Source organism: Gymnodraco acuticeps, unplaced genomic scaffold (assembly GCF_902827175.1).
Source record: "Gymnodraco acuticeps unplaced genomic scaffold, fGymAcu1.1, whole genome shotgun sequence".
In the NCBI taxonomy this organism is placed as follows: domain Eukaryota; kingdom Metazoa; phylum Chordata; class Actinopteri; order Perciformes; family Bathydraconidae; genus Gymnodraco; species Gymnodraco acuticeps.
The window spans coordinates 8,596,900-8,729,890 of NW_022990238.1; the positions used below are offsets into that span (position 1 = coordinate 8,596,900).

General features: G+C 41.6%; 6 protein-coding genes across 9 annotated transcripts; 1 reads left to right on the plus strand and 5 right to left on the minus strand.

Annotated features, from left to right (window-relative positions):
- Positions 1-1,074: 1,074 nt before the first annotated feature.
- cdk21 (cyclin-dependent kinase 21) lies at positions 1,075-21,985 on the minus strand. The gene is made up of 7 exons (XM_034219888.1): positions 21,756-21,985; positions 17,367-17,499; positions 5,116-5,283; positions 4,797-4,906; positions 4,607-4,657; positions 3,790-3,922; positions 1,075-1,152 (listed from the first exon to the last, which is right to left on the minus strand). Exons 1-7 carry the CDS (start codon positions 21,983-21,985, stop codon positions 1,075-1,077), a joined length of 903 nt encoding a protein of 300 aa, XP_034075779.1.
- A 724-nt stretch (positions 21,986-22,709) lies between these two features.
- retsat (retinol saturase (all-trans-retinol 13,14-reductase)) lies at positions 22,710-28,987 on the minus strand. The gene is made up of 11 exons (XM_034219866.1): positions 28,700-28,987; positions 28,021-28,203; positions 27,632-27,873; positions 26,558-26,759; positions 26,274-26,471; positions 26,061-26,180; positions 24,791-24,929; positions 24,281-24,390; positions 23,814-23,983; positions 23,446-23,605; positions 22,710-23,343 (listed from the first exon to the last, which is right to left on the minus strand). Exons 1-11 carry the CDS (start codon positions 28,968-28,970, stop codon positions 23,201-23,203), a joined length of 1,938 nt encoding a protein of 645 aa, XP_034075757.1. The 5' UTR covers positions 28,971-28,987; the 3' UTR covers positions 22,710-23,200.
- A 769-nt stretch (positions 28,988-29,756) lies between these two features.
- Positions 29,757-37,324, minus strand: nmt1a (N-myristoyltransferase 1a). The gene is made up of 12 exons (XM_034219867.1): positions 37,099-37,324; positions 34,718-34,823; positions 34,229-34,373; positions 34,011-34,129; positions 33,731-33,822; positions 33,417-33,533; positions 32,864-33,034; positions 32,673-32,781; positions 32,407-32,577; positions 31,791-31,955; positions 31,561-31,698; positions 29,757-31,298 (listed from the first exon to the last, which is right to left on the minus strand). Exons 1-12 carry the CDS (start codon positions 37,200-37,202, stop codon positions 31,278-31,280), a joined length of 1,458 nt encoding a protein of 485 aa, XP_034075758.1. The 5' UTR covers positions 37,203-37,324; the 3' UTR covers positions 29,757-31,277.
- Positions 37,325-45,874: 8,550 nt separating this feature from the next.
- On the minus strand, positions 45,875-77,527 carry plcd3a (phospholipase C, delta 3a). Of its 4 annotated transcripts, none has more exons than XM_034219596.1 (15): positions 77,386-77,527; positions 65,412-65,579; positions 58,271-58,499; positions 57,100-57,229; positions 56,384-56,609; positions 53,270-53,471; positions 49,737-49,881; positions 49,348-49,500; positions 49,119-49,259; positions 48,865-49,015; positions 48,596-48,712; positions 48,156-48,334; positions 47,699-47,834; positions 47,285-47,434; positions 45,875-47,203 (listed from the first exon to the last, which is right to left on the minus strand). In XM_034219596.1, the coding sequence occupies exons 2-15, from the start codon at positions 65,548-65,550 to the stop codon at positions 47,061-47,063; spliced, it is 2,241 nt and encodes a 746-aa protein (XP_034075487.1). In that variant the 5' UTR covers positions 65,551-65,579; positions 77,386-77,527; the 3' UTR covers positions 45,875-47,060. The 4 variants fall into 4 exon arrangements, with proteins under 4 accessions (XP_034075487.1, XP_034075486.1, XP_034075483.1 ...); XM_034219595.1 differs by lacking the exon at positions 77,386-77,527 and adding an exon at positions 76,916-77,043; XM_034219592.1 differs by lacking the exon at positions 77,386-77,527 and adding an exon at positions 73,920-76,844.
- Positions 77,528-77,739: 212 nt separating this feature from the next.
- On the plus strand, positions 77,740-79,671 carry hexim1 (HEXIM P-TEFb complex subunit 1). Its single transcript, XM_034219597.1, has one exon. The coding sequence runs from the start codon at positions 78,093-78,095 to the stop codon at positions 79,185-79,187; it is 1,095 nt and encodes a 364-aa protein (XP_034075488.1). The 5' UTR covers positions 77,740-78,092; the 3' UTR covers positions 79,188-79,671.
- A 615-nt stretch (positions 79,672-80,286) lies between these two features.
- On the minus strand, positions 80,287-115,216 carry arhgap23a (Rho GTPase activating protein 23a). Its single transcript, XM_034219598.1, is given in 27 exon segments — positions 80,287-84,045; positions 84,296-84,327; positions 86,399-86,492; positions 87,215-87,256; positions 87,398-87,523; positions 88,623-88,708; positions 89,065-89,142; positions 89,249-89,327; positions 89,463-89,615; positions 89,713-89,831; positions 90,457-90,575; positions 90,696-90,757; positions 90,838-91,146; positions 91,232-91,369; positions 91,546-91,585; positions 91,680-91,791; positions 92,699-92,854; positions 98,839-99,988; positions 99,990-100,397; positions 100,399-100,470; positions 102,187-102,241; positions 103,109-103,187; positions 104,581-104,673; positions 105,062-105,086; positions 107,533-107,612; positions 107,615-107,732; positions 114,339-115,216. Coding segments are annotated over 27 exon segments (5,484 nt in total). The 5' UTR covers positions 114,573-115,216; the 3' UTR covers positions 80,287-82,620.
- Between the last annotated feature and the right edge of the window lie 17,775 nt (positions 115,217-132,991).

Below are 132,991 nucleotides of genomic sequence, written 5' to 3' on the forward strand. Positions count from 1 at the left end.
CTACCTGCCTGTCAACCTTCCATCTGTGCACAAACTTATCTCGTGCCCTCATTGGTCATGTGCGCGTTCGTGTGTGTTGGAGGAGGGACTCTGTAAGGAAGTGGCTGATTTTTCCCGGCTGTGTATTTTCAAATTCTAGCGCACCTTTAAGTAAACAGTACTTTGTTTTGTTTTTACTTTGTGCTCACATGTTGCAAATGTCATACTCAACAATGTATATGTCACATATTTCAAAAACCTTAGCAAGTAGGCTACAGTAAAACCAAAGCTGTCTGCACATCCATATACTTCTAGAGATTAAATAGGTTTTATAAATGGGGGGGGGGGGGGGGGGGGGAAATATACCAAAGGTTTTGGGGATTGTGGACTATGTGAGGACTCATAATGCTGCTGGTTTTTCCCTTTTATTATATACTATGTCAGCAGTGCCCCCATCTGTTCACACTTTGCAGTTGCAAGAGAAAATATGCCTTCTGTTCATCCACATCATTTAAACCTGCTAATATGGCTCTTAAATACTAAAGTGAATATATAAAAAAGTGTAATACTTGCACAGCAGACATACACACGGATGTAACAGTTATTGATGGTGTTGCATTCAAAGGCAGAGACAAGTTTATTTATAGCAATGCTTTTCTAATGAACAGTGTAACTCATGTAGAAAAATATCTTGTAAAACCTTTCAATACAAACATAAATACAGGTGTAATATTACAGAGATAACACCATAAATAAAAAACAAATGACTTTATATGTTTAAACAACATAAACCCATTAACATTGGTTGCTCATAATATGTAGTGTAGTTGGTCATTTGCAACAAAACATCAACACTCATCAACAACAAAGCAGGACTATGTTTTGTGGAATTACAAAGCATACTTAAAATGTAAAACATTTAAAGAACCTAAATACTTTTACATTGTTCATATGAAGGCTGGCCAAATAATAAGTAAATAAAACTGTCCCGGAGCAATCCTTCAAAAGTGTTGCATGCTCTACCAGTAAGGCGTAATGATGCTGGAGAACTGATGTTAAAGCCGACAGTAGAGAAGCAGGAGTTCCATCCTTTCTTCAGTGCTTCATGAAGAAAGGATGAGTCAGGGCTTTGGCAGCGGAGATGCGGCGGCTCGGTCTGAATGCCAAACATTGCTGCAGGTAAGGAGAGGTCACACCTTACAATCCGAAGGTTTATAGTCTCAGTGCTGCTGCTGTAATGCTTTTTAACAACAACAAAAACATATATTTATAATGCCATGAAACACAGATAAGCATGCACACTTTTTAGATCTGTGAAGCTATAATTACCAGCGACGTGCAGTCAGGGGAGGCAGAGCCTCACCTGTCATACTCATAGACTGGCCATACTACAATGTAACGGAAAAACAACTAAAGAAAAACTAAATAGTAATAATAATAAAATGTCTCCACTGATCTGTGTTGTAAATGTGATTTATGTATTGATTCCAATCGCTTTTTATAGTCAAAATCAGCAAATTTGCCGAGCTCCGCTACAACTACGGGTAGCGATGAGAAGTGAGGCAGGGACGAGCTCTGCCTCACGTAAGCCCACAGTAACTTGCTGGAGCGCGGGCACTTATTTTGTGAGCGCTCTCCAGCCAGTTACTGTGGGGTAAGGTGAGGCACAGATGAGCTCTGCCTCACCTCAAAATGCGTCACCTCACAGAAACTGTCTGGAAAGCGGGCACTAAGCGCATGCCTGTTACCATCTCACTGTATGTCACCAATGTAATGTTTGTAGATCCCTTTATTACATTTATCCTCGCCATCCATAGTCTCTAAATAACTTATTTCACGTATATATGATATTTAGGCTCGCCGTACAACGGCAATGAAAAAAGCACCAGGGGAGGCAGCCATAACCTCTGCCGCACTGAAGGGGGCGCACGTGAGCCCACAGGTCCTTGTTGCTACTGTTATTCTACGCAGAGACGGTAGACCGTAGACGCAAACCAGAGCCCTAGAGATACTAATCTCTCTAGGGCTCTGACGCAAACAACAAACTAGACTTTTGAAACTAGAGGAAGATAAGGAGGACTTTTACAAAAAAGTAATAGAGATTGTTGTCCAGAAGGATAGCATGGACTTCATCTTCAAGTCAAGGTAAGACCATATTTGTAATGAAAATTGGATCTTACTAAGAAAGAACAATCCAATATTTAGATTGTGGGTATCCTTTTGTTGAACGGTCTGTTTAAAATGAATCGAAACATCAGACCAAAAAAGCTTTTGAAAATAACAGAATATTTCGATTAAGGTCAGAATATAATCAGTGGCGAACCGTCAGGGCCTTCAAGGTATTCAGAGAATACCCTGGAACACTCAGATAAAACAAACAAAAAATCGATTTAATTATATAAATAAAATGTAATAAAATGTATATAAAATGAATAAATGAGAATCGTATCCGTGTTGTTGATCTGTAATATTACAGTGTTACGTTGATTTGTTTGTCCTTCTCGGACCATGCACTAGCATTTCAGTAGAAAAGAAAGCAACCAATCAGATCTTGTTCTGGGTCTCCAGGTAGAATATCCTTCAACCAAGGTATTCTACATCCTTGATAGAATGCCCTGGCCGTTGCACTGAATGAGAGCGTACGTTTGGACTGACAGTTTGATCAACCAATCATATATTGATTTGTAGCCAATGGGCGTATTCTTTCAGATTTTTCCTCGGTTCCAGGGTGCTCTAGAAGGCCCGCTAGTTAACTGGCTCGAGGCAGAGGATCTAGATGAATGCGACGAAGCAATTCATGCCATTTTATTGTTTTTAACGTTGAAATGACAAGTGCAACAGGTGAAGATGAAGTTGTTGCGGAATTGTTGTGAGTACCCTTTTCAAGACGACAATTCAGTGAAAAGACGGACATTATAATGCCGCGGAGGGGGGGGGGGGGGGGGGGGGGAGGGGCGGCGGGGGGTGGGTGTGTCTACAGAAGGTCCAGTTGTGATGGCCACGGTTCGCCACTGAATATAATATTTGTAAATCTGACTCTGAAAGAGTCAGTGCCTCACCAGCCATGAACCTTACCGCACGTCACTGATAATTACCAACCATTTTCTATTTTTAGCCATGCCAGCAATATGGCTCTAGGGATAGCATCGCCGGTCATTCCACACGGTGCAGACTGAAATATCTCAGCAACTGTTGGATGGATTGAAACTAAGCAGACATTTATGGTTTCAAAGGATGATGCTTACTGGCTTTTGAAAACATCTGACTTTAATTCCGTGTTCCAGACTGAATCTGAGCATTTTCAACCTCCTGCTATAAAGTATCAAGTAATTGTACTGAAACACCAACCAAAGTTGGAGTCGATATTTGTCAAGTAGGATAGAAGAGTTTTTTAAGGATTAAAAAAATATTTTCAGAACATCACTAAGTGTTTTAAATAACATTCTACAATATACGATATCATCGCCTGAAATTTGGACTACACGGTGCTTAAGTACAGCCTCACAGAGCTGCTATCATTTAACCGACTAACGTAGGTTAGTCGGTCAATCTCACAGATATTGACATTGTTTTATTGTAACATGATTAAGAGTGCACAGCAATGATTTATCCATCAGAATTACTCAGAAATGTATGACTATTTTGTCTGTTTATTTTATATATATTTGTTCAAAAGTGCTCTAATACATTCCCATCCAAAATGATTTCAGAATTAACAGAGCCTCTCTCTGCGAGTGCAGGCTATAACTGCTGGTGTTAAATGTGAAGCATGGCAACGTGTCATGGAAACAGAAACACAGATTTTCTCACAGATAGCAGGTCGTTGACGTAGGGGCTGAGGTTGTGCAGCAGCCTGCTGCTGGAGCCTTTTGGCCCCCAGCTGACTGAGTATCGGATGGGGCTGTCCTTGGGCCAGTCGTCCTCGTTGGGCAAACCAATCACCCTAAAACATAGGATAAAAAAGAAAAACTGAGCACATGCTGCCTTTACCAGTGTGTCTGCTATCAAGCCTCTTTTTGAGGTTTATTTTATTAACATTGAAAAGCAAATGTCTCTAAGATCAAGTACTTTGCCGTACTTAGTTCCCAGCACTTAGTACCCCCATGGAACTAAGAGCTGATCGCGTTCACACTGGAATAAGTTCCCTGAGGGAAGATTACGCAAATGAAGCCGATGACGTCACTTATTCTTCTTCTGCTTTGGGTTTACTGGCAGGCCGCAAACAACTTCACGGCGTATACTGCCACCCGAAGTCCCCGGAGTTGGGGACTGGCTTCAGTAGAAGCCTTCCGAGTAAATCGCCAGAACGCCGACACCTCCTCATCACTCCACCGCTCCAATATATTTTTTTGTGTTGCCATAAGTTAGTCTCTCTCCGTTGGTGTGCAGGGCTAATGCTAATAATGCTAATGCCTGCAAATACAATGGCGCCTGCACAATGAATCCAAAAATGGAAGACATTCTTGCTGACATTGAAGTGAATATTGGCATTGTTTTAAATAGCCAAAACGAATCATTTAAAAAGTATGTTTGAGCTAAAATGCCTGTTTTGATAGTAGGAGCATACAACTGTAAATATACTCTTTACAGTCTACAGTACCTAGAGAGATTTAGGAAAAATACTCACTCAAAGATTTTTTGCAGCTGTTGAACCTCTGTGTATCCCTTAAACAGTGGTCTGTGGGAGTGTTAAAGGAACAATGCAAAAGGAAAATAAAACGATATCTCGATTTTTGAAGACTGTGGAGAATGTTTCACATCTTAAATGTTAGTCTCCAGTGCCACATATTTCCCCGAGCCAGACACAGACTCTTTACCTCAGGAGGAAGAGCTCAGCAAAGATGCAGCCAGCGCTCCACATGTCCACTGAGGACATGTAAACAGAGTTCAGCAGCACCTCTGGAGCTCTGTACCAAAGCGTCACCACCTGAACAGAGAGAGGATGCCAAACATAATGAGATGACACAACCGGGGCGGGGGAAGTGACAAAAGAACATATTTCACCTCAGGCTTAGGAACAAACAGAATACAGGGCTATATTGGGGAAAACATGTACTGTAAAACGACAAAGGATAGACTTCTGCAGTTATAATTAGCATAGTACAATAATTTTTCTTCATGTGTTGCCGTACTTACACCTGGAGTGAGAGCGATATTATAGGTGTAGATGCGTGCCAGGCCAAAGTCTGCAATCTTGACTTCTTTGCGGCTGCTGATCAGGATGTTTTCTGGTTTCAGGTCACGGTGCAGCACCATGTGGGTGTGTAGGAAGTCCAATCCTTGCAGCAGCTGCCACATCAAATCCTGTACAGACACACAGCAGCATGGCTTAAGACAGGAGTTCCCAAACTTTGCCATGCCAAGGACCCCCATATAGCATTATCCTCTGGCAGGGACCCCCCTGTTGCAATTTTTTTTTAATGATGTGTACATTATGATGGCAAATGTAAGAAATTAAACATACAGCTTCTTAATAAATATTCTTAATATATTTTTTTATTAATAATTAATAATCAGATATTCTTCTATTAACGGTAAACATTTTTAGTTTTTTATCTTTTGTTTTTCATTCATTACATTCATTGTGTCTTCTGTTACAAATATTCTTAACAAAATATTAAACAGTTATATCAACAGTACATATTTTTGAAGTGATTTCTGTCTTAATAATATAATATTCAACAGTAATATGAACAATAAACATATATTTTGAGCATTTTTTTAAGTTATTTCTGTCTTAATAATATATATATATATAACATTATACATACTATTCAACAGTAATATTAATAGTTAACATGTACAGTATTTTTTGTTTGTTTTGCCATTTATTCATTACATTCAGTGTGACTTCAGTTATAAACAGTCCTTGTCATTTCACTATGTGTCTCTTTGTGTATACCTGTTCCCTCACTAGTGGGAGGGGTGGGCTTGGTGGCTCCTACACAGTTTATCAATCCTAGGTTTTAGGTTTGTCAGTGCCAGACGAATGTCATTGTCCACTTGCAAACGTGCTCTGTGCTTTGTTTTCAATACCTTCAATGTAGAAAAGCCAGACTCGCAGAGGTATGTGGTGGCAAATGGAAGCAGGGATTTAAGAGCTCTCTCAGCCAGTGCAGGATAGTCTTTTTTGACATAGATGTAGTTCATCATCCATTCGTTTAGCAACAAGTGCCTCCCGATGGAGCATGCGGTGTGTTGCTACTACATTTGGGGCCTTCTGCTTTATCAAAGCTCCGCTTTTTTTGCCTGTCATAGCCGCTGCCCCATCTGAGCACACACCCACACAACGAGACCAGTCAAGTCCGTTTGAGATGATGTACTCATCTAAAACTTGGAAAATGTCTCTTTCTGTGGTCCTACCTTCCAGTGCTTTGCAAAATAATATTTCCTCAACAAAGTTGTCTTCTGAAATAAATCTGATGTATGCAAGCAATTCTGTGACATTTGCTACATCCGTGCTCTCATCCAGCTGCAGAGCGAAATATTCGCTAGCTCTCACTTGCTCCAAAAGCTGAGCAGATACGTCTTGAGCCATGTCACCAATCCGTCGGCTCACAGAATTATCTGAGTGGTACTGCATTGATTTTGCTGGCAGCATCCTCACCTAGCATTTCCTGAACAATATCGATGGTAGCTGGTAGAATTAAATCCTCTCCTATTGTGTGCGGTTTCTTTGCACGGGCGATGTGGTATGATGCTAAAAATGATGCCTTCAAGGTCCGCCGGCTTGCTGCTTAAAAGTAGCCGATTGCATCACTAGGTGCTCTTCTTTTCTTTTAAAAAAGTCTTGATTTATTAGCTTCAGCTGGGTGCTTTTGTTTGAAATGTCGATCAAGTTTAGATGGCTTTAGACCAGGGGTGCCCAACCTTTTTTGAACCGAGAGCTACTTTCAAAGTTGCCAGTCTGCCGAGATCTACCAGTCCAAATAGAGAGGCGTAGTTACTGACAGCCTACTACCAGGTAAATACACACTTCTACTCAGGGACGTGCACAGGTATGGGCTAATGTTGCCCGGGCAACGGCCCTTTTGAACTTTTTGGCTGACCTGCCCCTCTGGAGAGCGAAAGTCTTTTCTTTCTGTTGTGGCCGAATAAACATGATAAGCCCTCAATTAGTATTGTAGAGTCTCGCTGCGATAAAACACACCTTGTCAGCGCTGTCATCTGCCCCCAGTCACGTGACTTTGTTTACAATCTGACAGCTGAAAAGCAAAGGAAAGCCCTCCGAGTCCGACCTCATATGGCTATGGTGATCATGTGCCTGCCTGGCTTTGGTGGCCAATCCTTGGGTCAATCTGTCCCCGGAAATGTCCCCGTTTTTAAATATGCTTTTATTGATTTTGAGTTTTCTCATGGCAGTTAGAGTATAGGGGACAACCCAGGGGACTTTACTTTCTCTTGACACCGTCGGTTATTTACAAAAAAAAACACCTAAATATACTTGTTATTGCGTTTGTCTTTCTGTGTCTTTTCATCTGCTCCGTAAACTCCCTCACCGCTCTCTCTCTTTTCTTGATCGCCCTCTCTCACATACGGGAGAACACTTCACTGTCCCGCTTCATTGTAGGATTTCTGCCATGTCTCAACTTAAGTTTGACCATCTCTGTTATTAAGTTATGGAATACTAAATACATAAGTAATTAGATACCTTACCGGCATGTGCTCATAAAGAATGATAAGAATAATGCGTATTGAACTGGTTTAATCAATTAGTGAGTTTATTTAAGGCACAGCAGTTACAATGGTCAAACTACATTAAAACAGAATTGTCCGCATTTTGTCTTTAATAGTTACTAACATTCGATATGTTAATGAGATATGGACCGCAAAACAAAAAAGGTCCCTGGTTTTCATTTTTATAAAAAAAGTTCTTACGTTTTCGGGGGGGGAGGCCCTTTTTCTAGTTTAGAGCAATAGCCCCTCCAAATGTCTGTGCACGTCCCTGCTTCTACTTGTATAAAACTGACCTTTGTACGATTAATACTTCATAAAATACTGCAGATCCTTTATCTTACCTCTTTCTAATCTACACACATACAAGTATTTAACTGAAGTTACACAACAGTGTTGTTGATACAGAGTTGGAGTTTATTCACACGTCACATACTACAGTGGTAATGTTTTCAAGAAACATTGAACAGTGCTGCCACATATGACACAGGGAAAAAAGAAAAGACACTGAACCCTTTCTTTGCCATTATATAAAAATAGTGTTGCTACAAAAATATAAATTAGGCTTACTAATAAGACAACTCAGATCTGAAGCTACACAGGAATCTGCTGCCAAAGTGCAATAAAAAAGACAAAATTAATAGAATCAAACACTTTTTTTGTTGCATTTTAGTAGAGTATAAAAAGAAATGCCTTTAAAATAGGATGCAAGCAATACTAGTTTCTTAACCTGAATTGATAATAGACTATAATCAATTTAAGTTTGCATTCTTATACCATTTTGTACAATAATTATAATGAATAAGTTCAAACAAACTAAAACTTACAGCTGATTAATAACGGTATCTAACTTGAGTTTTTATTATATCAAAAACCTGTTGAAATGCTACTGTTATTTTTACTGTCCCCAAAAAGCGCGTCGGCAGCCTCCAGGAAAGCTTCTTTCACAACTTCGCTGTCTTTGAAAGACTTCATGACACGATAAGATGCTATGGTAGCAGCCTTGCTCTTGTTGTTGGGCCTGGTGAAAATGGACTGCTGTGCATTTAGCTGTCCTTTCAGGCCCCTCCCCTTTTGGGAGCGTAGGGCAGAATTAGGAGGGAATTCCATCTCGTAGCGTTTGTGCACTGTTTTGAAATGCCGCTCCTAAATTACCATTCTTCGATAAAGCCACGCTCGCATTGCAGATGAGACAGATGGACTTTGAATTGGAATAGATACAGAAATAATCATCCTCCCACTCGGAGTGAAAATTATATATTTTGGGCTTTTTTGCTTCTGCCATAATTGCGGTCTTGTGTGTGCGGACTGTCACTCCTGTGGTTGACACGGACAATGTCAGCGAAATAGTGCCCACTGCCCTGCCCACCAGCCACGCCCCGACACATGGGGTCACGCCGGCCAATCACAAAGCTTTGATGCGTTCAAGTGCATTATTCTGGCACAGGAAAATTATGTTATAGGACATTAACGATAAAACTGAATATTGTTGTTCTATTTTTAGACACATCCCGCGATCGACCGGTCGATCGCGATCGACTGGTTGGGCACCCCTGCTTTAGACACTCGTTGGCGAGGATCTCGAGGCAGAGAACACATTTAGGTACATCACGGCCGTTCTTACTTGCCGCGGTAAAACCAAACTTTATGTATGATGGCTCATACCTCCGAGTTTTAGACGGCCAGGTATTCCGTGGCTGTGAATCTTTTGCAGCGGGGACATCTTCATTCTGATCGTCAGATAGTGTTTTTCTTTTAAGATATTTGTCCATTTGATCCTTTAGCAGGAGGTAGCTAGCTAGTGTTCACACAGCAACTCAGTTACACTCTCAGTAGCGACAGCTCGATTCTGATTGGCTTGAAGGGCGGTCGTGTTGTTTAATTTTTTTTAAATATATTAAACAATTGGGCATCAAAGGACACATAGATTGATAGATATGCAATTATTAATAACATCTAAAAAAACATATATTACATTTTTTTTTTTACCCCCTTTTTTCCCTTTCCCTCAAAATTTCCGCGACCCCCCTGGCGGCCCCAACTTTGAAAAACCCTGGCTTAAGAGATGTGTCTGAATCATAGACTGTATATATAAATGGACGTAGGGTCCGTGACGTCACCCATAGGATTCTGCAGAGTTGCAGAGAAGCCCTTAGTAGGCGGAGTCGGCCACTAACAGCTCGACAGTGACGTGAGAGTTCAACTCCCGCCTACTCCAAATAAGGGCAAAGAGGCAGAGCCGAGGCGGGACCTGCTGCCACCGAGCTGGAAGTTCCAGAGCTAGCTGAAGCTACCAAGCTAAGCTAACATGCTCCCCATCTGCACACTGCCATGGCATTTTACGTTTCTAAGGTAAGCGGACATGAAACTATTCAGCAAAACTATAAATAATAATCTAAGTTATTGAGTTTTTAGCATAATACTTCAGAATCTTAAAATCCCTTAACGTTTGTATGCAATTGTGCTCAACAGTCAACTTTATGTTTCTTATTGTCTAAAGCATTTATTATTTTCATTTTTCCCCTCTCATATTCAGTGTGGACGGATTGAGACAGCGTGGTGTCCAGAGAGCAGCAGAGACTTCAGGGAGAAACCTCCGTGTGATGGACGTCCTGTCTGTTGGTTTGGAGAGGACTGAGGGTATTTCCTCTGTGAGGAGGACCAGGCCTGATGGAGGAGCCCATGCTGGGCATAGCTGATACCAACTGCACAGGCCTAGTCTGTCACGTTATTTGACTAAATGTGTTTGCTTATACATTTAATAGGTTTACACCTTCTGTCCATATGTGCTTTTTATTTAAAACATTTGATTAACTTTTGGTTCACATTTCAATAAATTGTATTTGCACTCCTTTTGTCCATTATTCTTACTGAAAATGTTAGATTACACATTCACATCTGACTGAAGATTGGCCCCATTTATTTGTGAAGTTGCAAACTCTGCGGTACAAGGCACAGGTGATGTGAAGCTCATAAAGTGAGGCAAATAGAAATAATCAGCTGATGGAGTGCAGATGTGGAAATAGCTGCATTCGATCAGCTGACTGTGTTTTCACAATAAAAGTAGTTTCTAAGTGAATGTCCTGTACTGGTCTTAAAATCTCATAACATCAGCTTTTAATGTTCCTCTTGGATGTTCTTCTTGACCCTCAGAGAAGGAGAACATGTCGTGTATTTCAGGCATGTCCTTTCCTAACAAAAATGACAGGAAACATAAAACATATTATTGCAGAACAAGTGTGTTATTTATGAAAGCGGTGTGTTTGTGTGTTTAGGGGCTGTAGATATAATTATTTTGTAATTGTAATGTTTTTTTTTTTATTTCAACTGAGCTACAAAGACAATCAGATTATGAATGAACAGTATGAAGTTCATCAACATTGAAATATATGTTATTATCAAAATAATATTTAACTGTTATCAAAACGTAGTGCAACTGTAGAAGCTTGCTCTGTTGTCTCACTGAAAGAATAACTTTTACCACGTTTTTTACAGACAGTATTGAGAGATAAATAGTAGCAGTTCTCACTATGTGTTAAATATCTTTGCCTTCAATACATTAAATTAGAAAGCTGACAAAGTCATATTGCATGTTAACATCTAAATGTGACTTTTTGCATGGAAAAAACCCTCAACTTCACTGATGTGTAGGTGATCTAGTATTTAGTATTGTTTAATGGAATGTATATCAGTGTATTCAAGTCAATACTTCATTCATTTAAACCAATATCTTTCTTGATTCTTTGTACAGTATGAAAAAAAAAGAGTCTTTGTACCTGTGCTGAAGTTCATTGCTGTGAGGAGTCCAGTTCTGTCTCTCACTCTCTGGTCCAGCCTGCCTGCATCACCTGGACACCTTAAACAAACAGATATATATATTTAAAGAACCATCTGTACAAACAATATAACTTATTCTCTTCTGTTGAACATGTTGGATTGTGTATTGTCCGAGTCAGGGTCCTTTTTATTTTACTGTAACTTTGGAAGTTGTGTTACCAATGCTTACTGTTTATTTGATACCCATTTGGTAATGCAATTAATAAAAACAACAAGGTTTGGGTTCGTTCTTCAGATGACTGTGACGTTAACGTGTAAGCTCGATAATGAACTCCAGCTCAACCAACCATATTGTAATATCTAAGTAATCATCTTGAAATATGACATTAATAATTGTAATATACACACATCATATTCTGAGGTTGATTTCACATACACTACTTCGACATTAGCTTGTCTACATACTTGAGCATAGCCAATTTAAATTAACCTTAGCAATGCATACAGTTCCTACCTACATAATAAAATATCTCTAAGTTACAAAGATGTAACCTTATTTTATCAACCTCAAACAGAAGCCGTTTGTTCAACAGTAGTATCCCACTTAACGCTTAACACTTGTCTATTTCGTTTAACCTTTATATATACAGTCTATGATTTTAAATTGGAGGCTACGATTAGCATTGTTAGCACCAATGTAGCTACCACTAGCTTACATGCTAACCCAAGCCTTACCATTCATTACGTAGCTGATTAAAATCATTAACACGTAAATAAAGCACTCAAATTTCACTTACCACATTCATGCACCGTCTGTTTTAACCGCAGAGCGAGTCACAATAGTCCGATATATAAGCATGAAGAACAAACAGCCACGGCCGGCTTCAAGTTGTGTTTCCTGGATGAGCTGAGCAGGCAGAGTCCCTGTAGCTTCACGGAGCAGGTAGCAGAGAGACAAGAAGCTAGCAGCAGCAGTCACTTAACAGAGCCGTCACTCAATGTGACCACGCCCTAATTTATGAACACACTTTAAGACCTAATATAAATAAAAGGGTTAGAAAACAATTCACTCAGATTCATAATCATGAAGGTGGAATCTAACTATATCCAGGGTTCTTACACCTTTTCCAAAGTCAAATTCAAGCACTTTTCAAGCATTTTCAAGGTGCATTTTCCAGCTTTTCAAAGCAGCTTACAGCTGTTGTAAATTACATATTTATATACACATACTCAAATGATTATTTCCCTACCTCACATTAAATCAGATGTTCTTTATGCTATAAACAACCAAATGTGTGCTTCGTGATAGCATTCTACACAAGGATGAAAAATTAAAGAAAAGAAAACTAAGTTTAATATTTCAAAAGGAGTGACCTGTACGTAGACTGGGCCTCCCATATAACCTGTCTGAGCCAATATAAAACAATCAGCCAAATAATTTTTCAATACATTATTGATTACTATTTTTGAGGTAATTTTATGTTGGAAGTGAACATAAGTCAGAGGTAAATGGTGTACTTTTCCTCCACTACATGTATTTAATACCTTTAGTTACTTCACAGATGTGGATGAATGATGTGAAATATAATCAAGTGTTAAATCAGACTTTAGTTCCACCTGGAGTAAATCCACAAGGTAATTTTGACTACTCAAGACACCTGACTTATACATCTTCAAAGGAAGACTGTGTTCATTCTACAATTACATGGGATTAAAGCAAAATGTAGTTTTACTTGTATAATACTTCAATTTTATATAAAAGACAGTTTGTTTTCATCTGTTTTCAAATAAACAAAGTATTGGCTTTCAGAATATTAAACTTGTTTCGGCAAATTCAGATGATAAATACAACTTTGAAGCTTGTAACGGCATAATTACAAGCAGAGAACGGACTAATGTAACGTCACAGCAAGCATAACAACAGCCGGTGTTTCTTATGAGTGTTTCCCCGGTACACAAACGCAAAAATACACACACACTCGCGAGCTTCCCCCAGACCAGTAATACAAACGAAAATGTGTCTTCGGGTCAATGTGACTGATTTCGATAGAGCAAGTTACATTTGGTTTAGGTACGAAACATACTACCAGTAGAAATACATTGCTTTCAAAATCGCTCTGTGTCGAATCAATAGATTATATTTCGTGACTATAACACGAAATGCCGTGAGTGCTTCATCCTCTGAACACTAGTGATGGGAATTCCGGCTCTTCTTGGTGAGCCGGATCATTTGGCTCGGCTCACCAAGAAGAGCCGGCTCTTTCGGCTCCCAAACGGCTCTTCAGTTTACCACATATTATACATTTTAATTCAATCAAATGTAGCCCTGTTTTGACTAATGATTTATATGTGTATACATATATCACTTAAATTATTCAATACATCCTTTGTACTGAAGTATTCAAAAGTAAAAATTACATGTTTAATATAAATGATTTGCTGTGGCCAATTGTTTTCATTGCATTTACAGACCCATGTAACTCTCTGATACCACCCAATGAATGCATTGACTTGCTTGTAGAACCACGCTACACAAAACAAATAGCAACACCTATAAAAACTATTTAAAAGAAAAGGGGCTACTGTATCGACCTATATAAAGTATATAAATATTTTTTTTTTTATATAAAAAAATATAGAAGACTATATAGACCAAAAAGATCCTGCATTTTAGCCATGCCTGATTTCGCTCTATTTGCTCTTTCCAGCGCTGTTTTTGCAGGGGGCTGATTCTGTGAGCTGCAGCTGACCACGCCCCCCTGCAGGAGAGGGGAGCGTGCTTTGAGATCAGCTGCTGGGCTGTCAGAAGAGGGGGAGCAAAAGAGATCTCCGTCCTCCGTGTTTTATTCTTATAGAAGTAAGAAGAGAAGTAATGGGGCAGAAACCCTCCTTTTTACGCAGCGGCCCAGACATAGACATCAAACGGCGACACATATTCAGTTGCCAGTTACTTTGGCATTAGGGCAGGGATATCTAGATACTTTCCAAGGTTTGACATAATGAATTGTGCTACTTTTAAAGCAAGCAACGATGTTTTCAAATCTGTAATCAAAAAGCTCCTCAAAAACACTATCGAAGCAGTTCCTGCCGTTGCTATGTTAGTTCACTTCAAACAGTAACAACGGACTACTTTTCTTAGCGGATGCATGTCAATTTAAATCAATACATAAAACTATTTTTTAAATCAATAAAATCATTTTCTAAATCCATAAAATCATTTCAATTAATATTGGGAGTCATGTCGTTACTTTGTTGAGAATGTGGCCGTGTAATAAGCGGGATAAGGTGCACATTGCATAATGTGCCTTCAAGCCGATCTAGATCCCTCCTCAAAAAAAACAAAAAACCGGCTCGTTTATCCCCTGCAAGTATTATTATCCCTCAATAGAGTTCGCTATTCAGCTAGCAAACGTTAGCTTAAACAAACGTAACATGCAACGTTAGCCTAATCTAAAATGCTCTACTACGGCGTACCTTTCATGTGGCTCGTCAGCGCAGACTCTCGCATCGTTATGTTTGCAAACTTTGCAGGAGGCTACTTGTGGGCTTGACCCTCGTCTTAGCCATGGCTTGTATTTGTCTTCTGCTAGCCAACGCTCGTTGAAACGGCAACCTCCTGGCACACAGTCATCTATCACTCTCATCAGAATGCCCAGGTCACACGTAACACAAACACTTGCAGGTCGCGCGCATAGCGCGGGAAGGCCGCAGCGGAGCTGTTTTATGTAAAAGCAAAGCAATTATTTTCTTTTAATCTAAAAAGCGAACTATTCAGTCAGACAGCAATTTATTGTAAAAGTAAAGCATTTACATTTTCAAGCACTTTATCTCAATTTCAAGCACCATTCCCAAAATTCAAGCACTTTCCCAACCTTGAAAACACCACGTCAAATTTCAAGCATTTTCAAGGATTTCAAGCACCCGTACGAACCCTGTATATCGATAATAAAATGTATGGAGCCAGGGGTAGAAACATGTTTTTTTCTGCTGTAAATTGGGCATTTTAACATGGGGGTCTATGGAAATTGCTCCTTTCTGCAGCCATCGCCTATCGGCCAATATATGAACTGCAGTGTGTGGCACTTCCGTATTGGCGTCCCGGCTCTACCCCACAGTTTGCCGCTTGGTCTGAATGCATACATCTCCGTATCTCAAATGTATTTCCCATAATTTGTTCACTTGTGCACTCAGGGGATTATCATTAACTTGTGAAGTCAGGGTGTTTTATAAAACCAGCATGTTTAGCTTATGTTAACATTGAAGTCGTCATCCGTTATTGGTAAGTACTTCACTCTGGGATTGGGTGGAAATTGGAATTTCTGGGCTAACTTCTGCTTTTTCAGGTTGTCAGGTGTTTTATGTAGGGATGCACCGAATATTCGGCCACCGAAAATTATCGGCCGAAAATGGTTAAAAAGGGTTTTAGCACCGAAAAAATATCACCGAATGTCAGAACAGGCTTACGTTGGTAACCTAACGTGTTGTTGTGATGACGTAATAAAGACGCGGCGACCATGCTCGCGGCTGGCTCACAGAGGGGGGGGGGGGGGGGGGAGACATTGACCTTTGTCATCGAGATTGCCCTGAGCCTTTAACAAATCGTATTAAATAATCTGATGACAGACTGTAAACAGAATAGCTGAAATTTTAACAAACTAAATAACTCAGTTACCTCTAATCATTAACCCATGTTTGTATCATGTAGTTAACTCCGTGTGTTGCTGCTAGCATACATAACACCTGACGTGGAAACGTTACTCGTGGATGGGGCTACAGAGCTGCTAGAAAGACGGTCGAACCCGGTACATTCCTCCGTCTGCATGCGGTGCACTTTTGCTAAATGTTTAGACAAATTGCTCGTGCTTACATGCTAAACTCTTATTGCACTTATGGTAACAAGTATTCTCCACATCGAGACGGGTAAAGTTTAACCACACCTCGGAGCGCGTTCTCTCCGCCATCTCCGCAGTGTGCTCCGCTGCATGTAGCAGCTGCGTGTGTGTAAACTGCCCCGCCCCCTCGCACACAGACGGGGGAGAGAGATTTCGTCTGATCGAAAATACATCATAGACGCATTTGTTGTCTTTGCATATTAGAAACGAGTTGGCGACACTAAGACTGCGATATAATGTTTTTTAGCAATAATACATGACATATATAAATGTACTGTATGCATTCAAAAGTGCTGAATAAATGTTTTATGGACCCATAATAGTGATTATTATTTAAGTTAAGTTTTGCCATAATCATGTCTATTTCCATAATCAGGTAGCTGAACAACATTGGTAAAAAATGTATACATTATATATATATATTTCTATTAATCATTTTCGGCCTTTCGGCATTCGGTTTTCGGCCAACTGTTTCCTATTTTCGGTATCGGTTTCGGCCAATCATTTCCCATTCGGTGCACCCCTAGTTTTATGTTTATGTTGGTAAAACAGGGAATGCCAGTTGTGCAAGTTAACAAGGAACACCTGAACACACCAATAGCTTTCTTCCCTGAGGCACGGGCTGAAAAGGTATAGTTGTGCTAGATCCTGAACAAACATATATCCCTACGTTGTTGCACAGTGTGTAAGTGTGTTCAGCAGAATTTGATCATGGTTGATGGAAGTAACTTCTTGATATATTTGACCAGAAGAATCATTGGAGTATACCTTCCACAAATGCAATTTAGCTACACAAAAGAGAGAATTAATCTTTACAGGTGGCCCAAATCTAGGGAAGAAGATGGTGGGAAAATGTTAATCTTGTGTTTTAGTGTAGGGCTTGTTTTTTTTCCCTATTTTCCACCAGATTGAGCCATTATCTTATGTGTATTATGTTAATTCTGTTTTAACTAGGTTGTTGCTGCTGTTCTCTAGCATTGCAGTAATGCACAATATTTTTAAACATGTGGCTATACAATGCTAAGACAGGTGGTGAGTTGACACCTTAATACAGTCATGGCTCAGTCCAGAAGCAGGAACTTTGGAGAGGTAGGAGGAAAGGTCCTGGTCGATGTATTCCAGCACCAGAGTAAGATCCAGGCTCCTGCCCACTGGGATGGCAGATGCATCCAAAAGCCTGGGCATATAAATGAACAGGGGATTACACATTTAACAACAGCAGCAACAGCAGCAGCAGCAACAACAACAACAACAACAACAACAACAACAACAACAACAACAACAACAACAACAACAACAACAACAACAACAACAACAACAACAACAACAGAAAGGCAATGCTTGTGATTATAACCTATACTATTTGGTCTAGATTGCATGTGTTTAAATGTTGACCCTTCTGTAATTACTTTCTTTTTTTGGAAGAAAAGTATTTGATTGTTGTAGTTCCTGAATGTGGAGCCACATATTCTTTTTAAATTATTTAAACTTATACTATATATACTAATACTACTTATTATCATTGTAACCGTTTGATATAAATGCACCATGAGGGTTGCTATTCATTTTGCAAAGTCAACAAAAGAGTTATATTCTCTAATTGAGATGCCATACAATACTGGTTTCAAGTACAATACTGGGTACAAATATATAACATCACATTATATTATATAAGCATATCATATGTTTTCTATGTGTGTCCGATAAATGTAGAGAACAACATATTTTACTCTGACATGTAGAGGTGTATACCAAGCGGCAAACTCTGGGGAACAGCCGGGACGCCAATACGGAAGTGCCACACACTGCAGTTCATACATGGGCCGCTAGGGACTGGCTGCAGAAAGGAGCAATTTCCATAGACCCCCATGTTAAAATGCCCAACTTTACAGCAGAAAAAAACATGTTTCTACCCATGGATGCAATAAATATTATTATCGATATAGTTAGATTCCACCTTCATGATTATGAATCGGTGAGTGAATTGTTTTCTAACAAAACCCTTTTATTTATATTAGGTCTTAAAGTTTTTGCATAAATTAGGGCGTGGTCTCTTTGATGGACATGGACATGCCTCACTGTCAGCTAACAGCAACTTGTCCACTCTGCTAGGCTACAACGTTAGTTAGTCATAGTACTGTACTTGACCCTTTAGCTTTAGCCGTGTTCGTGGTGATTGTGCCTTTTAGGGAATATTGTTACAAATACCAGACAATTAAATTAAAATGATAATATTATACATGTTAACCCCGTTCGCAGGTGTTTGTGTGCTTGGTAGCTTAGCTTGTTACTTATTAGCCAGCTAAGGATGTAACCCTTTATACATACGTATATACATTTTAGTTAATGAATCAGCCTTGTGTAAGACTTGTATAGTCTATGGCTATGACACCCATAATGCTAAACGGGAGCAAATGTTAATAGGGGACCCAATTATCCCAGTGGTGGCCGCCCGCCGGAGCTAACTGAGCCGCAGGGGGCTAGCTCCAGCCGGCGTCCCGGAGCTAGCCCACTGCGGCTCCGTTAGGTCCGGGCGGTGGAGTCCGTCGTTATAACTGGAGATCAAGGAATGCAGAGAAACGCAGACTTGGTTCGCCTGCTGTAGTATTAGCTATATAAATTATGTTGAATAAGGCTTATTAAGCTGAACATCTCCACAGTTGTTCTGCTATGTATCGGTACTTATTTTCTTAACGTGTGAATGACAAGCATTAAGAATAACAAAATATAGCTAATTCTCTTGCAGATTGTCTCATTTGATTATGAATGTAACGTTTATATAGGGGAACTACACTGTTAGCAGTAACTTGGTATGCATGTATTTCATGTTAGCTTAGCTTCTTAGCCTGAGCTAGCTCTGTTTACTTCCAGTTCGGAGGCAGCAGGTCCCGCCTCGGCTCCGCCTCTTTGCCCTTATTTGGAGCAGGCGGGAGTTGAACTCTGACGTCGCTGTCAAGCTGTTAGTGGCCGACTCCGCCTATTAGGGCTTCTCGGCAACTCTGCAGAATCCTATGGGTGACGTCACGGACACTACGTCCATTTATATACAGTCTATGGTGTATACCAGGGGCCAACACGGTGCCCGCGGGCACTTAGTCGCCCGCAGGGGCAACGTGAGTCGCCCGCGGGGCATGTTCTAAAAATAGCTCGCCAAGCAAATTCCATCCATCCATCCATCTTCTCCCGCTTATCCGTGGTCGGGTCGCGGGGGTAGCAGTTCCAGCAGAGAGCCCCAAACTTTCTTTTCCCTGGCGACATCAACCAGCCAAGCAAATTCAAAATGTATAAAATACACAAAACAAAAAAGAAAATGTAATTAAAAATATCTACCCTATGCATAAACGAAACCTAAATCATAGCGAACTCTATCTACTTACTACAGCTCCATATCTATCTAACACCCCTCCTTCGGGTGACCAGGTCCCAACAAACCAAATGTGGGACAAGGAGTATGTTTGTGTGGGACACCCTCTCAACAGCACCCCCGCCCCCCCCCCCCCCTCTGTTTAATTTGGTTTATTCAACAGCATCCAATAAACAATGACAGAAAGTGAGGTCAAAATGCAGTAATAATTTAGTATCTTAATAAAGAATAGTAAACTAAGGCTAACCAAGGCAGCAGGCATTATTCACTTCAAGTGTTTAGAAATGCATCTTCCTAATTCAACTAGTGTATTACCTGTAAAAGTAGGCACAACATAAATTAATAGATAAAATAAAACCATAAGTACAAATGAAACCTGTCCAGGAGGGAACAAAAACATAATACATAAAATAAAATAGCTTTCAGTTTTGTCCATCACAGCAACAACAGGTGGGCCCCAAATGTTTACGTCGTATTCACCGCCATGTGAAATAGAAAAATTACTCTTGCAAAGATTGCAAAAAATTCTCTGAGAGTCGCCCTGCACTGGCTTCACCCACGGGTAAGTGTCTTCCCAGTCTTTGTTGTATGTGCATCTTCTTTTCTCCTTAGTTTCAGTTTCCTCCATTTTCCATAACCTGCTGCCTCGCCTGCGTTATTGACTGACTTTCGTTGTTGTTGTTTGGCGGGGGGGGGGGGTGTGTGAGTGAGTTACTCTCATTGGTTAACACTTGACCAGCACCCGTCGTGTATTACAGTTTGATTGACAGCAAACACACCCCGTGATGATAGCCTTCCCTGCTTTCTCAACAGCCATTGGATAAATCTGATTTTAAAGAAAAGCGTTTTAGCCAATCAAAATGAAATATGTGGAACATCGTCTCAATTTGCGGGACGCACCAAAAGTCGTGAAAATGCTGTGCAGTCCCGCGCAAAGCGGGACATCTGGTCACCCCCCACCCCCACAATGAATATCGACCAATCACGTTCTTGCTTGATTTGCGGGACCAGCGTTGCAGTCGGGAAGAAAAGCAATGTGGAGCGGCAGCTCACCGCTTCATAAGGAGTGTGAGTGTGACCGTGATTTTCCTTCTGGCAGAATCTACACAACACATCAGCCCCATTGAACAGCCTATCGTGTTAGCCTATACAGCACATGAGGCGTTATGAGCGTAATCTCCACTGGGGACAGGGGGGACATGTCCCCTGCTCTTTTCAAACTCCCGTTTGTGTCCCCCCTCTTTACAAATATGTTTTTTTATTTTTTTAACGCAAGCCGTCATCGCCACGGAGGAGCGAGATGGAGAGAGAGAGAGAGAGAGAGAGAGAGAGAGAGAGAGAGAGAGAGAGAGAGAGAGAGAGAGAGAGAGAGAGCACACCTTTATCTATTTAATATAGATAAAGTAAGAAATCATTCTAATGTGTACTATAGGACAGTAACAAAAACAAAAAAACAGTTTAAAAGGGGAGTGATTAGTAAAATATTCATAAATAAAAAGAAAGAATGCTAACTAGGTAACATAAGATAAAAATAAACCAGTTTAAATGATTTGTTATTGGTTGTGATCATATTCTAAAGATGTTTGGATTATTGAAAAGTATACAGCTCCCTTTCATCTGAGTGTTGAGAGCTGTATCCATAAATTCATGTTGTGCTCAAAGTGCACCAGATTGATGCTTTTAACTTCAACATTTAAAAAAACATCTTCCCGGGGGAGCATGCCCCCGGACCCTCCTAGAGGACGTGAGGGCCACCCCCAAATAAAGCAGGTTAAAATAATTAAATTGCATACATTTTTCTTTTAGTAAACACTGAAAACGGGTCCCACAGACCCAAACAGCACACAAAGGTAAGCATATAATAATGTTAATGTGCTAAATATATACACTACAAAAAACAAAAAAAAGAGGAGTAAAAGTAGCCCCCGACTTGTTTTATTTTTTGAAAGTAGCCCTCACCCTAAAAAAGGTTGGTGACCCCTGGTGTATACGCACACAATACAAATACTCAAGTAAAGTGTAAGTCAGTCTAAACTGTATTTAGCATTGTATGCCAAACATAAACTTACTTGACTATGTTGGGATGGTTGAAGTGCTTCATTTGACGCAGCAGCGCAACCTCGCGGATCATGAAGGCAGGGATCCCGATCTCGAACGTGTCCCCGCGGATGTTGAACTTCTTCACCGCCAGGAAGCGCTGCTTCTCCCCCAGCTCTCTGGCTTTATACACCTTACCGTAGGCGCCTTCTCCAACTTCTGCCAGGAGCTCGTAGCACAAAGGCTTGGTGCGGATGTCCATGGCCTTTCAGATGCAGTATAAATAAACCTAAACTTTCTAAATAAATGTCTATTAAAAGGATCAAAAAAGTTAAACATGTTGCATTTAGCTTAGCTGCTCGCAACACGTTTTTCAAGTCATAGTAAGCTAGCTAACTTAACTCGTCTCTGAATAAAAGTGAGGTTTGCAAGTTAGCTAGCAGGTCAAATGTTTATAGACACCACGGCAGCGAACCACAAGTAAAAACAATATCAATTATATACAAACAAGCTTTTAATGTCGCTTGTTGGTACAATATCTGATGCTTTTACCTTTTCTCAGACTGCTGACCGCTCCCCTCCATGTGGCCGCCTGCAGGGAAATGTCGATGCACATATGCTGCATGCAGCATTAGAAACGTTATTAGAAATTCACCCAATCAGATGGCTCAAAATGTACATTTTGTTAAGGCCACTTCCTACACGTGCTCCCTACATGCTGCGTTCACCTTCACTGCACATTAATAACAAATACACTTAAAAACTCCTGTTTGTGAGGAGGGTGGTTTCCAGATAACAGAAAAAAACAGCATGGTAGGTTTTTTATGACAACGACAATAACCATGCTTTGTAGTCAATGGGACGTTTACAATGTAGTTAATTTCTTTGTTATTAGCAGGAACGTGAATTGCTAACAATATTGACAGGTTTCAAAATATAAATAATGGATTTAGAAATGAATACAACAAAGACCAAACCACAACAAATTAATAGTAAATAGTAAATACCCTTTTAATATTAAAGAGGGCAGAAGCTTTGTAAGCTTTGTCACTCAGGCACAGTGTTTAGACTCAGAGCAAACTAAAAAGGCAGTTTAGAATAAAATATCACACAACATGTTGCATATGATTTCAAACTTTGGTTTGCATAAAGAATGTAGGTCTTGTTAGCTCTGATGAGGCAGGTTGGCTGTTGAAACATTGCAAATCTTACAATACACACAATTTATCAAAACGGAGGTATTCAAACATGAATTAATGTAGGTAGGCTAAGCATATTTTTGAAGTGTTAGCACAGCTAAGTGTTGATCTGTCGGGTTGGAAAACTCATCTTTCCACTTTTCTTTCATTTGTTCAATGTTATGTGGAAGTCTTTTTTCTAGGGCGCATAAAACGAAAGTTTTTTTTGTGAGTGAGGGGTTAGCTCAGTTACTGAATAATTACAGTATAACCGCACTTAGCTGAATACGTTCAGGCAGTTAATCTTCTTTCGATTTGGCATATTTAATTTTCTTTGCCAAAGAGATGGCATCCAGATGGAGGTTGCGATTGAGAATGACGGAGCCGCAGGTGAGAGCTCCAGCAAGAGCGCCAGCAAAGCCACACAGAAACACATCCTGACCTGCAACACAAAATGTAAATACCTCATTAGGATGATACTGTAAAGTGTTGTGAGGAATTACAGGTGACCTCTGATGATACTGTGCTGCACGGATGGGCTCACCTGTCAGATAGAGGTTCTTCAGAGGAGTTTGAGGTCGCACTGTAGCGTTGAGTTCAGGGCTGAATCGGGCGATGCCGTGATCCGCTCCGTAGATTTCACCCTTGGGGGCTCCGATGTAGTGTGTGTTTGTAATGGGAGTGCCAGCATCGATGTACTCAATCTATACCAAAAGAAAACCGGCATATGAATTTCCTAGTTTCAGACAATGGTGGTGTTATAATTAGGAAAAATAATGCTTTAAAGTAAAATACTTAATGCAGACAAATTGTAGAAGTGCATACTGTACCAAAGAGAGTGACAGCCTACAGAGAATACCGTTTGCAATAAATCTCCATAATATATAAAAGGGACAGATTCATAAAAAATACCTTGTCTCTGGTTATCTTGGGGAAGATATCCATCAGCACCTCCAGAATCGAGTCAATGAATATCTGTTTCAGCTCTTTGTATTCAGGCGCTCTGTTGTTCACTTTGTCATCCTTCCACTCCTCAAACCACTCGTACTTTGCAAAACTGACCAGACTCAAGGTGGACTTCCCTAATGTGATGAAAGAAATGAGAGAATATTTGACTATACCAGAGAATTGTAAAGCATTGGAAATTAATAAATAGTGTGTCAATACGTTCGCAATAATCAAAAATGTTACAAATCTTATCGCTCTTTTAACAAAATGGATTAGTGTTGGTTTTAATGACACTATGAGACAACAATAAGTAAGTTCCGATTACAAATATATTTTGTTTTACACATCAATCGTTCTGAATCTTGCATTAACATAGTTTCACTGTAAAAACGGAAACACTGACACATTGCATCATATCACAGCCTCTGTACCTGGTGATCTTTCCTCCCAGGTCGAATCTTTAGCCGATGGAGAGGCAACAAACAGAAGTGGTACACTTTTAGCTGACTCTTCCCTCTTTCCATTCAAATATGTCTCCGTCCTGTAAAGGAAATGATGTAGTTCTGGTGCATTCACACAGATACAAAATAGCTGAAGTAGACTTATTCCGTTCTTACTTTAAATATCTAAATGAAGATATCTTCTAATAGTAAAGAAAGTACAAGTATTTACAGTGACTTAAATCTCCATGTGTAGTATATATGTTTCTTTCAGACAGTGTTTTACATCAGATCAAAGCCCATGTGAAGTTTTAGAAAAAAGAAATTAGGGATTTTGAGATGTAGTTTGTGTTAAAGTTGCCATGACTTCAAAAACTAAATAAAATACTGTCCTTACAAACTAAATAAAATAGAAGATTTTAAGTTGCCGGGTATGTGTTTGGCTATTCCTCAAAATTATTATCATGAAAATCAAAAGATAAAAGAAGCAAGTCAACATACAGTTCATCAAAATTGTTCTCGGTAAAGATCCAGTAGTTGTCTGCCTTGAGGCCCAGATCCTCCTTAGTTCCTTCAAGACCCAGAAAAATACTCAGGCCTCCTTCACCGTTCTTCATCATGCCCAGCTGCTGTTGGATGGCTGGATGAAAGGATCAGATTAGATTCAACTTTATTGACATTGCACAATAATGCAGTTTGCATCTAATCATGAAGTTCACAGAGTAGATATGCTACAGGTGAGGTTACAGTACATAAACTTGTGTGGGTTACAGTATACTGTAGAAAGAAAAGGTGCTGGCAGGTTATATTTACAGATAAGGAGCAGGGTTTTAAAGCATAGGAGATCCACATCATACAGTACAACTTTATCAACAGCTCAGAGATAAGTAACATCAAAATGTTATCTATATGTGGGAAGGATTGTTTCCATACAATTTTGAGCCAGTAGGAACAAAGTGCCCAAAGCAGGGAGAAAAACACCATTGCAGGGATGGGAAAATAATTTATTTGATGTGATTTTTGCTGTCCGATATTATGGAATACGCTCCAGGAGCATTGCCGAGACAGTAATAGGTCCAATAGTGCAATAAATGTACTATATGAATGTAATAAGGAATTCTCCTACTTTTATACAACTTCAAAATCAGTGGTGTAGGCTATGCTAACCATACATTTTTGTATTTGCTATATGTAAACTAGCTGGACTAGCTTATTTTAAATCAATTACACAATTTGAATAACATAAGCAATTGATTTAATTTAATGTAATAACTTGATGGCTAATTAACACATTCCACAACAGCATACAGATCATACAGATGGTCTGAAATCTGCTGCAAAATGAAACAAATCTCACCGTACTTTGCAAACTCCGCAAAAAAATATAAAAATGGTAAATGTTTAAGAATGAATTACCTTACGCTTGACTTACATGCACAGAGCTAGGTGGAAACAAGCCGCGAGTTATTGAGTAAGGGGAGAAAAACTGAAACATACTTTTTGGAGCTCACAGTGAAATTATTGCTCAACTTATCCATCATGGAAACAAACTCCAGTCTTTCGTAATATGTGCTGCTATTCTCGATTGTATCTCATGTGAATTGAGTCATTTGGGATTTTTGGCAGACCAAAAAAAGAAAGTATATATTGATGTTGTCACCTTAGCATTTTCTAGACTAAAGGATTAACTGATAATAAAACAATCATCATTAATGAATAAATGTTAAGTCGAAACTGAAAATAATCATTAGTTGAAGCATGTATTCCCTACCTGGCATGGCCTGGAGCTCTTTGGGCAGCAGCTTCTCGTAGGTGTTGAAGATGCCAGCATTAGAGATGACCATGGGGGCGCGGATATGTATTTCCTCCTGGCCTTTCATGACGCTCACACCTAAAAGCATGAAAACAAACTGCAGTGAATCTCTGATCAGCTGGAGCTGCGTGCTGGGATTTTGTATTGTAACACTGAGGAAATCACACCCACCATAAGCCTCCTTGGCGTCATTGAACAGAATGCGGTTGACTGGAGCTCGGACTAGAACCGCACCACCAGCCTTCTCAATGATGGGGATCATGTGGTAGGCAATTTCACTGGCTCCGCCTTTTGGGTACCAGGCACCGTTCAGGTAGTGAGTGACCAGCAGGCTGTGCATAGAGAAACTGGTATCTTTTGGCATGTTACCTGCAGGTCAGAGAAATAAACAAAGGCCATAAGCAGAATACTAAAGAATACATCTATTAAGCCATTAGGACTGTGGCTTGGCCTACCATAGGTGCCATAGATGTAGGTGAAGACGGCCCTGAGATCCTCATTCTCTGTCAGTTCATTGACTACTTCTGTCAGGCTGCGGGAGGCCATTTTGAAGAAGTAAGACAGACGTTTGGCCAGACCGGTGTAGACCAGGAACTTTGCCAGGAAGGCGGGGCAGATTTTCAACATAGCGAGGAGCCAAATTCCCCGCCCAACTTTCTGAAGACAGAACAAGACACACAGATGAGGGCTGGACTGACACACACTTACAAGTGAGTGCAATCATAATAGTCTGTTTCTGTATGATTGATTGATTGCATTAATGGTTATTCAGACACAAACTAAAGTGTCCAAATGAAAACATGTTAGATTAAAAATTCTTATTTCCAACATGGGACCAAGATTTTAGAAGAAAAGACAAACACAAGACATTTAACAAAAACAATCAAACAAACAAATCAGACAAGAAGTTAAGAAAATACAATTGATATACACTGTATGTATTTTGTTGTGAAAATTGTGAGAATGGACCCTTTAGTCTGACCAAAACGCATCACAAAGTTGGTTATTGTGTAGTGTCCAAAAACGTGGGAGGTCACAGTGACCTTTACATTTGTGCCAAAGATTTTAAAGAATTTCTATTACAAACCCGAAAACATTTTCCAGGTTATGGCTGTTGCTGGCGGCCAAGCATAAGAAGAAGTAAAAAGTTGAACAAAATTGACAGATAAGATAAAGAAAATGACAAGCCTTTTTCATCTGTCTGGCAAAGCAAAACACTGTTGCAACTCAGTCTGCAATATCTCAGAGTTACTCTGACCTTTGATTTACTAACCCTTGAGCCCCTGAAAAATATCAGTGATGACACCAATATAAAACTTGATAATGAAGCCTCTTTGTGTTAAAGTACAGTTTATAATCACAAGTTCACTGGGGGAAAAGGCATTGAAATGGCTAGAATATCACTGAAAGATATTTGACTCTAAATGTCTCTATATCTGGAACAAGTTGTTGTATTGCATCTGCATGTAGTCAATATTCTGTACGATTACTTTAAACCACCCAATGACAAACTGTAAAGCAAAACAAACCTTGCACAGTTTGATGTAATCATCGATGGCCTTCTCCTCTCCAGGGAAGCACTTTTTCAGCTCCTCTGGGAAGCGGGTCCTGCCACTGTAGATAGGATACCGGCGGCGGTTCTCTGGAGGTCCCAGCACGACCTGATCATAAGGGTTGTCCAGAGGCTCCCACTGCAGCTGTCCATCAGTCATGTTGTCCAGCATGCAGCGGAACGGCTTGTGTTCCTGCAGGTCCCCGATGTAGTGGATTCCTGTGGGAGGAAGAGCAGAGAACAATGCAAGTTAACATTTTAGTTTTGCAATATTCAGAAAATTATCCCCTCATCTTATAAATGTGCACAACTATCCATTTTTTTAAGGTGTGAGATTTTAATGAGAAGAAAAGCCATTGTTCTCACCAACATCAAACTCAAAGCCCTTCTCAGTGAATGTGTGGCAGCATCCTCCAGACCGGTCATGCTGCTCCAGCACCAGGACCTTCTTTCCAACTTTGGCCATCAGCACTGCAAGCCCAAGCCCACCGATCCCACTGCCGATGATGACCGCATCCAGGTTTTCAGGTACTTTACTGGCCACAAATCCTAAAGAAGTTGCACAAATGGTAAAATAACAAAAGGATCTGAGGAACTTCAGAGGAGAACGGCACGGCACGGTTTCACTGCGAGGCTCCACTAGCACCGCCCCGTCGACGATCGCGAAACAGAGGGCCTCATCATATAACTTTGCGTGGGGCCTCAAGTTGGCCAGGGTACGGCCCTGGTTGACATAATCTCTAAAAGTTAGCAGCAAATTGTTGCCAATGCTAAATTGAGTGGAAAACTGAATTTCATCGCATAAAATACTGAATGACAACTGATTGTGTCAAGTCTGTAGTAAAATTCCCACTAAGCATGTTGCCATAAATGTTCATTCTTGCACAACCACATGATCTATTCTCAGTAACATTGCCCTGCAGAGTCGAGGACAGAAACACAGAAAACATATTACTTTAAACGGTGTATAGAAGAACTTCACGTCAGTTTACAAACGTTATGAACATACTGTAAAACGACCTTGGCAGTGTTGTAGCCTACTCACCCTGCTTCAGCACTTTATTCTTCTCTTTCCTGTCGTGAACCATCTTTTTCACCGGTTCACGAGTGTCCTTCTCAAAGGGGTTAGGCCCGGAGCTGCCGAAGACATATTTTAATACAAATATGACTAAAGCTACACAAATAATCACAACACTAAGCAACATCGTGCCGGTTGGTGAAACACTGTCCAGCGGGAGTTCAGTTCCGTGTTCACCGGTGTAAATCATAGACTGTATATATAAGTGTAAATACGGCCTGCTTGAGTGACAGGACATGCGGCATGATTCTGGACAATGAGAGCCTTTCTTTGGGACACGTCAGGCAGATTCAACCAATCAACGCGCAGTACTGTGTGAGAGCGACTCCTCGTTTTAAAGGAAAAGCGAGACGAACTGTGTGCCTCAACTGTGTTACAAATTCGAAACAAAGGGGTTGCTTGACCCCAGAGTAACTTGTGCAAAGAAATGAACATAAACAAAAAACATTCTTATTTATATACAAAAAAACTATAAAGAGATAGCACTACTAATTATCTTCCTTAATACATTTAATGCCGTGTACCTATTTCATCTTTAAATTCACGTTTTCTTTTTGTTACATTTTTATTTTATTTCTACACTTTCATAAAATCGCAGAAACCAATTAATATTTCTCGTTTAAAGTGCTGTAAAGATAGTATTATTATATAATAGTATAAATAGGAATAGGCCTACTGTAAATACAGCACAGGAAACCAGAAATACGTATTTGAGGTGTTTTACCCATTGACTCATGAATCTGATTAAGAATACCCCATGTTGCACACATGTTAAACACCTTGTAAAATGTATGATTAAATTAAAAATTAAGGTTATCAGTTGAATCAAAAGTAAAGAACTAAATATTACTTGCTCATTGTTGGCCACGGTCAGTGATTTTACAAAAAAGAAAAAACATCGTAACCCGACATTCACTTAAAGCTAGAAAAAGGAACTTGAGGTAGGCTAGTCTTTTTTCCAATGCCTTAACGTAACAGTTTAGTTTGATGTGTAAACTTGTAAACTGAACGTTGACGAAAAAGCGACGTTAAGCAATTTCTTGATTTTATTTTTTTGCTCAAAAAAAGAAATCTGCATCTTCACATTCTTTTTTTTCTGCATCATTACACCACAAGACCCATTATTTGTTTACATATTTGTCCAAGTTCGACCAACATTTTACATAAGAAACACTTTGAAGCGGGGCATTACCCCAGCAATCATCATCACCCACTCTGCACAATGTCCTGGAGTCCAGACGGCCTTTCACAGGACCAGTTTCAACATGCACTCTGAATCCTCACAGGTGGCAATTTATGAGAAACACACCTTTCCATTTGATTTGATGTCATCTGCAAGATTAGTGTAGAGCTCCAGATACTGTTTTGAGGTGAAATGCTACTTGCAGTGCTCATAGTTCATATTGTGTCCATTTTATTTTACTGAATTAAACTCATAGGAGCATAATATCAATGACACAAAATTAAATCAACATTATTTCCCTATGCAGTCAAGACATACAAACAGTTAGTGCTTTGTGTATTAAAACTTGTTGCCACATCTTTCAGTTTTCTTGTGGGTACATTGTATTTTGTTATATTAATATTTATAAGACTTTGTACGATTTCCTCAGGCAAATTAAAGAATGAGCTCAAAGTCCTGCAAAACACTGAAGCACTATCCATTTTGACCAAAGCTCTTTATGACCTTCGCAAGTATCCTTACAAATCTGAACCCTATTGATAAAATGTGTAACCCCCATCTCAGAATCGCATCAACCTCTCATCTCCTTCCAACTGAGGTGGTCCACTGTTATCAAGCTGTGTGTCAGGCCTTGTGTTAGTGCAGTAAGCTGGGGAGCAGGGTCAATTTATTTAAACAGATGATAAAAGCTCCTGAAGGCATACACATCTTCTCCAAGGCGATTGGTAAGACAAAAGGTTTGATAAGAAAAATCCAAAAAAGACACGTGTCAAGCATGACAAGAGAAATCTTAAAAGAAGCCAGCACCTGGTTTCCACTTTTGGTATTTATTACCTCACCCTTTTGACCCTTTTTCTCTTTAAAATATTTTTTGATCATTTTGATTTTTTTTTTATCTCTAAAACTTAAGAATGACAGATTTGTTTTAATTGCAAAAAGCACTTCCAACATTAAGGAATAAAACAAAACAAGTATGTTCTAGTCTGTATGTGTTAGGGCATAATCTGCAGTAAAGTTTGGTATTATTTACCTGTATTACATTTTGTAGGTATGCCATACACCATGCAAACTGTTCCTGTATATTTGGTACAAGACAGCTATCAGATGAAATACAGTTGTTTGGGATGGTATCAATGGCTTAAGGTCTATGTGATCGAGGGAGGAGGAAGAGCAGTAAACTCTCCCAGCCTTCCTGCCTGGCAGCGGTAGTGCAGGTCATAGTTCAAAAGGTCAAAAAGTAAAAATGGGCGGTGGGGTTTCCTTTCCTGAAGCAGGAAGTCATCAGTCCATCCGTCAGGTGGTGAGTGTGATGGTGCTGTCTCCTGGCCTGTTGGTGACACTTGTGTATGGCATAAAGGGACGTCACTGCAGTACCAACCCAACCTGAGAAAAAAAACATCAGCCATTAGGAGAACAGTTGAAGATTGAAGATCCCAGCACTGAAAATTATTTAAACGTTTTGTAACGAACAGTTAAGAAACTTGAGACTTGTGTGTATTAAATTGAAAAATGCACTCTATTCTAAGCCTTTGGTAGAGAAAAAAAAAAATTAAATGTGTTCAGAGACTTTTCAAGACCCTCAGATACCAGGTTTTCAAAATGCCACAATAAAATGAGAAAATAAAAGTTGACCTGGGACATGTACCTTTTCTGAGCCCATGCTGGGACACTTCCAATTGTACAGATAATACTGTAGATTTCCATCACCGATGCCGAACTTAAGCTTCTCCAAGAAAGTCTTGTTTTCCATTAGATCCAGTGCATTGAAGACGTCAAACCCTTTCTGTATAATGAGATGAGAAGCAATAAAAACCCAAAAGTTCGCTGAGAATAAACATTTCAGAAAACAGACACATTGGTTAGAGAGGAACACACCGATTTGGCTAGGATGAGGGCGTCAGACATCAGGTCGAGCATGGGGGTGGTGGTGTGCACGTTGTAGAAGGAGTATGCTGCCTTTAGACTGCGGTGCACAGGGTGGTTCATAATGGTAGAGGGCAGTGTGTAGAAACTTAGGAAATCTGTTACTTTTCCATCATTCTGTGAAGGGAACAATATTCTTTTTAATAACGTTTCTCAGTGTAAAAACTAAATGATGTTTTTATAAAGAATAATTCACCCACAAAATGACCATTTGTAAATGTTAAAAGCAAAACATCCATATATAAAACACACACATGACTCGTGCAGTATAACCAGGCAAGTTCCGAAAAATGATTTATTTTCTAATACCTTTACAACACATTACATAAACAGTTGCAGGTCTGCATTGGCACCAGTTAAAGGATTAAGCGAAAATGCACGCGTTGTTAAATCCAGTCCATTTGCATGAATTCTTAAAGACTTTTCTTCATTTTTTTTTTGTTTCTTTCATACAAGAAAAACCAAGGACTCAATGCAAACATTTGATCATTTTGTGGGTGAAGTATTCTTTTAAGACAGAATCATTAGAAAATGTAACTGTTAAATATATTTGGAATTTTCTTTTTACCTCCACCAGGTAAGTGTCGATAATATTCTCCCTGGGAAGTAGCCAGTGTTCCACCTCTTCTGGTGTCATGGCAGGCACCAGGTTGAACTGGTTCAGGTACCCACGGAGGAGGCGATGCACCAATGGCACATCCTTCTTGGTCATCACCCGCAGACCTGGAGTCTTAGGAGCCTGAAGGAGAGAAGACAAGGGAGTCTCAGAATGAAGGCGTGGCAAGGCAGTGTGGTGTATTTGTGTTTCGCAAATATGCGTGTTTTTTCACAAACCTCCGGCAGACGGTACAACTTCATGGTGCGCTGCATGGTCATGTTCCTGCTCAAGTGGGAGAACTTCACCTCGATTAGTTTGCGTGGGTTCAAAGAGCGATGCCAGTACCTGTGAGAAGAGAAGATTTGTGAGTATTCAGGCCCAGCAAAAGCAGATTTAGAAGAGTATGGGGGTTTTCTGTCAGGCCCACCTGCATGTGCCCACAGGTTTGGGCAGGACCACTCCAGCAGTGTAAACAGCCTGAAAGATTCCCTGCAGGTTGACCCGTCTCGTGATCTCTCTGATCAGAACTGGAGCGACTCGTTTGGAGCGAAGCTTCTTGTGGACGCAGAGGAAATTTATCTCAACCATTTTCTTCTCACTAAGGATCAAGGAAAATAGCTCATTATGTGGGCAACACATTAAAACAAAAAAATGACAGTACATTTATAAAAGGGGCATTGATTTGATATAATTAAATACTTTTTATATTAGAATTAGATAAGATAGAATATAGCAAAAGCTTCTAAATATACAAGTGCAAAACAACTAACCACAATTCTGAAAATACGATTCAAATAACAGCCAAGACAGTTTGACAAACTGAAAAGTATAGGCTTTATAACAGTTGAAAGGGCAGAATAGTTCAGTGGAGTGCATTAGATTGCACACATGTACCTAATAAACTGGTCATTAAGTATATGTATTTTGGAGTAAGAACAGAAGATTTCCTGAGATCAATGCATTTAATTCAATCCACTTACATGTCATAGATAGAGATGTTAGCAGGAATGGCACTGATGAAGCCTACCAGCTTCTGGTTGGAGTTAACCCTGACCCCACAATGCCACTGGGGCAACCAGCCGGGGGGCCGCAGGGCCCTGAGAAAGAGAAAAGTCATTTTCACACACACATTACCGTAATATAATGTAATTCCTAATGTAGAAATAATATAGAGCCTTATGCATATATTTATCATAGATGTATTACCATGTGATATATCATATTGGTAAGTCCTTAGCTCTACACATACTTGTAAAGTGTAATAAGAAGGAAAAACAACTTTTAAGAAAAATACCAGAGCAGGAACTCGGGTGAGTAGTCGAATCGGAACATGTTGTCATCATCTTCAACATAGTTCTCGTTGAGGAGGGTGTAAAGCTCCTTGAGCTGGTTTTACAGAAGGGACAAAAGCAGACATTAAGTTAGACACGGGAGAGTAATGAAGAAAAATCGAGAAACCGATTTGATTAGAATGTTAAATTATTTGAACGATACATAAGGCAAGCAAATCTTTACCATATAATAACCAGTACCAAACTTAACATTGTGAAGTGTGTGTTTATACACTCTCTTACCACGCCGGCGTCTCCCAGGTCGAGGGTGTCCCAGCTGAAGCCCTGCGGGAGGCTATAGGACTCCTCACGAATATGGTCCTTGTCAGGTTCAATGGAGCCATGTGATGTCACGGTCTCTCCTGAATGAAAACAAAACAGATTCTGACATGAAGGTCGGTGACCTATAATACTGTGGTTATGGGTTTTAAGTCCAAGGGCAGAACTGACAGCTGTCATACCTAGCTTGGGCACCGGCTGCGTGTCCCAGAACTGGTAACTCCTCCGAGTTGCCTCCTCCATGGTTTTGGCAGGACCTTGGCCTACAGAGAACAGTTCAATGGCCTTTTGGATCTCCTGTAGCTTATCAGCTGGCAAGGAATTCACCTGTTTGGAAATTGAACAGTGTTAAAGGGCTAATGTAACCAAATTAATTATTCATTTCTATTTCATTTGGTGCGATATGTGAGGGCCAAGATAAATAAGATGTATAATGTTTAATCATGTGGATGTAAGCATGCAACTCAGAGTGCTGCATTGTGAGCTATAAGGGTGCAAACATCTAAATAGCAAAGTCTGTAACAGGAAACTATATCAGGATTTCTGGATGCTTTAACCGCCCTTGTAGATGAAAAGGAACTCCAAACTTTGGGTAATTACACCTGAAGTTTCAAGATTTGATTTGTTTTTATTTAAAAACACGGTATTTCATAGAATTTAGAGATTCATGCCTTGGCAAGGGGGTCCTGGACTGCTTCTGTGGCACCAGATTTCTTCTTCTTTTTCTGCTTCTTTTTCTTCTTCTTAGCCCCAGTGTCGTCACCCAAACCTCTGTCACTGAAGGATAGAAATAGAACATATAAATATCATTATTGAGAGAAAAGCCAGGTCCTCATAAAGTAGAATTGTATATATATATATATATATTTGATAAAACCACAAAAAGGTCAAAGTGACCACATTTGACCACAAAAAGGTAAAATGGAGAACTTTCAGTCGTCAATGGGTTCATATTGTGTGCTGAATCCAAATTCTAAAAGCAAGGGATTCAACAAGCCTCTCAGCTTTGTCTCCCCTTCCTATATTTCACATGCAGGCTCATTGGAATATACCGCAACCCATCTTGAGAAGGCTTGAAAACTATCTTCGCAAGTCTTTCTCACAAGCCAATCTGAGCAGACAGGGATGTACAGGAGGGAGGCTTAAAAAGACAGCGCATTTTAGCTTGAAGGTTAATACCAGAATTTGAAAAACATTTAAAATAAAATAACAAACCTAAAAATCTGCATAATATGTCACGTTTAAGTGACCCAAGCGTACATGTAGGGCTGCCTCGACTCCTTTTGTTTAGCTAAAAGTACATGAATCCTAGACAATAAAGTCCAAAAGCAAGACAAATATTTTCACTGCTACATATTCCTAACATCCTATTTCAGTAGTGGAACGAAGTCCCCATTAGTTAATCATCTACAATGGTCTTTCAGCAAGAACACACCCTGATCTAATAGCTAAAACCAGTCAAACATATAAAAGGTAGAGAGGTAGAAACATTTAGAATGTGTCCCTCTGCATCACCTGTATCAGTTGTTTCTTTGCTGGTACAGGATGAAGCATTTGACAGTATAAACCCCCTCCCACAGCCTGTGTGACATAAACCCCCACCCAGCTATCCCAACTTCTGCCCTGAGAAAAACCGCATACTTACAGAGGATAATCTCATTAGTCCAAGAGAGGAGAGAGGCCGAGCATTGGCCTGTATTTGTAACACCAGCACATATGGTGAATCACATGACCTCTGGAAGAAGAGTGTATGGTATATGTGCTTGTGTATGTGTACATATGTATGTACAAGAGGTCAGTGTGTGACTGACAATGGACAACAAAACATTCAATAGTTTGTTCCACAGGCTTCCGTTTGAACAGAGAAGACCAGCCAACAGCCAGAACCATTCTTTGTTTCTGTGCGTGCTGGGAGTGAAGCATATGCTGCTCAAAAAGAGCAACTGTGAAGCTCACATTAGCTTCAATTCAATTAATAAATAGGGTCATCACTTTACCCTTAAAGCAGTGGTAGGTAGGGTAGGAACATATTTAATTTTGATACACAAGATTGTGTTTTATTCACATTAATTAGCTTTATTGTGAAATATTGGATGCTTTCAGATTGAAGTCAAACAGCTCACAATTAGGCCATAACCATAGGCCATAACGCATAGTTTTTTGACGAGGTCACAAGCCACAAAGCCTGGGAGCCACTGCATAAGAGCAACACTGTTTTATCATTTGCAGAAAACGCATTTAACGTAATCAGGACACGCCTTAATATTTGCAAGCTAATTCTTCAGTCCTTTTAGTTTTGTCACACCGCTTGCTAAACAATAACACAAGCCAATGACGAAAACATTATTTGTATTCAAGCATGTTTTCAACAAGAGAGCTAGTGATTTAGGATGTTTAATATGTGTGTGATTCAATTGGTGAATCAAAAGCCATTCTGACTCCCCAGATCAAAAACTCCGAACGGAGGGATTGTACGATCAAGTAGCATGCGTTACATGCAAGTTTTGCTTGTTTCACTTTTGATTATACCACTGTGTGCACCCAGATCCCCTTACAAGACAATAGGACGTTTGACAGCTATATTAGCATGCAAGCTAACTTGCTAATGTCAACTGGGGTTGCCATGAATTGCACCAGTAATAGGCTGCACGCAATCAGTAGGTGGGAATAATACATCCCCCTGTCCACTAAATAAAACTGATTGACCTTTTCTGTAAGTTATACAAGTAAAATATCGTATACTGTTTATTACATTTCTAGCTTTTAGGCGTACTTTGAGTTTGCTACCCCCATACTACGCCTTGCTATGTGAGCGCCGCTAAAGCCCGCCCACACGAAGGATAGAACGCATTCTCGACCAATCATAATAGAGAACGGGCAAACAAACGGTGTTTCTAACCAATAGGATACAGGCAAATGGACCGGACAACCTCCAACGATGGCTGTCTATGCCGACAGCTCGCCGAGGCTTTTAAGTTTGTTCTTGCTTTGATAAAGTGTTTAGCGACGTGACATATTTTATACCGCTTTGCTGCAACGCCTGCCTCCTTACCCATCGTCAGAGTGGTGCTCTTCATTTTCACAGTCGCTACAGTGTCCGTGGTCCTCTACATCTTCTTTCTCCGACATCGGTGCTGTCTCATTCTCATCCGCCATCTTCGACCAGGAAGTGAGGAGGCACCGCGTGCCCTCGACGGCTTTAAAGCTCCTCTAATTCTATTGGCTGAGGGCGCTGATGGAAACGTCTTCACTGTTGTCTTCTAGTGGCTGTTTTTTTTTATAAGAGCCTGTAATAAACACATGCACAGGTTTAGATATCCCCTTTGGAAAACAAGTGTTCACGTTTTATTATCTTAGGGGGAAAAAACAAAAATGAAATGAATTATAAATGAATAAACAGAAGAAGAAAAAATGTGTAATGAGTAATTCATAAAAAAAACAGGTGACGAAAAAAAACATGCCAACTATTTAGCACCCTCAATTTAAACATTTTTTTTTTCATGATATAACTTTTATAATATAAAATGTACCCCTTAACCCCTCGTAAATACTGTAAGTCTAGTGTTTGTTTTTGCAATAAAGAGAAGAAAAACATCTAAGAGTTTATAATTAAAGGTCCCATGTCATGGCCATTTCCACTGATCATAATTCCATTGTTGAGGTCTACTAGAATAGATTTATACTGTGCAATTTTCCAAACTCACATTGGTTTCTCATACAGCATCTCTGTAAACTACGTGTATTCACTGAATTTCACTCTCTGCCTTTAACGGCTCGTTGTAGCTCCAATAGCTCCAATAGCTCCAGCCCCCACCCTCCCTGTGAGCACAGTGTGCTCTGATTGGTCGGGACGTTGTGAATCGCGCTAAGTTCCGTGGAGGTGTTGTTTCCTTGTTTAGCGATACACAGCGAAACACAGCCAAACTCATCCTGAGCACACACAAAGTCACAGCCGAAGTAAAAACAATAAGTGTGGCTTGATATTGAGTAAGAAAAAGGTTGATAAACGCTGTGAGAATGGGTCTGCAGAGAGAATTTCGCCGTGATCCCAACTGTCTGTTATCAGCCTGCAGCCAGGGAGGAGAAATTATGGATGTATAATAAGAGAGAAACCAGCAGAACTGCTTGCACTGAGTGTGTGTGTGAGGAAGTCCGTGGATTGGTAAATTTGGACCAATCAGCGGGGGCTTAACGTAACGGCTCCACGGACGTAACGTAGCGGCTCCACGGATTGGTCCATTTCGTTCCGGTACGGTTGACATCATGCTTACCTGGAAGAATCAAATGGACAATGACGTATCTCCAACGAGGCGTTTTGGGGAGGTATTTTCTGTTTTAGAGTTTTACTCGCTACAGGGTGTACTTTGAGGGTTTTGACTCTGCACACCGTTTACATGCATAAAAACCTTCATAACACACCAGGGGAAGTGTACTAACCGGAAAAGCATGACATGGGACCAGGGCCGCCCCTCCCTACAGGCCAATCACGCAGGCTGCATGGGGCCCCGCCTTGCGCAGGGGGCCCCGCCCAGAGGGCCTCAGCTGCTGTGCGCAGTTCTCCGCTCAGTTCTCCGCGCACCCCCGGCTGACACGCGAGAGTGAGAGGTGACAAGGGGAGCACGTCTGTAATCCGACACCGTTGCAATGAACCAATCACGGCTTTGATACGGCCAGTGGCGTTTTTATATGTACAAAAAACTTAGATGTCTATATATAAGCTTCTGCAGTGAGGTTCATGGCTGGTGAGGCTCTGACTCTTCAGGTTTACAAATATTATATTTTGACCTAAATCAAAATATAATATTATTTTCAAAAGCTTTTTTTGTCTGATGCTTCAATTAATTTTAAACAGACAGTTCAACAAAAGGATACCCAACAAATGTAATTGTATCATTTAAATATTGAATTGTTCTTTCTTAGTAAGATCCCATTTTCAATCAAATTGCAGTCTTACCTTGACATGAAGATTAAGTCCATTTGCCTATCCTTCTGGACAAAAATCTCTATTACTTTTTTGTAAAAGTCCTCCTTATGTTCTTGTAGTTTCAAAAGTCTATCATAAATCTGATCTAATCAATAGATTTATGATTCGAAAATTATAAAAGTAGGGTATACATGTGGATATTATCCGGCTGAACAAAACGTGCATTTATCCAACAGGTTTGTTTCCCACAGATCTTATTTTGAGCTATTTTCTAAAATCCTATGGAGAAATATCATTGCTTTTTTGTGGAGGGAAGCCATGCGCAGTTTATTTCCGGGTTTTAGGACGCCTCACTGCAGCTCTCTCTCCTCCTCTTCACACACCACACTTTTCGCGGCACATGTATGGAAGCAAACAAGAGACAGAAGTATTCGAATTGTATTAGACACCGAATTTATAGCATTGAAAATAATTACTTTGAAATTCATGTATCTGAATGTTTTTGCTCCGAATTTACCTATGTGAAATAAAAATGTAAAAATTCAAGTGAAAAAAATTCGAATGTTCAAATTCAGATCCCAAAAATTCGACGTCAAAAAATTCGGTGTATAAAATTCGATGTCAAAAATTGCGATGCAGCATCATCCGGGCTACTCAGACAGGATAAGCAATCGAGCCCTAATGCAATCAAACTGACTTGGCCTATCAGAGCACGGCTTTGTCAGTCATGTGATCACAACAACCCGGGAGAAAAATGACGGAGAACAGCGGGGCTCGCCGCTCGGGTAAGTAGTCAGTTTGTGCTCTTTATCTTACAAGCAGTGAGGGCTCGACAGCATTTGTATCTTACATTAGCTAAATGAGTGAAGTAGCCTTGTGCCTTGCTGTTAGCAAGCTCCGTAGTTATCATTAATTGAAGTGAATCACAACGTTACCGTGTCCTTTTGTGTGTGTGTGTGTGGGGGGGGGGGGGACGGTTTGCAAAGTAACGTAACGATCACTTCGGTTAGATAAGTCAAGTAGACCATGCTACACTATACGAAATACTCTCTTACAAAAGCCCTGCATTTAAACATGTTAATGTTACTTTAGTAAAAGTATGCTAGTATAATTAGCAACAAGTGTTGTTAGAGTATTTAAAGTAGACACAAGTTATTCTATTATATTATATCATTTGATTTATTGTTATTACCGATGCACGAGTTGACTTAACTGTTGTAGTTGGAGATCATTTGAACAATGAGCTAACTAATTATTACTTTCATAATGGTGTAATGTGCCGACTATTTTCTACATTAATAGATGAAGGTCTGGTTTGTTCAAAGTCTCAAACTAGTAGGACCAGAGCCCGAGAGACTCTAGGGCTCTGAGTAGGACATGCTGTCATAATTACCCAGAGTCCGAAGTGACACCTTTACAATGTTAAAGCTGTTGGATAAATGTAGTGACGTAAAAAACTAAAGTATTCAAGATAGTGTAGTGGAAAAGAGATAATGTTTTTTTTTTTTAAATGTTACCAAAAACAAAATCTCTTGTTTTGGACTGACAGTAATGATTCAAGAAATAGTAGATAAATAAATACACACACATCAATGTGTTGTGGATGGAACACAACAAATGGTGCTCTTACCTGTGATGCCTCCTCCACACATTATAACCAGACTGTATCATTCAAACTATAAGTAACAGTTCTAGCTACTTGACTTCAGACAAACAATTCAAAAGACAAAATCAACACAATGTATTGAAAGACCAATCTTTATTTCTCTCCTTTTGTTTGTGTTATTAAACCCTGTCAATCTAAAAAACTGAGCAACTCAACAGTTAACTTTATATTTCTTATTGTCCAAAGCATCTATTACACTATTTGTTCCCCTCTCATATTCACAGGATGGATGATTAGAGACTTTGGGGGAGAACTCAGCTTTATGAACGTCCTGTCTGTTGCTTTGGCCAGAGAGGGCTGAGGGTCTTTCCCTGCGAGGAGTCCTCCTCGCAGGGAAAGACCCTGCAGACCTGATGGAGGAGGACTTACACCAGCTGCACCTACAGAACTTAGCCCATGCTGGGCATAGCTGTTACCACCTGCACAGGCCTAGCCTGTCAATTAACAGATTAACATTGAGTGTAACTTATGTATATTATTTCGTTTTTATTTTTAAAAAAAATGGTGATGGTTCATGCTTGATAACTTTTAGTTCACATTTCAATAAATTGTATTTGCACTCCTTTTGTCCGTTATTCTTACTGAAAATGTTAAATTACACATTCACATCTGACTGAAGATTGGTACCATTTATTTATGACGTTCCAAACTCGGCGGCACAAGGCACAAGTGATGTGAAGCTCAAAGTGCAAATGCATTTGATCAGCTGACTTTTTTTTTGCCAAACGTTATAGGCCTGACAATCACACTGTCTCTGTGCAACGTAAAACACAAAACAACACAAATGAAGCTCCTGTTAGACTACAAAACTAGTCAGTGTGCAGGTCTTTGTGTTACAATACAAGTGTCTCTTAGTGAATGTCCTGTACTGCTCTTAAATCTCATCACATCAGCTTTTCCTTTCCCTCTTGGATGTTCTTCTGGACCCTCAGAGAAAGAGAACATGGTGAAGCAGTCCTGTCTCTCAGGCGTGTCCTTTCCTAACAGAAATATCAAAAAACATATTATTGCTGAGCAAGTGTGTTATTTAAGAAAGAGGTGTGTTTGTTTGTTCATAAATATAATGATTTTTTATTTGAATGTGTTTTTTAAATCCAACAGTGTACTACAAAGATAATCAGATTATGAATAAACCGTTCTAAATTCATCAACATTGAAATAAATGTATTATTAAAATAATATTTAACTGTTATCAAAACTTAGTGCAACTGTGGAAGCTTGCTCTGTTCGGTTGTCTCACTGAAAGACAAAGGGTCGCAGCTCTCACTATGTGATGTTGCTTGGTAAAATGTAACCTTTTGCTAAGAAAGTACACTCAACATCACTGATGTGTGGGTGATCTAGTATTCAGTCATGTTTAATGGCATGTCTATCAGTGTATTAGAGTCATTACTTTATGCATTCTTTGTAAAGCATGAAAAAGGTGTACCTTGGAATCCGTGCTGAAGTTCTCTGCTGCTAGGAGTCCAGATCTGTCTCTCCTCCTCTGGTCCAGGTCTGTCTCTCCTCCTCTGGTCCAGGTCTGTCTCTCCTCCTCTGGTCCAGGTCTGTCTCTCCTCCTCTGGTCCAGGTCTGTCTCTCCTCCTCTCGTCCAGGTCTGTCTCTCCTCCTCTGGTCCAGGTCTGTCTCTCCTCCTCTGGTCCAGCCTGTCTGGATCACCTTGAGGACACTTTGAACAAACAGATGTAAAGTTACATGCATGGGTTACAGACTTCTTTCCATGCAAACAACTTTTTATCTTCTTTTAAAAACAGGTCATAATCTTATTGTTATACTTAAGAAATGGCTGGATATCACAGTCCTTATACTGTATCAGTTTGATTGAGTATTATTGTGTAGGTCCTTTTTATTTTACTGTTACTTTGGATGAGGTTTTCATGAGTCAGTCAAATTAATTTGTTTTCATGCCATATTCATATGTATCACACACGTAAGGGTAAGACACAAACCTATTGAACAAATGCAATGCAATGGATAAGCTTAATTTCCACTGAAGTCACAGATAACGTCATATATAATATTTAAACAAATCATTTCCTTGTCACTAAAGCATTGACTACGCTATTCATCGTCCTTAAATGCAGGAATTAAGTTACATGTTCTGTTCTACAGCCACAATGAGGCTGTTTCTCAAGTGTGAGGATAATACAATTAAAAGAGGCATTGGTAATAATATTAAAAACAACAATGTTTGGGTCGTTCGTCGGATAGGCGGTTAGCTGCAATAAATAACTCCAGTTCAACAAACCATATTACAATATCTAAGGGAGCGTTATTATCTTGAAATGTGACGTTCATATTTTAAAGATACACACATTTCATTGTGAGGTTGATTTAATATACACTAAGCCTCTCTTCAACAATACGTTGACGTTAGCTAGTCTATTTTATGCTATAGTAGAGCATAGCGAATTTAAATGAACCTTAACAATGCATACAGTAACCTAAATAGCAAACTAACTATCTAACGTACAAAGATGACCTTATTTTAGCAACCTCGCACAGAAGCCTTTTGGTATACAGTAGCATCCCACTTAATGTTTTACACTCTTGGATGCTACGCATAGCATCGTTAGCACAGATGGAGCTACGATTGCTCAAATGCTAACCCAACTCTAAACATTCATTAACGTTAGCTTAATAAAAACACCAGTAACATAACATAAAGTACGCAGGGTTGACTTACCGAAGAAACTGCATTCATGGACGGTCTGTTTCAACCGCAGATAAATCCTATATTTGCAGGACGAATAGTCCACCAGGAACAACACAACAAACACGGCCGAGTTCAAGTAGTGTTCTCCTCATGAGCTGAGCCGCTGTAGCATCACGGAGCTAACGGAGCTAGCAGAGAGGAGCTAGGAGCAGCAGCCCCGTTGTCATGAAGGGGGAATCTAACTATATACAGAATATGTTTTTGTAGATCCAGGCTAGAAACATGTTCATTTTCTGATGTTAAGTTGGACATTTTAACAAAGGGTCTACGGGAATTGCTCCCATCTGCATCCATCGCCTACAGTTTGCAGCATTGGGCTTCACCGCACTGTCCCGGGGTTTGCCGCTTGGCTCTGATAGGCCAGAAGTCGGTTTGATTGCATTAGGGCTCGATTGCTTATCCTGTCTGAGTAGCCCGGATGAGGCTGCATCGCAATTTTTGACGTCGAATTTTACACACCGAATTTTTTTACATCGAATTTTAAACACCGAAATATTTGACGTCGAATTTTTTTCACTTGAATTTTTGGGATCTGAATTTGAACATTCGAATTTTTTTAACTTGAATTTTTACAATTTTATTTCACATAGATAAATTCGGAGCAAAAAAAATTCAGATTCATGATTTTCAAAGTAATTATTTTCAATGCTATAAATTCGGTGTCTAATAAAATTCAAATACTTCTGTCTCTTGTTTGCTTCCATACAAACGTACTTACAGCCAATCAGCTCTGAATTATGTGAGATGACGTATGGTGGGGATGGCAGCACTATGCCCCTATGGTCATTATTTTTTTGCCACACACATTAAATAGGACAATACTCTGAGCATGCGCAGTGTAGTTTTTACAGTCACCATTGACTTAAACAGGGAGAGGGAGGGGCAGGATCGGGTTTTGTCCCACATGGCTCAACACAGCTCAATAGGCACACACTGTAGACACTAATTAGAAGAACACAGACTAAAACAGCAATGTACAGACGAATCAGATGAATAAACATGATCTTAAAATATATTTTATATATTTTTTAATTTATCTTTTGCATTTTTTTGTAATCATTACTTTTAATACTTTCTGCTGACACTAGGTGGGGCTGTGCCCCACCTGCCCCTAATGACCAGTCGCCACTGGATACGGCCACTAGTGCAGGTGAAGAGATGTCGGTGAAAAGACAGTTTCAGTCCGGCACAAGCAAGAGGGGAAAAAAACAAAACATGAAGAAACTAGAGCATCACTCGAAGGTGGGTTATTGTATGAGTCAAATGTACAACTTGCGAATGTTGTATAAGTCAAATTGCCAATTGCCATATTAAAACATCAGCTGCAATTCACGACATGAAGAAGGCAGTCTCTGCAGAGCATAAAGGCTAATGGAGATGCAGTTATTTCCAGCATTCTTTATTTACCATTCATTCAAGTATGTTATGCCTTTTATCTGCTAATGTGCAGGAGGAAGAGTGATACACTGTCTGTCTAGTTGGCTTACATAACAGTTAAAGTTTACAGCCTAAAAAACATGGAGCATTTTTCCCCCTTATATTCATTTTTATGTCAATTTGCACATTTCATGGTGACGCTCAGCCTCTCCCCTTAACTCCTAACAGTCATCGTCATGGTGACGCTCAGCCTCTCCCCTTAACTCCTAGCAGTCATCATCATGTCAACCACAACACAGAGAAATACTGATAGAAATGTGTGTGTAGTTGTTGATACATTGCTGACAGAGGGAACTACATTTGAATACAGATTTAAGAAGTATCAGTTTTGAGCATGTCATAAGCATGTTTTGTCTTGACTATACAACTATATTATAATAAAATAATATAGTATTTATATTATTGAATTGATTATGATTATTATTATTAGTAGAAGTTGTTTATTTGCATTAATTATATTTTAATCTTTTTGAGGCTAGTATTTGGCAGGAAATGCAGACGTATTCAGCTGTAAACGCATACTGAACGACATACATGCAACAACCATTTACCTCACTGCATAAAAAAGTGTTGATAATAATAATAAACAGGAATTATATTTGCAAAGTAGCCTACTTTGTTTCCAAAAACATTTTTTTCACTCCTGTCGGTTGGGGGGGGCCTCATCTCACAATGTCGCTTGGGGCCCCAAGTTGGCCAGGGGCGGCCCTGCATGGGACCTTTAAGACATGCTCCTGGTTTTGAAGCATTTATTTCACAATATTAATTCATTTGTAATTTGTTGGATTTAAAGTATTATTCTTCTCATACACATGCACACCAGCTTGATATGAGCTATGTGATCTGCATTTAGCTAAATGGGAATTAAAACACTGAGGCATGCGAGGAGAGGATATGTTTGGTGGATAACCTAGACTGATTGCTGTTATAAATAACAACATATTTAGTGATGAACAGGGTATTCAGATCAAAAAAGGCTACTTATACTATATAAGCACAATGTACTTAAGACACACACACACACACAAACAAACATACTATATCTATAAAGATCAATAATAACAAAAAGTTCTCACACAGTGAAGTGTTATTAGTGCTTTTATGAAAACAGTATTTTCTCTTGCATAAATAACACCAACTGCCATTCATATAACATAAGATTTAACACTGCAAATGCATAATACAACACTTGTAACATGCTTCTGAAATCCATATAGATCACATGCACTGTAATTACAGTAATCCATGTGCAGCACCTCTCATTACTGCACCATTTTATCCCAAGGAAGCTCTATGAGTTTCAAATTATTTGCAGTAGCTCAAATGAATTGGTATTATGTTTGCTATTTGCAATTCATGTTTAACCAAACGTTTTATAGAAGAATGTAACACAACATTTGGCAACACAAATAAATTGCAAGGTTGTTAACAGAACAGAGCTAATATGCCTACAAACAAATATCAAACAAAACAAATGTCACATTTGTGAAATGAGGTAAATACAACTATTTAGATTCTTAAGAAAGTTAAGTTAAAGTTAATACTGTTTATATTTCAAGTTCATTTTTTAAGTTGTAGAAATACTGTATATAGTCATAAAATTAAAAGTGCCTAGAGTATCTAGATTATCAAGTAAAACACATTAATCATTTGAATAATTTTCATGCACAACATGTGGCAATCACAGTAAAACATTTTGACATCTGCATAACATCAGTTGGTGTTATAATCATCATTCCTAAACATTAAAAACGATACATTTTTAAATCACATGCTGGGAGTCCCACTGACAGGACTTGTATACCCCCTCATTAAGTTAATTAAGTGCTGTTTCTTGTTAAGTATCTTCATTCTTTAAGTATTAGCTAAACAATTAAGTGTACATTTTTTTAAATATTTCTAAAATACAAAAATCTTTAGTCCAACACATTTGGGATGGCCACCTAAAATTAGAGTAAACAACATTAAAACTGATTTTGTAACAAGTCCCATATTTGGCGGACCACAATCCTCAGTGTCCTGGAAAAGAGATGATACTCCCACAGTGTATAATGGATTCATTATCTAGCCTGAGGCAATTCATTTGCTGAGAGCCAGAGTGCTTCTTCATCTCTGATAAGCGACATCTTTCCTCCTGCAGTTGCTCAGTGTAAATTGGACCACTTGAGGACTGGACAGGGACTGACAGCCTCTCTCTGCTCACGCTCAGAGCCCCTTTTCAAAGCCCTTTGTTGTCAGAAAATGCAGCTTTCCATCTAGTTCAGATGCACGTCATGCCTTGCCTTTAGCAATGGCCATACGCTCGGACACAGTTTTGATTGGTACTCCTTTGCGGGTGACTTTGACATGGATGAAGAGTGTGCTGGGGGACAGACTGGAACCACCTGCCTTCAATAAATGAACATGTCGATAACCTGAGAAAAAAAGAGTAAATTACAAACAGCATGCCACAGTAATGACTGATTTATAATTTGCATAGGGTTTTCAATGAGCACCTGTTCGTAGGCTGATGAATGGTACAGTGAATTGCCCCACAAAGTCATTTTTGGCAGTGTGATCGTGGTCCTCCACTACAAACCGCACCAGGGCCAGTTCAGGGACCTGCAGCTGGAAGCTCAGAGTGCAGTCCCATCGGGGGTTGAAACCTGTAGAGGGCGCACAAGAGCTGTAAATACATCATCCGACAATCTACTTTTCAAACAAACCAATCATGGGCTTGGACAGGAAAGGCTTTCACAAAAATGTCTGAGCTGAATTGATATCATAACAAAGTAAAACAATTATGAAAAACCTATGATATTACATCATTTCACTTCAATAACATGTTTGCATAAAAATAGAAAATGAGTTACATGCTTAAAACAATATTCTGTACATAAAATAGCTGATACTGAATAAGGACGTCTCACCATTGTTGTCGATGCGTTGGGTTTTGTTTCTTGCATTATCAATTGACACCCCATGAATTTCCACCCATACTTGTGGGTCCACAATGGAGCTAACCTTCTCCGTGTCAATTTTTGGAAGCTGCTGCGCAGATATGATCTAAAAATCAAAGGGAAAATAGTAAATTTTCGAATCCAGTTTAAATGGGAGAGTAACAATTCAAGTCAAGTCAAATTCAGTTTATTTATACAGCCAAAAAATCATAAATAAACAGATTTCAAAGAATTTAATATGTACGTAGTAGACAGTAACAACAATAGGAAACAGTCTGAATGTAGCAACAATGTATGTCAAAATTGCATTGCAGTACTGATTAACCAATTGTTTTCTAAGATGAATTTGAGACAACCAATCGAATTGACTGTTGCTCAATAGGTCACCACCTTAATATACAATATACAGTGTATGGTTACCACTCACTCGTATAGTCAGCTGGGTGGGGGTGTGACCGGGGCCTCCTCCTGTGTTCTCTGGGTTAAAGTCGGAAGTGGTGCTGCACAGAAAAGCTGGTTTAAGAAGGTATCCACAGCGACCATTGGGCAGGAAGCGGCCCTGGTTCAGGTCCATCTGCTCTCCTGGCGTTTGGAAGTTAAGAGCCACTGCAGAGCACAAAGAGAAAGTCAGTAACACGGCAAGCCTGATCACACACAAGCCAAGGAAAAACATTTCAGCATCTGTGAATTCTCTCAATCAGTCAAAGCCGTTGACATCAATGTTGTTGTGATGAAGCGGCAATTTGCAGAAATGAGTCACTGTAACATTTCTTTGGCACTTACGGTCCACATAATGTTTTCAGAATGAATTGCCTAAATGTGCTGCCATCAGAGCAGCAACAAAGCTTCTCGTCTGAAAGTACTAACCCATCTGGCAGCCACCGTTCCACATTTCCTGAGGATCATAGTTGGATGATCCGAGGCGCTGGCCAGAGGGGTAGATCCGGCTCAGCTGCCTGCTGTTGTGTCTCACAAAAAGCTTCCCTGCCAATGAAAAGAAGAAAGTAGCATGCCATGATACACTGGAGGCTGATTACATTTTGTGGAGGAATCAGCTGCAGGAAAGCAGTGTCAACAAATATTTTCGACCTTCTCTTTTGAATTAATAAAAAAAATATATATTTGCACAGTTGTACCTGAGTCTTTGATGAGCTTGAGGGCATCACTTTCAGAGAAGGAAGACATTTCGTTTGGAGGTTTTTCAGGTGCATTTTCAAAACCACGGAAGGGGACGCTTCTGCAGTACACCACCAGCTCTGATAGCTCTGGGCTCAGTTTAGAACAGACCTGGGAAGAGCAAATACAAACATTAGAGTAAACTGCTCAGAAAATGTAAGAAGTTCACTTTAACAGCTTCTCAGGCTCAATGACAAATCCTTTTTGAACTGACCTTTGCAGGATCCTTCTTATTGCTGCTTGCTACTTCATCTTCAGAGCTCGAGGAGAAGCTGGCACAGCTGCCATTCTTACCCAGCTGCCCCAGGTGAGGGATCAGCTTCTTTGCTTTTACCAGAATCCGCCCCCTCAGCTCCTGCAACGAAGGTTATTCATTAGGAATCCAGACAGGTAAAGGCCTTTGAAAACTGAGCCTGCTGTGTGTTTGTCCGTGTGTTTTGTACTTCAGGAGAAGGCAGATCTTTTGGCGGGTCGGCACTGAGGGGCTTGGTGAGCAGTTTGCTGCCCAGGATTTTGCGGAGGTGTTTGGCCATGACCGCCTGCTGCTCCACAGAACAGTGATTCTCCAAAGACAGGATTAGAGGATATGGGGAGGCCTGCAGGGAGAAGCACAGGGAGAAAAACGTATGCCAAGCCATTAAAATGCAATTAGAGCACATGATAGCAATCCAGGACCCGACTCTGTAATGCTATGTAAGAACCAAAATACCGCCTCAGGGCCAAGTATGTGACCACAAGCCTGACTGACCACTTGTTCCATTAGCAGTAACGTGGAGCAGCAGGCATACCAATAAAGCTAAGGATTTACACCATTAAATCAAGTTGCTCTCACCTTGAAGGCGTACTGGGCGATGGTTTCAATGACTTCACTGAAAGTGACTTTGGAGGTGAGAGTGTGGCCGTGGTAGATGACAGGTTCACCTTTATCTCCATCCCAGCAGTCTAGCTCAACACAGCGACATCCCTGATTCAGAGCCCTGTCAGAGAACACACATTTCTTAACACCACAGAAGGATCCAATGATTTTGGCCATGGCCCCAAGAGGTTGTGGGGAAATTCTGTTTGAAGTCACTGTTAACATTTTCGTGTTGGGGCATGAATATATGAGCACAAAGCCAAACTAAACAATCATAAATGATTGAATGAAGAGGGAAATGCATGTTCTGGATGAGCTTAACAAAGCAAATGAACGTAACAACTTCTACAAACGTTTTGATATTAATTCTGCTTCTAACATTGATGCATGTAATAACTTGTCAACCTCTTTAACCTGTGACCCAATACACAATAGAAGAAGAATAATTGATGATAGTGCTGTTGTAGCAGGACAGGGAGAAAGTAAACCCACTCCTACAGACTCCCTGAGAAAAAGGGGAGTGGCTAATCAAGCACCCCTGAGAGAAACTGGAGGAAACAATCAAGAGAATGATTGGCACCTGTGTGCTGTTAAAAGGAGGACAGCATGTCATTCGAAAGAAGGAAAAAGAAGCAAGAGGAAGTCGGAATCGAACAAGGAGAAAAGTGGATTCTTGAGGACTTCATCTGCTGAATCAGGCTATTTTTTGGGAGTTTTTGCCACTGAACCCAGGAGCTGTTGGGGAAACATTCAACTTTCCCCTTCCAAGTTAACCCTGCAATCCAGTGAGCTATTCTGGCCTGTCACCCTCAGATAAGTGGTTCTCACTACACCAATATCATTTCTCCTCCTCTAGCACTCCACACACACACACACACACACACACACACACACACACACCACACTCTGGACTTTTAAAGCTGAACTTTAAAACTTTACTTTCACACATCCTTATCCCCTCAAATACACCCTAAACTGAGTGACAAAGGACAACAAAGACTTCTCCTCTCCCCCACACTCACTCACAGTCAATCCCCAGGATGTATTGATGTTTTGTGAGTTAACTTGGCTTATTTGTTTGTGTATGTATTGGAGTTAAGTTTATCTGGTAAATGGTCTGTGACATGAGTATTTTTGTTTGATGTACTGATTTATTATTTGGAGTTAACAAAAATACAGACTTTTTATGTTGAAAGTGAATTGATTTATTATTTTTCCTTGGTAAAATTCAGTAGCTAGGTCACCGGGCTATCCCTCTGTTTCTGTGTGTCTAAAAAGTGTAATTTATTCGTTCAGGGATAAGACTTACGCTACACTGTGGCCAGGGTTTTCAAACAACTGCATACTAAGAAGGCCAGTGGGCCAGACAGTATTTCGGCACTCCTGCTGAAAACGTTTGCAGATGAGCTCACCCTTGCCTGGAGTCCATTATTCTCTGCTGACACGGGAAGCATCCCTCAAATATGGAAGAAAGCTGTCATCATACCAGTTGCAAAAAAAACATGCCCACATGACAACAACGACTTCAGACCAGTGGCTTTGACCTCAATAGTTATGAAGTCACTAGAACGGATTATTGTAGGGAACTTGCAAACTGAGGTGCAACACCTCTTGGACCCCTACCAGTTTGCGTACAGCGATGGTAGAGGTACAGATGATGCTCTGACCTCAACAACTCACTTTATTTTTAAAACACCTGGAAAACCCTTCAGCTTATGCTAGATTAATGTTCATGGACTTTAGCTCAGCTTTTAATACTATTCTTCCCCAAATTATGTTAAAAAAGCTCAAACTGATGGATGTGAATCCTTACTTAATCAGATGGTATCACTCCTTCCTAACTGAAAGACAGCAGCAGGTGAAAGTAAACTCGACCCTCTCTGACACACATGTCATAAGCACAGGGGCACCACAAGGCTGCGTTAGCTCTCCTCTTCTCTTCACACTCTACACAAATGAGTGTAGGAGTCAGCACACACACAACCACATTATAAAGTTTTCTGATGACACAGCCATACTTAGTCTATTGACTAGAGACTTAGACATTTCTATTTATAAACTTGAGATTGAAGAGGTCATGAAGTGGTGTGAGGCGCACAACCTGGTGTTAAATGTTAAAAAAACAAAGGAAATTATCTTTGACCCCAAGTCAGTAGGTGATCACAGCCCAGTCCTTATCAACAAGGAGGGAGTTGAGCAGGTTTTAAATATTTAAGGATTTATTTTGATGCTTAGTTAGGCTGGGCCCATCAGGTGGATCAGGTATGCTCAAAGATAAGCCAGCGCCTGCATTTTCTGCGTAGGTTCATGGAGTGGATAAATGTATCATGTTAATGTTCTACAGGGCAGCAATTGAGTCTATTATTCGTTATGGCATCACAACATGGTTTGGTAACTTGTCAGTTAAATCTAAATCACAACTCCAGAGCTTGATTAAAAAGGGCTGGAAAAATAATTGGCATGCTTCCACCATCCTCTCTTCAGGAGATATTTGAGGAGATGGTGAGAAAGCAAGGCCGTAAAATCACATGCAACCCCAAACACATCCTGTATAGAGAGTTTGAGTTGCTGCCTCGGGCAGAAGGTATAGATTACCAAACTGTAAATTGAACATGTATACGTTTTCCTTTATTCCGCTGTCAATCAAGCTGCTGAACAGTCAGAAACAATTGTGATTATGGAGTTAGGAGTTGTTGGGAGGTGAAATGTTTACAGTGTAGTTTGTGCAATCGAGAAGGTTAAATAGGGAAAGTGCAATATGTGTAAATAGGTATGGATACAATAGGGATATGTGCAATTTGACGGACACCGCATAGGTGCAATAGGGAAGGTGCAATATTTGATTTATGTATAAATACAATAGGGAAAAGTGCAATATTTGATTATGTATGTGCCATAGGGAAAGTTCTGTACCTGTATGTTTCTTGTTTGTTTCTTTGCCATGTGATATGTGATCTCTGTTCTGTATCTATGACTGATTGTCCTAAATGTTTTATGTTTATTATCTCGATGCCCAAGACACATTTCTCCTAAGGGAGACAATAAAGCTCTATCTAAATCTAAATGGAGACAAAAATGACCATAAAGTACCACAAAAATAGGTACAAAATTACCAGAAAGAGACATGAAATTACCACTTAGTGACAAAGAATGATGCCAGAGAGAAAGAAAATGTCTAAATAGACATAAATTGAGCACAGACACAAAACAAAAACAAAGAGAAACATAGTGATCACAAAGAGACACACAATTATCACAAAGGGAAACAGAAGACCAAAATGAGACATCCAATTATATCAAAGAGGCAAACAAGATCAGAAACGGATATATCACCAAGCATAAATGCAAAACAAACTAACATAGATATATTTTAATCCGTGGCTCTTGTTCTTATGTAGAAGAGGTGGTGGGGCACTTAACATGTCTGACGATCATACATGGTAAGAATATATATTGTGTTTTGTTCATGCTAAAATGTGTGCTGTTTGTAGATGTCTTGGTCTGAATACCTGATGTAGGGCTCAGTGCTGCTGGCGCTGGTGACCTGGTCCTTGGTGAGGTATGTGTTGTGGGACGAGGAGATGAAGTAGTGGGCCAGAGGGCGGCTCATGTCCTGGTACACTCTGGCATGGTCTGGGTTAACCACGTCATTCTCTCGGGAGAGCATGTACATGGTGAAACCATTCTGGGTCATGAGGCGGTTCTTCTGAGCTGTAACAAATAGCAAAGTCTTTAGTGTCTACTTCACTTTGAAATCTATAAAGAGAGACTTGGCCTTTATAATTTGGAATTGAAAAACGCACGACAATCGTTCTTCTCTGACATCATTACCAAAAGCAAACAACGCACGTGCCTTGTTTGCTACCGTCGACAGACTAACTAACCCCCCAGCGTCAGTAGCCTCTGAATTTCTATCCACCAGGGCGTGCAATGATTTTGCCTCCTTCTTCACTGACAAAATTCAGAAAATCAGACAAGCAGTCAGTGCCTCTGCATCAGGAACAGCAAATGTGTTGTCTCTGTGTCCACTTAACATCAATTCAAACACCATGACACAATTCCATCAGATTAATGATAAAAACCTAGAGGACATTATACAACTTCTGAAATCCTCCTCCTGCTGCCTTGATATTATTCCAACAGGATTTTTCAAAGATGTTTTGCCTTGCATGGCCTCAGATCTACTTCATATAGTAAACAAATCTCTTCCACAGGCCCTGAAAACTGCAGTCATTAAACCGCTCTTAAAAAAGAATAATCTAGATGCTTCAGTAATGAACAATTACAGGCCCATATCAAACCTCCCATTTCTAGGTAAAATCATTGAAAAAGTTGTTTTTCAACAGTTGAGTAATTTCTTGCATTTAAATAACTGTTTCGATGTGTTCCAGTCAGGCTTTCGTCCAAACCACAGCACTGAGACTGCTCTTGTAAAGCTCTTTAATGACATCCACTTAAACACAGACAGTGGCAGAACTTCAGTGTTAGTATTATTAGATCTCAGTGCTGCGTTTGACACTGTTGACCACAACATATTACTAGACCGACTGGAAAACTGGGTGGGACTTTCGGAAACAGTTCTAAATTGGTTTGAATCCTACTTAAAGGACAGAAACAACTTTGTTTCTATAGGTAAATACACATCTGAGTTGACAAATATGACATGTGGGGTTCCTCAAGGCTCCATCTTGGGGCCTCTTCTCTTTAACGTCTACATGCTACCACTGGCTCAGATAATGAAAAACAACAAAATAAGTTACCATAGCTATGCGGATGACACACAAATGTACGTAACAATTTCACCAGGAGACTATGCTCCAATTCAAACACTGAGTAAGTGCATTGAACAAATCAATGACTGGATGTGTCAGAACTTTCTCCAATTAAACAAAGATAAAACTGAGGTAATGGTTTTTGGAGCCAAGTCAGAACATATAAAAGTTAGCGCTGAGCTTCAGTCTGCAATGTTCAAAACAACAGATAATAATTCCTTACATTTATTATAGCGCTTTTCCAGATGCTCAAAGCGCTTTACAAATGCACATTACACGTATCATACATGCAATGGTCATGTACTACAGATAAAGCCAGAAATCTAGGTGTAGTCATGGACTCTGACCTGAGTTTCAACAGTCACATTAAAACTGTTACTAAATCAGCCTACTATCACCTAAAGAATATATCTAGGATTAAAAGACTAATGTCACAGCAGGATTTGGAAAAACTTGTCCATGCTTTTATCTTCAGTAGACTGGAGTACTGCAATGGTGTCTTCACAGGTCTCACTAAAAAATCTATTAGGAAGCTGCAGCTAATTCAGAACGCCGCTGCTCGAGTCCTCACTAACACTAGGAAAGTGGATCACATCACTCCTGTTCTGAAGTCTTTACACTGGCTTCATGTGTGTCAAAGAATAGATTTCAAAATACTGCTGCTGGTTTATAAAGCACTGAATGGTTTAGGCCCAAAATACGTTTCTGACCTCCTGCTAAATTATGAACCATCCAGATCTCTCAGGTCTTCAGGGACTGGTCAGCTTTCTGTCCCCAGAGTCAGAACTAAACATGGAGAAGCAGCGTTCAGTTATTATGCTCCAAATATCTGGAACAAACTTCCAGAAACCTGCAGGTCCGCTGCAACTCTGACTACTTTTAAATCCAGGCTGAAGACTTTTCTTTTTGTCGCTGCTTTTAATTGAACTATTCATATCTTAGACTGCACTGTAACTTTTATCCATGTATTTTTTCTTTTAATGTTTATTTTATTAGCTTTTCTTTTTAATGACTGATTTTAAATGCCATTTTCTTAATGTCTTTCATTTTTTGTAAAGCACTTTGAATTGCCTTGTGTTGAAAAGTGCTATATAAATAAACTTGCCTTGCCTTGCCTTACAATGAATAAGCCTTAACATTTGGGTACATGGCAGACAAGCCAGGTCAAGAGAAGGTTAGCCCTCAATCACATCCTCCATTTTACATGGATTGAGATTAACAGTGTGGGGAAAGAAAATATTGACTTCATTTGTTATTTTCTGGGATATTATACATTTTTAGCAGTCATCAAGTTTCTGTTCTGCTCTTCTCTTGGCCCAGTTTTCCGATCAACTCCTTTTTTTGGAAACTACTTATAATTATTCATCAAATTATTTCATACATATAATGTAGTTGTTTTTTTACTTAAAGGACATTTTATTATATACTGTATATATATAACAAATATCATATTATTTCACTTTCAAATAAAACATTTAATTTATGAGAATCATAAACATTTTGTTTCCCAGTGAAAAGTTCCCTTTTTTTCATGTATATTGGTTGGATTTCAGATTTAAATTTGACACCTTTTCCTTTGATATTCTGGTAAGTACATAGTATAGCTTTTGTGGGTGTCATTTTGCTATTTTTTTATTTCACCAATGGTGGTTATTATTGCTTTTTAGTCCTTCATCAAATCAAATGACCCTCATTGCTAGAAACAGAAAGTGCGTCAGATTGTTGTGCAGCAGAGATTTTAACAGACGCTTAATCAGTATTTTGACTTCAAAACGGGGCTTTCACAGTGCTTATATGAAAATGTTGTGGGTTATTTCCTTAAAGCTTTAAATGACTGTTTTAAGGACCTACCCCAGTCATTAAGCTCATAGGTGAGTATGAGGCTCTGAGCATGATTCAACGAGGCGTCTTCTCCTTGGTCTCCCAGGAAGTCGCGCAGCTCAGCAGTGGCGAGCACACAACCATTACTGGAATAGTGTCTGAACACGGCGTCGAGCTCGGGCCGTCGCAGCAGCTCCCTGCAGAACTCCTCGATCTCTATGTGATCCAGACGGCCATCCCCTGATCGGTCACTCCTCTGGGATACCGGGAAGAGTTAAACAAAACAAACTCACATATCAAACACAGCATGCTTTTATTCTGGTAGTACTTCAAATTCCCTGTAAGGAAAGCATCTCCATAAAAATTCAACCCAGCTGTGTATACGTGCATTACATATAGGCCTACTGCTCTCTGAGGAGGGTCATTAGAGGAAATTGCATTTGAAAGTAGTATACAAACCAACTATTCAGCTGTAATAGAGAGAGCGCAGGGACACAACAGGCAGTAATGCCAAACAATAAAGAAATAACTGGCTCTTGATTTGTTGTGGGGAAGACAGGATGGAGGGGATAAAGATGTGGAGGGTAGATGCTGTAATTGAACACAGACACTAGACTCCAGGGTGTCACAGTAAACTGGCTCTTCATCCTGTCTTACATGTAATGCTTTTTCAGTATTCAGCTCACATAAATAACCTTTAAAGTGCTACAAAAAAACTCACATAATGCACACATGATGAGCCTGACCTTGAATAAAGAGTGGGCATACTGTTCACTCAGGTCAATGTTGATCATCTGGAGCAGACGTTTGACTTCATCGTAGCTCATCTTGCCGTCCTGGTTCTCATCCGCTCGCCTCAGGTAGCCTCGGATCCAAGTGTAGAGGGTTATGGAATAAAACCAGACTAAAATCTAAAGACTATAGTTTATCAATTAAGGCTGTCCTTGGATTCACATGTGAAGGGTACACTTAAATCTCTGTCGCATTATACCATTTCTGTTTTGTAGCCTTGCTACATTGTTATTGAAAGTGTGGACAAGATAAGAGAAACACCTGTCAGTCTAATGTCATTGAATTCCCCATCTCCACAAACTAAATTCAAGAAAAAATATAATCCTAAAGTTAAATTAGCACAGTCATAACCTTAATGAATTTAGATTTTATTGAAGAACTGTTGTATCAAACAACTTTAATTGTACCTAGGGAAACCTACCAAATGGCAACATAGTGTATATTGAGAGCCAAAAAATGTGTGTTGTTGGCACAGAATCACTCATATATCAAATGTATTGTACCTGTGGAGAGGCTCTTGTTGAAGAGTGGTTTGTCGCACCTGCTCTTACATTTTTTGATGAAATCTAGCTTTAGCATTTATTTCCAAATCCCTTTGGACATTTGCGTCTGTTAAATCAATTTGTTCTAATGTACGATATGTGCGTATAAGAAAAGGTAGCAACCAGAAACTAATTATAGTTTGTTGTCACCTGCTAATAGAGTTGTGGAAACTATAACGCAGACCCCACACATTACACCATTTAAGATAACCCAGACTGCTGAAAGTCAACAACATGAAATACAGTAGAGTAAAATGATATAACAAGGTAGCATAAACAAGATAATTGCCCTGAAGATTTATATGTTCACAAAACGTAATATATATCGAAAAGCAGAAACGATGTTAATGTCTTTAAGTACCTGATACCTACAGTCATATTATCCTCTGGCTGTGAAGGATTGTGACTAACAGTAAGTGTCAAACTATATTTAGACATGCCTTTTTTATCTAGTCATTACTGCTCACCTTAGCTATGCTGTGGACGTGAGATGGCACACGTGACTGCAGAATCAGTCGCCATAGCAATGCTGACTCAGCTGCACTATATTCATTTTAGCATATTGGAAATCTGGGAAGGATATTGGTCCAGTTTTTGCTTCTGACTCATGTTGGCCACATGCTCCTTCAAAGTGCGGAGCCCTCGTACCCAGCGTCTTGCTGCATCTTCACAGGGGCTCAACAGGTCCAGGCTCTTCCGGGCCCCTCTGAAGACCACCGTGAAGCACTGGCTCTCTGGCACCGACCCGGACAGCCGCCTCAGCGCCTCAGACTTGCAGCCTTCACGCACACACTCCACTTCAGTCACTGCGACTGGAAAAGGAGAGGAAAATAAAAAGTGATTGTGTTGTTGAGTAAACAAAGCTCTGCAAAGAGATCACAACAATGCAAGGAGCGAAGCAGCTTAAGGTCAGACGTCATGTGCTCTTCAGGGATGAATAAATAACACCAGAATGCCATAGCAACAGGATTGTAAAATATAATATGCACATTGCATACTTCTCAATGTGATAATTTTAACCTGCACATTATGACTCTTACAGCACACGCACTGACTTGCAGACGCTCTCCCTACTGAGAGTTAAAGAGCAGGGTGTTGTAATGGGTTTTAGAGCAGTTACTATAGCAACATGGAGAAAAGTTCACTTTTAGGATATAAACAAAAAAAAGACAAAGTCTAAGACATGTTGTGAGGCTTTATTAGCTTAATGTTAACATTTCCATGCTAACAAGATCATAACGACATTGCAAACATGTAGATGTTAAGCTCATATAATGTTTACAATGTTCGACATATCAATTAAGAAGGTTAGCATGCTTGCGTTACCTAATAAGTGCTGAAGTACAGCTAAGGATGATTGGAATATCTTCAGGTATTAAGTCATAATCCAAAGTAAGGCTGCAACTTGTAGACAATTGAAAGAAATTGAACTCTATGAGCAACATTGTCATCCCCAAAACAATTGTATTTATCTGTGTATGATTTTGTCAAAGGAGTCCTAGTCCAATAAAGTGAAGATTAGTACTTTATTTCATCTGTTTAAATCTATTTTCAAAGCTCTGGTGGGTCTGGGCAACACTCAAAGAAAAGGCAGCCAAACACACACTACCTACCAGCAGGTCCTAACACATCAACTTTATTTACTACAGTTAGGAGTTGTCTATGTCTGCACTTGAGGGCCTGCTGTGTTGTAAACAATGCTCAGTTGAGTAATAAGCAGTGTCTGGCTTGACAATAGCATCTTTCTCTTGCTGGAGGTAATAAAGCCTCTGCCGTCCACCTCTTCAAAATTACTCCACATTCCTACTTAGCGGTTATCCCGGAGACATGGTAAAAGTGACATGTATGTGCATGTGTGTGTGGTTTAGAAAGGCAGAAATGCAGATGTTTAAAGCTTTGTGTTTACTGACAAATGCTTTCGAGCATCAGACGCTGCACTGAACTGCATGTCCAGATCACACAGGACCTGGAGACCCACCTGGGGCTTTGGAAAAGAGAAACCAGTATTTCATCCTGGATTCACACAAACAAACACTTAGACATAGCAGCGTGCCAGTGTGACATTATCAGTAACTGTCCACACTACAGAGCCCATCCTGTCCTCACACTGCTTGTTGTCATCATTGCAAGGAGTGTTACATGCTGCAACTTGAGCGCTCTGTGTGTATTTTTGGAGCTGCTGCAGCACAATCAAGACAGCCTTCACCACCTCCTGACCCATAAACCTGCCAACCCCCCCCTCTCTGTAAGGCTAGAGGGGGTGAGCATCAAACTGCATTCTAACATCGGCAATGAGAGCACAAACAGAGAAGAGGTGGGAGAGCTAAAGGTCAATCAACAAGGAGGAAAACAAAAGGGAGATACTTCAAGCAAAAAGAGATTTTTTTGCAAAAGTTCCATTTAAAGAACTTTTGGAAATGTTGTGAAGTCCTTGCTTAGCCACGCTCTACTACAACCCAGTATCAAAAAAGATTAAGAGCCAAACATGGATTTGCCTTCCCAGTGCCTTTTAGTTTAAATAAACACTGTGCCCTTTGGTATTTTCTAATCTCTTTTGTTTGAATACTTTACTTTTGTTTCAATATGAGAAAGGTTAAATGCATCTGCGGAGGTTAGAAGACCTAAGCTCACAAAAATGCAAAATGTTCTTAGCATTTCATATTTTTTTATGATTACCACCACAATTATTGAAATTACTTTTGTGTAATTGTAAATCTGGTCACTGGTGTAGTTTGGAGACTGTATGCTGTCACAGATATTACACAAAGGGTGGTTAAAAATAATTTCTATTTAAAATAGTTGCTTGGCCTGAAGACGTTTCATTTCATTAAGTTATTTTTCATTATTATTTTCCTCCAATAAAACAGTTGTAGCTGTATTAACATTGAGACCAAAACATCAAAAGTTAAACAATATTTATATAGTTTAAAGGTTCAATGCAAATTCTAAACAATATTAATTAGGGCTGTCAGTCGATTCAAATATTTAATCGCAATTAATCGCAAATTAATCGCACATTTTTTATCTGTTCTAAATGTACCTTAGAGGAATATTTTTCAAGTTTTTAATACTCTTATCAACATATGAGTGGACAAATATGCTTTATGCTAATGTTTATTATCATTTGAACAATGACAAATATTCTCATGAATATTAAACACAACAACTTCTGAACATTACAAATATTCGCCTCAATTCAACCTGGAACCTAATACAATACAAATGGTGTGTGTGTGTGTGTGTGTGTGTGTGTGTGTGTGTGTGTGTGTGTGTGTGTGTGTGTGTGTGTGTGTGTGTGTGTGTGTGTGTGTGTGTGCGTGTGTGTGTGTGTGTGTGTGTGTGTGTGTGTGTGTGTGTATGTGTGTGTGAGATGGATCGTTGGAGCTATGTGCAACTCAAGGCATATGCTCGAACGGGAGCTGCCTGGACGCTGCAATCATGTGGCGCACTATCCGTGCTGAGTGTGCTGACTTCTCGTACAATGTCCCACTGTCTGGCTACCTGCATAAAGTCAAGTGCTCGGCGCAGTTGTCGGTGAAATGTCGCTCCCAGGGTTCGAGTTATAAACTGAGCTCTATGGGGGTCTTTAAAACTAACGCATGCCTGCGCCTGCACGCGCGCACGTGCAGGCGCGCACGCACACAGGCATAGATTGCGCAATAATATATTGCGCACCTTGGAGGTGCAGACTCCAACTGATGGTATATATTGCACACCCTTGAGAGTATACAATTAGTGTCTGATGTGTTAGGTTCAAAGATAATTACAAAATCACAAAAACTCAGGAACTCTGTACTTGTGGAGCGTCACAAACAGCGCCTCCGTTTATTAGCTTTTACTCTCTCTCCACAACTTCAGGACAGACTGCGCATGCTCAAACACATGAACTCGTACACAATCAATAACAACGTAAGAGCTATACAAATTAAAGAAAATACAAAAATTAGCTCTCACAGATAAAACGAGAGAGAGAGACTGACTTCACTTTACGTGGTCCAACAAACACACACACACACGCACACACAGACACACACGCACCTTTACGCAGATAAAATAGCCCAAAGTGGTCTGTTTTCAGCAGGCTGTGGTCGCGGTCCTGGAACCCATGATGTGGAAGTCCGATGTCCTTTATTTATCCACGATTGGATGAATGGGAAAGGGTCAAATGTGTTGATAGGAGGCCCATTTAAGTCCACAAACAACAATGCGTTGAGGCTTCTGGCTCGCAGCCGGTTCCTGGTCTTGCAGCCGGTTCCTGGTCTTGCAGCCGGTTCCTGGTCTTGCAGTCGGTTCCTGGTCTTGCAGTCGGTTCCTGGTCTTGCAGCCGGTTCCTGGTCTTGCAGTCGGTTCCTGGTCTTGCAGTCGGTGTCATTGCATGCCGAAAAGCCCCTCTCGCACTCTGCAGATGTCGGAAGAACAGTGTTGCTCGCCACTATCATTCTTTTCAAGGTTTTACCCTGATGTTCCTTGCCTTGTTGTTGAAGTTTCCAGTCTCTGAACTCACTGACAGCTTCAGTTGCAGACTCTCCGAGAAGTTTAGCAAACTTCCCCACCTCCCTTTCTCCAAACAGAACAAGCTCTGTCCTCTCTTTTGGCCAGAAGTGCTGATCCAGAGGCTTCAACATAGTTACCAGCTCACTATCGGGGAGACGCCTGGTGAGATTATCAAGGATTGACTGGTAAAATTGGGACTTCTTTACTTTAGGTTGAGTTTCTCTAATATCAAGCCCTTTGAACTGGCCGCTTGTTATGCCCGCTTTGACTTTTAGTTCAGTTTCCCCATCGTTGTCCTTCGTGGCAGAGAGCACCTCGATCGTCTGATGTATGTAGCGGCTTGCATCAACCAGGGACGTGTCGCGTTTCTGTAGTTTCAGGGAGAGACTTTGTAATTCACGTAACACGTCTTTCATTGTCGCTAAATCAGTGTGGATGTCAGATGCTTTAGTAAACCAGTGTACTTGGCTTTCTCTGCACCGGAACGTGAGCCATCTTCACTAGCAGATTTAAAGTGATGTGCTAACACTGGGAAGTCCTTCAGCACAGTGTTGTAACTGCTGGAAACCCATCTAATTGTAAAGACTTGTCCGATTTTCAGAATCTGCATGTTCAGTTCCGCAGCCGCTTCCTCTAACTCCCTGGTGGTAAAGAGAATAGAGTTTAGCGAGGACAAACTCTAAATGATTACAGCCTGCCACAGCCTTCAATGAATCATTCACCGCTAATTCCAAACGATGAGCTAGACAATGAACTGCCTGAAGACGAGGGAAATCCTTTTTCAGCCTGAGTCCATTCTGTCTCCCGGTTAGCACGGCAGCACCGTCTGTGGCTATGCTAATTAGGTTTTTACGAATAAACTCTTCATCCATTCCCCCCGCCTGGAGGCTGTTTTTCAGTGCGCTCCACAGCGACTCTGCATCAGTGCCCTGGTCCAGTTCAACAATGTCAAAATACACATTGTCCATATCTCCATTCCCAGTGACATCGCACCTGACATAAATAATCATGTATGCGCGTCCATGAATTGTGCTTTCGTCTAGCGTTAGACTAATACGGGAATCAAGTGATTTGATATTAGAAATACATTTCTTTTTCATCTCTTGTGCAATGTGCTCCACAATCTGGGCACATGAATGATCGGATCTGTGAGCAGGGCCGACTGTCGCACCATTCATCTCATTAAGTTGCATAATGGGTTTCAATTTTGTATAAGGCAACCTTTCTTTAGCGACAGTATAGGCTGCCCTGAACTAGCTGTCTCATTAAACAGGCTGGAGCTGAGTTCTGCAACTTTCTTCGGAAGCACTTGTTTTAGTTTGAGTTCCGCTATTTCAACAGCTCGTTATGAGCAATAGAGTCGCGGTGTATGTACAAAAAATGTCCGCAACTGCTTCTGCACAGGGCTACTCACAGTCCCATTGATCCAGGCATCCGCCAAATGCGTTCCATATGTTTTCTCCGAAAGTAAGAGAGTCTTGGCTTCCTTACAGACGAGGCATCCAAGACCACCCTCCTTTGAAAACAGCCAGGGGTTTCTTTCTTTCCAGGATCTCCACTGATTGTGTCCCCAGTTAAGAGTCCTTCTGTAGCAGTACCTCCTGCCTCCTCATGCCGCTCCGCTTCGGAACTTTCTTCGTGTGTGCAGGTGGTCCCACATTCAACAGCATCAGGTCCGCTAGCAAAGACAGAATCCTCCGTAGCTGCAAGGTTAGTGCTAGCTGTCACGCTAGCAGGTGCATTTTGGTTGTCAAAAGCTGTTTTTTGTTTCTTTGTGAGAAAACCAAAACTAGCCAGGCTTGTAGACCCCGTCGGCGGCAGTGGCCTTTTTTTGGGCGGCATAGTACTCGTCTGCTAGCCTACGGTACTCGTAGTATGTGTGTATCTTGTCAATATATTTGAATGTCTGTTGATATAACGGTTCATTCTTCGGGCGCGCGCAGCACGTTCACAGCCTCACAGGCATAGATTGCGCAATATTTTATTGCGCACCTTAGAGGTGAAGTGCATATTGTCATTCAAGAGAGAATACGATGCGTAGTTCTTTTGGAAAACATTGTTTTGTTTGCCTATTTACCTCGTTAACGTAAATAATACTCATTACATTGAAAAATGCATTAATTGTGATCAAAATAATGGTTGTTGGTAATGTATATTAGCGACCCCCACAGATGTTTGATTTCATTGGGTCTGTGGGAGCTCAGGCACCTCCTTATGGGAGCTCAGCTCCCATTGGCTCCCACGTAACTCGAACCCTGGTCGCTCCTCTGTTTTTATTTAAGCAGCTCCTTATATCTGTTAGCGCAGCTAGCTAGCACCAGATGCTAACAACAACAATGCACGTAAGGTCTCTCTCTCGCTCGCTCGAGCCACACATACACACACCCTCCCGGTCCTCCCAATAGCCAGTCGGTGCCTGCCGGTGAGCGTGGAAGTGTGGTCTGCCACAAGCGGGCGGCAGGAGCGGGGCTGTCAGCATCAGCTTGTAGATGGTATTTTAAACTCGATGCGCTCTGAAACTACGGGGCGTCCGAGGAAAAAATACACATGCGTTAATCGCATTAAAATAATTAGTGGCGTACCATTTTTTTGCGTTAACGTGTTATTAACGCGTTAACTTGACAGCCCTAATATTAATATAAAACAGTAAACAATATTCATCAAGAAACTATAAGATCTCTTTATAAGAACTGTATTGTTATAAGGCCTGAGCAACGTTTTTATTTTGCTATAATAATATTAGCTATTATTGTAAGTATGATGGACTGTTTAACCAGAATGTATTTATGATATGAATATTTTATTTATTTTATACTGACTTACCATGGAAACAAACAAGCAACCTTTTTAACAAGAACAATTAGAGTAGAGGATATGAGATGGAGCCAAGATAAAACAGCTCAACAACTTTGAACAATAGGCTGGTTTAATGAGCACGCTGACTCAGTCTGCAGTCTGTACTGGGCTGGTGGAAGTCCTGCTGATTAGTCTCAACATTTTCCCCTTGTAGATACGTTTCCTTCGAGGCAACGCCCTTTCCCTTTAACCTGATATTGCTATAATTTCCTTCCTTTTAAAGGCAAGTTCTATTCATGAGCACTCTTACTTTCAGAGCTCCTTTCCCCTTTAACCATGCTCACATCTTATAACTGACTTTTAGTCTGTGGCCTCTTTCACACACTGTGTGCTCTCCTTCTAGCTCTCCCTGACCATATTTCAGCAATACTTACATGTCTGCTGGGCTTTGGCTTTGCGGGAACTCTTTGTAGATTCACACCACACAGTGAGTCCATCATCCATCAGCCGCATGTTTCGACTCTTCTGCCATCTCGAAGAGCGAACCTTCACCATGCTGCAGCCCTGCATCATCACACGAACATCCTCGTTGTCCAGCAGCCCTGGAACACACAAGCATACACAAAAAAAGAAGGTTTTAGTGTAAACAATGTATTGTGATTGAGTAAGTAGTTTGTCTTGGTTTTATGCCCATTTGTCGTTTAAAAAAAAACATGTTTAAAAAAACGGTACCTTAAGATCGTAATATTTCCTTTGTAAGTGAGTAGTTAAATCATGATTAATGTTGTACAGTCTGTAAGGATGGCAAGACCTAGCATCTACTACAGCAGGGGTGCCTAACCTTTTTCGAACCGAGAGCTACTTTTAAAGTTGCCAGTCTGCCGAGATCTACCAGTCCAAATAGAGAGGCGTAGGTAAATACACACTTCTACTTGAATAAAACTGACCTTTGTACGATGAATACTTCATAAAATACTGCAGATCCTTTATCTTACCTCTTTCTAATCTACACACATACAAGTATTTAACTGAAGTTACACAACAGTGTTGTTGGAGTTTATTCACACATCACATACTACAGTGGGTAATGTTTTCAAGAAACATTGAACAGTGCTGCCACATGTGACACAGGGAAAAAAGAAAATACACTGAACCCTTTCTTTGCCATTATATAAAAATAGTGTTGCTACAAAAGTATAAATTAGGCTTACTAATAAGACAACTCAGATCTGAAGCTACACAGGAATCTGCTGCAACAGTGCAATAACAAATACAAAATGAATAGAATCAAACCCTTTTTTTGTTGCATTTTAGTAGAGTATACAAATAAATGCCTTTTAAAATAGGATGCAAGCAACACTAGTTTCTTAACCTGAATTGATAATAGACTATAATCAATTTAAACAGAACAGATCTGAATGTTTGCATTCTTATACCATTTTGTACAATAATGAATAAATTCAAACAAACTAAAACTTACAGCTGATTAATAACGGTATCTAACTTGAGTTTTTATTATATCAAAAACCTGTTGAAATGCTACTGTTATTTTGACTGTCCCCCAAAAGCTCGTCGGCAGCCTCCAGGAAAGCTTCTTTCACAACTTTGCCGTCTTTGAAAGACTTCATGTGTTTCGCAAGAACGTGACTGACACGATAAGATGCTATGGTAGCAGCCTTGCTCTTGTTGTTGGGCCTGGTGAAAATGGACTGCTGTGCATTTAGCTGTGCTTTCAGGCCCCTCCCCTTTTGGGAGCGTAGGGCAGAATTAGGAGGGAATTCCGTCTCGTATCGTTTGTGCACTGTTTTGAAATGCCGCTCCTAAATTACCCTTCTTCGATAAAGCCACGTTCACATTGTAGATGAGACAGATGGACTTTGAATTGGAATAGATACAAAAATAATCATCCTCCCACTCGGAGTGAAAATTATATATTTTGGGCTTTTTTGCTTCTGCCATAATTGCGGTCCTGTGTGTGTGTGCGGACTGTCACTTCTGTTGACACGGACAACGTCAGCGAAATACTGCCCAATGCCCACCAGTCACGCCCCGACACATAGGGGTCTCGCCGGCCAATCACAAAGCTTTGATGCGTTCAAGTGCATTATTCTGGACAGGAAGATTATGTTACAGGACATTAACGATACAACAGAATGTTGTTGTTCTATTTTTAGACACATCTCGCGATCGACTGGGAATCTCCCCGCGATAGACCGGTCGATCGCGGGGAGATTCCCAGATCGACTGGTTGGGCACCCCTGTACTACAGCCATGCTAACAACTCTGCGGCCGTTATCAGCTACACCAGTGGTTCCCAATCTGGGGGGCGCGCCCCCTGGGGGGGCGCAGCGATATTGCAGGGGGGGCGCGTGAAGCTTGGGAAGAAGTTGTAAACAAACATTGTTTGCTCGTAAAATCAATAAAATGTACACATTTTGAACACAATCGGCCGTTAAAAGATAACCTGAGCTCAGTGAGGTAAAGGCACACCTTTATATGATCATTATAGTTATACAAAAATAAGAGAATAGATGAAAAACAGGTATAAAATACTATATGACAGTACAAAAAAGTTGTTATTAATAAACAAGAATACAGTTTTAAAAGGGGAGTGATTTTTAAAATATTCATAAAGAAAAAGAAAATCTGCTTACAGTTCTGTTTCATATGGATGTTGAGAGATGTCCATTGATCTCTTAATTTTGCTCTCAAAGTGCACCAGATTGATACTTTTAACTTCAATATTAAAATCTTCACGGGGGGAGCATGCCTCCGGACCTCCCTAGAGGAGGTTAGGTCTCCCCCCCACTTAAATCATGTGGGGGGGGGAGCCAGCTAAAATCTTGCCTAGGGCAGCAAATTGGTCAGGGCCGGCCCTGACCAGTGTTTATTGCTTTTAGAATTGACAAACTCCTATGCAACAGCCGTAATCCTGGAACATACAACCTTTTTGACTGTATTTCTAAAGCCGGCCTCTCATTATTATATACAGTCAACACATGCTTTACCCTAAACTCAAGGTTGTGTTTCCTATACAAACCTTGCAGTACATGACCTGTGCTCAGCGTATTCAGTGTGGTGTTGTGTGTAGCCGTCATGGAGTGTCTTAAAAAGTGACTTGATGTTTCACATAATGTTTCCATGTGTATTTTCTCCCAGTCTGGACTTAATGAAAATGAATAAGGTAGCCTACTTTAAGAATACAACTGAAAGTGAAACAGAGTACTGTAAATACCGTTGTTTGGTTTACATGAGCTGGTTTTGATAAGATCAAAAAAAGGGACTAAATCAAAGCTGACAAAAAAAACAAGTAATCTATTTTGAATGAATATATTTAAGGTTTGGACAGTTTTTTTTAACAAAACAAACAATTAAAGATGTGGCAGAGATGTGGGTCATTAGTTTAAAAGGTTTGATAGGCAGTAGTTAAGCCTACTGAATCATCTTGGTCTAGTGTTTTGGTGGGCAAAGGGGAATATGTGTCCTTAGTGGTTAGTAGCTATCTGAAAATTACTGAAAATATTCAAACATTCAGACAAAAAATGGGTCTGAAGATCCTGTATAATGCAAATTTACATTTAGCAAAACTGGTGTAGAAATTGTCCCACACTTTTGGTGCATAAATCTACTCAAACATCGGTTTTAATGGTTTAGTTAAGCAGTAGTTATACCAGACTACTTTGTAATTTATTATAAAAAAATCATGCTTTACAGTACAAGTGTTAATAGAGCACATTCAGCCATGCCTCATTGCTTCTTTTGCAGGGATGAATGGGTCCTCTCAAAGAGCATTCTTCTCTTTCAGGGCTTTTCAAAGGAAAGGTCTAACAAACTCTAACTCTTGTCAAATATTTCTTTAGGATTGGACTCATCTGCTCACCCTTGAAGATTTGACCAGAAACTGTTGGCATACTTTCTTTAACGTTCCCTTAAATCCTAGTCCTTATTATTTCAGTGGCAAACGGCTGAGAGAGTTCCTCAGAGGGCCCCCGAAGCAACAGCACAACAGAAACTGAGCTCCCAGCTCCCTCCCCCTGACTAGAAACAAACTGGGTGCAGCAGAGGAGCTCTCCCCACTAGGGTTGAGGACAAAGAAACCCCCCTACCAGCCCTCCATCCATAACAACCCTGTTTTCCAAGCTGTTACCACATACAAGGCATTCTCACAAGCAGAGCACATGGGCCTGATTAACTGCAGGTCATTGACCACGCTAAACTGCCCAAACAGCCTTTACTGCCTCTTTCTCAATACACTGCTTTACCTCTTTTTATTGCCTCTCAAGCCTCAACCACATTCTTTCTTTCCTACCTGCATCATTTTAATATCTAACCAAAACGGACAAGTGAGCACAAGCCTGAAAGTGTTGGCAAATCCCACAGATGTAATCCACAGTGCATTTTAACAGGAGCAAATTCACATGTTGATACACTATGCTCCTGAAAACCCCTTTATAAGGCCGTAAATGGAGGGATGGACATGATTCTTCGGGCTATCTGAATCGTATTTTCTTTTCATCGTCTACTGCAGAAAATCTGGTTGACATCCACTACATCACATGCTCAAAGACCTGCATTCCAACTGGCTAGCAACCCTGCTAGGCAGTTGGCATGAAGCATTTCAACACTGCACAGTAATTAGAAAAGCAGCAGAACCGGCATGGTGGAAAGTAAAGAAGGTTAAAGGAGTCTACAACCATGCTAGCTGCTAACCAAGCACCACTTTTAGCTATGCTAGCAAAAGCACCTCAGCATTTGTTATGTTTGTAACATGTACCATCTTTATTTAGCTCAATAGCATGGTTACATTAGCTTATTTGCCATAAACACTGTACAGCTGAGCCTGATGGATGTTCCGTACATTTTGCAGATCATTTTGTTCATACACAACATATTTTTGACGGATAAATGTTTTACTCTATGATAACATTAAATAGCAGAAGTGGGAGAAGTACTCAGATCGTGTACCTTAGTAAAAGTAGAAGTACCAGAGTGTGATGTTTTCCTCACTATATCTACAATATCTGCTGTTGTAATAGTATAAATGTCCCCGTTTCCGGAACAAATAGAGGACTTCTAATTTCATCTATCAAGGTGTTTAGTATTTAACCTAAAAGGAGCGAAGTCATACTAGAGGAAAAAGTTATTCATCATCTAGTAACCAGAATTGTCTACAAATTGGTCCTAATTAATTTGTTCTGCTAGATTATGAGATGTTCTCATGATAAGTGATACGTTTGACCTGCTGAAGGGGCAAGAGTCAGGGAGTAATCCAACAAGAATTACCCCTTAAAGGGCCTTGAATGTCGGTACACAGTTTCATGGCAATCCATCCAATAGTTAAGATGTTACACTCTGGACCAAAGTTGTGGACAAGCCAATCCACAGACCTACAGAGAGATTGTAAACAGTTGGATAGCTGACAGCATGTGAAAAGAATTGGCTAAAAGAAGAAGGTTGCTGGATCAGCTGTGAGAAAACAACAAACATTCAAAAGAATCTCATATGGATTATTTTTCTAAGGGTGTTTCACACTATGAGCAGCAGGAGTGCCTTGAAACTGATAGGAGGATCAGAAAGAAAATAACCATATCAGCTGGTCAGTAATAGAGTGTGTCTACATGTGTCCTCTTCATTCAGGCGCACATACCAGCTCCTGCCGGGACACAGTTCACGTTTCTCTCAGCATTACCACTGACACGAGAGACAGCAAGGATTCTACACTTGCATCAAGATGGAGGGTTAGGATGTTGTAGATATGATATGGGTGACAGGCCAATTAAATGTTCTTAATTCTGTCCCACAGCTGTTTCAACAAGACGGATTAGGCAGCGAATAGGGTAACTCTTAGAACAAGATCCAACCTATAATGATATATATGGTATTTAGAGTTATGATTTGGGAAGAGCTTGACCGTACTCTGGAGACTCTCAGCGGCTGATCTGAGAACAGTTATCTCAGGAAAATGTTTTTTTTTTATTAGCTTTTCTTTTTAATGACTGATTTTAAATGCCATTTTCTTAATCTCTTTCATTTTTTGTAAAGCACTTTGAATTGCCTTGTGTTGAAAAGTGCTATATAAATAAACTTGCCTTGCCTTGCCTTGCCTTGCCTTGCCTTGCCTTGCCTTGCCTTGCCTTGCCTTGCCTTGCCTTGCCTTGCCTTGCCTTGCCTTGCCTTGCCTTGCCTTGCCTTGCCTTGCCTTGCCTTGCCTTGCCTTGCCTTGCCTTGCCTTGCCTTGCCTTGCCTTGCCTTGCCTTGCCTTGCCTTGCCTTGCCTTGCCTTGCCTTGCCTTGCCTTGCCTTGCCTGCCTTGCCTTGCCTTGCCTTGCCTTGCCTTGCCTTGCCTTGCCTTGCCTTGCCTTGCCTTGCCTTGCCTTGCCTTGCCTTGCCTTGCCTTGCCTTGCCTTGCCTTGCCTTGCCTTGCCTTGCCTTGCCTTGCCTTGCCTTGCCTTGCCTTGCCTTGCCTAGAAACTAATTTAGTTTTATTTTAAAATACAGAATAACGTTTCAATGGTTTTGTCTGGTTCTTATTCAGCTGATAATAAGCAACACTCACATTTTCTTCATCTTTTGTATGAATTCGCAGGAATAGTTCAAGGAAGTAACTGTTATGTAGATATCAGCTCAAATGTAATCAGCTATTGCAACTTTAATATCGTTTTTTGATTGTGTTTTTACCTTCTTTCAAAATGGTATCTTACGCAAACATGAATTAGAAAGATATAAAAAACAAAGGTATGAACATGAATCGCAAGTTGGGTCTCGCTTCTCTTTAGGCCAAAGATCTTAAATTGTTGGGGATTTCTCTGCTGGATACTGAGGTTGGCAGATGAGTTCATATCATCAGATGGTGTGAGAAGTGGAATGTCCCATTTTTGGGGGGGTATTTTTTCGTAATACAAGGATTTAAAAATGATTGTATTATTTGAATGGCCCCTTTCTAGTAACCCCAGATGTCAGACCCAAACAACTGTTTAGCTGTGCTGTAGAATTATTGTGGAGGGTACTGTTTACTTTATTAGTTGAATATAAGTTTATAAATCTCTGACATGTGGAAATCCCTGATTAATTAAAATAGTCTCTGACATCCCAGACAAAACATATGCATCCTTTCCCTGTAGCAGATTCCTGAAACCTCATATGTTTTCAGAATTATGTTAAAAGCATTTTTAATAAAATTAAGAATAGTCGTGTGTACATAAAGGTTGAATTACTTTTCAATACTCTGGAGTTTATGTTTGAAAATGTAAATGCAAGCTTCATAAAATGGTTTTAAGATCTGGAAGTGAATAGATTTATGGATTTTGTTTGTGTGAATCTTGTTTGTTCTCGCAATGAACTAATTCCTGTGTTTCACAATCACAGCACCCCAGAGTGCACAACACTGCTGACAACCTCAGTCTGTCTCAGAACCAAATACAAGACCGCCCCAGGAGATGTCAGTGACAGCAAAACATATATGTATCCATGTGTGGACTTATCTGACTCAAATATAGATTTTCTCAAAACTAACAAACTTCCAGTTCACCTGAAACATTATCGTAATGAAGAGGTTAACAGCAAATGAGAAATATTTTAACAAACAAGGAAAACTTGTTCTGTGACACCTCATGACACAGCAATCTGACCCCCTTAGTTCCACTTGTTTTCATTATGAAAGTACAGTGTGTGTGTTTCTTTCTTTCTCTGAAGTAAGTAAGGATTAAAAGCTGCTAAGGCATGGTGTGTTGAAAGCCACCTCGCTGATTTATGTTGACACATGGCTGAAAGAGGTCAGGGTGTGGTGGGGGTGGGTGGGTGAGCTCACTGGCTTGATTTTTTGGTATTAGCGAGACACTGTTCTAGATTCATGCACATACACTGCTGGGAAAAAAGCTGGGGTATACGTTCAGGGACGGGCAGGAGCTGAGCTAACTCAATTAGAAAATGTTTGGATCTGAACGTATACTGATGTACACTGTTGCCCAAAAAGTTGGAATAATGGTGTTTTCAGACACATTCCTCTTTTTATTCCTATTTACACAAACAATCATTTCATGAGCAGAGGTATACAACACATGTTATTCCAACTTTATGGGCAACCGTGTATAATGTATAATGATTAGGTAACTAAAAAAGTTGTAGGTTGACAAAAGAACAATTGGCAATCATTTCGAAAATGTATCAATTCTAAAAGTAAGTATTATAATTAAGTATTTTTTAAGTCAACCTAAAAAAATGATGAGGTCTACTTGTTGGATTATTAATGGTTTAGAGCCCTGCAAACACACTGCTGTGTAAACAAAGCAAAACAACAATCAGGCGTTCAATGTTCGGAGATAAAACCTTCAGAGCAGTTTTCTTTGCAGATGTCTAGACATCCAGTGTCTTGCAGATATTCTGACAGGTGCTCAACAGGTGTCTTTATTGGGGTGAGGTTAGAATGTGAGCATAGAAGGTTTGTGTAAAGTGGTAGCATGCAGCCTAATGTAGTTGGACTGAGAACCAGGCTGGGATGTGAATAGTGAGCAGCCTGATTCACTAGTGAGTGACTTCAGCTCTTCATTAACACATGATTACCCCCACACACACACCCACACCCACACACACCCACACACACACACACACACACACACACACACACACACACACACACACACACACACACACACACACACACACACACACACACACACACACACACACACACACTCACTAACAAACAAACAAACAAACACTGTTCCTTTCAGCTCTGGTTGATGTGTCATTATCTGGTGATTAACAGTCACTTTATACAAAAGTTAAATATATTACACTCTAATTCTTGACTAAAGTGACTAAATAACTGTATCACTGAGGTGATAGCACAGGAGAAAACCTTCCATACAAAATATATTCACATACTCACATAAGTTCTTATAGTGTTTTTATCCCATGGACCTCAAAAAGTTTGGATTTTCTTACCGAGCCTCCTGATGGGGTCTATGGGCTTCTCAGCTCCTTTCTTCCTCTGCTCTTTCGGACTGCTGGTCGCTGACTTACCGCTGCCTAACATTATCACAACTCCAGCGAAAAATAACCGGAGGGTACAACTTTAATACTCGCAGCTGGCCCGTTAACTCTGGGAAATAGTAAGTGCAGGTGTTTCCCGCAAGCGCAGATTTCTGCTGTCCCAGAAAAGCGTCCGAGCAGAGAGAGAGAGCCGAGCGCAACAGTTATCCCACATGTTTCAAGTCCCTCCCCGGCGCTGCTGTCCATGCAGGCTGTGCGTAATATGATTCCAAACAAGGCGCACACTTTACGCACTCCCACCTCCTTCTTCTGCCATAACAAACAACGACGAACTGAATTACACGAGACAGGAACGGTCAAGGCCATGAATAAGAATATAATTTACTCAGGTACAAATTTGATTTAAAAAAGTTACAAGCTATTCGGCAGATTCGGATTAACAGCCAAATTGTTATTGATAGGAAAGGTAAACATATGAGTTTACTGATGCCTTGGGGTATATTATTAAACTTTCCAGAAGCATAAAAAGCAGTTTATTACAGTAGAGTATAACCCAATGGCATGTGTTGTGAAGTTAAGGCCATTGGATCGCTCACTGTTTCGAGTTTCTGGGAAATATGAGGGTGGACAACTAAAATAGGAGAATATTATAAAACAAGCCGGTAGAGTGTGTCAGAGCAAATACTTAGGACATGAAAATGTTTCCTATTCAATGATTTGCATTCAATCCCTAAGAGTGCAGCGCACCCTGCTGGTCATTACAGGAAACTGCAAACATCTCAACAACAAATCAATCATTTTAAAGTACAATTCCTCTTCTACGGCCAGCTAAATCTACATGTATCCATACGGTGATGTGCTGTAAAGTAGGAATCAAACTAAGAATTAACTCTTATTTGTAAGTGGATGGAGATGGGCCCACAGCACCCGAGCAGTGGCTGGAAACTTAATAAAGTCTTGTAATGGAGTTATAAAGGAGATCAGAGAGACACAGAGCTCAGCTGGGCGGTCTAAAACTCGTCCTGTCAGGACGACTCGAGCATGAAATGTGACTTTGCCCTGATCCATAGCCATCCACAAAATAACACACATAACAAGCAGGTTGTATGGGGTTGGAGGGAGTCTCTTAAAGTTACATGTTTCTTTCAATAAGTCACAAATCACACTAGAAGTAAACTAAATCTGTCTTCATAAAAATCTTAAAAACATAGCCCTCTGTGCTCAGATATATATCGGCCATTGTTTTCATTTAGATTTCAAAGCCATCCATGGGCCTACAACGATTTATATCTTTCATCTCTCAATTGCAGCAACAACCATGTTAGACAGAGAGATTAAATCATGTTTGCTAATCCTTACAGGCTTTGGTCTATGCAGGAGCACCAATGGCTCTAAAACTGCACAATGCTCCTTGATTTAAAAAAACAAACATGATAATTTAGTATGATTTCCTAATCCCCACAGTTGTTAGGCTTCATATTGACAGGAACATAGGCTATCAAGTCTTCCTGAAAGGATTCCCAGCTCAGCTTGCTTATTTGCCAGAGCTGAAACTCTGCCTGATTCTATTAGTAGAAACAGTAGGCCTGTGTTGTTTGCAGCCATTGGATTCTAAGTCAATCTGTGTTAGGAGACCCACCATAAGGGGTCACAGACGAACAAAACATTTTCTTCCATTTATATTTCAGTTAGGCTAATAAACTATATGTGTGTGCAGGATATAGTTAGTGACAAATGCCAAAGTAGGCTTATGTGTTTTAAAAATAATAAGATATGTAGGCCTATATATATATATAAATACATAAAATAGGCTACATATACCACAAGGTTGCCATACAAAATAAATTCAAACAGTAATTAATTTCAGCTATTTTTAAATTGTACACAGCACAACAAAGGTTATAAAGAAAAGTTGTTGAAAATGTATGATTAAATTGTTAGTTGTGTGTAAATCACAACCAGGGTTTGCTAAATTTGAAACTAAAGGAAAGCTTCAGGGCTGCCTTGCAAGATCTGGGGCCGTCTACTTCCTGAAGCTAAACTAGTTCATCGAGGGTTCCAGTTCACGGATTATAAGGAACAAATGCTGTTTTTTCATTTGAACTTTTCTTTATAGCCTGGAGTATATATTAATCTGAGAGAATGGCATGGCATAATTAAAATGTTGAAATCAATCGTAATCCTGTAGTAAGGAACACTCACGGGATACATTACGTTCCAGCAATTACGCTGACCCAGGATAAACACATTGGCCTAGTTAGCAGATAGCTAACGTTAGCAACTTCTATAGCTGGTTGTATTGGTATTTATATACTTTGTTGCGTACTCGCTAAAGCTTTATCGAAAAAATTGATGGTAGGAACCATTGTTTTAAGGTTGTCGATCCATTGTTGCTTATTACTTAGCATTAGCTAGCCTGGCTTTATGACATTATGGCGTTTGGGTTAACGTAGCACTGGCATTTTTCTAAGGTCATTTTTGAATTCCCAATCTCAATTCTTTAAAGTGCAATAGATTAACAACACAGCCCCAAAACTCCCCAACATATCACTGTTTGAGGCAAAGTTCATACTGTGAGCTTAAACCTAAAACTAACGTAGCACTGGCCCTGGCTAGAAATAACTTTCGTTGTAACATCGTCGAGCTCTTAACAACACTGTTTATTTTTTTTGTTCTAACTTTAGTGCGTATGGCTTCACACTTTATAATTATGTCAGTGTTTAGTTTGGGAACGAAACAACGCAGCTATCATTTGCTAACTAACGTTAACATTCGGCTAACGTTAGCTAGCTAGCTTATCCTTAGCTTTTAACACGACACACCATTGTAAAACTAACACTGCATATCAGAAACATGGGTGGGTTGCGCAGGAAAACTCAAAACTGATCTACACAACTCCGTCCACTGGTAACAGGATTATTGAGCAAGAGTTAGATCGCCTGACCCACCCTTTAACAACGAGGGGCTCGGAGATGTACTCGGAGCGGAAGCTTGACAATAAATGTCGTTTGTTTACGCTGATTCCCGAGTTCGCCGAGACTGTGCCACACAACGTATCACTCCGCACAACACACATAATTGTCATAATGAATCATTTAATGCTGCAATGTCATCAAAACGACGCGTTTCGATACATTTAAACATGAAAAATACTTGCATTTTCAACACAAGTTGTTTTTTACTTATTTCCTTGTGTGAACATTTAACACGGACTAGTTTCCCTAAGCGGGGTTCTTTATTTTGCTTTAAATGCAGGAGGGTTTTTATTTCATTTCTAATTCGGCTTTATACTGTGTGGGCAGTAAGGACATATAATACATATGTAGTTACATTTAACGTATTCTAATTAGACCAAGCGACTAAAATGTAATTTAAACTTATTTAAATTAACTTATATTTCATTACTAAGTATTTTTACCCCTTTATTGTGTAGATGGTACCGTCCTTAAAATATACCGGACTGCTTTCTTGGTGTGGATTACGTACTTATGATTGACCCATGGATTGTCGAATCAAAAAATACTTAAAGCTTAGCAACAGCAAAGTTACCCTCTTGTCCAATCAACAAAGAGAAGGGTGGGCTTTATCGTGCTCAATAGATTGGTTAAAATCCTCGTCAGTTATCGTAGACTTGTGGAATATGTAGTTTGGTTTGTAGGGCTCCGACAGTGCTACATTGAATTCAAAACAACATATCCCACAATCCAACGCGCGTTACAAACAGCTGCATGCGCACGGTAAGAGGCGGAGCTGCTATAAAAACACGAGCTCCCTCTTCTTGAGCAGCACACTGGACACTGTTGTGACGGTGAAACGTCGTCTCCCGCTGAAAGATAGCCCTGACAGCATCGAAACAGTTAATGGTAGTTAGCGACAGTTGCTCTGACAAACCCTCGGAGAAGTAACAAGTGTTTACTGTAGAGAAGTTTCCTTTAATTTTTGCGAGAGTTTGTTTTGAAACGTCAAAACGTAAACTTCCTTTATTAATGATTTTTGGGTGATTCTGGAATACATACATTTTTGTTAAAATTTAGTTTAACGTCTTTTAACGAACTTTGAAGATCATTTTTGAGGGAGAGGACATGATCTAAAATGTGCTAGAGACCATCGTAGCGGAACATCAGGATGACAGATCCAGCGGAGCAGACCCATCACCTGAAAACTTTCGGCAGCCCATCAGGTGGGAGCAGCGGAGACGCGTTGAAGCATCTCCCAGCCAGAAGCCGTGGTGGACCAGAGAACGGCAACAGGGGGCGACAGAGAAACCAAAAGCAGCAGCAGCAGCGGGCGGAGAAGTGTGGGGATATCAACACAGACAAGTTGTGGCAAATGAAAGGCGGGCCGAGGGAGGTGTGCCCTGCCTCAGCTGCCGGAAACGAGCTCTCAAAGTGCCCGATTGCTGCCCAGTCTCATCAGAAACCCGATGTCCATGCAGCGGGTGACGGTAATCACATCGCGCAGGGGAAAAACGGCGAAGATAGCCCACTGGGAGAGACTTTAAACCAGGTGCAAGATGATAGTCATATCGACTCTGACACTGGTTTGGATGCGCGTCTGGGCAAGAAGAGGCACAGGCGCAGGACCTCCAGGAAGAAGCGCAACTGGAAGCCTTATTACAAACTTAACTGGGACGAAAGGAAAGCCCTGGAGGAGAAAGAGACGGCCAGAGCTTCTCGGTTGAGAGAGGAGATGTTCGCCAAAGGGCTCCCAGTGGCCCCTTATAACACCACCCAGTTCCTGATGGACGAGCATGACCGAGAGGAGCCCGACCTCAACACCGAGACCGGGGTCAGACGGACCTCAGGGGTCGGGACCCGCATGGAGGACACGGGCAGCGAGGAGGACTTATTTGATAACGAGGAGGAGGACGAAGATGACGGCAGCGGGGGAGGCAGCGACGGTATCGGGAGACCTGGAAACGCAGGTGGAGAGTTTCTCCAGAGAGACTTTTCTGAGACCTACGAGATGTACCACGTCGAGAGCCTGCAGAATATGACCAAGCAGGAGCTGGTGCAGGAGTACCTGGAGCTGGAGAAGTGCATGTCCCGGCTGGAGGAGGAAAACAACCGGCTGCGGCGCGCCGTGGAGCCCGCGGGCCCGGCCGGGGAGAGCCCCCTGGTCCGGCTGGGAGACATGGAGAAGGAGCTGGAGAGACTGAGGGCCCAAAACATGGAGCTCCTTCAGAGCCAGCCCAGCAATGACAGGGTCGCTACAAAGTAATGGACACAATTGAAGTGGGAACCCCCCCCCCCCCCCTCAAAAAGGTAACATATGGGACTGCTGATTTTTTTTGTGTTGTATTTGTCATCAGTTTTCTGTAATCAATTTGTCATTTGGAAGACGTGTCCTTGCATTGTAATGAAATACTTTATTTTCTGTTTGGGCCTGTTCAAATTTTGTTTTCCAAGAATAAATGTAAATATTTCAAAAATAAGTTTCTTTTTATAAAGGGAATGTATCTGACAATACGAGAATATGTGTGTTTGTTTCCTGGGTCAACTCTGTAGCTGTCCATTGACATAAACTGTTCTGTTTCTGAAGTAAACAAAAACACATCCTTTGTTGCATTCTCCTCCAAAACATGAATACCAAATGACAGCTTATTGGGTCAGCTCGCCGATAATGTTTTTGCAAAAATAAATTCCGGAGTTAATATTTCTAACATTTGTGTGTTAACATAAGTTCAATAAAACCTTGAAATGTATTTTGTTGTGTTGTAAAGGCTGCTCTAAAACACAGGAAGTGGTTCAAAGCGGCAGTGTGCAAAGATACTTGCCTTTGTCAGCAAAACCAATAATCATAAAGCTTTCCTTAAAGGATCCTGAAATGTGCCAGGCAGATATGGGCCTTGAAGAGAATAATGCACGGACATAGCAGAAGGGGGTGGGGGGATGGGATATGATGGAGATGCTCTTTATGAAGGTTAATCCACTGAGGAAGGATGTTCTGCTAAATGAAATGCAGAAATGGGTTTTCTGCAACACAAGAGAACTATAAAAGCTTAATGATGGAAATTGTGTTTATTATAGCTTTATATACATTTAACTATCGAGTGTCAATAGATTCCTAGTATCACTAATTTGAACAGATTGTATACATATGAACCTATGAATAAGTTAAAATGCAGAGCCCCAGTAGTTTGGATGAAGTTTCTTTCTTGTGCAGAGGGAATCTGTGCCATTTGGCCTGGAGAGACGTTTCTAACTGCAGCCTCCAGAGGGCGGCATTCAGCTGCTATATTAAGCTGCTGCTAAACATGAGCCTCACTCTCCCTGGGCTAGTGTTACAAAATCCTTAAAAACAAATACACATGTGAACATTTTTCTTTAAACATAGTTCTGTTTATTTACATCATATAACCTTGCTTTAAAGCACACAGCCATGAGGGAAATGGTTTCAGGCGGACAACCTTTTTAAGTCCAGTCATTTTCATATTAGGTATACTCAAAAAGCAATTCCAAATGTACACAATACAATATGTTACATATTAAGATAGTATGTACAAAAACGATTTTTAAAATACGAGACATTGGATAAAAATCACAACACACTGACTTGTTGAGTTTTCTTGGGCTGTTGGTTTATCTGTAAGAAATTGTTGTCTGACATGAGCTAATGCCGGTTCAGGGTAGGGCTTGTCAGGTGTACCATATTCACACACTGTGGATCAACTAGGCAGAGAGATAGGACCGAGGTCTGTTAAAAAAGCAGCTGAGAGAGAACTATGCATCTTCCCTCTTTGCAGCAGTGGTGATAGCTGTTAATGCCTGTGTTAAAGGCAAAGAGAGTGCATAGACATGTCCTTGGTTTGACGTGTGCTTTTTAATTATTTTATTTTAAATAACAGCCTCACAATTAGAGCCCTTGTATTAAATGTACACATCTTTGGGTCAGTGCCTTAGTTATACCATCAACCACAGGAGAGGAGGGCGGAGACCCAGGAACGAACCAAAGGAAACGGGAAGATAAGAACAGACCATGGCACTGCAGAACAAAAACACATTCCAGAAATCAGGCACTTTGTAGAAAACATCTTGAGGTAAGACAAGACTATAACTCATCATTTATTATTATTTCTCACTGGGTTATTTGGTCAGATGAAAGCGAGTCCCATGACTTTGGAAGTTGCGCCTCCTGTTTGAATGGGAAATGGAGATGACAGATGAAAACATTCTGTACTCCTTTCCTCAAATGTACCATTCCCCCAGGCAGGGAGGATTTATCAGACCTTATGGAAACTCCTCCTCATGCAACCCCAAGGTAATACACCTGCAGAGAGATGAACCCCTACACGGAGGGTATGTGGTGAGAAACACAAAGATCACCATTAACAGAGGTGAAAATGTAGCGACTTGTATGTCCTACACAATATTTCCAACGCCTGCTAAACAGCCCGAGGCTTCTCCTTAACAAGAAAGAACGCTCTTTGTCTTGAGCTCAGCAAATATGAGCAGATCTGAAGAGGCAATGCTCAGACAGAACAGAAACAATGAGGTCAGCTATCAAAGTGTAGCTGCCTTCAAATGATATTGTAATAATGACCAGATTTCTATTTGCTACATGTAGATCGTTTGTGTACATGTTGATGCAACATTGTTGGAAGTATAGTCACCAGGAACTGTATCTTATAAAGGTTTGCTGCACAGTGCTGAGAATCAGAGAGGAAGGCCATCTTTGAGGAAGTAAGGAACCGTTTATCTTATCTCCTGTGAACAGGTACACCCAAGAGGTGAAATCACAATAAACATACTTTTTTAAAACTTTAATACAAAATATATATAATATATATATTGAATATAAAAAAAAGAATATATTAAGGGAAACATTTCAAGTAACATCTTGAAAGAAATGACTGTGCACTTTTTTAGCACTTTTGTAAACCATAAAAAAGGAACTAAAAAAAACAAATATGATAACATAATATTTATATTTACAAGGTTAACTTAACAAGGCTTTGTACAAATGTTACAAAATTGTTCAACACAAACACCTGCACGCTCAGATATGAACACATTAACAGTATTAACAAGCAACGAGACACGAGGGTGTTTGTGTCCGACTATGTCTGTTGTTTGGAATATAAATGTCTTACAGTGTCCGTGGTCTGAGGAGAGACAAAATACAAAAACTGATATAAAAAATCATTTGACTTCCCTCTTGAAATGCTTTTTAAACAACCAATGAGCTTTTCTGTAATTAGAGGTGTGAGGCTGTCTCGTATGGCTCACTGAAGTCGGTTCAGATAAGATTTTGTAACAGTTACTGTTAAACCCTTCTTTGACCAGAAGCATCATTTTCTCAGTGGGACTTTGCATTTTCAGCGTCCACTTGGATTTTAATGAATGTATGTCTTTTTAGAAGTACGCTAGAGAAGAGGGGAAGGATGACTGGTCATTACTAGTATGGGAATTCTTGGCTGTAACAGTGATTATGGTGAGGTCTGCTTCCGTTTTATTTCTGTAAAAGCACACACATGGAAAGAAAAGCTTTGGCAACACTGGAATGCCCCTCGCCATGCAAATGGAGCTAATGGAAAATAAAAAGGTGGGCTGCTCTTCATTGGTACACTGTGTTGCACCTGGCAATTAACCACAACCATGTTGACGCTGCTGCCGGCCTACTGACCTGCAGTCAGCGGCTCGGCTAGAGGGGCTCACAGGTACTGGTGGAATCTGGAGGTGGGGGCTTGACGTGTAGCCGGTTCTTGTTCAAGCCCCTCTGCGTCCCGAGGCAGTGTTTTCATCTGGTTCTGAGTTATGGGGGACAGGGGGAAGTCACTGACGGTCAGCGGGGGTCTCTTCTCAGAGATCTCTGTTGGGGAGGCCACCACCGTGTGTCTGCGCCAGGCCCTCCTCTTCCTCCTGGTCTCTGGTGAAAGTGGTTTCCTCAGTCCCACGCTGCGCAGGTCGTCGGCCGAGCCCAGCAGGCGGGCGCGGACCTGATCCGCCAGAGACCTGCCCCCAGGGCCGGTGGGGGTGAAGGAGGAGGCCTCGCTGGGGGGCAGGGAGGGTTTGAGCCGGGCCGGGTGCAGGCTCTCCTGACTGCTGCCGGAGGAGGGGTTAGTTCTGGGGGTCTCCCTCCTCACTCTGGACGTACCATCTGACCCAGAGCCAGCAGCGTGGGCCTCAGCCGCGGCGGCCTGCAGCTCCAGCAGGTCAAGGGACCGAGCCTTCCCCTTCTCAGACTTCAGCTTCTTCCTGGCCAGGGTGTCGCACTGGATCAGCTTGTGGGAGTTGAAGGAAGGCCGCGAGTGCAGTCTGTGAGTGGTGGAGGAGGAGGAGAAGGAGGAGGACGAAGGTGTGGTGGACCGCGCCTCTCCCTCACTCCTGTCTGCAGAGTCTGGCGTGTGTGTAAGCGCTGTGGGCGGGGCCAGCAGGTTTGTGGGTGAGAGGGCAGGGGCCTTGTAGTGGGTGTAGAGGAAGCTGCGGGGGGCCGCCTGCGTGTTCACGGGTGGTGTCGGGTGTTTCTCCGGTCTCTCCTGGGTGAGGGAGCGCGAGGCGAAGCCGCTCTCGTTGTCCGTCTCGCTCACCAGCTCGCTGTGCTCGTCATCAGCATCGCCCCCCCTCCCCTCGGACCCCAGGCTCCGCCCCAACGTGGAGAGGGTGGAGTAACCGGAAACAATAGAGCGAGCGTCCTCTGGAGCTCTCCACGGCGGCCCCTTCACCCGGACCTCCTCCTCCTCTAGCAGCAACGTGGCTGCCGGCCTTCCTCCTGCCTCCTCTTCCTCTTTACTGCACGTCCGGCCGGGATCAACCGTCACCACCTGCTCTCCTACCACCTCTTTCACTCCGCTTTCTACAACTTCCTGGTCTTCCTCTTCTTCCTCTTCCTCTTCATCGTCGTCCTCCTCTCCCTCTGCTCGAGGTGCAGTGTCTCCTTCCGGCAAGCCCGCCCCCTCTTCCCCCCCTGCCACTAAATGTCCGGCTTTGATTGGCTCGTGCTCTGAGTCGTCGTCAGTGCTGCTGCCCACACGGCGGGCGTTATGGCGCTTCCTGCGTTTGCGGCCCGTGACAGCTGACATGATGGACAGAGCCAGGAAGTCCTTGGATGTGATGTCTTTCTTTGACCCCCACGACCCCTGAAAAAAATAAATAAAAGGTTACCGTGACACTTTGATACATAACACTACATTTTCTCAATACTGGTATATGCTTAACTACTATGGCATCAATGGGAAGGCAATACAAATAAATACAATATAATCATACTTATTATATTAATGATCACTTATTATGTGTATTTCAACATTAAAAAAAGACTTATTTTCATGTAGGTTTCATTTTTGCAGGATCTAACTTTTCAGCATAACATAATGTAAAAGACATTACCTTTGATTTCGCTGAGTCACTGTTGGTTGAGTCTGGGGACGAAATAAAAATAGGTCAGAACCATTGAAGTTTACTAAAGTCAAATCATGCAGGAGGGCACAGAGGCAGGTGGTGTATAGAATACATCACAAATCAAAGGGGACTGCTTCTGCACTATTTCATTGTTGATGTAGCAGCAGGTGTTTTCCATCAGCTGTTAATAGGAGAGCACCTGCTGTGACATCAGAACATGCTTGAAAGTCTCAATATTTTTTCCCCTTCCCTGATTGCAAAAAATATAAATTAAAAGATGAATTCCTCTCTTCATTTTCCTCTGTGCCCTCCGATCATGACTGACACCAAGACACACATGTAGACGTGTGAAGGAGAAACAATGATTGGGGAGCAGGGTTTGGTGTTGGAGGCATTAGGAAACCACGGCACACACCGATGACAACACCGAAATCACACTGATGACAATCAATCAGTGACGGAAGGCAGAGATTGGAGGCGTGATGGCAGAAATCATTTTGGCACACATTCCCTCACAGACACACCAACACAGGATAAAAGCTGTTTTCTTTCACTAAGTGCATGATTATAACATGTTTGGAGTTTAAGAGGCTCTCGATTGGTTCCTCATGTACTAACAATGACAGTTGACAAACTTTAATCATTATTTTTGCACCCTCTGGTATTTGGATTTTGCCCTAGCCCATATTCTGATTAACTGTTCAGCTTTACTCTGAATCAGTGAGGTTTTCTTTACCAACGTTTCTCCTGTATACCCCTTAAATCCTATTTTTGTATATTTTTTGTGATCTGATCCAAATTATATTTCTGTTTGTCGGTAGGTTAATTACATCTGTTTACATAATATATACCCCTTGATTTTTATATGATATATTGTTGCTGCTTTTGAGTTTTATTGTATATAACCACTTTTTGATAAAGTGCCATACCAAAAAATGTAAAATACAAATTGATATTGTCAAGCCCTTTCAGGCATATATTTGCTCGGGATCTTTGGCTAATTAAATAGACTTGGCTTCTTCTTTGCAGACATCACAAGTGAGCTACTTTTAATATTAATTTGAACCTAAACTTAAGTTTTTATTGGAAATTCAACAGTAATAAACAAAGGAATTGGCGCCACCTAGAGTCCCTTTGGAGCTCAGCGTGTGTTAGGAGCCTGATGATCGGACTGAAATGTGAGTGGAGTGCAGTGCTTGACTACAGGATCCATAGTGAGGGGGTGGTCTCTCAGTGACAGACCACCGTTTACACTCCTGTGTCAGATACAGCAGCTTTAAGAGACGGAGAGCATCCAGTCAGCCGTTAATTCATTAGTCAGACTGAAGTGGCGTGTTCTTACAGAGCCTGAGAGGAGACGCTGACTTTAAGGAGGGTAACGGAGACCATGGAGACACACACCATCACCAACACTCACAGTCTCTCTCACCTACACAAACATACATTATTTCACTTTCACAATGAGGCACGGATTGATTGCACACGCACGCACACACACACACATTGCCTGGGGAGTTCCCGTCCTACCGCAGTGGCTGCTCCACAGGCTCAGCTAAGAGAAGGAAATGCAGAAATGTACAGAGAAAGTGAAAGGTGAGCAACGTGTTGGAAAAAAAGAGGTCAGCAGAGAGAAGAGAGTGTAGGCACACTATTAAACACAAGAACATTACGAGGGCTAACAGGTCTAAGACTTCTGTTGCTCATGCTGCCTTCAAGTTCTGTCCAAAAGAAGGGAATTCTGGGTTTAAACTTGAACAATCTTCCAAGGAGGCTCTAGAATTCTCAAGCCAGGCCATCGCTATAGAGATGACTTCTTTTTAAAACAGGTTTTTTTTAAAGAGTTCTATCTTCAGTGGTTTCAAAGATTCATAACAATTAAGTCTCAATTCAGAATAAACGTAAATAAGATCTGACAGTTGTTTTCTCTCACTGGAGCCAAAGGATGTAATAATGGCACACTACTGGGAAATTCCCTACTTACAGCTATAAACTGAAAGCAGCAATACTTTTGATTATAACTGCCCACAATGCTATTGGACGGTTTGTTGCAAGTTGTACGCTTGTTGACTAAGAGCGGTTAGCAGCGCTCACCTGACGCCTCACCGAGCAGACACGTCCTGCCGATGTTGGACAGCAGGTGGTCGATGTTGGGGGCGGGCTGCACGTCCTGCGTGTCCACCGGCGTCTGGATGGGAGAGAAAGAAAGAAAATGATTACTTACTGAGAATTCAAGCAGATCACTTTTACAGTGTGCAGGGAAGGGAACTGACGTCCTAAAAGATATGATATGTTTACAGATACAGATTTTGATGTCAGCAATGTTTTGTCTATGCTCTCAACCACACATTTAAAACAGCAATTAAAATGTAAAGCCACGTTGGTTATGTGTCAACAACAGAGTGACTTATTGGTTTTATTAAACAGCACTAATGTTGAAAAAACATTTGAAATGAACTGTAAATAGTTGAGTTATAGTGGTGTCCTTTGCCGGCTAACTACTCAGCACAGTAAATAAACTACAACAGTCATTTTATCTCAGATTAAACATGAGGAAAGAATATGTAACTGTGGCAAGTTTTCTTGTGGTTTATTGTATTTTGTTATATTAATATTTATAAGACTTTGTTAATGTCCTCATCTTAAAACAAGAGAAAAGAAAGCGGTTTGCAGCAGTAGAATGAGGAGAGTATACTTATATTTCATAACTCGTGACAGAATCGTTTTTGAGCTTTTACTCTAGTTATTTCACACCAACTTGAAACCTTTCTCAGATAATTAAGTGACACACAAAATAATGCACATTACTTACAGGTTTTCAGAGCTATTGTACATCCTAAACTGAGTCTTTAGATTATTTTATTAAGACCTTTAATCTGCAAATATAAAGAAACATTATGGGATGCATACCTTTTCATCCTCGTCTTGCTCCTCAGCGAAAAACCAGTTGCACTTTCAAAATGACACAGAGACAGAAATATTTAGCATGAAAATGATAATTGGTTATTTTTGTGTGTGTGTGTGTGTGTGTGTGTGTGTGTGTGTGTGTGTGTGTGTGTGTGTGTGTGTGTGTGTGTGTGTTGCAGGTCTCACATGTTGGATGAGCGTCTCTACTATCTTGTAGCGATCAGGCATGTGTGTGACCATGTCCTTCATGTTGTCCTCAGACGTCCGGACCAGAGTCGGCCCGAACACCAGAGCCAGGTTACGGGGCTCCATCTACGCCAAGATAAAATGTTAATACCAAGGACATCATAGTGATAAGTGATTACATTAAAATTACATTTCAAAAGCTCTCTTTCTTACAACAGTGTAACAGGGCCATTGTAAGTGACATTTTTTTTTATTACAGTCGGAAGAGAAGGGTTGTATATTTTGAAATGTATGAAAATAGAGTGAATAAAGTCAAAAGTTGTAAATCTGCATACAAAATGTGATTGTAAATTAAAAAGACTAAACTCAGAAATTCTTTGATATGAAAGATACATATTTACAATAAAAAACTCAGGTAAAAAAATATAAATAAGGATTGCCATGAAATGTTTGGGATGCTGTCCCCAGAAACTGAAGGAGACAGCTTTTGTGGCCCTAGTACGTTCTAAACTAGAGTACGCCAGCTCGGTCTGGGACCCCTACACTGATAAAGACAGTGATGCCCTGGAATCAGTACAAAGAAGAGGAGCAAGATTCATTTTTGGAGATTATGAATGGGACGGCAGTGTCACAGAAATGCTCAAGCGGTTGAACTGGGTGGATTTAAGTGAAAGGCGGCGATTGGCTCGTTTGGTTCTCTTCTTCAAGATTGTCCATAACATCTCAGCCATTGATGCATCAATGTACCTAGAGCCAGTTAGAAGAAGTGCAACCCGCAAAGCCAACTCTTTGAACTTCGAGCGAATTTTCGCAACTAGTGACACTCTTAAATACTCCTTCTTTCCGAGAACAATCAGAGAGTGGAACTTGCTACCAGAAGAAGCTGTCATCGCAGAAACCGTGGAGTGCTTCCGGCAAATTTTAAGAGACATTTAGCGGGGATCATCCATCCCCCACTGAGCGTGATACCTCTGGGTTCTGCTCAGTATTAATCCAGATCCAGATCCAGATGTGGTTTCTTTTACAAAAAAACTTCAATGAATGTTTATTCTAGTACATTTGTCTCTATTGTTCTCGTAAATCTACCACTTTCTCTCTTGTAAATTAAACATTTTATCCTCAGGAAAGCTCAACGTTTTTCTTCAGATAATTACCCACCCCCCAGGTATTTTAGTTTCTGACCTACAATGGCCCAAAAATACCGTCATAGTGTTCTCTCACACACCTTGTTTTTATCTGAGCTGTCGGCTACAGTCTTCAGGTGAACGACCAGGAACTTCAGAGTGTCGTAATAATAATCGGGGCAGGTCTCTGATCTGCGAATGACAAACATGAGGAATGACAATAGTGATGAGCCTGTTCAACCTGCCAGACTTCACACACACACACACACACACACACACACACACACACACACACACACACACACACACACACACACACACACACACACACACACACACACACACACACACACACACACACACACACACACACACACACACACACACACACACACACACACACACCACACACACACACACAACACACACACACACACACACACACACACACACACACACACACACACACACACACACACACACACACACACACACACACTTCAGTTATCCTGTTCAAATGTGTTCATGAACACAGACAAATACATACCAGTTTATTCATGGTTTTTAGTCTCTCTGATGCACTGTCTATCCGATTTGCGTCGATGAAGTCATTGTACTTGTCTGTAAAGTACGTTTAAATATTAGAATACAAGTAAAGGTTTGATATGAATGCCTGGCTGTTGCAGGTATGTGTTTGGACGGCTCGTTGAGACATGTTAGGACTCACCGTTGGTGAAGAGCGGCTCTGGAAGTTTCCTGAAGAAGGATTTGAGTAAACTGCTGACAACATTGAGGTCTTGCCACTTCTGTTGACAGCAAAAGAAAGAGATGGTCAACTATCTAATGCTTCAGCTTTGTTGAGTAAAGTTAAATGAAAACTGTCACTTTAGCAGTTTATATTTTAAGTAGCTTTTAGTACAGGTGTATTTGTATTTCCTCACCTCCTCTGCAGGGTTAATTTCGACGCCCTTGTTGAGCTGATCCTGAAGACTTGACACCATGGCGTTGTTCCCGGGGACTCTGTAGATCCCTGTGTACTCCAGACCCATCTCCTCCACCAGCCCACAGCAGATCTCCACAATCAACGGGATGAACTGGGATTGAAACAGACAGGTTTTAATCCCATTGAAAACCTTATTTAGAAAGTCTGTTTTCTTACTTTCAGGTATGAAGGATGATTTTGAGGCTAACCTTGTTATTTACACCTGGCTGACAATCCTCCAAGCGCACACCAAAAGCTTTAGGGCCAGACTTCTTCGTCTTCTTCATGATGTTGATACTCCACGGAGACTTCGGAGGGCCGCTCTCATCTAAAGACAGGTCAACAAAAACTTTAGCTGCGTCACATGAGGCCTCCGCATTTGCTTCTTGGTGCACCCAGTACTTAAGAGAAAAGGCTTTGATACAAAAAAGACTTAACTGGGTCTTACAGCTGCATAAGTGTTGCTTAAAAGGAATAAGGGATGACATAAACTGATTTGAGGTAATACCTACATGCAGAAAGATTGTAATATAAAATGCATAATTTCTAGAAAACAAGTGAAGTAATTTCAAAGAGTACAATTGAAAGGAAAATAGGTTGCATCAAAAAGAAAGATATTTGGTGGGATGTTAATTTGTAGTCTTACTAAAACATATATAAAAAGACACCTTATCACTGTTGAACTTTGGCTGTAAGTCAGAGGTATGATCCTTGTGTCCTGGAGTGGAGTGACAATGTATACTTATTATTTAATTGTACTCATTTCTTCTGAGCATAAAATAGAATTACCCTGCGCTGTGCTACCATAATTGTTTCCAACTCGTGAATGATTAAAAAGTCAGCTCCCTCTTAATTAATTGATTTATTATTGATATTTAACCGTTGTATTTTCGCACAAAGAGTGGTAGGAGCATACTGCCGTTATGTTTAATTTGTCTTTCCCTTACACTGACCTTTGCCCTCTGGTTTGGGAGAGCGTGGCGCCCCAGCAGCGTTTTCTGCCTTGCTGTGCATGAAGGGAGGCTTCATGCGATGCATCCTGGGAGAGGAGTCGGGCTTGCTGCCTGTTGGACTGCAGAGGGAGACAGAGAGACGGGTTTAACTCCAGCTGTCAGGCATGACAACAGATGAGTGCGGTGGTAAAAGCAGCTTCAATATGTTCAGTTTACAAATGTATCATTAGGTGACTCACCTCTGTTTCCTGTAGTCATTCAGCTTCTTGTTGATGAGGGCCTGCCTGGAGAAGCCGAGCTCCTGCAACAAACAAACACAGTGGTGTTACAACAACACACAGCAGAGGTTACAGTCCGACAGGTGAAGGTGCGTCCTCTGACCTCGCTGTCCGTCTTGCTGTTCTCCCTGATGACCTTGATCCATTCCAGCATGTCCTCCCGGTCTTCCGCCTGCAGCAGGTACTCGCAGAAGTCCTGAGTGGTCAGCCGCAGGGCGTGCTTCCGCTTGGTCTCGCTGTACGCAATGTCCACCAGGCAGCCCCGGATGCTGATTGGCTGCTCGTCCTCGGCCGCTCCTCCAATGGTGGCCCCGCGGAGCACCGCCTCCCTCTTGTCCTTGTAGAGGAACAGCGAATGGGAGCGCAGCACAGAAAAGACTCTCTTCCACGGACGCATGCCGCTGCCAACCTTCTGTGGAGGAAAGATGAAATGTGAGTGATAGCTTTGAATGCTGTTCTGCCTTCAGGTGTGTTGTTATCAGGCCTGGGGTGCCCACCTTGCCCTTCTCTGTGAGGATTTGTTTGAAGTGCAGCCATCCTTCTTGTCGGACGTCGCTGTAAATTATGTTTCCTAGCTCTGAGGTGGAGTGGCGTTTAGATCGAACCTCCTCAGCTGTCCCAAGGTTGTCCAGAGACTGAAACAAAACCAGGGACATTTCAATAGCAGAAAAAAGCCATTATATATATGACTTTCAGAATGGTAATAGGATTGTGATTTAACGAAGCAGTAACCTTGAACCTGCACAAGTAAAGCAGTGAGAAAGGAAAGGATTTATAAAAAAGAAGGATTAGATGAAAAAGAAGAACTCACCCCGTCGGTGAAGAAGCTCTTCACTCTCTTTGGTAGCCTCCTGTGAAGCACAACAACACAACTGAGTGTTAACTTTCAACTAGTCTGCCTGCAAAGAAATATTTAATCTATCAACAGACAGTTTGTGTACTCACGAGAAGACTCGGCCTTCCTCTCTGAACGTGTTGAGTCCTTCGTCACATGACTTGGAGCGCTCCGTGGTGATGGCTAGAAGATAGGAGGAACGGCGACCGGATTTAATACTGCCTGCTCGATGAGAGGATGAATGAGCAGAGAGAGAGAGAGAGAGAAACAAAGAGAAAGAGACAGACAGAAAGACAGAATGTTGATGTAATGCCAATCACCGGAGGGGAGGGTGTTGGATTAGGAGAGGGGTGAAGCAGGAGGAGGTGGAGGAGGGGGTGGGAGTTTGAGTGGCGTGGTTAGGATGGACGTGGGGAGATGAGCTGGGCTCGTGGGTTGGATTAAATTAAATTAAACTCCGGTACATTTTCTCACCACTGGCATGCAGGTGTAGCCTCTGTCAACCCAGACTGACATGCATCTGTTTCAAGAAACGTATCATGCACGTCGTCTACATATATCAAATTTGACCCAACAGCCATTTGTATTCTAAACCTTCAGCTTCATGCACAAACAAACAAACCTGAACAGACGGTATGTTTTTCTTTGAGTCCATTCCAACATGCAATCTACAAAAAGAGCATGCACATATGTTACACCACTGCTAAAACCTCATCTTTGCAAAGAGTTTTGTCTGTTATTGAGCCTTGAAAGTCTTGATTTTCTACACATTTCTAAAGAAAATCTTCCAAAGATGAAAGATTTGTGTAGGGATTAGAATCAATATGATGAAGGAAAACCGCCTTTTTGGTAGAATGATACAAAAAAAATTGGAGAAAGAAAACCATTTCAATTTGAATCTGGTAGAAATTGGTAAATGTTTCCATTTCATTTGAGTAAAAAATACTTTTAAGACTCAGTTAAAGGCAAAAATACTTTAAAAGATATAATTCAGGACAACAACGAACCAGGAGGGTTTTCAAATCCCATGCATGATAAATTCCTCTCTTGTATAAAGAGGGAGCATCAACCACAATCAAGATACTTTCAGCTGCATGCAGTGGGGAGGGAGGGAGGGGGGGGCACTCACTGCAGTCGTGTGAGAAGAGCCTAGTGAGGGGAAAGGTGAAGGTGGGGGAGGCGGGGCTGGTAACCACGGCGGGCGCAGAATTCATGCCGCTGGACACCACCGAGGACGCTGGCACGTGACGGGCGCGTAAATCTGCGCCGGGGCTCGTCGGCTCATCTGTGGGAGGGTCGAGGGAAGGAGCGGGTGAGAAAGGAAGGGGGGGGGGGGGTAGGGTAACGTGTTAGAGAAAAATGTCAGAAGGGAAAGAGAAGGATATTAAAACGGTTAGATTAGGATTAAGTGAGGAAGAGGATAGGTTTTAAGGGAGAGGATTTGACGAGGAACCACAGGGTTATGTCAGAGAGACTCGCCATTTCGTCCTATTTTCAAAGTGTTTCAACTGCACAGTCCAGGCATACGACAATCACGCTGAGGCTTTTCTAGATTCCACAAAATATGCCTAGTTATCAATCCCAACAAAGCTAAAAGATTCAAAACCTCTACATTTGTCTCCTTAAAGAAGAAAAATACAACCAAAATTAGCAAATAGTTTATAGAAAACGATTTACCTGCGTCTCCAGCTGCCATAGGAGGACCTATTCAGTCGCTAAGAGGGGGTTGTAAGAGAGCTTTGAGATGTACTCGCTCCAGGTTTCAGTTCTTTATGAAATCTATTGTGTGATACATATGGGCATACACACAAGTGAAAATGTCACAATCAAATAAGGACGAAAGAGAATATTGTGTTTAATTGAAGGTCATATTTTGTGGTAGTTCTTGTGCCAAAAATGAAGCTTTAATGTTCAAGACAAAAAGCTAAAAGTAGTTTGTATAGGTCACTCAGACAACACTTCTTTATCCGTTACAGTTGATGGAAAAGGATGTGAAACACACTCGCACTTCCTGACTGACTGCCGCATTAGAGACTGGCCCAATATTTGCATAAAGTGAGGAGAAGCTGGATTTGCCGGTGACATTTTAAACTGAAGAGCTGCAAGGCTTCGGTGTGTTCTGTGTGGAAACTACAGAGGGCAGCACAGCCTCTGGGATCCACCCCCACAAAGATCTGTTTCTGGTGAATTATTGCTGGTGTTTCATCTCACTCCTGCTCTGATTGATTTCCCCCTTTCTTTCCCCTCTGTCTCTGCAATTCCCTGTAATCCCTTCACCTTTCTCTCTGTGTCTCTTTCCTTCTGGCTTTCTTCCATGTACCACCCTCTCTGTTCTATTCTTTACTCCTTTGCATGCTACAGTCCGACATCAGGCGGAAAACATTTCCAATCTGGGATGAGGAATCTGCCTGTTTACAGCTCTGCCCAGAAATAGCCGGGCTGTGGGTTTAACAAAGGCCGTCATTAACAGGCAGCCGGGGAGCGAGCTCCGGGCCACAAACAGAGAGGGACCAGCAGGGGGGGGCAGCGTGTTGCAGCACACTGCCCGAATCTACAGGAGGACATATCAGAGCTCAGCACTCAGGGAACACAGAGGGAGAGAGGTGAAGAAGGACAGAGCAGGTGTGTGAGAATACACTGCATCGCCCAATTGGTTACTATTACTTATTTTAGGTGAATTAAATAAGTTATTACACGCTGCATTAAGGTTTGACTAACTTTCCCTGCCTTTTAAATTCCTCCAAAACTCCTTACCAAGCATAGAGCAATGCTGTGTTGACCTACTAAAGATTGAGTTACCATCACCAACACTTTCTTTCTTTCTTACACCTACATTTGAGAAATAGAAACTTAATTATCTGCAAATCTTTGTTTGTATTAAATACAATAAGCCAAATGTATATTAAGCTGTACACTAACTTCACCTAAATGATGTAGCCAACAATTGGCAAGTATTTTTTAAATCAGTAAAGTCATATTGAAGAAAACAGGCATTTTCATTAACAATTATTGTGTTGATTGCTGTCCGCATTAGGAAGGTGATAACTTGCAAATTGCATGTTTAATCCAACCAACAGTTCAACACCCTCAGATATTCAGATTATACTTCGAAAGATGACATAAATGATGAACTGGTTATTGAAGTAGTTGTGCTTTTCTAGTGAATGATCAATCATTGATATGGATCAGCTAATTATTTCAACTTTATAAACAATACTATAAATCTGACCCAGCATGAGATGGCAACTTTTGCTACTTTTCTAAACTTGGTGCTGCGGTTGCATTGTGGTTGATATAAAAAGTAAAGTTCAATTCCCAGAGAGAGTTAAACATAGAGAAGAAATCCAGGAATCTAGAAAACGAAACGGAGAGGGGTCGAGAGGGCTTGTGGGAGCGGGACAGAAGGTCTCAGTCCTGCTCTGCTGGGTCCAACTAGTAAAGATAGTCATAGACTGAACCTCCTTACACCCACACAAACCCCTTCATCTTCCACAGCAGCACAATAGCAGCATTGAGGGTGGGAGCTGAGAGTATGGGCCCCTACTGTTCCCCACAAGGACCGCCACAAAAACCTCCTGGTAATTTACAGCTAGGATTCATGTCGTAAGACTCCAGAGTTATATAATGCATCTGTGGGCGTGCCTCTTCTTGTTTAATTCACATTGAATGAGCTGTAAAGAATGTAATCAATGTGTTCAATATACAATATACTAGACTTGAAAAAAACATATCTGCTATCGGACAGAGCCTCTCCTTGTTGTCTCTACCTCATAGATATTGTGCTTTGCAGATAAGTATGACAACAGCTTATTAAATGTTCCCCAACAGTCCCAGATCATATCAGCATCGCTGTCAGAGTCAAAGAGAAAGGAAAGAGAAAAACGACGTTCTTGTCTATGGGGAGAAGCTAGCCTAGTTTCAGTTTATGGCCGTCAAACGTGCCCCGGCCTGCAGCTCCGAATGCCTGGTTTCGTTTATTTAATGCGAAGGTACGAGGCAAGAATGTGCTCTGACACACAGACTCAGAGAGAAGCCTACTGAATCCTCTGGTTTCACTCTTTTTAAAGGATCTTCTTCTGGCTGAGCGTGGCTGGGGTGAAAACTGTAAAGTTGATCCATGTTGGGTCGAGGCGTCCTTGTCAGCTGATTTGAATCTATTGGGCGTTATGGTAAGCAGCGGCTGTTTTCCTCAGGCTGTGGCAGGGTGACCGAGGCACGGCTCGCCTGATTGAAAAACTTTGTTTGCGTCTGGCTTGACTTAATGGCTGCTGTTCATGAGAAGTGATACAAGCCAACACGAAGGCCACAGAGCCCCTTATCTGTGAGGGTTTCAGAGCAGACAACAAGCCGGGACATGACCACAATCACCTCCCACTGACAGCAACATATGTAGGCCATAACTGTACAGAACATATTCATGCAAAAAAGCTCACAGACACAGAACTGCACATCCTCCATGCACAGAGGCTATTACCGAATATGTTTTTAGGATACTTTAATTTGTGTAAGGTTTTCCTAGATGCAAAATTGTATTTCACTGCTTTCATTTAATCATATGCTAATATTAATGTAAATAAGGAAATGTATTTAGGTTCCAAGCAGTGGCGCCAGCAGGGGGGGGCCATGGGGGGGCCATGGCCACCCTGATATATTTGTTGGCCCCCCCACCACACACACCGCCTCGCCAGTCACGTATGCATAGTAGTTTATCTGATATTTAACAAGAAATACACAGCCAGCGAATCGCTTGATTTGAGCTTCCAACGCTCATAGTGCAGCCCCTCCCTCTCCCTCTGCTACCATGGTAACACTCTGATACTCGCGCGCACCACTCTGATACTTGCGCGCACCACTCTGAGATTCGCACAGACAGCAGCAGGTTGCAGAAAAACGTTTCTTTCTACTGACTTTTCTACTGACTTGACAAAAATCCACCAGACTTCTAGAAGGTAAGTCGTATACGTTCGTTGCCTGTTAAGCCCCACAACACTTTAGGCTTTAGTGTGTTAGCTTTAGGTAGCAAAAAACTGAGATATGCTTACCTTTAGCTGTTATTCTGATCAAAATGTGTGTTCAATGGCATTAAAATGAGACAAACGCTGGAAGACCTGGAAAACAGGCTCGGGGCTCAGTAAAGGCTGGCTTGGCTTCAGGTATAATTCGTCACACTTTGGCGGCTATCCTAGTTAGCGTTAGTTTAGCTTGCCAAGTTAATGTTAGCTGATGTCGGTATGCTGGGCTGGTGTAATGCGTAGGCGGCTACTATTAATCACTGCTGTGAGTAATGTCAATTTTCAGAAAATGAAGAGAAAGTCAACAGACATCTCTTCTTATTGTAAGAAGAAGATGAGTAAAGGAGAGACAGAGCTGGCAGGGGAGCAGCAGCATAGGGCTAGTGAGGAGATGGCCATACATGCTAGAAAGTACATGTGGAACTCTGTTTTGTAAAAGTGAAACTAAAACCTAAGTACAGTTTTATTAATGTGATTGTGACCTTTGTAATCATTTAAGTCTTCTACACACTTTAGGTCTGCAGCTCCTTCAAAATGAAACGAGAATCTATGCAGTTTTTCCTCTTCTGTGTTCTGAGGTTATGAGCCGACCAATAGTCAAGTTTGTTTTCATAATGTTCTGTATGCTAATTTAAAAAAAGGGTAACCAGTTTGTTTATAAAGTATAAATATACATATACAAAACAAATGGAATACAAGCTATATGTATTACTCTCACCACAGTGGCCTAATCTAAAAAAATAGTCTCGTCACCTATTTTCTGTCTAATACTAAAAGGTGGTGTTTTGTATCATTTATAATGTTTTGAATTTGCTATAAAGGTCAATAATAGATGGTGTTTTTGTGTTCAATCACAGTATGTATTTACCATGTTACCCCTTGTGTTTTTGGGTCCTGTTGAAATAAAATAATCATGTTTTAAAACTTGATTCAATAAAGTCATGTCAATCATCTTTGATCCCAGTGTGACACAAACAGCTTTGTTCAGTCTAAAACAATTTATAACCTAGAGACATAATATAACTGAAGAACATGTTGTGTTGCTGTTGTGTATTGTATGTGTTGAGAATGCTGAACATGTTGTGCCTTACAATAAAGGAACTTATTTAAATTAAGCTGTATTTGTCTTTTTAAAAAGGAAAGAACAACTAGCATATATAAAAAACAAAACAATAAATCACCAACACATGTATACATAACACAAAACAAGGTTCTTTTAAATGTTGTTTGAAGTAAAATGTTAACTATCCGTATTATATTCACTTCAGATGAATAGTATCAGAAAATGTAAAATAAGAAACCAAAGTATATCAGTAGGTGATTCTCTTTGCCATTGTTTTCATCTCGTCAACAATTAAATGCTTGGTTTTAGTGGGCCACCCCAAGATTTTCAGTGGCCCCATTTGGCCACCCCTATGAAACATTTCTGGAGGCGCCACTGGTTCCAAGTGAACCAAACTGTAATGAAGATGCAGACATTGTTTATTAATAACAGCCCACTTTAAAAAAACAAGTAATCAAGGCTACAAGACTACAGCTATGCTTGTACTTGGTGCTTTTAGCTAAAGGCTAACGCTAGCATGGTAACATGTTTCACAAGAACAATTTTCACTTTGGTAACAATACGAGTTTAGTACCAAAGGATGCTAACGTGTGCAATAAAATAATGTGTTCAGTGACTTTTAGATCAGAAAATGAAAAAAAAAGAAATGATGACAGGCAGAAATTCTACAGAAATCGAAGTAGATCTGGAGCACTACCATGCTCACACACACATTCAAAAACACACATTCAGGAAGTCCTGACTTGACTTGACATGAATGGTGAGGTGACCTTAGACACCAGGGTCAAGCAGCAGGATTTGGGAACTCCCATAAAAAATTATTCAATCAAACTACTAATACTGTCTGTAATAGTGGGAAGCCGCAGTATTACCCAATGCAAACACACACACACACACACACACACACACACACACAATGAGATAATGAAAACTGCATCTGAGAAGAGCCTGGAGCTTCAATGGACAGACACGAAGGAATTTAAGGAAACACACATTCCCCCAAAATTCATAATTCTGTCTGCATAATGGTTTTGGCATTTCCTCTTAGTTAAGCTTTCACTAACATTCAATAAACACTCTGTGTGAGTTACAGTTTCAAAGGAAGTGATACAATCTCAAGGTTAATTGGAGGTTAGAGTTAATTAAGGTATAAGAGAAGAGACAAGGGATGAAGCCTAGATATTCTTAGCTTACCTATGTAGGGGATGGAGGCCAGGGAGTCGTCCTCTATAGGGAGTGGGGCAAGGTTGCCATTTGGTTTCCGAGGGGCTACATCTCCCGTGGAACTAGTGGCAGGATCCTGGGCATCGGGAGAAAACAAAGAGGGTTCTAGCCCGTCTATGGGCAGGGCGTAGTGAGGGTGACGCATGCCATGGGCGTTCCTTCGCCCAGTAGGAGGTTTCTGCCTCAGCACCACTTCCTGGGTCTGTGCCACCTCTGCCTCCACGGACCCTCGTTCCCTCTCGTGGTTTGTCGGCCTGTACGTTCGGCCCTGGGATTCGGGAGTGGCAGAGGCAAGTGGAGACGCAGCAGAAGAAGTGAGGGGTGCTGTGGTGTCCTCTGGGGGGCTCGTTTTTGGCGTTGGGTTCCAGTTCATGTGAGGGCCAGAGTACGAAGGGTCCCTGAAAGAGTGGGCTTGCTGCATGATGCGACCTGTCTTCCGGTAAAAAGAGGGGCTGTAGCTGCGGTAGCCCACCGGCTGGTCGTCCATGCTCTGCCCAGAGGGGAGCCGCCTGCTCTGGGGAGCAGGCTGCTGGGGCTGAGGCTGGGGCTGGGGCTGGGAGTGGGCCTGGCTGTGAGTCTGGGGGTGGTGTTTAGAATGTGACTGCCAGGGCATTGGAGGAGCTTGAGCTGCACCGTAATGATTCCCCTGCCTTGTGTAGGCGTCAGTCCTGGGGGGCGGCGGGGGAGCCTGCTGAACCCAGGACGGCCTCTCAAACCGAGGCGAGACCAGTGCAGGTGCTGCTCGGTCCAGCATCTCTAACGAGTGGCCATGGCAATCGTACTGGGCCAGCAGGTTTTCAGAGCGGGTTCGGGTATAGTTAGTGGTAGGGTGGCCGGGACCTGGGCCCCCCTCCCAGTCTGCATAGGACCAGTAGGGCTCCCCATGGGGCCCGGGTCCTGACTGCTGCAGTAACATCAGAGTGTCCTGAGAGGCGCTGTGCGGCCAGCCGCCCGTCCGCTGCTGCTGCCTCCGGGAGTCGCTGAGCCGGTCCTGAGAGTAGCTGCGGTGCCGGGTCTGCATGCTGCGTCCCGGGCGCTCAGGCACCTGGTTGTAGTACCAGTCAGAGAGCGCCTGCTGCCGGCGCTCCGTGCGGCCATGGCTGACCTGGGGCAGGGGGGGGGCTCGTCCAGGCTGAGCTGGACTTGCGTGGCGGTGCCTGAGAGGAGCTGGCAGCGTGGTGGTTCGGGTAGTGGACCTGCAGCGGGCTGGACAAAGGGCCTCCTGATGAGGAAGAGGAAGAGTAGGAGCGTCCCCTGGTCTGGCCCTGAGGCTGCTGGCTGGTCATACCGTACTGGATCTCCTCTGTGCGGTGGGCCGGGCTGCTGTGCCCCACGCCGCCGGGCTCACCTGCGCGCCCTTCCTGCCAGCTGGCGGGGCTGCCCACAGCGGAGCGGTTGTCCAGGGGGGAAGAGGGGCTTGAAGATCCTGGCCAGCGACTCCAGTTATCCAGCTGGTTCTGGCCCATAGAGCCAGACAGAGGACTTCCAGCAGGGGGCGTGGCCTTGGTGTGTGGGTAACAGAGGGGGGGGTGGTGGTGGGAGGTACTCAGCTCCCCCTGAGTAGGGTTCGTTGCCTGTCAGGTAGGCATCCTGGGAGTAAGCCTGGGAGAGGGAAAACAGAAGAGAGTGATTTAATAATATGAAAGGACAAATGCTTCAAGGAAAGGTGGGTGTGTGATGCCGTGGCGACTGTAAATCATGTGCTCTAACGGTAAACAAGCTTGACGATAACACACACCATAACCATAACTCTGTGAGACATCTTCATGCTGCTGTACACAACAAGCCTTACAGTGGAACAGCCTCTCAGCTCAACCCCCTTTGTCACAATTTGTCCTCAGGGCCTCAGCCACACAAACACATGAGCAGAAGCCACAACACTCACTCAAACAGCAGCCATCTCCAAATGTCCCCGGCACTGTTGTGTATACATGCAAAACGGATATATATCCACACTGCGTAGCTTTAAGACTATCCATTTGAAATAACTACTGGTGGTTTCCTAGATACTCAAAACCTAACCAAAAATACTATTTCAGCTTTATCAACCCTGCTTCAAAAACTTTGGAGCAGGTTTCCAAAAGCTTTAGTTGCCATGTCATTTAAAAACATGTATCACAAACCAAGCAGTTTCCAGCACTACATCTTACAATGTACACGTGTTACATGAAGTCCCACATTCAATTTTTAAATGACCTGTTATACCTTTAAATGAATAACAATAAACGATTTAAAGCACCATTTAATTGGCTGGCGTTCTCTGCAAAGCTGATCACATATCTCTAAGCACCTTGAGCTTTAACAATTAAAGTTTCATATTATTATTAACATGAGAAGAACAAAAACATACTTGCAAACTATTCTTTTTCCACTCTCGGAGTAAACAAATATAGTAGTTCAAAAAGCTTTTAAAGTTTTACCTACACCGGCCAACAGAATCCGGAGTCTTTCCTCAGGTTGCGTGTAAAGCTTGTCGTCACCACAAACAGAAGACTGATCCTTACCAACTTCCTGCTGCTGAACCTGCTGTTCTTCTCCCAGAAATATTCAATGTTTAGTTATATTTGTATTCCTTTTTTCCGATAGTTTTCTATCTGTTGTTCCTTGTTTTCTCCTGTGTCGGATACTTCCAAACTCCCTCTCTCCTCCCTCTCATTCCCTGCCTTACTCCACTCTGTGGGAGTGTGGAAGGAGGCGCAGCTCTGGTGATGTCATGCTAGGAATGCAGCAGATACAGGCGTAGCAGCGAGGGGAGGAGTGTGAGGACAGAGTGGGTTTATAATGTTAAGACATGGCAGTTATAAGTAAATGGAGAACTGAGTGTTTGACTCTTTTGGCCAGGTGTTTCTGCATGTGAGAGAAAGGATCACTAGAATCCGGTGAAATCGGGTTTTGAATGTTGACATGTTGCTCCAGGTTAAGGGGAGGGGTGATGCATGTCTGATCATGTGAGCGACCTGTGGAGCGACAAAAATGTGTTGTACAGTACATGGGTGTGTGAAAGAGCACGGAGCTGCGTTGTTTTGTTTTGTTCACATGCTTTGACGGTCAGGATACCAGTGGCTTTTAATGAATGCGTGTTGTAACCTAAACACAGAGCAAGAGTCTGAGTCACTCCGCAGCCATTCTGACAAAATCTCAACATTCTTCTACAATGACTGTGAGAATCCAGGTTGAAGTGTATGAAATATCAAATACAAAATTATATTTTTCTTGATGAGTCAGGTGACTAAATGATTAAGTGTGCAGTTCATCAAACGTGTGTGTGGGTTAGTTTGTTTAGAGAAGGTGCGTGAAAAATCCCATACTCACACTTACCAACTGAAGCACATCTTCGTCTTTTGGCATAATGGAGAGCTCCAACACACTTTCACTGTAAAACATGTACAGGGAGGAAGAAGAGGGGAGGGCCGGAATAATTAAGACGATTTAGAATGATGTGAAAAACAGATTCACATTAAATGTCCTCACTTCGTTCTTGATACAAAGTTGAAGACAAAGAAAAAAAAGTATCAGCATATTTTCAAATGAATCCTCTCTGCTCAACCTATTTATAGAAAGGTTTAACTAGGCTCAAAATATCAACAGAATCAGTCCTGTAGAAGTGCTGATCAGCTGGGTATTCACAGATTCAATAATCGGGCATATAAAACTGATCCGCGTCATCATCGCTTAAATCGTCAATGTCTTCATATAATGCAGTGTTTCCTCTATCGTTTACATTTTGGTACGACAGAATTCCCTGGCCATATGCCACCTTACAGATTAATGCTCCCTTATGATATCCATGCTGTTAGGTATGTGTGTTACTACACAGTCATTACTATACATCAAAATAAATACAATATACTAAATTGTTACATAGGTGCACTTCTATAACATGCTGAATTTAGTTTTTAATAAATATTCATAATATTTAAGGATTTATAAAAATAGTTTAATCAAATATGTCGTGGTGCGATGCCGTAAGGTACAGCAATTGAATTTAATGAAGAGATAAATATCACTACTGTTCCAACAGAGTACAGTGTCCCTTTTATAAATATTTGAGACTGTGTATATCATTGTGAGAGTGTAAAGTACACTGCTTCAGGCTACAATTTTTTTTAAAGCAGAGAAAAGTAGTACTAGCAACTATGCGTTTGTCATCTCGATGGTAAGCTTGCAAAGAAACAGCAAACATGTTTTTTCTAGATTAACACACCAAAGGCTGAGAGTGCTGACAGGCAGGAGGTCTCACCTGTTCTGAATGAGGGCTATGACCTGCGAGTACGTCTTTCCCAGAACACTCTCTCCGTTCACTTTCACCAGCCGGTCCCCTGCAAGACAGATGATCACATATCATACAATTATATTCAGCACATTTTAAGAAGGGAGTAAGGCTATCGCAACTCTAAAATCAGGCGTGGTAAAGGGTATATTTCAAATCACTACAAAATCATTTTTCAATATTTTCTTTATTTAAAATGATGGCCAAGGTGTGTCTAACTTAAGCAAAACATGAATCCTTATATTTAGACTACGCATTCGTCCTGCAGGAGATATGACACTGACACATGATTTCAACCACCATAATGCAATCTATGAGTCCTGATGTCATGTTGAAAGCACTTCTGGGCTTTCTAGTGATCCTACACACATGGGGGTGTTAGCACATCTCCTATCTGAAGGGGAATTGCAGTCGACATGTTTTTTGGCAGTGAGGGAGTTAGTGTTTACATGTTTAGAGATGTTTGAATCTGTTCTTGTTAAAAATGATTGAGGGAGGCTCAAACAACTGGCAGTGAGGAGACAAGGAGGAAACATGTACAGGGGGGGCAAGCAGTAGAGCAGGTTTTACAATTCCTCAATATTCATTGAATGAATAATTAAAGAAGATAATTTGCTATTTTAAGATGACCACATAGTGTCTTGTAATGTTATTTTTGTGGGAAAGCTTTACAAAGACATGTGGTGAGAATATATTAGATGTATAACATTATTAATCACATCACAGGGCGGGAAAGAAATATATACATTCTAAAACCCATCTTTTCACCTCAGCCTAGGCCAATTCAAAGTTAGTGTTACAGTTTTCATTATTACAATAAAAAACAAGGATTATTGATTATGGAAGTGTCTTTTAGTGAACTTCTAAACATTTATGAAATCAAGATATCTATCAAGTCATCAGTAGATTGTCCCCAGATATGCAGTCAGTATGAATCGGTCGGCAGAGCTGTGGCATCTAAAATACAAAATGGCGCGATGTCAGCACAGCACAGTGTGTCCTAAACTGAGGCCCTTGAAAAAGACGTTTGATAACTTCGTGTTCAAAGTCTGTGTGCATTCATGTTGACTTTCATGCAAGCTGAAACACATACAATGGCTCAGAGTGTATGAGTTTGCATGTGACTTTCTGGATGTGACACCTTGTGTTAAAGCATGCACACTGGAACACTTCAATAGCCCTGTCACATCCAAATGGACTTGAACATTTTAGTTGTCATACTGGTATCTGAAATATATCAGCCAAAGACATAATGTCTCTAGTCAGGGAAAAATAAATTCTTTGTATGATCTAGTACGAAAGAGAAAAGGTTGGTTTTTATTCTTTGCTTCCTCCCTCCTTCTCTGAAACGGCTCATGTCTGCAGCATCACATGACCCACGCTCTCCCCAAAAGATTTCCAATGCAAATCAGGATGGTTCCTGCATCATATGTTCCCTTTACCTGTGCACAAGCCCGCCAGGTGGGCCGGTCCTTTTTCTCTCACACTCTTCACAAATATGGTGTCCATCGGCTCCAGGCGACCTTTCTGGTACCCTGCATGACAATACAAATACAAAATACAATGAAGAAGAGGTAAAAAGATCATAGCTTGTGCTGAAATTGTAAAAATGTGTGTGAGATTTTTAGAAATAAAGCCGAAGGTTGGTCCTGGTATTTAAAGTTCGGACCTTTTTGATCAAAATGTGGAGTATTTGTGTTAATGACGTTCTTGGCCAGGCCTAATTGTTCTTATATGAGTGTTTAAGTGCTTTGCATTTGGCTGCTTTAGATGCAGTGCTGCAAAATGTACTGTAGGGGGCGCAAATAGGCTGCAGACCGCAGAGGTGACGGAGGGAATAAGTGAAATCCCAGTTTATTATATCATCTTTATCCCACTGTGCAAGATTATAATATTTTGCCTGATGAAAAGAGAAGCACTTACCCTTTCCGTTACCGTTCTCTTCATCCTGCAAAGAACGGAAACAGACAACATTACTCCTCAAATTCTAAGTTAAATGTATTTTTTTGAGCACTTTGAAAAACAACTTTGTGCTCCAGATTTAAACAGTGAAATTCTTAAGATTGTGACCTTAACATAACCACATTCATTCAGTTTCCCATTAAAACCTGTGTATTTAGCAGTTTATGCAGTATGTCTAATGGGTGACTTAAAGTAGTGAACACTTCATATCAAATGTCAACACCTCCCTAAAGTTTGGGCAAAAAGGAAGTGAGTATTAATCCGCCTCCACAAAGAGGAATGACTTCCCGGGTCTCGAGCCAAATCTCCCGAGACAGACAGACCTGTTTGTTTTATGAGCTTTTAATGTTAGAGAGACTTTCAGGTTAGACCGTCTGCAGGTGCTTGTGACACACACACACACACACACACACACACACACACACACACACACACACACACACACACACACACACACACACACACACACACACACACACACACACACACACACACACACACACACACACACACAACACACACACACACACACACACACACACACACACACACACACACACACACACACACACACACCACACACACACACACACACACACACACACACACACACACACCACACACACACACACACACACACACACACACACACACACACACACCACACACACACACACACACACACACACACACACACACACACACACACACACACACACACACACACACACACAGAGACAGAGCTGAGTGGACAGTTTTGGGTTAGGGGCAGGGTGGACTGACTGGTGCCTGGCTTTATGCTACGCTGAGTGGGCTCATTCCTGGCTCTGCAGACAATGGTGGGGGGTTTAGAGGCAGAGAAAGGAGAGCTGCTGACCCCAGAATGGAGCTTCTAGCCGGGGATACTCCACAACTGGAGCGGCCCCGGTCTGAATGCATTCGGGACAGAGGAGGAATGGTGCGAGTTGGGCACAAGACTCTGGTTATCTGGGTCAAATACTTCACACTGTCAGTCCACACCTGTACAGTCTGAAGCAGGAAGCAGGAAGCAGGAAGCAGAAATATTCCCATATTTAGATTTTAGACCAGAACTGTAACCATGACACCATATAATATTATTGTGCTGTTGTGAGTCGTTTTTTCTATCTGTGTTGTTTGTGTCACTCGTCTTGTTGGTGTATTGCCATGGCCGGTTGTGTTTGTTTTCCTGGCTTTAATCAGCTTTGGCTTTATACAGGAGTACACTACATTGGCTTACACATAAACAGATAAATAATAAGTAGAGCATGTTAGATTGGATTATTAGGTCAGAAGGTCCTCTAGCTGTTTTAAAGACAGAAAGGAATCCTGCTGGGACCACACAGGAGGAGATAATATAATTAAGACTTTCAGGACCTGCAGACACCATGAAAGGAAATAAATGCCCCATTAGGTCATGCACCCGGTAGGCCTCCAATAATTAGACACTATGAGGGTCATTTGGGAAACTTCCACTGTCGCTCTTCGGATAAGAACGGATGGATCTATGGGTCTGATTGTCCCAAAACGCCATGTGACATTTGAGGCAGAGGAGACGAGGACAGAACCGGGGCCAAAGGCCGGCAGTGGGCCTATTGTGTGGCGCCGGCCTGGTACGGCCTGACTGCCAGGGAGTGGTACAAGGCTAAGACAACAGATCCCATTCAATCGGTGCTCCTATCTGCAGCTGCTGGATGGTAGAATAATAATAGAGGCCTTGTTTCAGCTGGCTCACCCCACCCCAGCCTCCTCCTTATCCCCTAATTTCACATCTGGAGCCGTTTTCCCCCACACCTCAAAGAGCTAAATAACCACTCACTCACATAGAGGCTCATTACAAAACACCAGAACAATCCTGAATCCACCAAATACTTAAAACAAGACCTGTGAAGTGATAGTGAAAAACAATTAGTAGTTTCATTCTCTTTGGCATGTTATGAAGGTGCTTTTTATATCCTTAAAATGTAAAATTACACCGGTCTCACCAATTAACAGACCATGTCTTTATTTTTTCTCCACACCATGTACCTCCAACCTTTAATAGGCTTTTAAAGGGCTTAGTTTGTTCAATATGTTGTCACCAATCAGCCAGTAATCTCCTTTTGTATAGGAGTTTATTCTGCTCGGCTCAACCTCACTGATCCTTGACTTTGATTGGCTTTATCTCCAAGCTCAATTTGGCTCTAACGCTGCTTCAGCAATTTAAACACAAGGCTTTCAAAAAAAACTTTAAATGCCAGCTAGGATAAAATGGAGACCATGTGTGCTGTAAAAACAAACATGGAGGTTAAAAAGAGAACTTCAGGACACTTAAACTAAATTAAAAGACAGAGAAAGACTAGACCGGTCCATCAGACTGTTTATATTCAACATAATCCAAGACCTTGATACTCTAATCTTTCTGCAGGTCTCACCTTGAGGTTGGTGTGCAGGGCGGACTCTGGAGGGTAAACGATGAAGTGGCGTAGCGTGAAGCCGAAACCCTGTGAGTTCTATGGAGGACCAGCGTCCGGGGACCTTTCCAGCCCACGCCGACCCCCTCCCTTCCCGGCCGGGTAACCATCGGCGGCCGAGGGTTGTCACCGGCTGAGAGACCATCCCTCCGTCCCTTACCCTGTGGGCACAGACAGCGAGATTCAGGTTTAGATGAAAAGTTGTAAAATAGGTTATTCAAAACAAGGAATATATGACGTTATAAAAAGGTAAAAAAAGAGTACTGGAGATAATACATTGAGAAATATGGAAACTAATAAAGAAGTAAGGAACTTGGAGAGCTCAGAAATCGAAGGGCAATGCACAACATTGCAAATGAATGTGATAAAGGGCCTGTGTATATGGCCCGTGATGTAGATACATTTAGAGTTAAGTTTCAGGAAACACGTCGTCCAGTGTTTGCTGCAGACAAACAGACAAGCATACCATAACGTAACCATGCTAATAAACACAAAGTGTTCACATGTGATTTCTTTATTATAAACTACAAAGATAAAATACATCAGTTTTTCTTTAGATCAACATGAGAATCTACTGTATGTTCCCATAATGACCACCAACACTGGAGAAGTATTGTACTTTTCCAGATGCAACACACTTGATGACTCCCTGGTGAGGCAACACTAGACAAACAGTGGGTTTTACATTAGCAGCTTCCTCGTGGAGTCCTGCATCTTCCTCAGAACAAAAGTCCATAAACACACCTGGGGGGTCCGCTCTAAAGGAGGGCCACGTCTAGACAGCACAAGGAGGGAACCCCAGTTCTGACCTTGGTCTTATCACAGGGAGAGAAGGTCCAGGGGGAATTTGAACTCTGAGAGGAGAATAAAGACAGACGTTCCACCCGCTCTCTAAATATCTCATTCCTGAGGCCGAGTAAATAAGCCCTGCTCGCTCAGCTGACAGACACACGTGAGAACTATCACCCCCATGCTGCTCTGACGACCCACATCTGTCAGTCAAACACAATCACCTGACCAAACAGGTGGGAGTGAGGAGGGGGAGCAGGTCTAGTTATCTTGTACTCCATGTTCACTGCCAACATCTTTGATCATATATCATTTAGGAGGCAGCTCATAATCCTCCATGTCTCATCCCAAACCATCAATCAATCTGCGCCGTGCTAACGCCTCAGTGTGCCCTTGTGCTGTAAAAAGAGATGCAACTAAATTCCATACAAGCAACTTATTATTGCAACTGGGTCTTCAGAATCTTTTAAATGCATTCACACTGAAACATTTACAAAATCAGCATGTTAAAACCAGAACTAAGAAAGCTTCAGCAAGTGTTAAAACTTTTAACAGTATATTATTGTATTACTTTATTTTATAAGCCAATTGTCGATTGACAGAATATGAATCCACAACAATTGTAATTATACATTAATCATATAAGCAAAGTGCCAAATAATAACCCCTCTTAGTCTAATATAGTAAACGGAATATATTTGGGTTTTGGACCCATCGATATGTCGACTTGGGCACATGCTGCACAGAGGAATGGTAAATAATCCAAGTCTGCAATAACAGCTTTATTTGAACTTCCTTTATTGTCCATTAGTACACACTTTATATTGTAAATCCAGGGCTTACACAGCTTTTTTTCAAACAAACCAATGGCACTCATCTCTGCTCGAACACAGTGCCTTCTGTTTTAGTGAAACTCGCCAACTGCTCACAAGGAAATGATTTAAATGGAGTCATACTTGATTTGACTTATCCTAGAAATACTATGATAATGATGAGTATGATGATGGATTAAAACATTGCTATGATCAGAAGCTACATCTGAATTTATAGAAGCTACAAAACACCAGCTGGGTCTAGGTGCACCTCAGTTTGCATGTTTTATTGTTACAAGACAGCGTCATGTAGCTGAAAATAAAACAGAACGCTCCAGGGTTGTTATTTCAAAAGCAAATGAGGTGCAGGAGATAGGTGTGGACATGCCCACAGATGATACAAAAGTCTGGTTCATGTGTTTCACTAAAAAGTCACACCTTAACTTTTAGTTCTCTAAATTCAGGTTCAATTGTGAGAATGTGTGTGTTGTGTGTTTTAATGTTAGTGCGCCAGAGAGGTGTCTAGACTACAGACAGCAACCCCCTCGAAATGCGCACCCCACGTTTCACTTCCTGTCCCCCTTCCACACACAATCACACACTGATATATAACAAACACAGACACACAGACTTGACCTGACGGGCCTGTAGTGAGGCCACACAACAACAGGAAGTGGCAGGCTGTAGGCAGGAAGTGTGGTAGCGTTGTGGGGCGGGATAACCAGATGCTGCTATAAATAAAACTGCTCTGAGATCTCATGGATCATGGAGGCACTTCCACTCCTTCACTCAGCTCTCCTCCCTTCCACCTCCTCTTCCTCTCTCACCACATGCTTTCGTGTGATGGAAATCCGGCTGTGCTGACCTTCACCACCATTTCTTTTACCTCCTCTACTTCAGACTATCCATCCAATAACAAAATAAGTTCTGACTTTGAGATTTCCTAATGAAACATGTTTGCATTAAAGAGAGAGTATGTTTTGCTTTTTTGTACATACAAGCTATTTTCTGTGGCATACACTGAAGTATGCATGAAGTGTATATTTTGCAGATGCATAAATCCCTGTGACGCTTAAGGCCTGATCTGCAGTCTGGCAGTCTAAACAATGTAAAGTAACCCCTGCTATTTTCTCAAACAAGCGAGCATTCAGGCCTTTTATGTGGCATGAGAGCAGCATACAGAGGTGCGTGAGGAAGGAAGAATGCTTGAGGCGCCAAATAAGAATGATACAGAAAAAGAAAAGGCGCAGAGTAAATTAAAAAAATAGGAAATAAAAGAGCAAAGGAGGAAGAGACCGAGTGAATTCCTCAGAGGGAGCGGTTTGGCTTGGACAAGTCGGAGCACACACTGTAAGCGGCGGAGGAGGGGTGGGGGGGGGAGCAGAGAGAGTGAATGAGAGGAGAAGGATGAGGAGGAGGAGTATCGGGCCCCTGCGACGGACAGGCTCCAGCACGCCGGTTTCGACCGCATGGCCCCTCCCGGCGCTGAGAATACCAAACCCTGTGATTACCCAAAACACACAGGGCCTAACTGGGTCTCCGAGCCAGCGCTGCTTCCCACTCGGCTGCTCGGGAAGTCTCTGCTCACTATTCTGCCTTATCTGCAGGCCACCGTTTCCCCTGAAGCCAGAATAAAATCCTGTCCTAACTGTCACTTTGATAAGACTTCTTGACTTCTACAGGTTTCACCCAAAACAACTTGCTGACAGGCTATGTCCTCTTCAGACTCTCCGTTTAACCAACGACAGACTGGGGAAAATGTTCCTGGGGTTTTAAGTCTAAACTTCCTGCGCAGGGCTAGACGCAGAAAAAAAAAAAAACTTGCTCTTTGCAAGACATTTGGTATTTCCTCCTCTCCTACTGAGAAGGATCTGTTAAAAAACTGTTTTCGCCTGACAAGTCTTTCCTCTTGAAGCCAATTACAATGACACAGCAAACTCCTCAGATAATACAGAGCCTTGAGGGATCTTATTACCACCTGAATGATGTCATTAAAACACTCAGAGAGACAATTGCATTTGAATATGCAGAGCAACTTGTAATGCCACGCGACAGCTTCCTGCATTGAGTGTGTGTAAAGTAGTGTACACACACATGAGCACACACACACACACACCACACAGAAGCAAGCTCTTCCCTGTGGATATTTCCCCTCCTGCTTTCAATTAGAGAGCATATCATTAAGATGCATGACTAAGTGTAAGCGGAGAGCAGAAGACCTCCTGCTGACAGGATTGCAACACTTCTGTTTAGTTAGAAATGTAAATCTATAACATCTTGAGCCAACATTTAGAGTTCAATGTTTTAAATAGTTTTAAAAATAAACAGCGACAGTTATAATCTTTCATAATCTGGATTTTCAGTCTGAAAGAGGCTTTTCTAGGACATGATGATATAGTCAGTAATAATCATCAGTAACAGTGTACGTGTGAGGTTGTCACTCCTCTCCTCACTCACTTTCCAAAGCAGTACGAGTACGCAGGAATGCAGCGGCCGTCGGGGAGCCGGGCTCCTGCTAAAACCCCAGCAGGGCAGAACAATAATGCTCTTTTAAACAGCTGAGAGCGGCAACCTGTTTGAAAAGTGGAGCTTTGCGCACGTTACAAATGCTGACGAGCCTTTCATCCTGATAGCCGTAGCTGTCTGCGGCCCCTGAGCCAGGCTGCCAAGAGAGAACAGGACAGGTTCGGGGATAGTTCTGGACTCACCGGCCACATCCAGGGTCTGTAGGTCAAAATGCATCCTATGCCGGCTTGTGAATGCATGATGAGTCTATGAACATCCCGCTGTGCTGTTTACACTCCAAGCTGCTTTATGAACCAAGGATTCAAACTAAATATGTGCAGCACACCCCTCTGAATTTACATAACAAGATGTTTTATGAGTCATGCACGTGAGCCTATGTCAATACGAATAAAGTATGTATGCTCAAAAACAAGTTCCACCCTATTGTCAGTTCAACAAGGCGAACACGTGATGATGCAATGTCGGTTAAACAGGGTTTGCAACTTGAAGACCAAAACATATTGTACTTCTTGTTTAACAGACACCTGCATCACTTCACTGCCAATGATGCCTGGGAAATATGTTATGTATGTGTGGTGGTTGTTCTGGTTACAATTCTAAACGCTGGAAGGGAAGGAGCTTCAGTTTTAGAATAACTTTTACAGAATGACTTGGTAGCTTGGTGGGCAGATGCATGTGGCATGTAGTAGTTAGTTTTGTGGCGTGACATGGCTTTAAATCTGGCCAGGGACTTTTCCTCATTCCCGCTTATACTGTCGGGAAAGACGGGAACATGCCACAAAAAGAGCTAAATGAAATAATGATGCATTTAACAATATGGAACTTTTGATTCTTCACTTAAAAATATCTTTCTTACTGTAATACCTCTCTCCTTAAACACATTGTGTGTACAGTGAGTGTTTGTCCCAGCTGTGTCCGTATAGCCTCCCCCCCCCCCAACACTCACATTCCTGTTTGTGGCATTTCTTAACTGTGTCATGGAGTCATCCGGGGTGGGGGAGGGGATGGTAAAACCAGGAAAAAAGGGTACAAAAAAAGAGGAGGAAATATTCCACATAAATGCCCACACACACTGAGATGAGATCATGTGGGTGCCCTGAATTCTGAGGGCATGGTGGGGGGTGGGGGATGTACAGCTTTCCACAACACCTCGCTAAAAGTGGCACTTTGAAGCCCCCCCTTCATCTGTCTTAAGCCACTAATTAGAAACCCCTCCAAGGAAGGAGAGGGTCAATATGCCACCAGGACAGAATCACACAGACGAAAGCACACGGCCGCTGTGGTAAAATAAGAGAGAAGTGCGGCAGAGAGATATAGATTGTTGTGTAGAGGAAACTTAATCGACCTCAGTTACAGTGTATGTACAATTTTTTATCAATGCATTATTTATGGCATATATTTCTTTGAAAGTGTGTTAGAAATACTGTAAGCTTCATAAGGAAACGGTCTTAAAATGAAGAATAAAGTAATATTTTGCTTTTTGTATATGTAACTGATTTGTCTTCATACGGGTGGCTGTTAGCCTTGTAATATGCATGGAGTCATTGTTTACACACCTGTGTTTCCCACTACATCACAACAATTCATGCCAAACTAAAACTGAATCAGAATAAAAAATGTCACATATACCCACTACCGGTAGATGAACCACTCTAGTCGGTAAGTGACAGCTGTCGGAAATGTTAAAGTGATACGCGTTTTTAGATATATACAGTAATAATCTAACTATGCATCTTAATCAATAAAAACCACAAGTGACACCACAAAGCTTTCTGAAAAGTACGAACAATCCACAGTGAGTAAAACAGAAACAGCCTGAAGGCAACACAACTTTGTGACACTGAAAGGTTAACGAACCTGTCGACAGCTGAGTGGTTAACACACTTCAAACAATGGCTACAGATACAGATGTTGACAGGCGTGGCTGAGACCATCCCACAGAGCGGTTTCTTGAGAATATTCTGCGGATATCACTGTGTGTGTAATCATTTTTGGAGAAGCACACAAATCACCGCCAGTAGCAAACAAATCATTTGCATAATCATCTTGGCTGCTTACAAGGTCTTTTAATTTATGATGATTAATCGGTTAGTTGAGAGTTTCTTTCTCTATTCCACTGCATGAAGCAATTTAAAATGAATCGGCCTTATTGGCGTACATTTAAAAATGCAAAACAATGAATCTGAAAAATAACCAGTCATTACCTACTTTGGCAATGCATACAGCAAGTCCATCTTTCAGTTATCCGATCGAAAGAAAAATAAACGTACTAAGTATTTTTTGATTGAATCCTATCAAGTTAAAGTAATTATTTGCGCAAAAATAGCAGAAAATGCTGCTTTCATCCACTTAAGTCTGGAAATTGAACATCTTTGGATTTTGGACTGACAAACTGAAATTAAAGATATCACCTCGGATTTGAGAAACTTGGATGGCTATGTTTTCACAATTTTCAAAAAATGTCAGATCAAACGATTAAGCCTGAAATCATCTCTAGTTGAAGTCCTATTTTCATTATTATTATGGCCTGTAAATAAACGAGTAAATCCACAGATCATTGAACTGCAGCGACAGACTCATGCTTTAAATCACAGACTCCGCGTCCGGCCACTAGAGGAAGTTGGGCTGAGCTCTCCTTACCCGGGGCTGATGAGAGCTCTGGATGGGCCCAGTGGGCATGGCGGGTGGCGGCTCTGAGCCCGTAGCCCTGCGGAGCACGGCCAGCCAGATGCAGCGGGGTTCAGGCGAGCTGCAGTCCACCCCCACCGGGTTCTGGAAGCTCCAGTCGGACCCGGCCGGCACAGCGCAAGGGAGCGTAGCAGCGAGCATCGAGGCGCTGCGTTTTCTCAGATCCGCATCCCTCCCCGCCCACATGGGCTACACACACTCTCTACACAAGCTCGTGGACAACCTCCAGATAAAGAGACAATCAAGCAAAAAGAGAAGACGGGGCGATTTTTCGTGGAGCTTGCAAATCCTCCTCTGGGATCCTCCAGTCAATCAAGAGCCTGAACTTCTCGTCTCCCGGCTCCAATCCATCTCTGACACTGCCACTCCAGAAAGTTTAATCCCACAGGTTCCACATCACAGACTCCTCCTGACCTCCGGGAATCAGCTCTCTGAGACTCTCACACACATTCGAACCCTCAGAGGAGACCAGAGGCAGCAGACGGCAGGCTCCTGGGCAACAGATGGAGGAGTGTGTGTGTGGCAGGGAGCAGAGGTAGGTCTGATTTCACTACACACACACACACACAGAACAACTGACAGCGTCCCTCCCGCTGGTGTCCGGTGATGTTCTGCATACAAAGCCACTCTGTCCACCACCAAAAACACACACTGCTGTCCCAGAGGGGCTGGATCCTCTGTCTCTCCTCCCTCCCACTGCGCTCTCTCTTTCCTCTTTCTCTTTTCTTCCCTCCTTCTCTCAAGACCGACCCCTTCACCTAACTGTCATCTCTACCCAAAACTCTCCTTATCTCAGCGAGCATCAGCTATGTCATCCCTCGCTCTCCGTTTCTGTTTAGCTTTCTCTTTCTTCTTTGTTTTTGCTACTCAATCCCTATCCAAACAATCACTCACTCCCGCTGAATGAACCGGTCCGACAGTGCAAACAAACAACTGTAATGTACAGTAAACTCTGCACTTTAATCCAAGAACACAGGTCATCCCTAAGCGGATGGGGGGCTCCAGATGGAGATCTCTCCGGCAGACTAAATCCACTCTAGATCTTTGTAGAGGAAGCCTGGTGGTCGCACGTGTGCAGCATGTGTGTGCGCGAGCGGCACAAACAAAAGTGACAAAGCTGTGATCCCGGCGCTAAACTCCACAAAAGCCGGGCCTGCCTTTGCTGTCTCCCCTCCACCCAGAGGGGAGACAAAAAAAGAGAGGAAGAGGCCAATTTCCAGCACAAAGAGAAAAGAAAACATTTGCCTTGCTGCTGTATTCTCTCTCTTTTCGCGTAAGAGGAAAAAACGAGGGCAGACGATAATGAGAGAAGAAAATGGAAAAAAGAGGAGCACTCTCAAAATAAAACGGCTGCTACTGGATGTCAACATGACCTCTCTATCCAACTCCCATACCACTAAATCTGTCAGAAAGGTGACCTAGCCCACACCACACAGTTCTCACCAAACAGCCAGGCGTCCAGTATCCATGCGAGAACGGCAGACAGGTGACCATGTTGATGAAGACTTTCCCCTCCAACGCTCATCGCTGTTAACGTGCCACACATCAGTTACCAACGAGGTTAGACAGGTTTCACCTGCCGCACAGCGGGCAAGTTCCAACTTGACTGAAGCGAGCCGTCATCCCGCAGAGACTGTCCGCGCTGGATATGCTGCACGTTGTGTTAAATACACTGCGGGTTGGAATAGTTGATGAGGTCATAAATAAATCAATGTTAGAGCTAAAAACGGCAGGCCCCAGCGAGCTTAATTAAATCAAAAGATCCCGGATTTAATCTTATAACTTGCATTGTTTTATTTTTGATCTTCCTTGCTTCATTAAAATAAATATTAATTTACAAGAGTCTAGAAGATAATAAAATGTCTTCTCGTTTTCAAGATACTCACAAGACGTTATTTTAAGCGTTATTGAGGCAAACATAAGCTGGAAAAGAAAGTGCCTGATAAAGAGCTGCCTGAATGCCTCGTTGTTTTGCTTTGATCAATTCAAAAGTTGGTTTGACGGATAACTGACATATTCATCTAAAGTTCAACATCAGATAAAACCAGCCATTAAAAGCAACTGGTTATACCTGCCCAAATAGGGCTGTCGTATGAAAACCAAAAGGTTGTGAGGAACATCGTGTTATTTCTCTGTTCGAAAGATACACAGCGTCACTTTAATCTTTTCTGTAATAATCACATATTAGGTTTAGGTGGATCTACACTCCCCATTCACTTGGGTTTGAATAGTAGCACACACTTTCACCAATACACACACATTCAGAATCCTCGTTTACAATGGCTGCTTACCCCGTGCACGTACGCACACACGCCACATGTCCAACTGAGTCCCAACTGGTTATAAATAAACTTGGCTATGTAATTAGGTTTCCTCATAAAGTCAGGAGGCTGTAGGGGTTTCTCTGCTTTCTCTCTGGGTCAGAGCCGAGCTCCGCGCTCTTCTCTCTACCGGGCAGAACCACCCTGCAGGAGGAGGCTGTCCTCATGCAGGGAGAGACGCGAGATCAGAGGAAATCACAGACGGCTGCCAGTGAGAGGAGCAGCAGTCAGATCATAGTGCATCTCTGGTGGAGAGCCAGGCTAGGGGTTATTATTTGAAATCTCATAGGTGCTCCATTTCATAGTGGCAGCAAGGAGTTGGGATTTCATCATCACGTGTTTTACACTAACAGATAGTTTTGGCAAGGAGGGAGCAGGGCCTAATTTGGAAACAAAGGGTATGTTTCCACTCCTCTATTTCTCTTCTTCATGAACCATGGAGGCATTTACCAAAAGAGGAGGGCGAGAGTGAAGAGAGGGGTTGACAAAAGAGAAATGATCAAGAAGGCGTTTGGTTACAGTTTACATGGAGGACACACAGTCACACATGAGGAGTTGTGACAATAGCATCCCCTCCCAGCAGTGACCCACACTGTCTGCTGTTCGGCTGAAACACGCCCGAGCAGGCCGCACATCCATCACCTGCATGTGGGCCTGTCTGATGTACATCCCTGCAGCACGTCGTCGTCTGTATTTGACGATTAGATTGCAGAGTAAACACGCCCTGCACTCTGGAGACGTCACAGACCTCATACTAATTATTATTTTATCATGACCTAGCAGCCTAAAGCTCTTCAAGTCAGGAAATCAAGGGCCGACACGTGCTGCTAATCTCCGAGGAGAGATGCTTCGTTGCCTCCTGTCTCAGCCCCCCTCTGCTCTCTGACAACAAACACATCAGCGGAAAAGTGAAAGGAGGGAGGGAGGAGGAGGGTGGAAAGTAAAGCAGTTGTCGGTGTAACGGACAGATTAGTTTGGTGATATGTTTTAATCCCCTTACACTCATAACATATAACTGCAGGCCAACAGATTAACACAGAGGCCTCCCTCCTCCTTCTTTCCACTGCGGGTCCCTCACAAGACAGAACAAGGTTTCTCTCCTCTGAGGTGTGAGGAGGAGGAAAAGGCTGAGGCCTGACAGGAAGTACACAGGAAAGAGAAGAAGAGCCTTTAGTTGGCGTGTCAACAATAAAGGCTGCAGACACAACGATGGGGTGTTTTCTCTAAACACAGGCTGCAACAAGTCAGAGAAAGTGTGGAGAGGCTGCGGTTGATGCTCACAATGAAAATCCTAAAAAGGGACACATAAAACAAAGAAAGGGCTGAAAGACTACAATTTATACTCCTATCTGAATCTATAAAAGTGGAGAAGCATTCTCAGCTCTCAGTGGGAATCATGTCCCCTACTGGTGAGAGAAACACTGATCACTCCTGACTCAACATGTGGCATGTGAGGTTTCATAAGGTTGATGCAGCAGCCACATACACGATGCGTCATCACATTGTTGCTATTAGTGAAATAGGTGAACCACACAAATATGAGGCGGTTATAAAACACTATAAAAAAACATGTGGATTCAAACCTGCAAAAGGGTTCAAAGGATAACTCAAATTTACTAACTTTAAAGGCATCGTTTGATTTAAAAAATATTCTAACTGCAACCATTAGTTCTGATGACAGACAGAAAATGCATTGGAAATAGAAAAAAAGGAGAATAATACTATTTGAAAAACCATTTATTGATAGTAATTATTTTTCATTTTTAAATAGACAATAATAATCGAGATTTTGGCAGAAATAGCTGGTTTTAGCTCGTCAAATATGTCCTGCTTTCCTCTGTTTTAAATCATATTAATTTGAATATCCTGGGGCTTTAGATTGACAAAACAAGACATCTAAAGACATCACTTAGGGCTTTAACAAACTTGGATGGACATTTCTTTGACTATTTTTGGAAATGTTTAAACATCAAACAGTTGATAATTACTTTCTTAAATGTCACATGGATAATGAAAATAATCACTAATCCAAAATGTAAAACGTTTTCAGATTTAGAATCAAGAAACATAAGCATTTTATGAAGAGTCAGTCTCTCTGTCTAGACAGTTATTATCAATCGTACGAGTGGGTTCTACAAAAAAAGTGAAAAAATGGACATGGGTGTTTTAGGTTATTTATTTTGAACTTTAATCTCCTGTAAATCCCCCTGCCACAGAACCTATGAGGGTCTTTGGCATGTCAGAGGTTAGTCAGCAGCCACTAGAGGGCAGCTACAACACACTGACAGCAGGAGGGTGGGGAAGAGCCCAGAGACACATGGGACACAGCAAAGGGTGGGGCGTAAACATGCAGCCGTGAATATCCTAAAGCCCTAGGATTTTCAAAATGAGATGATATAAAACAGAGAAAAGCAGAACATATTTGTGGAGCTTAAAAGTAATTTCTAACAAAACCCGTCCAGTTTCATCTTTCCTGTGCATTTCCTTTTGTTTTGCTGCAGTGGCAAAGGAAAGTGTGTGCAGGGTGAGTCGACCTCTGAGCAGTTATCTGTGCTCTTTGGTCGGTTACTAATTGATAACACCAGTGGGGGGTGGGAGGCAGCGGCTGCAGATCAGAGAGGTCACACCTGCTGTGGGCTTTGACGTGGAAACAGTCTTGGGAAGTTCAGAGACGAGAGCAGGTGGACTAGCAGACAAAATGTGCAAGGGGTCAGATATCCCATCAACCCACAGCTGAGGGGAGCAGGGTGGTCTGCCCCTCCCTGACTGACCGGGACTGATTCAACAACAACAACAACAACAACAACAACGCACAGCTTACTGCTGCAGACCACAGGATTAAAGCGGTTGAAGAAGCCCACCTGACCTTGTGTTCCTCCTTGGGAATCTAAAGCATTATGCATGCATTCTTCACATGGGCGTGTTAATGCCATGATGCCATGTGAGTCCTGTCGGCGTGGAAACCCAACATATCTGAAAATAACTCTTCATTGACCTTTACCTCACGTGTTTTTAATTGGTGGTGTAAATCATAGTCAACTTGCACACTTGTATTATCAATCTGACAATTATTTTCTTGATTATTTCGTTTTAGATCCATGATATGTTAACAAATAGCAGATAGCTGTCAGGTCACAACCTTCCTCAACAAAAGCCAAATATTTTCCTCACACAAAACAGCAAATATTCACATTTGAAAAGTTGAAAGCAGTGTTTGTCCAAATGTTGCAGTCTCCAGCTGCTCAAAAGTGAAGAATTGCTTTACACAGATTGTTTGTGGATTGTCGGGCAAACAGAACTACCAAGTTCTCTCGAGCGTATGTCATCAAATGTCTTGTTTTGTCTGACCAGCAGCACAGATTACAGCAAATCATTACTTTGGAGAAGCTGAAACCAGAGATGTTGCCATACCATCTATTGATAACATTTATTAAATTAGTTAGAAACACTAGAAGTATTGGTTAGTTTTAATGTGTCGATCTGTTTCAAATATATATCTATAAAGTACAAATATAATCAGGCATAATTCAGTCATGACCACATCTTTTTTGATAAGCAAGCTGCAAGAACAACCGAAAAAGCAAAGAAAACCTACGGCTTCCATCATACTAAATATGCCCCAAGGGAACGTGGGATATGCGAGAAAAGCATCTACGTAGGCAAAGAAAAGTCAGATAGAGAGTAGGAATGGGAGGGTGGGGTTGGTAACAGATGTTGGAAAGTGAACACCGGGGGAAGAAATAAAAATGAGGGCAGAGAGTGATCTAAAGCAGAGGAGTGAAGAAGTTTGAAGGAGCAGATGGCGAAGACAGAGAAATGACACATTTACTCAGAGATACTCTAATTACCTCCTCATCAGAGCCCCTTCACTGACTTCATAAATGCATTAACACACATTAATGCATGTACCATGCGTGTCGGTCACATTCATACGAATCCTGGTATGATGATACATTATTAAATGCTATTAGACTTGCATTCGTGTAGGTGGGCATGTTTATGTTGGGGGAGGAAGCATAAGCCTTTGACCCGGTTTCATAAAGTGTAGCAACATTTTATATTCAAGAGTTAGTATACGTGTTGACACACAGAGAACCACAGCTGAATAACACACCCATTATGTTTCCCCTGCAGTAAGTGGAGAGATGGTGCTCTACTTTAACATAATTAGCAGGGAGTGTCTATTTCAGGGGAGAGCTATGTTCAGGTCACATTAACAAGAAAACAACTAAAAGGAGAGAAACCTACTTGTTTTTTTCACCTTATTTTCTGTAGTTGCTGTAGTTTTGGTTTTAAGCATTGCAAAAGAAAAGAATAACCAGTAACGTCTGTCCTGTTTGCATGAGAAATGACTAAACACATTATACAAATATTTTTTCTTTCCATCCACTTAAGATCTAATATTTTGGTATTTCTGTACTGCTGTACTTTTCACCCGAAAATGATCCTGATGCGGTATATCTGTCAAATATAATAACTCTAATCCAAACTATCTGCGTGATTATTTGCTGCTAGGTAAGTGACCTTAATGTTTATAGGGCTAAGTGATCTTTTTTTTCGGGAGATCGGCCTTCTTACTACAAATACAGATTTTGGGTTGTCAGTCTGCACTTTCACACCCGTCCTCCACCTAATCACTGTCACCCATCACCTTCGTAATGACAGTTGCCATGGGAACCAACAAGGTGCCTCTGTTCGAGCATGAGAAAAAAACCTGCAGGGTGACAAGTTTGACGGCAAAGACATTTACGCTCATTAAAAGGTTGGAAATCGGTTTTCACAGTTGATTTTTCAGAGCGTGAAGGTTCAGAACTTAACCCTCCCACACCTTGACACATGTTTTATTTTGACTACTTAAATCTGGAAATCGTTTGCTAGTCAGTATTATGAATTCGGCAACTTAACCAGTGAGCACTGCGAAAGTGAACATACTACTGATGGCGTTATTATCGTGCTGAAGTAGCATGAGAGCTTGCAGAACCAACCAATCTGTTCCAGTTAAAGGTGCAACATGTTTTCAAAGTGCGTTCTCAAACTTGAAGAGCAACTTGCAGGTTTTTTTTATACTAGATTTATGCTTAACCTTGCCTGAAAATTACAATTAAAAAAGTTAATGCAGGATTTGATGTTTTACGAGACATAAGGGCAGGAATTCAGGATTTATTTTACGTCATACGCCAAACGCGTCATATTACGTCACATGGGGGAGCAACTTTCTCGGACTCCTTCTCTGCCCAATCCGCGGTAGTAGTTTGTAGTTGGTTTGAGCGGTTGTGATTTAGTGAGCTGGTATTTTTTCGGTAATTTTACATTGCATTTCACCATTTTTAATCATGGTGAGCTTGAGTTTGTGCAGGTTGCATAAACTCCAGCCTGTCAGGACATCGAGTCAACAGTTTCCTTAACACAGTGGTTCTCAAACTTTTTCGGTCAGGCCCCCCCTTTGGAGAAAAAAAAAAGTCGGGCCCCCCCAACACAAATAGTCAGGCTCAGTGGCGGCGCCAGAGATTTATTTTGGGGGTGCTGTGGGGTAGCGTGACCTTTCATAGAGCGTGCTCAAACATTTAGGGTTTCCCATTAATGTACCGGTCGCTACAGTGGAATTTTCTACTGCAACACTCCCCACGCATATACACTATGTACCCGCGACTGTTACAATGAAGGCTCGATATCAAGTCTCGGCATATAGGTGTAAGCAGGGGTAAAGTGCTATTTTTATAGGTGGTGTGTGGACCTCACATAGGGGGGTCCGGGGGCATGCTCCCCCGGGAAGATTTTTAAATATTGAAGTTGAAAGCATCAATCTGGTGCACTTTGAGAGCAAAATGAAGAGATCTATGGATACATCTCTCAACACCCATATGAAACAGAACTGTAAACAGATTTACTATTTCTTTATGGATATTTTATAAATCACTCTTTTAAACTTTATTCTTGTTTTACTGTCATATAGTATTTCATAGCTGTTTTTCATGTATTCTCTTATTTTTGTATAACTATAATGATCATATAAACGTGTGCCTCGGAAATAATTGTTTACATTAATGGTGACCAAAACGTTTGAGATCCACTGAGATAACACTGAGAGTCCTTTAGCTCACTGAGACTCTCAGTCTGACAGGAGAGGACTCTCCTCCACCTTGTTGTTAAAAAAACTCCTTATATCCGTTAGCATAGCTCGCTAGCACCAGAAGCTAACATCAACGATCTCCGGTACGCTATCTCTCTCTCTCGCTCACGCACGCACACAAAATGGCTCGTTCCACACACACACACACACACACACACACACACAGAGCCGAGCTTTAATGAAACACAGAGACCCAGACGTAATAGTACTGTATCATATTATTTTCGAATCAATAATTTTTCAAAATATGATTTTTATTTTTTTTTTATATAATCTTTTTTTTTTTTTTAATAACCATTTTTCCTCCTGGTCTCTCGCGCCCCCCCCTGTCACGCCCCCCACTTTGAGAACCACTGCCTTAACAGGAAAAGGACCGGAGCTAGCTTTCGTTCCTGGGTGCGTTGTGCGAGGTGCATCCACCTCCCTGCAGCACATACTCTCCACAGAGAGGCCTATCAAACAAAACGTTATCAGGAAACCGTATTACATCTCTCTCCCCCCCCCTTCGTTCCTCTCTCTCTCCTCTCCGGTACACAGCACCGAAAGACGTAGTGTGAAGTTGCATTAGGTAACGCGAGATACGGCTGATATAGTTTCTGTTATGGATCAGTATCAACAGTCCTGCCAGTAACGTTACTATATTATCAATACTACTTTAGTTATAGCCTGATTGCTAACTTTACAATGTTGTGATGTGACTGACGTTAGCTAACATTAACTGTAGCTAACGCCGGTCACTCACCAAGACAGCTGCCCTGTTCTCCACTGGTTCTCCTCACACCCACAGCTCCATTTCTCTCCGATGGCCGTTATTTCTTCTAATCCTTGGCTGCTCCTGGTCTCTTGGCCGCCTAGCAGGCTCATAATTATAAGGTTGTGGTCCGTCATATGCATACGAATATACATTTTCAACCTCTTCTGTGTCAAAACTAGCATTGTGATCCATGTGTATTAATAATACGTTAGACCGGCCGCTCTCCCTCATGTGATGTCACACGCGGGTGGTCTTTTTTTATGCGAAAGTAAAAAATGTCGTACAAAAACGTCGCCAGATGTCACTGTAGTGTATATTTATGTATAGTTTTTTGAAAATCTAGTGTATACATCATTTTCCTAGACATTTATTCACTGGGGTCTCTTACCTGCAAGTTAGATAAGATATAAAAAAAAACATGGACACAGAGACGGACAAAAGCTTTCCGATTGCCACATCCTGCTGTGTCAGTTGTGAGGCGGCGGCTGGGATTTTTCAGGTAAGCTTGCAGCTGTACTTTCTCTACAGTTGATACATCTGGCTCTTGATGTGTGTAAAACCATTTATACCATGAGGCCAATGACGACATCTGGCAAAAAGCTAACCCTGCTCCTCTTGCACTGTACCCCCCCAGCCCCCCCCCCCCCCCTGTACTGACCACAACCGCTGGGAGCAATCAGAGCGTCACGTCTGAGCTCCGCTGCAATAAGAGCCCCCCCCCCCCCCCCTCCTCTCATTTTTTCTTTCCTGGTTGTTTTCAGGAGCAGGCTTCAGCAGCAGAAAACCACAGAGCTCCAGCAGGCCTCTCGACTCGCTCCACCCCCCCCCCTTGTCTGCGTCTGGGCCAAGGACAGAAGGAGCCCCCCTTTTTTTCTTGGCAGCTCCCCATCTACAAGCCCAGATATATTTAGCTCATATCTGCCTCTGTGTAATTAACAGAAAATTATAACTTTGGGACTGGAGGATGACGTCGTTGTTCTCCTTGGGTAAAGATGGGAGCTGCACCCGAAGCGTGTGTCTCGGGCCCAAAACCAGGCAGCGGTCCAACATTTGGGGCGTGGTGGAGGCGATGCTGAGCCAGGTTGGGAGGCTAACTCAGCGAGGGTGGAGGGGGAAAAAGCAGAGCAGGACTGCAGAATGGAGTCTGGGTGTTTATTAGAGCAAGCGAGATGGCCTGCATGCCTCCAACAGCCCTGGAGTTTCCATTTGAGGTCATCTGGTTTTTACATTCCTGCCATGCACCGCCGCTCACACAACGCTGAGGAAGTTCTCCATCGTACAGTCCAGCAATTCTCAAAGTAGAGTCCGGGGGTGTAGAGGAGCCATTTAGAGAGCCCTTGGAGCAGCGAAGAGTCGTTTTAATTTAATAAAAAATACTTCTAATTGAGGTACCCACGTACAGGATATGGTTTCCTGGGAATCTTTGGTTTAGACTGGATACTTGGTAGATTATTGATGTGAAAATATCTGAGGATTGCTTGTTTATACACGCTGCTTTTACTGAAGCATTCTTGATAGTTGGCCAGATCCATAATATAAAAGTTTAAGGATTCACTAAGATCTTCCTCTTAGACCGTCCCAAATTTGAGTCTGTTTTCCCACCCTCATGACTCGCCTCGGGTTCATTCTGACCTCTAAGTGCTGAGCACATGCTGCCAGTGGGCAAAAGATATTCAAGCAAACATAATCATTTTTTTTTTTAAACCGTCTCTCCTGTCGAATCAAATCAAAGTTAAATGTGATGCAAGAGGCCAAGGAAGACTTATGAGGCTTGATTATTCTGATATTAACATAGGCTTCTTTTCCCACACTGGGTGGACAGACAAACATGGAGATTAAATTCAAATGGTATTTACATCCTCCACCTCCCACTCTCTTCGGCATTTCCCAGTGGCACAAAGATGGTATACAGATACCGCCTGGCATGTTTTGAATACAGGAGAATTACCCTATCGTGTCATCTGCCTGCTTCTTCCTGTTGACTCTATGCAGACTGTAAAGCCTGGCTGCAGAGAAGGACATCTCTAGAGGAAAAAGATGCTGCTGGTGTCTGTGTGTACAATGATATTAAACTTGTTGATGACATCCATATGCTGATGCTTCTGCATCTTTAGCATGTGTCACTCTGTGTTAGCCGCCTTTTAATGCAGGGTTGGTAACATCTCAGAGTCTAAAACTCACCCCGCAGAAATGAACTGTCCACCGTTGGTGTCATGACTTGTTCCACCCCAGAAAAAAGGGTTAGACCTCAAGGGGGACTGGGTCTCAGTTGCCTCTCTGTTTTGGCCGCCCAGTGGGAGGACAGCAGAGGACTGGGACTGTTGACATGAGTCACACACACACATGGTTTCACTCTGTTATTCAGATGAAAGACTCACTGGCACTGCTTAAAACAAAGAGGAATGCTAACAGAAACATACCGTCCCATTAGTTTACATTCTGTAAACTGAGAAGAAAGCAGTGGATATACAAGAATCATACCGAAACAAACCTTTTATAGCACACAATCGTAGTATATGAAAAACTCCTGCTCTAAAGATGGCATTTAGACTCAGAAAACCATGATAAAAACAGGATTCGATGACATAAGATAAAACTTGACAGCAACAACTGCAATTCTAAACAGGAGTTTCCCGAAAGAAGATGACCAAAGAAGGTAACAGAGAGGGAGCAAAGCAGGACAGCAATTACTCAGAGTCACAGGAAATGAAAAAACAAGATTCTAAGATTCACAGAAAGCTCGCAATTTAGAAATGTCAGGGTATAAAAAACAGAAACCCCCAGCACCTACCCAGTTTTTAAAATCTGAATTAAAGAGGGGCTTACTGACAAGTTGTAATCAAACAGGGAACCCTTTGATGCTGTGAAATGCAAATAGATTCCAAGCAAAGGATTGTAGCACATTTACATGTGTGAGAATCCTGGCTGAAACTAGGTATCAAAACCACTTTGTTTCATTTGTAAGCTTGATGCAGTATTTAAATGCAGAACTCAGCAGGAAAAACCTAGCATTGTGAAGGACATTCATTTCACATTCAATTTTTAACATAACCTCGATACTTTACAAGTATGTTATGATAGTTCCGGACAGTGACAAGAAGACTGAAAGTCACTGTGCTTCATCAAGAAATTACAACAACAACACAATTGCTAAACTTGGCAGTTGATATATTAAACAAGCAGAATGTAACGTGTTAATTAATCAAATTAGAGGTGCTTTGGAGGGCCAAGATAGCATTTAAACTAATAATGTGTTGGCTCTAGCTTCATATTTAGCGTACAGATATGCACTTATATCTAGAGCTGGCAAAAAAATAGATACAAGTTATCTCTCAAAACGTCAAACAATTCCTTCGAAACTGCAACTTGTGTACAATACTGAGAGACCACATTCTTTTTTTTTTTTTAGAGTGTCTCAGTGAGCATGTATACAGACCAGCAGGCATCAGGAAAGCCTCAGTGCCCTATCTCTTCCCAGCATCCACAGCTCTCATTAGCTTCCCCATAATCTCTATCCCGTGATTTTGCCAGACTGTCAAAACAACCTCCCTCTCCTTCCCTCCAAGACTGTGGACAAACTGTTGCCCAGGTTCTTTAGGAAGTACAGACAGGGGTCAGTGTGTCAGCTCACTAACCCCGATGGAATGGCTCTGACGGACGTTAGCTGGCCGATGGCCACAAACAACCCCAGAGGAACCTCCCGGAAAGTTATGTACAGTGAGCAAACATCCCCAGAACTCATCTTCTGTTGATTAATGACTTCCTGAGCTGAGTTACAAAACCAGAACATGCTGTGATTATTCTCGAACTAGTGGATTATACACTTTTCTAACTGCATAACTCTAATTTCATACTAGAAGATCAAGTAATATCTTCATTTAAAGGTCCCATCATATGCTTTTCTGGTTATTACCCGTCCCCTTGTGTGTTATGTAGCTTTTTCTGCATTTAAACGGTCTGCAAACTCACGAACCCTCAAAGTACACCCTGTAGCGAGTAAAACTCTAACACAGAAAAGACGTGTCTATGCTGCCCCAGAACGCCCCGTTTTTTTTCTTCCGGGGCAGGTTGACGTCACTCTGGACCAAATGGACCAAGAGTGAATACACATACTATACAGAGATGCTGTATGAGAAACCAATGTGATTTTGGAACATTGAACAATGTAAATCTATTCTAGTAGACCTCAACAATGGAATTATGATCAGTAGAAATGGCCATGACATGGGACCTTTAAAGTAGTCAAAAGTACTGTATAGCATAATATTTAATAACACAACATATACAGTGGGGAAAAAAAGTATTTAGTCAGCCACCAATTGTGCAAGTTCTTCCACTTAAAAAGATGAGAGAGGCCTGTAATTTTCATCCTAGGTATACCTCAACTATGAGAGACAAAATGAGAAAGAAAAAAATCCAGAAAATCACATTGTCTGATTTTTAAAGAATTTATTTGCAAATTATGGTGGAAAATAAGTATTTGGTCAATAACAAAAGTTCATCTCAATACTTTGTTATATACCCTTTGTTGGCAATGACAGAGGTCAAACGTTTTCTGTATGTCTTCACAAGGTTTTCACACACTGTTGCTGGTATTTTGGCCCATTCCTCCATGCAGATCTCCTCTAGAGCAGTGATGCTTTGGGGCTGTCGCTGGGCAACACAGACTTTCAACTCCCTCCAAACATTTTCTATGGGGTTGAGATCTGGAGACTGGCAAGGCCACTCCAGGACCTTGAAATGCTTCTTACGAAGCCACTCCTTTGTTGTCCGGGCGGTGTGTTTGGGATCATTGTCATGCTGAAAGACCCAGCCACGTTTCATCTTCAATGCCCTTGCTGATGGAAGGAGGTTGTCACTCAAAATCTCACGATACATGGCCCCATTCATTCTTTCCTTTACACCAGGGGTGCCCAACCAGTCGATCGCGGGGAGATTCCCAGTCGATCGCGAGATGTGTCTAAAAATAGAACAACAATATTCGGTTTTATCATTAATGTCCTATGACATAATCTTCCTGTGCCAGAATAATGCACTTGAACGCATCAAAGCTTTGTGATTGGCCGGCGTGACCCCATGTGTCGGGGCGTGGCTGGTGGGCAGTGGGCACTATTTCGCTGACGTTGTCCGTGTCAACAGGAGTGACAGTCCGCACACACACAAGACCGCAATTATGGCAGAAGCAAAAGAGCCCAAAATATATAATTTTCACTCCGAGTGGGAGGATGATTATTTTTGTATCTATTCCAATTCAAAGTCCATCTGTCCCATCTGCAATGCGAGCGTGGCTTTATCGAAGAAGAGTAATTTAGGAGCACAAACGCTACGAGACGGAATTCCCTCCTAATTCTGCCCTACGCTCCCAAAAGGGGGGGGGCCTGAAAGGACAGCTAAATGCACAGCAGTCCATTTTCACCAGGCCCAACAACAAGAGCAAGGCTGCTACCATAGCATCTTATCGTGTCAGTCACGTTCTTGCGAAACACATGAAGTCTTTCAAAGACGGCGAAGTTGTGAAAGAAGCATTCCTGGAGGCTGCCGATGCGCTTTTTGGGGACAGTAAAAAATAACAGTAGCATTTCAACAGGTTTTTGATATAATAAAAACTAAAGTTAGATACCGTTATTAATCAGCTGTAAGTTTGAACTTATTCATTATAATTATTGTACAAAATGGTATAAGAATGCAAACTTAAATTGATTATAGTCTATTATCAATTCAAGTTAAGAAACTAGAGTTGCTTGCATCCTATTTTAAAGGCATTTCTTTTTATACTCTACTAAAATGCAACAAAAAAAGGGTTTGATTCTATACATTTTTTAGATAATCTTTTTTATTGCACTTTGACAGCAGATTCCTTTGTAGTTTCAGATCTGAGTTGTCTTAGTAAGCCTAATTTATACTTTTGTAGCAACACTATTTTTATATAATGGCAAAGAAAGGGTTCAGAGTCTTTTCTTTTTGTCCTGTGTCATATGTGGCAGCACTGCTCAATGTTTCTTGAAAACATTACCCACTGTAGTATGTGACGTGTGAATAAACTCCAACTCTGTATCAACAACACTGTTGTGTAACTTCAGTTAAATACTTGTATGTGTGTAGATTAGAAAGAGGTAAGATAAAGGATCTGCAGTATTTTATGAAGTATTAATTGTACAAAGATCAGTTTTATACAAGTAGAAGTGTGTATTTACCTGGTAGTAGGCTGTCAGTAATGGCTACGCCTCTCTATTTGGACTGGTAGATCTCGGCAGACTGGCAACTTTAAAAGTAGCTCTCGGTTCAAAAAAGGTTGGGCACCCCTGCTTTACACGGATCAGTCGTCCTGGTCCCTTTGCAGAAAAACAGCCCCAAAGCATGATGTTTCCACCCCCTTGTTTCACAGTAGGTATGGTGTTCTTTGGATGCAACTCAGCATTCTTTCTCCTCCAAACACGTCTAGTTGAGTTTTTACCAAAAAGTTCTATTTGGGTTTCATCTGACCATATGACATTCTCCCAATCCTCTTCTGGATCATCTAAATGCTCTCTAGCAAACTTCAGACGGGCCTGGACATGTACTAGCTTAAGCAGGGGGACACGTCTGGCACTGCAGGATTTGAGTCCCTGGCGGCATAGTGTGTTACTGATGGTAGCCTTTGTTACTTTGGTCCCAGCTCTCTGCAGGTCATTGACTAGGTCCCCCCCGTGCTCACCGTTCTTGTGATCATTTTGACCCCACGGGGTGAGATCTTGCGTGGAGCCCCAGATCGAGGGAGATTATCAGTGGTCTTGTATGTCTTCCATTTTCTAATAATTTCTCCCACAGTTGATTTCTTCACACCAAGCTGCTTACCTATTGCAGATTCAGTCTTCCCAGCCTGGTGCTGGTCTACAATTTTGTTTCTGGTGTTCTTTGACAGCTCTTTGGTCTTGGCCATAGTGGAGTTTGGAGTGTGACTGTTTGAGGTTGTGGACAGGTGTCTTTTATACTGATAACGAGTTCAAACAGGTGCCATTTATACAGTTAACAAGTGGAGGACAGAGGAGGTTCTTAAAGAAGAAGTTACAGGTCTGTGAGAGCCAGAAATCTTGTTTGTTTGTAGGTGACCAAATACTTATTTTACCGAGGAATTTACCAATTAATTCATTAAAAATCCTACAATGTGATTTCCTGGATTCTTTCCCCCCATTCTGTCTCTCATAGTTGAAGTGTACCTAGGATGAAAATTACAGGCCTCTCATCTTTTTAAGTGGGAGAATTTGCACAATTGGTGGCTGACTAAATACTTTTTTGCCCCACTGTATGTTTTATGAACATGAAACAAAATACTTGACCTTTATCACCCATCAGTTTAACATCCGAGATCAGCATGTCAGTAAACACACGCCTGTGCCACGACAGCAGGGAGAAATGTGGCGGCTGTCCCGCAAGAGGATTGTTCGTTTTCACTTTCCATTGCTTCATTGTGTTTTGGCTGTCACACTGGTATCATTCTCCCCCCCTGACTCATCAGGATTCACTATATTTTGTTATCTTCTTCCATTTTTTCCCTCCGTACCCCCTCCTTCTCTGTCTCTCACATTCCAGTGCAGTCCCTGCTGTTCGTAAAAAGCCTGAAAAGCTGATTGGAGTGAGACACAGTGCAGCATTCAGATTTCTGCACACATTCTTATCGTCCGGGCCTCTCGCAAAAATGTAAACACGATGAGAACTCTGAGAAAAAATGTCCACATTTGATATCTAGACGCGAGAAAGACAAAATAAGATGCAGGATTAGATCCTCTGAATGGAGATCAGTTAAACACCGGCCCCTGCTTAACCCTGTGGACCCTGACGCACACAGTGACAGGGTCCCCTCCTGCCTCTTTAGCCTATTTACTGGGGACCAAGTGTGTGACAAGGGGGGCCCCTCACCTCTGAACCTTGACCCTGATTCAAACCCCTTCTGGCTGCCTTCAGGCCGATCACACAGACAGATCCAGACTCAAGTCTGCATTTCAGAACAAGACCATACCTGCTCCTCACTCCTGCTTTGTGCAGAGCGTCACACAACACAAAGCCCCTCACATATCATGTGTTCCTGTACAGGAACAACACACGTCAACAGCATCTCTGCAGGCACACATATACAAAGAGGCACTGACGCAGACCAGACTATCAACAGGCTGAATCTAATTAACCCTCATCTGTTTCTGAGAGAGGCTTTGTTTCACAACAAACCTCCCAGTGCCTGCGAGTCAGACGCCACATGAAACACATCCAGCCGAGATACAGAGGACCAGTGCTGCCTGCACCATGAGAGGAGGACTGTGATCTGACACTTTTCTAGACAGGAACACTCAAAGTGCCGCTAATATGTTGAAAAAAAGGAAAACCGAGACATCAAAATAAATAAAAAGTATAGGGGAAAGGAAAATGCCAGTCACAACATTTATATTTTTATATCAATTACTCACCCTGCGATGCTTAGAATGATTGGCTTCACAGTGAACTAAAACCTTACTACTACTACTTTTATTGCCATATTAATCTCTGGCCTCCTTTTATTTTTACATTAAATGGTATTAGATCAGTAATGGGCATCAGCCAGCGTTTCCGCCAGGGGGGGGGGTCATTTGACGCCCTTATTCAGCTCGGGACGCCCTGAATTCGAGACGAGGGCGTCCAAAAATATTAATAATTCAAGAGTTTTTATCACTTGCAATAACGAAAAGGAAAAAGGACAAGGACATCCCTCTGTTGGAGGGGCAAAGGAGTCTGGTGGGATTCTTTTCGGAGTATTGAAGATCGTTTCCCCGACATCGGCGGTGCCTGCTATAGGATAACACGCAACGTGCACGATTTGGACGTGATGAGCGGTGCTAGTGGAGCACGCGCGTGAGCTGCGAGCACCAGAGCCTCGCAGCGGCGAAACTGAGGCTCCGTGGTAAACTGTGGTAACTTTAAGCGCTTTAAGCGAGCCGAGCCAAATGATCCGGCTCACTAACGTAAAAAAGACAATAGGCTTGTTTGAGACAAGTGAGACCTGCGCAATTTCGATCAATGTCTTGCTAGTGCGTTGCATGATGGTTAGTAATTTTGTCCGACTTGCTCTGGAGGCTCGCCTACATGAGACGTTGAAATCTCGCGGGACAAAGACGCCCGCAGCCTTGAGAGCAGCCCCGTGCTGCTGATGAAACTCTCGGCTCGGCAAAAGTTTGTTGTTGTTTTGTGTCAGTTTTACGTCGCCCCCTCCATTAACATTTTTCATCATTGTTCCACAATGTTTATCATCAGGAAATTAATATATGTTATACTATACTTGCACTGCTTACCGTTTTCATACTTTATATATCTTAGCATATTCATACACACTGTTCGCTGCTGTAAGAAGAAGAAGAAGAAGAAGAAGAAGAAGAAGAAGAAGAAGAATAAGAGA

Bases quoted from the DNA above. Each gene is read 5' to 3' on its own strand.
- cdk21 (XM_034219888.1), bottom strand. From the start codon at position 21,985: ATGGACATCCGCACCAAGCCTTTGTGCTACGAGCTCCTGGCAGAAGTT. The intron at 5,284-17,366 runs GTGTCAACTCAC...GTGTCTGTACAG, and splicing joins TGAGCCATGACTGTATTAAG to GATTTGATGTGGCAGCTGCT. The intron at 3,923-4,606 runs GTGAGTATTTTT...CCTATGTTTTAG, and splicing joins CAGCTGCAAAAAATCTTTGA to GGTGATTGGTTTGCCCAACG.
- retsat (XM_034219866.1), bottom strand. From the start codon at position 28,970: ATGTCCTGTCACTCAAGCAGGCCGTATTTACACTTATATATACAGTCT. The intron at 28,204-28,699 runs GTGAGTAGGCTA...CAACTTCTTTAG, and splicing joins GAATAAAGTGCTGAAGCAGG to GATTTGTGGCCAGTAAAGTA. The intron at 23,344-23,445 runs GTGAGCCCATCC...TTTGTGTTGCAG, and splicing joins GAAGAACCTCTATCTGACAG to GTCAGGATGTGTTTCTGTGT.
- nmt1a (XM_034219867.1), bottom strand. From the start codon at position 37,202: ATGGCGGATGAGAATGAGACAGCACCGATGTCGGAGAAAGAAGATGTA. The intron at 34,130-34,228 runs GTATGACAGCTG...GTTTTCATTCAG, and splicing joins GCAGCCGGTGCCCAAGCTAG to GAGAGACCGTGACATCACAT. The intron at 31,699-31,790 runs GTGTGTTCCTCT...CTCATTATACAG, and splicing joins CCCTCATCCTAGCCAAATCG to AAAGGGTTTGACGTCTTCAA.
- plcd3a (XM_034219592.1), bottom strand. From the start codon at position 74,010: ATGTTAGGCAGCGGTAAGTCAGCGACCAGCAGTCCGAAAGAGCAGAGG. The intron at 49,501-49,736 runs GTGAGAGCAACT...TTCTCCCTGCAG, and splicing joins TCGCCCAGTACGCCTTCAAG to GCCTCCCCATATCCTCTAAT. The intron at 47,435-47,698 runs GTGAGACGTCCT...CGCCCTCTACAG, and splicing joins CCAACGCATCGACAACAATG to GTTTCAACCCCCGATGGGAC.
- hexim1 (XM_034219597.1), top strand. From the start codon at position 78,093: ATGACAGATCCAGCGGAGCAGACCCATCACCTGAAAACTTTCGGCAGC.